This window comes from Chelonia mydas, chromosome 4, assembly GCF_015237465.2.
Source record: "Chelonia mydas isolate rCheMyd1 chromosome 4, rCheMyd1.pri.v2, whole genome shotgun sequence".
Lineage (NCBI taxonomy): Eukaryota > Metazoa > Chordata > Testudines > Cheloniidae > Chelonia > Chelonia mydas.
Genome location: NC_057852.1, coordinates 66,205,400 through 66,349,578, shown reverse-complemented (window position 1 = coordinate 66,349,578; position 144,179 = coordinate 66,205,400). Strand labels below are relative to the sequence as shown.

The window sequence follows — 144,179 nt, the reverse complement described above, 5'->3', positions numbered from 1 at the left end:
GCAGACTGTGACCCCCTCAGTGCAACTCAGGTATCATTTGTGAAATTATTTAAAACTTCTGTAGGTTTAATAAAAATGAGGTTAGCAATTGGTTCCCAAAATCAGTTACCTTGGTTGCTTTCCCATCAACAGACATCTTGTATGTTCAGTTTTTCATTAGAGTTTTTAATATCCTAGGGAAATAAAATTTATAAGATACTTATTACAAGCTAAGTTAATATGCAGTTCTTGCAGACTGCAGGATATGTGTAGCACATCTGTCAGCAGGGAAATAATAATTTTAAAAAACCCCAATTGGCTTTTTTAAATGTCTAAATTTTATAACACACCCAGGACTCAAAGCCTGACCATCCACAGCATGACTTATCCTAAATTTCACCAACAATTCTGCCAGTAAACATGTATTAGCAGTAATCCCCCGGTGATCATAGAAGGCATAAACTAGAGTGCTTAACAGTCAATGTGTTGAATTAAGCCCTGTTGGCCAATGTTCCTTGCCTGTACACTGTCCAGTACAAAGTCATGTCAACTCCAAGAATTTTACATTGTAAGGAGCACTACCTTAGCTATTTCCTTAGATTACACCAAGTCAATCATTACACCAAGTCAATCATTCTCTTGGCTGTGCAGCATTACTGGTGAAATGAGGGGCCATCCAATTTTGTAGAATTCACGAAGCTACAAGACTCTACCTGACTAGAATACAAATATTTTCAAAATAAACCCTCCATGTCTTTGAAATTAGACTATGCACTTGTTCCACATTCAATAGATTTTTCTCTAAAAACTATTTATGGTCAGAGCCATCTTATTCTAACAGATAACAGGGGAAGCAGTTGTATTCACCACTGTGTTTGAATTGTCCAGTTAATCCCTCTTTAATGAGACTATCTTTGTGTCACAAGCAGTGCACTATGAGACCAATTAATTACAAAGTAGAGATGGAAAAAAACCACCTCACTTTAGCTTTCTGCATTCAGAAAAATCAACACATGATAAAGAAAAGGGGATTGTGACAAGGTGCCTCTGTCTTCTGCTGTGTCTACACTGACTGTCGGGAGACCTTCAGTTGTTAAATGCCACTGTGTAGTTTATTTACATTCTTCCACCATCTTTACGGATCCATACACAACATTATTTACAGCATTAGTTTCTTCTCAGCTGTCTGCCAAGGTGAGGAGAGGAAAGAGGTCTCTCCACTTGGAGATCCTCCCTAGTTCTGGCTCTGCTCTGCTGCCGCCAGCCTCCCCTTTCCTTCCTGTGCATTCTTCTACTCCCTGTGTGAATGGACTAATTAGCTCTTTAGTCTTCCCCCAGCCCATTCTAATCTATTAATTAGGCAAAGTCAGGTCCACTCTAGATCAGAATTCTAGCTATGCTGTTGGTTTCCAACACTCTGTCACAGGGATTTTCAAGGATATCTCTCCAGTCTTGACAAACACAAATAGTCTGTGAGCTCAGGGAAGACACAACTTATGCTGACAGGAGGAGTTCTCCTATTGGGGTGGGTAATCTACTTTCCCGAGACATGATAGTTAGGTTAATGGAAGAATTCCTCAGATCTAGCACTGTCTACACTGGGGGTTGTGTCGGCTTAGCTACATCACTCAGGGTCATGGATTTTTCACACCCCTAAGTGCCATAGCTGGTTTGACTTAACTTTTTAGTGTAGACCAGACCTGGAATACGACAGTGGGCAGTTCCTTCTAATTTTTAAAACTAAATGCTTGGCCTAGATATAGTGGTTGGGAGAAAGGCAAAGGATGTGAATTGATAAAGGGTCAGAACTATTTGTGGAAACTTAAATTAAGAGTTTATCACTTGCAAGTGCTTTTTATAACTACAGCACTCTGACAATATTTTAAATATGTATTTAAAATCTTAGCTTTATCTTAGCATTTTTGCTGAGGATTTTTTCCCTAATAAGTATTTAATATATATTATTGTTTTTCACTTTTCTTGAATCTAATCAGTTCAGTTGATGTGAACTAGGGTGGCCAGACAGCACGTGTGAAAAATCGGGATGGGGGTGGGGAGTAATAGGAACCTATATAGGAAAGACCCAAAAATCAGGACTGTCTCTATAAAATCAGGACATCTGGTCACCCTAATGTCAACCTGTTTCTGTAAAGTTGATAAACCTCTTGTTCAACTGGTCCAGCTGGAGGAATATATAAACTCTGCAATCTATGAATTAATGGGAAGAATCATGAAAATTTTTGATTCCACAATGGTCAAAACATTGTCACATCTACAGTGGGGTTTGCCATAATTTGTCCCTTGGAGTAAGGAAAATTTGAAGAATCTGTTATCTTAGTGCTCCTTGCATGGAGTTTGAAAAAGAACACCAGCCCTAATATAGATTCTTGGAGCAGATCGCCCCCACCATTAACCGTTCGTTATGTTGAAAAGTGATAATTTATTCCTATACCTTCTTTCCCCTGTATATTACCCAGTTGCTACTTTGAAACAGATATTTATCTTATTACTAGTTGGTTTTCCTTAATAGCTTTTTCTGAGGGACTGCGGCAAAGACTGTTTGAAAATCCAAATACATTATATCAATTGGTTCCCCGTTAGCCATTTTGTTGACCTTCTCAAACCATTCTAGTAGATTAGAGAGGCATAGTTTTCCTTTGCAGAGCAGTTCTAGTTTAGCCCATCATATCATGTCATCCAAGTGTTTTATAATTCTGTTTTAAATGATTGTTTCTACCAATTTTCATGGGGAAGTGATGGACAATAACAAACTTCTTAAAAAAACAAAAAATAAAACAAACAAACAAATCCCAAGATCATGCTTAGCACTTTTTTTTTTTAAATGAAGGTACAACATTTACAGCTCTCCACTTACTCCAGACTGCATTTGGCACTTAGAATGATTTCTCTACAAAAAGATTTGTTTTCTCAACATAATATGCCCATTTCTCTAGAGTGTTTCAACAGTGTTACAACTTTACTTTTTACTTTCAATTGAAAAAGTAATGCTGAGGTTGAGGTGAATTTATTGGCATGGACTAAGATTGAAGAAGGAAATCATTTAACACAAACAATGTGTGCGTGTACTGCCTGTTTTAAATACTAGATCGTCTCACAAGTGGAACTTGCAACAACTAATTCATTTCCTTTTTCATAATGGCAACTTGATATCAAGCACAAACACAGTTAAGAGTATCTTTCATTGTTCCATGTTCACTACTTCACATGCTTTATTGCTGCATCCAATACATAAATGGCAAGAATATAAATACAGTCATTTTTCTCTTGCTTTGTCTACAGGGCATTTTTCTGATACAGAGACCTTGCCTATAGAATTTGTTCCTTCTGGAATTTTGTTGAGTGCGATCATCTACAGGGCAGAATGCAGCTTGCTAATCAGGTTTTTCATACATTACCATTCAAAAATGCATTGCTGTACAAAACAGTGGAAGGTACTAGTTATTTTATACATTATGATGCTGCATACATAATAGTATGTATGGGCTACAGTAACATTGACTAATATTGTTTATTATAACTGTATCTTTTCAAATAGCATGACATCCCTAGATGCTATGAAAATGAGTGCCATACACAAATACTTCAAACACAAATGTCCAAGTTATGACTTATTTCAGCCTTTGATGCCTCCATGATGATGTTTCTGGAGCAGAGTTTAAATGTACTTTCTGTGGGACATCCCCAACACTTCTTGCTTTACAGCCTGCCTGGTTCAAGGCTCCCGGCACAATTGGAAACTGATGTTATTTATTGAAGCTGACATCTCTCTCTTAGTCACTTTTTCTCTGCCCTTCGGAAAAACAAAACAGAGAATAATAATGTAGAAAATTGTTATAAAATCTTCATTACAACTGTACCACAAAATAATTTGTAGAGAGCTAGTTGTGGGAGGCAACATAACTGATTACTGCAATATTCAGTATAGTTCTGTCCTCTACTCTTTACCCAACATATTGATTTCAAAAAATTCTTTCTCTATGCAACTTGAGAAGGTATTGTGAGTGTTAATGTCTCTCTCTGTCAGAATGATTGGCTTTTTGTTACTTTTTTACCTTTGTATTATGACTCTTCAAACTGGGTGAGCTGCCCTTTCCTTTCAGAGTCAACATTATGGTGCTTCTACAGGGACCGATAGGGTTTCCTCAGGTTTGTGATTATATTAGTCAAGGATGTCAAACAATGTGATACTTCTCCACTAAACAAAAGAGAAATGTTGCATACACTGTAGTTTTCCAAAAACACCCTGTGGGAAAACATTTCCAGTTTTTGAGAGCTTATGCAAGTACATCTGAGTAACATTGTAGCTTGTCAAAGAGATCTGTTGGGAAATCTAGCATTTCAAATTGCAGACAGACTTTCATATTGGTCCTTGTGTGCTACATTTAAGAGCTGTAACAATTATAATTTTTTGGGACTCTGGAGGTAGATGAAAAACAATTTTAAATAGTTGTTTGGGGATTTGTCACAGAGTGCTTAGAACCAGCCGCTGAATCAGCACTCTGGTCACTGTAAATCCAGTTAGTGCCTGAGAGAGGGCCTAACTGAGTGTAGGAATGACTAGTTACTATATCAGCCTGGGCTGGGGAGAGCGAAGGACCTAATTAGTCCCTAAACTGCAAGACTAGAAAAGGAGCACAGGAAGGAAGTCCAAGGGAGAGGACTGTCTTGGCATGGAGTGAGGTCCATTATGACTGTATAACACTATAAATAAGAATTGCTGCACGGGAGGGTAAGAGCATGGTGGCTTATAAAACACAAATCTAATACCCAGTGGTGGTTACAGACTGGATGTGTCGGAGTCATTTATGTGAGATGACAGGAGTGGAGGAACTGTGCCTTGTCACACGGTTAAATGATGTTCCCTCAAATTTAGAAGAAAAATATTCCAATCTTTTTTGTGAAATGCCTTGAGCTAAACTATTTTGATCTTAGGTATATAACACTCTCAAAATTCAGTTTAGTAAGAGTTCATACACTATTTGATAGCACACAGAATAAAGAAAGACCTGTTCAGAAAAAAATGATGGTGGTTAAGCCCTTAGCAGAAGGGGAGGATGGTTTTTCTGTTAGTCCACCAAAACTTTCCTCTCTGACAAGCATCACTCTGGCCTTGCTTGGGTTTAGTTTGAGGCAGCTGCTTTTCATCCATGTATGATCTCCCCTAGGCATTGTGGTATCTGTGCCAGCACTAGTTGCATCTGTGACAAATGAGATATACAGCTGAGAGTCATTAGTGTACTGATCACAAAATCTGAGGTATCTCATCTCATTAATTCTCCAAATGGTCTTACATAGACATTGAAAGAGTAGGGGAACTTTTAAGATTTCACACATCTGGACTTTTGGGGAAGACGAGAAGTTGCCTATCACCATTCTCTATTGAAGAGAAATGACTGGCAATATTGTAGCCAGGTAAATAATGTACACAAGTTTTAGTATTCACTTAAATCTTAAAATGAATTTCCTTCAGTTGTGCTTAGCCCCCACTTTCATCAGTCATCAAGAGAGAATCCAGAGCTAGAACTATGTCACTGAATCAGAGACCTCCAAAGCTTGAACTAAAAAAGTAAGGGCCAGATTTTTAAAGGTATTTAGGCACCTAACTTCCATTGAAGTTAACAATTAGGTATCTAAATACCTTTAAAATTCAGATCTAAGTCCTTTACTGGTGGGACAGACCCTAGAGGGAAGAATGATCCAACACTCTTAGACAGTGTAGCTACCTCTTTTGTGATTAGTTTTCAATGAACATTCAGTGAATGTATTTTATTTGCACAAGTGTTCATGGGAAAACAACATTTAAATTTGCATCTGTGCATAAACTGAATTTTCAGTGGATTTTCAATAAGTTTTGGCACAATGGAGAAGTCCTAGATTATCTATTTTAGGAACATGACTTCAGAGTGAAAATTCACTTTTCAAAGACTGTCTAAATGAGTCAAGCCTTGTTGTGACCTTGTGGGTCTCAGTATCTAAGTCTTGTAACATGTTCATGTAGGTCTATAGCAACCTTTGAAGGATGTCTCAGAAATTAAAAGACCTGTAAGGCTGCTACTTGGAGTTATATTCATCTTCTGCACAGAATCATTCCTTTGACTTGGCAAGTAGATCAGATACCCATTTGGGTGAGCATTTCTGAAGTCTTCATTTAACATTACGCAAACCCACCTCTTTCTTGAGAATTGGTGCTGCCTGTTAATCTCTCACAAGTGGGGAATCTATACTGAATTTGCTCAATATCTTATATGAGATTATGAGTGAATGGAGGGACTGATGGGATCACAAATGTGACTACTTACATAACCTCAGACTAACCTTTGGTTCCTTGAGAGATCATGCTCACAATCTGACTTCAACATAAAAGTGCATATTATCCATGCAGAGAATTAGGGTTATAAACTATTGTTCAGAATATTAAAAGTCTCAGTTCCAATATTTCATTTTACCAATCCTCAGTTCAAATTTGAAGTCAGTAGACAATTAGGATTGAAGTGTTTTAACGCCTCTGAATTTAAAACTAGAAGGTGCTAAAGCGCCCGGATGTGCCATTGGCAGTATTGGAGTATCCTACTCCTTGCCTCTCTGAAGTCACAAAGATGATAATCCTAGACAGATGACAAGTAAGCAGTTGCATGGCTCACAACCACAATACTGCATTCATTGCCTTAAAGTAATGTTGAGTAGGAAACATGCACTACACCATGCCAAGGCACCAGTGAAGACTAAACTGAAACAAATGTTTATTGGTCAGGGTCCTGGTCAAGGATTTGATTGGCACTGGGAGGCAGAGGCCATGCAGAAAGTTTGAGGACTGTGGATTTTTGGTGGATCTGGGTCCCATTCAGTCTTTGTTCTCCTCTTCATGTAGCAAATTCTTATTTGATTGAACTGATCAGTTGAGAATGTAATTTTAAATGTGTAAATCAGAAATTGTACTTCAGTTTTTTTAACATTGCCCTGCAATGGACTCTACGTTTATTTTGCAAGCTCTCCTTCTCTCCTTCTCCAATTTGGTTAGATAGTAAAATCAAATTTCAATTTCTAGTTTATATAATTGATTGTAGAGAAATCTTGCAGAGAGCTGGTTAATTTATGCAACTTATAATTAAGAATGTAACTTCTTTTAACTAAGATCATTATACTTATTATGAACTCCAAGACTCCAGTGTATTGCTCTCAGTCACTGTGAGCCAGACATACAACAACCTTTTCTTAATTAGAGTACGTGCTTGTGCATTAGAACCTGTCGTTCACGCAAAGTTTGCAAGAATGATAGCATTACTGCGGGCTTTGTCAACAAATATTAAGTGAACAAATGAGTTGATCTATATTTTAAATTTCCTCATCTCCGCTGTTATTGAGTTTTCATTAGATTTATTTATTTGTTTTACACCAGAAAAAGGTCATTGATCAGAAAGCAGGACCATCAGTGAAGCATGATGTAATTAATGGCAGTAGAATTCATCTTCTTTATTATTATTGAATAAGATAAGTCGACCACTTTTTGCAGAGTTTTTTCTTTTAAGATTTTTGTGGAAAACATGCTTATTAAAATATGCCAGTGAAGAATTAATGGGTTTAACTTGGCCAGGTTGGAGAAAGCAATCATTTAAAATTGTCTGACAGGAGAACATTTCAGTGATGCTGCCTAGAAAAAAACAAAGTCCTCCTCACACAAAGGATACTGAAATGCTTTCTGACACTGTGTGCCAGCATCTCTCTACCCAGAGATGGCCCATTCCCTGAGAATTATTCACTTGTTTGTGTTGTGCCCACACAATTATTCGTCTAAGAGTCCCACCCTCAAAGTGACATCAGCAGAGGAGAAGGATAGTCTTGTGGCATGACTCAGGAGACCCAAGTACAGACACTGCCACAGATTTCTTGTGCAACTATCGGCAAGTTACTTTGGGTACATATACACTGCAGCTAGAAGAGTCATAGATTCCAAGGCTAGAAGGAACCATTTTGTGATCATCTAGTCAGTCCTATATAACACAGGTGACTGAACTTCCCCAAAATAATTCTAGAGCATATATTTTAGAAAAAACATCCAACTTTGATTTTAAAATGGTCAGTGCTGTAGAATCCACTACAACCCTTGGTAAATTGTTTCTATGGTTAATTACTCTCACTATCAAAAATTACACCTTATTTCCAGTCTGACTTTGTCTACCTTCATTTTTCAACCATTGGATTGTGTTATACCTTTCTCTGCAAGATCGAAGAGCCCATTACTGTTTGTTCCTTATGTAGATACTTATAGGCTAATCAAATCACCATTTAACCTTTTTGTTAAAATGAATAGATTGAGCTCCTTGAGTCTATCATTATATTTTCTAACCCTTTAACCATTCTGAAGACTCTTCTCTGAACCCTCTCCAATTTATCAACATCCTTCTTGAATTGTGGGCACCAGGACTGGACACAGTATTCCATCAGCAGTCTCACTAGTGCCAAATATAGAGCTAAAGTAATCTTTCTAATCTCACTCAAGATTCCTCCGTTCATGCATCCCAGGATCGCATTAAGTTTTTTGTTCACAGCGTCACACTGGGAACTCATGTTTAGCTGAGTATCCACCATAATCCCCTAATCTTTTTCAGAGTCACTGCTTCCCAAGATGCAGTCCCCCATCCTGTTAAATATAACCTATGTTCTTTGTTCCTAGATGTATACTCTTATATTTAGCTATATTAAACATTGAGCCATTTGCTTGAGCCCAGTTTCCCAAGCAATCCAGATTGCTCTGACCTGTTCTCTTTGTTATTTACCATTCCCGCAATTTTTGTATCATCTGCAAACTTTTTCAGTGATTTTTTTTTCCAGGTCACTGATAAAAATGTTACATAGCATAGAGCCAAGAACTGATCTCTGTGGGATCCAATTGATGACAATTCCCTGTTTACAATTGCTAACTGATAGGTCTCAAAATGTGAGGTTTTTAATCCATTTAATGTATATGTTCATTTTATATTCTAGTTTTTCAGTCAAAATGTCATGTGGTACCAAGTCAAATGCCTAGAGAATTCTCAGTGTATTACATCAACATTAATATCTTTATCAACCACACATGTAATCTCATCATAAAAAGATATCAAGTTAGTTTGACATTTTACGATGTTGATTTGCATTGATTACATTACCCTCCTTTAATTCTTTATTGAGTCCTGTATCAGCCATTCCATTATCTTGCCTGGGATCAGTATCATGCTGACAGGTATAATTACCCAGGTCATTCCATTTACCCTTTTTAAAACTTTGCACAACATTAGCTTTTTTCCAGTCTTCTGGAACTTCCCCATTGCCCCAAGACTTATTGAAAATCCACATTAATGGTCCAATGAAGCTCTCAGTCAGCCTTTTAAAACTCTTGGATGCCAGCTATTTGGACCTGCTGATTTAAACATGTCCAACTTTAGTAGCTTCCATCTAATATCCTCCAGAGATACTAGTGGAATGGAAAGAACATTATCATCAGTATTTGATGAAACTATATTATTTATTTTTTACCCAAATACAAACCAAAAATATGTACTGATACTACTTCTACCTTTTCTGAATCATTATTAGTATTGATAATTCTACCATTTCCCTCTAGTAATGGACCAATTGTCCTTAACTCTTCTTTATTTCCCAGCTCAGGTAGACATATAGAGACTAACTTTGATCAATCTAGCATGCTAAAAATGGCAGCATGGACAGTGGCTTGGGCCCAGCAGGTACCTAGGATCTCAGATTGGATTACACTCAGGCAGCTAGCTTAAGTCGCTGCCCGTGCCACTGTGGCCACACAATTATTTTTAGCATACTAGTTCAATGAAAGCTAGCATGTGTACATCTACCTGAACTTGAAATTACACCTTCCAGCTACAGTTTAGACATATTCTTAGAGCAGTGGTTCTTAACCTTTACTGCAGCCTGCGCTCCTTTCGTTCTCAAAATATGTTCTTGCACCCCTTATCAAAAATCATTGAAGTAGGTCAGTTCTTTAAGCCTAGATATTTTTTGTTTATATACTACAGTAATCGTTAAATGTATAATGTTAATAAATACATAGGTTTGATGAAACAAAGTAGTTGTACTTGTTATACCAATAAAATGAAAACCAGCAGGATCTTAAAGGGGAAAAGGCAAAATGCCACATTTATTGTGAATACAGAAAGAATCATAATAAGCAGTTATAGCTATAACATTCCCTTCAATTTCGTATTTATACACACACACACACACAGACACACACACAGGTTCTGCAAGGTTGTTATCATAGTTACCAGCCTTAGAGTTGCTCATGCCAAGCCACTGGCCAGGTGGCCTGGACATGAGGAGGGAGCAGGGCCTTGTCAGATGCTCATCTGATGCTCCTGGAAGTTGGTTTGCAGAATCAGACCCCCAAATTCTCCCTTTCTAGAGTCCATTTTTAATAGGAATTTCTTCCTATGCCAGTCTATGGGAATTGCTTCATCATGCTGTTGCTGAATTAATCAGCAGATGGCACATTCCTGATGGCTCTATGCTGCCAGATGTTATCTTGTTCTTTGGTTCTCCCATCCTTGAGGCTGTTGGGTGGATTCCAGTCTTCCCTCCGGGGGTCCTCTGGTTATTTCCACTTGACGCCTTCTTCAGTCGATGGACACTGGATTCTTAGGCTGGCACCTCCCTGATCATTCAGTTATTATCCACACCAAGCATCCACCCACAAACATCCTCTATCTCTATTTTAATCACAATTCTTAAAGCGAGATGAATACAACAAAAGGGCGGGGAGTCTCTGGGTGCTGTTTGTGTTGTTACAGAGTATTGCTTTGAGTCTCTCTGTGTGAGTAGTTGTTGTTACAAAGGATTGCTTTGAGAACAGACTGTGTTAAGTGAGCTGTAGCTCACGAAAGCTTATGCTCAAATAAATTGGTTAGTCTCTAAGGTGCCACAAGTACTCCTTTTCTTTTTGTGAAAACAGACTAACACGGCTGCTACTCTGAAACCTGACTCTGTCTTAGAATGTACTAACACAATTAGCAGCTTGCAAGTTTCACACACAGAGGGAGAGAAACAGTACCAAAAACCAAGAGACCTCTTAATTAGTAATACCCTGGAATTTAAACTATGGGGAATCAAACTCATTTGTGATTTTAATACAGAACTTCTTTAATATGATCCAGCATACTTACGTGCCTGTCCTTAATTTGTGTTTTCAATGATTTACCTTCTAAAAAAATCTGGGATGCCTCGCATCCCTGGAAAGGGCATCTCGCATCCCCAGGGGGTGCATGCACCCCAGGTTAAGAACCACTGCCTTAGAGGCTAATCTACAGTATGAGCAAGGGACGTGATTCCCTTGCTCATGTACACATACCTGCATTAGTTCTCATCGAGCTGGTGTGCGAATAAATAGCAGTGTAGTCATGGTAGCGCAGCTGCAACGGCGGTACAGCTGAGCAGTGCTACAAACCCCCTTGAAACGGGTGGGTATGTACTTGGCATGGCTCAGCTGTGCCTTCGCTGCCACTACCTGTGCTAGGGGGGCTACACTACTGTTTGTACTCACACTAGTTCTATGAGAGCTAGTATACGTATGTGTTCATGAGCAGGGGAATCACGCTCCAAGCTTGTACTCTTGACATAGCCTTAGTCTTTGTGTGCCTCAGTTCCCCATCTGTAAAATGAGGCTAATAGTACTTCCCTTCCTCATAGGGGTGTTTTGACGATAACTATGCTAATGACTCTGAGGGGCTCTGCCGCTATTCCAAAGGGGAATAAATAGCTAGATAAGCAAGTCCAAGAATATGGTAGCGCAGAAAAGTCCAACGACAGCAGGCAGAAAAAGTAACTTTTTTAAAAAGTTGGTGGTTGCTGTTTTTTCCTGTTTGTGTAAGACGAATAATGTTCCTAGCAAGTGGAAGGGTATAATTAACTCTTCCCCCCCCCTCTGAAATGAACCCTGTGGCTTTACCCTCAGCATTTAATTGTCTGAAAAAAAATACTGCCTAACATAACCTGCTGCTATGAATATAATCCCTTAAAGACAACAATTGAAATCCATTCTATCTGTTTTAGGCAATTAAAGAGTGTTTCTCTCTGTGGTAATTAGTGTCATTTTCCTCAACAGTAACAGTCCCATGGAGCTTTCTGGTCTTTCATCTCAGCTTAATTATTATAAGCAATGAAAGCTGATTATCTTGTAGATTTGAATGGGGAAATATAGCTGAATACCAACTACCTCCAAACATTCCCAAAAAGACAGAAGCAGGAAAGGACAAAGGTCTATTTAATCCATTGATTTGCTACCAAAATTTTAACAAGGGGATCAGAAATGTTCCACCTGAGTTGAGGCTACATTCAACATTGTCTAGATAAAATAATACCCCCACACCAAAATCATCAACCCACACAGCTGTCTCAATCCACCATTGCCACTTCTCCTTGCAGCTCATGGAGGCTTCTCTGTCTGACTCCATGACCTGGCAGCAGTTCCTCAAAGTGGAGATGGGTGATCTGTAGCCTTTGCTAGTAGAAGTGGAGGCAGGCATTTCATTCAGAGGCCTCGTGCTATGGTTGGTTGGTGTGGAATGGGTCCCCTCTTTTGGCTGGTTGGGAATAGATCCCCTTTGGCTCTTGCAGGGATGAGTCTCCCTTAACAGCTGGCAGCCTCCCTTTGCTGGTATAGAAGGATGAAATGAGAGAGCAAGTCTCTCCCAGATGGCATGATCGGTTTGTTGGGAAAATAGATTTACCCTGACTGGTGGAGTGTCTGGAGGGACCAGCTCTCCAGGCTATTTCGCAGTCCAGGCTCTCAAAGCTTCATGCTTGATAAAATGTCTGGGAGAGAAGTCAGTTTCAGGATTCCCACTCAGTGCAGAAATAACTTGGTCAAGTTTTCTTTCTATTCGTTGCTGGAGCAACCTGCAGGAGTGCATCGTTCAGAGACTATGTGATGTATCCACCTCTCATGCTCTTAATGGTGCTGTTAAGGGATGCAGGAGGGGAGTTCCCCTTCCAGTAATTGCATGACAAAGGCTGGCACCCACACAGTACAGCAGCTACCTGAGTTAATAGCCAGCTCAATGCCAGCTTGAAAGAGGGCTAGAAAATTTAACAAGTTACATTTTACAATTTAACAGCATTCTGAGGATGGCCTCTCAAACAAGATTCCCAGTTACTCTGATCAGGGTTGGCCTGAGAATTTTGGGGTGTGTTATTCTTTTTTATAAACACCCCAGATTTAACTTAATCATTTTACATAAGAAGTGTGTGCATGGGGGTGGTGTGGATATTTTAGTAACCTGCTTACCAGACATTTGCTGCTGAAATTGAGCCAAGATACTTGTTTGTTTAAATCATAGAGATCAATTTATATAATTTTATATTATCAAGGCTATCTTCAACAAAAGGGACTAGACATTTTTTAATGAAAGCTGAGATTCTTCTTTTTGGGGCCAAAGGTCTGTTCTGTTAACTAGAGGTTTGCACAAGCCCCCCTCCAACTCATTAGTAATTTCTGTGACTTGTGTAGTGCCATCAGTTTCTTCCTTTCCTCTAACCTGATTACAAGAAAGTGCCTCTTCTAAAGAGTCCCCAGTAGCATGATGTGTTAATAATTAAACAAAGCTTCTTTCTTCTTCTGAAGAGAAAGCTGAATCTCAAAGGACTATGGTTTGGATCAATTCAATGAACAAAACTTGTTTTAGATTGTAACTATTTACCTTCCATATTTTGGAGGTGTTTGTAGTTAATAGGTTGAAAACAAGATCTTTGCTTAAACACCTCAAACTGATTTTATTAAGTGTTTTGGAACTAGGATGTGCCTAAGAAGCTGGGTTTCGTTTTCTTCTTTCAAACTGTACATTTAGCTCTAGTTTGGAAACCTTACCAGCTTTCCCCCCCATTATGCATTCTCAAGAGCTCAACAGAGTATATTACACATGTGAGAGTGTCTGTTGGAGGGAGGGTGTCTGATGTAACTGCATAGAGTTAGCCTCTGCATCGTTAAGGTAGCTACCAGCTTCCATGATGAACCCCAGTTTTCTCTGTCTTTAATTTGGAAAACTGGTTTGGCCCAGATATCTCCAGATTTACTCTATAGACATAGCAGAGCATCTTGGTGATGCTGAAAAGAAATTGTCAATATATAATTAAGCAAAATCATTAACAATTTCTGGGCACAATCATGGTTCCCACAAAAAACTCTTATTGATGTAAATGGGAACAGGATCAGGATTGTTATTTAAAATGCAGTTACAATCATATTTCAGTCACCATAATGACTTTCCTTTGATTCCAAAGAAAGTAGATCATTGAAATGTGACATCATTCCTAAATCAGAACAGTCTTCAATAATTTGAAATGGCCAGGATCAGTTTCAAGTATCTCTTCAAAGTTTTCTACTTGTAACTTTCTTTCATATAGGCCTAAATACATACATTAAAAATTATATTTAACAGTATTAAGCATTTCAGGATCTCAGATCTTTTCCATAAAGCCTGACAGGATTGTATACACAAGAGTTTTCCCCACATGCACATTTTAAGGTTGGTTGTTTTTGTTTTTTTTTGTTGTTGTTGCAAGGGATGACTGTTTTGACTTTGTAGGAGAAGCCATTTCACTGTGTATAATCACTGGCTATGTCTAGTTCCACAGTCTTGAAGTCTGCATCATAAAGATCTGCAGTTGAGCTCTGTTAGCACGGATTAAAGCGACTCAGTTCATATACATCCAGGCACTTTCTTTGTGATGTCTCTAAAGGCATTATCTTTGTATATAAGTGCACTGGCTTTTCACTTATGGAGACTTGGGTCCCAGTCTTGCAGAGACTTCAGCATGTGTGCTTAAGACTTCGCAGTATTGAGGCCTTGGATTCAGGCACAAAGCTTTGATAACTTCAACCTTTTCTCTAGTAACTTTTTGTTTATCATAGAAAACCACCACCACCAAATGGCCAGCCTCTTTTCATTCAAGTCCCTCCTTCAGATATATTCTCTGTGAAGCCTTATCAGAAATATCCACTAAAGAAAGAAAAAAAAATAAACCAGACCACTTCCACTGCTTTGGGACTGAACCCTCATTTTGTCATCTGGTATATTTTGTGTCTGACCCTTATTGTATGTCTAATTTAGACTGTAAATTCCACTGGGTATGTAACATCTGTGTTCCATACCACACAATATGTATTGTGGTATTCAAAAATAGCACAGTTCAGTACAATTGCCAGAAAATGCCCAGGAAATAGCAATAGTGTGGCAGATCTCAAATGAAGTACCTTGGAAGAGCAGGTAAGGCAACAAAGACTCTCATTCTGTAACTGGTTACATGCAGATCCCCACTGGGGCTCTGTGTAGGTACACTGGCATACCCACATGCAACTGATTGCAGGATTAGGGCCTTACATGCATCTGCTCACACCTTACTATGCTATGTATGAGTAAGGCATTGTGTTATCAGTTGTTTCGTTTCATGATCTGTAAATATTTCTCAAGAGATCCTCACATACTAGATGTATAACTAGAGCACAACTGACTGTGTTGTCATGGGTTACACTGAAATTATGGCAGTTTTCACTGTCTTACATATAAAAGATGTTGTGTTTTTATATATATATATATATATATATATATATATATACACACACACACACTTGAAGGCTTTGTGGTGGCAATTTGCATATCATCCAGTGTAAATAGCATACATCTTCCACATGTTCTCTCATTTCCAGTTAGTACAAAGAAGCTGATTTACACAAATCAGAATCCACAGTCCTTTTGCAAGAAAAATATTGATGCACCTAAGGAAAGCCTTTATACTTTTAAACAAAAGCTATTATAAATATTATTTAAAGAACTTGTTACATATGTATTTATTGGTGTATTGAAGTTGTGTGCGTGTGTAGAATTGTTACTGTATTACTTCTATGTTACTTCTGATCAAAGACATAGATTAATAGATTCCAAGGCCAGAAGGGACCATTGGGATAAACTAGTCTGAGCTCCTGTATAACACAGGCCATAGAACTTCCCCCAAATAATTCCTGTTTGAACTAGAGCATCTCTTTTTAGAAACATAGCACTGTGCAGTGTGTGCAAATGAGAAAACGGACAAAATCCACTGAGATTGCCCCCTCCGATCTCCTCTTTCCATGGAATCATCCTATTGTTAGAAATGGAGAGCGACACTGTTTGCTCTACCTTGGAGCAGGCTGTGTCATGCCATTCCAAATTTGGGAGAGCCCTGTGATTATTCCAGGATCTATAAGATTTTCTGACCAATCTCTGAGAGTTGGAACATTCATGCAGAGGTTAAATGCTTCCCTAACACTCCCCTTCCCCAGTGACAGCTCATGTCCCTGCAGGTTTAAAGAGAAATGATGTTGTGGAGAATAACTATCCTCCATCCCATAACTCATCTTTCACTGCCTGAAAACTAAGCCATAGCCACCTCACCTGAAGAGCAGGTGGAACAGTGGGAACTGGTCCATGTTAGGGGGCTTATTCCTTCACCCACTTACTTCCCTGGTCCTTCTTGCATGAACAGAGAGCAGCAATACCCGAAGACCAATGGTGCAAACAATTCAATGTTTATTGGGGTGAACTTCCAGCAAGCATGATTCCAGTTTCCTTCTTTAGTGTTCCCCTTCCCAGCTCTGACACCACAGAGCCTTACACCTGTGTCCATGTTCCCATTCCTGCCCTTAGCCAAACATGATTCCAATTTCCCCACCCCCATTCCCTGTTCCCATTTCCCCCTCCCACTTCCTGACTGACTGCAGACTATATAGTAAAACTTGAGTTCTGCTTAGCTATACCTTAACCAATTATTTTACTGAAATTTAACTAACCAATCCTAACATATTGTAACATGATTATTTAACCAATTATATCCCACCACCTTAATTAGTTTACACCCAGCAAAATTAATTATACAATCACAGAACAATCACAGAACCAGACAGAGATTATACAGACAAACAATAGCAAAGTGGGAACTATAATGACAAAACAATACAGAAGTGAGGATTTCACATCACAGCTATTGATAAGTGAGATCTTGCCAGACAGGATGCTATCAAACTAAGTTTCCTTTTACATCTTCTAGGCACTTCCCTTTCTCTGGAGGTGATAGGCATTATCAGGACAGGATTGTATTCCCAACAGCCCAATAGCACCTTCTTTTAGTGTGACTAGTTTGGAATATGAGGATGAGACTGGTCGCTTCCCAGCTTATGTCTGCCTCTGTTGCTTAGCTAAAGGCCTTAGCCTAAGCACAGGGCCTCAGACTGTCACAGTAAGAGAAGGACCTTACACTGGCAGACAGTGATTTTGACTCTTTCTTTTATACCTCTATAACTAGCTAAGTGATAAGAATACACCTAAATTCTTAGAGTATAGGCCTTTACAGACAGGCCTGAATATCTATATCCTAACAGTCCAGCCCACCTGTGCCTCATTAACAACCTCTGGCTGGAGCTTGTGAGAAGACATGTGGACTGTATAAGAAGCTAGAGGGCCACAGGAAACAGGAAGAAGAAGTGGTGGTAGAATGAAGCTGTAAGGAGCTAGAAGTCTCTGCAAGCTGTTGAGAGTAGAAGATTGCAAGAGAGTCTGAGACTTAAGGGGCCAAAGATCCAGTCAGTCAGGGGTGGGAGAGGCCTGCCAAAAGCAGGGAATAACCACAGTGAATCGAGAAGGCTTGGATACTCTCCTGTGAAAAGGGGAGAAGCCCAAGACTGAGTTTGGGATATGAGGGGAAAAAGACTCTAGCTAGATAGGGGTGGCTGTGGCCCAGGAGACAGGAGGATTCTCCTCTGGAAAAAGAGGAAAAGCCCTAGGACTGAGTGCTCTTTTAAATTCTATAAAGTAAATTAAATTTATAAGGGAAATGTTTTACATATTCTGGATGGGTGGAGTTTATTTAAGGAACCCACAAGAGGGAAAAGGTGAAGTAGAGTGCTGCAGAACTACCCCAGACCAGTGAATGGGTGGTGGCTACCCTTGATTTCACCCTAAATACGTGAAAGGGGTATCTGTGGACATGAAGGTGCTACTGGATAGCTCAGCTCCCATTCTGCTGGCCATAGTTTCTTTATTTTTGAGGAAATTCCGGAACATTCCCAGCCACCACAGGATTCTCATGCAAGGGGCATTATTTAGTCCTAAGTCAGGAAACAATTATCCTTATAAACTAATAATTGAAAACATTTGAAGAGAAAATGGAAGAGAGTTACCTACTCAAAATAAACACAGTCAGTGTTGCTGAAACAAACAAGACCCTCTTCCCTTGTGTGTTCCTGCCCTCGGTGCCCCTGTTTATGGAGTATGAAACTGGAGGGTGGAAGTGATTTTTCTCTCTATTTAGCTTTGCTTTTTGAATAGCTAACACTTGTCTCCAATTCTAAGCTTTCTGTGTAATTTTTTTCATTGGATAGTCTTCTTCTGTAGACATTTGAATTAAGTGGTGAGAATTTATTCTTCCACAGTACATTAACCTCATCCATTTTCCACTAATTCAACAGCAGTAAAGCACCCCATCAGTATTTGAACTCAGTTATTTCTATACCCAAACTGGCTGTTTTACACAGCAGGGTAGGCAGTCTTTACTCAATTACTGTAAATACTCTTGTGATGTTTAATTTCCACCAGTAACTAGCTGACCTCATCAATAATGGTATTGCTCAAACATATTTTAACTGAGTAAGCAACTAGGTGAAGCTGTTAAATTTAGGTTTTGTCTACACCGCCAATTGAATGACAAAACTTTTGTCATTCACAGGTGCTTAACAAGCCCCTCCCCCCGAAAGACGAAAGACAAAAGTTTTGCCGTGGCAAGTGGCAGGGTAAATGGCTCGTTGTCGGCAGGAGTGCTGTCCTGTCAACAACGCAAAACCCGCTTGCAGGGAGTGGAAGTATTTTGTTGGCAAAAGTGCCGAAAAACAGCGTTTACACTGCCCGACTTTTAGCCATGTTGACACGGTCATGTCACTAAAAGCTGTGTAGTGTAGACAAAGCCCAAAGCAGTCACATTCATTTTATTTTAAGGCCCTTTAAAATGAAGGTGGGGGGAATCCATGTTTCGTATATGGGAAATGTTAAAATATTGTGAAAGCTCCTAAGAACACATTAAAACAATGAGGAGATAAAAAGAAGGGTTAAAATATTGCCTGACTCACTTAAAAAAATAAACAAGCCTGAAATAGGTTTTAAGACATGTGATTAATTTGTTTACAGCTAATTTAGACATTGCATTGTTTCTGCCATTTTAATGTCCTCTCATAATTTGGATGAAAGCTTTTCTGTAAGTTGATTTTGGACATCCAGGAAAAAAACATAACAAAAGTAACACTAGCTAGGATATTTCCGAGAAACAAACATCTAAACATTCATCCAGGGAAACAAGACGTCAATATCTTCAAATGCAACACAAGTGTTTTATACAAAATAAGCTGTGCTGTTGTGCAGTGTGCCTTCTGGACTACGAAGGAAATTTTGATGGCTCTGGCAACAGGCTACACCTTTTTTCAGAAACGAAGGCTAGTGGTGTAAATGGTTGATTTACACCAGATGAGGATCAGGCCCTAAATACCTAGACATTTTAGGGGAACCACCACTGGTGACACTTCACAAGTTCAAAGACACACAAATTCAAATCCCCACAGGAAATGGCTTTCAGCAACATTGTTGTGCGCTAACTATTATATTAAGAGTCTGGAATTCCAGAGACCTTCCAAATATCAAAGATAAATTTACATAATAGGCCAAAGGTGTGACTCAAAAGGGATAATATGTGGTTTATAGTTACAAAGAAATAATGGCATAAATAATGCATTTGGTCATACTGTTATCATGTATCCTCTCTTTACCCAGGGTAGATTAATATGGCCAATACATGTACTGTATCTGTTCATGCTTTAAATTCACTGCTCCTGATTCCTGTATTCTTGTTTATCTCTCCTTCCACTCACTTTTTAAAAATCACTGTTCTCCCTTTTTTTAAGTAACTATCAGTTCAGATGTTTTAGTGTATCTTCCTGTTACCATAAACTTCAACAAGAAACAATCCTTCCATCAATATAAGATTGGCATTAAAATGTAATACAATGAGATTTTCCTGGTATACAAATACACAGGAAATTATATACAATTATATATGATTCAGTATTCTGGAATATAACAGAAAAATAGATTCAATAATTCAAAATATTGGCTGCAGTGATTTCTTGTCAACAAAAAATAGTACATTATATTTTAACAATATTAAATAGGTTTTTTTTAAAAATTTGTGGAAGATTTGACACTTCTGCCCCATCTATTAAGGGATGAGAAAGATCCCAATCTGCTTTTCTGGGTCCTTTAGAGAGGCTTATGCATAAACCATCAGCATAATTGTGGTAGTTAAAATCATAAAATCACTCCAGTATAGTATGTAGAAAGATAAGAGGAATGGACTGAGTGCAACTCATGTTAGCACAAATGTGGCTCTTCATTGCCCTCTAGGGGCTACACTGAATATAAAATTTTGTGAGGCCGCAACTATCTAGAGCAGGGATTCTCAAACTTCATTGCACCGTGACCCCCTTCTGACAACAAAAATTACTACATGACCCCAGGAAGGGGGGACCAAAGCCTGAGCCCACCTAAGCAGTGCTGCCCAGGGTGGCTGGGACCAAAGCCCCACTGCCCTGGGCAGGGGGACCAAAGCCTAAGGGCTTCATCCCCAGGTGGGGGGACATGTAACCTGAGCCCCTCAACCCAGGATTGAAGCCCTTGGGCTTTGGCTTCGGTCCCGGGTGGTGGGGTTTGGGCTTCGGCTTTGGCACTGGGACCCAGCAAGTCTAAGCCAGCCCTGGCGACCCCATTAAAATGTGGTCATGACCCACTTTGGGGTCCCGACCCACAGTTTGAGAACCACTGATCTAGAGAACCGTATGCTTTAGCTCAAGCAGTAGAGGCTCATGATTTTAAAACCATAGGTCCCAGGCAAGGGACTTCATTATAAAGTGTGGATCCCCATAGAGAAACCAACCCAGATCTCCTCTGTGACAGGCAGGGATATTTACCAATGTATTTACTATACATTCACAGAGGTACAGGTGACCAGTTATGGATGTAAGCTACTGCTGGGGTTTGGTGGGGTCAGAGAGTGCAGCTGGAGAGAGGAACATAGGAGTCAAATGTGGAGAGAGAATAAAGTGGAAGGAGTTGACCATAGAGTAAACTCTGGTGAGGGAGGGCAGAAGAGAACTCAGGATGCTAATGATTGAAAGTCATTGAAAGAGGGGGAGAAAGAGGTCAGGAGGGAGTGCAAAGTGCTAAGACAGAGGTCAGAGAGGGAACTGAGCTATAGAGCAGTCAGAGTAGCAGTAGTAGTGAATAAAGACAAGGGTCCAGATTCTGAGCTGTACCTCTCAAGGGGGGTAGCTTGGGAGCTGGACGGAAGGTTTGGGACAAAGGTAGCTTTACTCTATCTTTTGTGCCTTCTGAATTCTGGACTGGTCTCTGGCCTCAGAGCCTCTCTAAAATCACTGCGGCTTCAAAAATCTTCCCAAGGGTTGCTCCACAAAGAGCTCTAATCACACTTTTTCCTGTCTCTGGGCTCACCTCTGCCCTGCCATGGAGCCAGGAACCACACTGGTTATCCAGCTTGGTAGTGGTAATGGAATCCAGCTGCTTTCTAGCCCCTTTGCTCAGAAGAGGTGCAAAGGCACCAGAATGTAACTGAGAATGGGGATCACAAGCTAGAGCATGGCTAAGGGTGAGGGAGAAAGTAGGGAATGATGGCAGAAGGTGGAGACTAAATGATCAGAGGGCTTTCCAGTGTAAAAATTGAGATTTCTGTGGGTAATGGCTCAATTGTCCACCATTGTAACAACCCAGAAAAGTCAGTGGAAGACAATTAAAGACAAGCTGTAAACATCAAAGCTGCTTGGACTTGAAAAGGAATGATACAAGAGCCAGGGGATCAGCTTGTCTGTGAATAAAGACAAAAAAAAAAAACCTGATTCAGTATATCACAGGGTGGAGAAAGACAGTTTGGATCCATTCACTGAGAAGGTACCTTGAAACAGAGAGGGTGCTTCATGAAAAATTGAGTCCTGGCTCCTGGGGGGCCAGCAATTGCTGCAAAAGACTGAAGTTTGGGGTAAGAATCAACTCTATTAGATATAAAAGGTAACGATTAATTAGGTATAGACCCTAGTTTGCCTTTTATGATGTTGTTTGGTATGTAACCATTTGTTTCCATCACTCACACTTGTTTATCTTTGAAGCTCTATTTCTTACAATACATTTCTGTGACAGAAGGCAGAGAGTTAACAGGTGAGCCTGCACTCTGATCACTCTGACACCCATTAGTTCTCCTGGAGACATCTGATTAGCTAGTTACCTTTAATTACTCCAATCAGGCTGGTGAACTAATGAGCCAATTAGCTCATCAGCTCAAGACTGATAAAGAGGCATAGGGAGGAAGTACCAGGGGAAGAGAGGAACAGGGCAAGCTGATCTCAGTCACCCAGATGCCTCAAGGCAGGGAGACCACTGCTCCTCTTGGGCCCCGAGGAAAGGGCCGAAAGCACAGAGGTTGATATAAATAGTAGTGTTGCATGGGATGGTAAAATAAATGGCATTGTGGACACAAGCAGTAGAGTCCAAATCAGTTTCTGTGGCATGAAAAGACAGGAGTGGAGTAAGTTTCCTTTTGCTTTACTATAATCTAACTCCTGTGCGCTATATGATACTGTCGTGGTAGTCTAGGGAGTCACTGTTCTTTTGGGAGCAGGGCATCTGGGATTTCTGTGGGTATCCAGTGATCAGGGGTTGGATATCACAGGACACTTTGAATGGACTTGGGGGGGGGATGCATCTACTCTCAGCCATCAGAGGTGGTATAGCATCATGAAGAGTGCTTGAGTGTCTGATAGGCTGGCTGAATTAGGGAGCTAACACCCAGCTTGCCCAGGCAAGACTCTGTCACGCTGGAGGCAGGTGGCAACAAGGAGACTCTCAGCCATGTTTCAGAGTAACAGCCGTGTTAGTCTGTATTCCCAAAAAGAAAAGGAGTACTTGTGGCACCTTAGAGACTAACCAATTTATTTGAGCATAAGCTTTCGTGAGCTACAGCTCACTTCATCGGATGCATATTGTGGAAAGTATAGAAGATCTTTTTATATACACACAAAGCATGAAAAAATACCTCCTCCCACCCCACTCTCCTGCTGGTAATAGCTTATCTAAAGTGACCACTCTCCTTACAGTGTGTATGATAATCAAGGTGGGCCATTTCCAGCACAAATCCAGGGTTTAACAAGAACGTCTGGGGGGGGAGAGGTAGGAAAAAACAAGGGGAAATAGGTTACCTTGCATAATGACTTAGCCACTCCCAGTCTCTATTCAAGCCTAAGTTAATTGTATCCAATTTGCAAATGAATTCCAATTCAGTAGTTTCTCGCTGGAGTCTGGATTTGAAGTTTTTTTGTTGTAATATCACAACTTTCATGTCTGTAATCGCGTGACCAGAGAGATTGAAGTGTTCTCCGACTGGTTTATGAATGTTATAATTCTTGACATCTGATTTGTGTCCATCTATTCTTTTACGTAGAGACTGTCCAGTTTGACCAATGTACATGGCAGAGGGGCACTGCTGGCACATGATGGCATATATCACATTGGTGGATGTGCAGGTGAACGAGCCTCTGATAGTGTGGCTGATGTTATCAGGCCCTACGCTACCAGCACTCCCAGCTACCTTCGAGACACCACTGACTTCCTGAGGAAACTACAATCCATCGGTGATCTTCCTGATAACACTATCCTGGCCACTATGGATGTAGAAGCCCTCTACACCAACATTCCACACAAAGATGGACTACAAGCCGTCAAGAACACTATCCCCGATAATGTCACGGCTAACCTGGTGGCTGAACTTTGTGACTTTGTCCTTACCCATAACTATTTTACATTTGGGGACAATGTATACCTTCAGATCAGCGGCACTGCTATGGGTACCCGCATGGCCCCACAGTATGCCAACATTTTTATGGCTGACTTAGAACAACACTTCCTCAGCTCTCATCCCCTAACGCCCCTACTCTACTTGCGCTATATTGATGACATCTTCATCATCTGGACCCATGGAAAAGAAGCCCTTGAGGAATTCCACCATGATTGCAACAATTTCCATCCCACCATCAACCTCAGCCTAGTCCAGTCCACACAAGAGATCCACTTCCTGGACACTATAGTGCTAATAAACGATGGTCACATAAACACCACCCTATACCGGAAACCTACTGACCGCTATTCCTACCTACATGCCTCCAGCTTTCACCCTGACCACACCACATGATCCATCGTCTACAGCCAAGCTCTGCGATACAACCGCATTTGCTCCAACCCCTCAGACAGAGACAAACACCTACAAGATCTCTATCAAGCATTCTTACAACTACAATACCCACCTGCAGAAGTGAAGAAACAGATTGATAGAGCCAGAAGAGTTCCCAGAAGTCACCTACTACAGGACAGGCCTAACAAAGAAAATAACAGAACGCCACTAGCCGTCACCTTCAGGCCCCAACTAAAACCCCTCCAACGCATTATTAAGGATCTACAACCTATCCTGAAGGATGACCCAACACTCTCACAAATCTTGGAAGACAGGCCAGTCCTTGCCTACAGACAGCCCCCCAACCTGAAGCAAATACTCACCAGCAACCACATACCACACAACAGAACCACTAACTCAGGAACCTATCCTTGCAACAAAGCCCGTTGCCAACTGTGCCCACATATCTATTCAGGGGACACCATCACAGGGCCTAATAACATCAGCCACACTATCAGAGGCTCGTTCACCTGCACATCCACCAATGTGATATATGCCATCATGTGCCAGCAATGCCCCTCTGCCATGTACATTGGTCAAACTGGACAGTCTCTACGTAAAAGAATAAATGGACACAAATCAGATGTCAAGAATTATATCATTCATAAACCAGTCGGAGAACACTTCAATCTCTCTGGTCACGCGATTACAGACATGAAAGTTGTGATATTACAACAAAAAAACTTCAAATCCAGACTCCAGCGAGAAACTGTTGAATTGGAATTCATTTGCAAATTGGATACAATTAACTTAGGTTACCTTGCATAATGACTTAGCCACTCCCAGTCTCTATTCAAGCCTATTTCCCCTTGTTTTTTCCTACCTCTCCCCCCCCAGACGTTCTTGTTAAACCCTGGATTTGTGCTGGAAATGGCCCACCTTGATTATCATACACATTGTAAGGAGAGTGGTCACTTTAGATAAGCTATTAGCAGCAGGAGAGTGGGGTGGGAGGAGGTATTTTTTCATGCTTTGTGTGTATATAAAAAGATCTTCTACACTTTCCACAGTATGCATCCGATGAAGTGAGCTGTAGCTCACGAAAGCTTATGCTCAAATAAATTGGTTAGTCTCTAAGGTGCCACAAGTACTCCTTTTCTTTCAGCCATGGGTGCCCTGAGAATCAACACAGAACTGCCCCCTTTTTCCTCCCCACAAAAGACCCAACTATAACAACAAATCACCCTACCAGAAGAAGACACTCTGCTGCACACGCTTCTCTCTCTTGGCAGGGGATGAGAGAACAAACTCATCACTTCAGTTTTGCCAACCTCAAGAGATCAAAAATCTTGAGACTGGTCCAAACTAGTGAGACTTTTCTTAAAGTCTCATTTATGTTTTTTGGAACTAAATGGTTACTATTACTTTTTTGCTATAAAAGTTAGTTTCTCCCATCTCTAAATCATTGCCCTCTAGGAAGGGCACTTGAGAGAGCAGTCCCCGAATGAGAGTGACATCCTTCAGTGTGACTTCAAGCTGTGGTGTCATTATCTCAGGAAAGTGAGGAGACTGAAACTTCCCCTAAAAGAACAAAAGAGTCCCCAGAGAAAAACTTCACAGAATTCCATTTTCACCTATGTCACTTGCATACAGACTCCATCAGTGTGCTCAAAGGCATCACAGCTTTTCGTGTCCAACAGGATGTTGAGGTAATGAAAGCAAAGGAAAAAATTCACCTCCTTCAGAGGTTTTTCTCTCAGAAGGTATCAACTGGAACAATACCTCCAGATTAGAAATATGTTCCTGCTTGCAGATCCCCTAGCAAATGAAGAGGATAAACAATGCCACCTAATTTTTGCAAAAAGAAAGGGAGTACTTGTGGCACCTTAGAGACTAACCAATTTATTTGAGCATAAGCTTTCGTGAGCTACAGCTCACTTCATCGGATGCATACCTAATTTTTGGAGCATTTAAAGATGTGTTAAGTGTTGTAAGATTGTGGTTTAACCTCTGTATGGTATATACTGTGGAAATCCTGACAAAGGCAAATTCCAGACTATTGCAGAATCCATTAGTGGGCTACAAAGAAATTCATAGCTGATAACACCCTGAAAAGAAGGGTCTTCATGTGGATAAGACAATGAGTCAGTGCTAGCCTGAATATCTTGGGTCAAGAAGTACTTGATTTCCTCAATTCGGGCAAAAAAAGAATGAAAATGCTACAGAGAAGATATATGCAGAAAAAGGGGAATCTGTAGGCAATCTGAGACCCAATGCCCTGCTCTCACAGAGAGAAGGAATTGAACTGATACAACTGAACACCCTTCACCAACCTTACAGGGCTAAGTGGCATTGTAAAGATATGTTTCAGAGTAACAGCCGTGTTAGTCTGTATTCGTAAAAAGAAAAGGAGTACTTGTGGCACCTTAGAGACTAACCAGTTTATTTGAGCATGAGCTTTCGTGAGCTACAGCTCACTTCATCGGATGCATAGCATATCGTGGAAACTGCAGAAGACATTATATACACACAGAGACCATGAGACAAAACTTCCTCCCACCCCACTCTCCTGCTGGTAACAGCTTATCTAAAGTGATCATCAAGTAGGGCCATTTCCAGCACAAATCCAGGTTTTCTCACCCTTCCCCCCCCCTCCCCCCCCCCACACACATACAAACTCACTCTCCTGCTGGTAATAAAGATATACAATTTTTCCTGTTATTTCTTAGGGGACTGGATTCACAATGGGACTTTTCATTGTGACACTGAGCATCAGAACACTTACCTTGCAGGTGCCTAGAAAAATCTCTGGAACAGTATTGGGATTAACAAAGCCTGAGTTAGGTACCTAGGCTCCCAAGAAAATGAAGGGGAAAAGGCAGGCACGTAAAAATGTGATCCCCAGAGCACTCACCTGACAGATTGCTATTCAAATCCTCTCTCCTCATCAGGCAGAGGGGGGAATTGAACTAGGGTTCTGTCACCTCCTGAGTGAGTACTCTAATCACTTGGCTAAAGGTTAGAAGGGAACTCATCCTCCTCTGGCTCTCTTGGGAGGAGTTAAGTGGCCTCTGAGCACACCTAACAGCTCAGGTCCCACATCTGAGATAGGTGGAGGAGTGCTTATTTTCCCTCTGTTCCTGAATTGTGCTGGGGCTTTAGGCTCCCGGATGCCTAGTCAGGCAACAGTGTACATGCCCATAGGCAGAAACATAGGTGCCAGGGGAACTTTTCCAGTGAAAGAAGTTGAGTGAGTTCAGGTGCCTACAAGGTTAGGTGGAAGCCAAGCAAGGGTTTTGTGGATTGTAGTGGTTCCTACATCTGGGGTTTAGGCACCTAAGTACCTAGGTGGATCCAGGTCAATGTCCGAAGACCCTTGAATGAGTTATGAGTCCAAAATCAGAAATGGAATTGGAGAACAAAACAAGAGGAGAGCCTCAACAATGTCCCCTCATTTTGCATACCCATACGACGCACATGTTTTTCCTTGAAATTGGGTAATCTAACTGAAGAATTAGTGTGGGGCTATATTAAAGAATCATACAAGTGTGTGATTGGTTGTTCTATCGAAAGTCTCAGTGATGTTGTGATAAAGCATTATACCATATTCTCCGGGTGCTTCAATTCTGCTGAACATTTATTGGAGACAGGAAACCATAATTGACTCCTTCCACTGCCCATGTGTTATTTAATGAGCCAAGAAATCAAACATGACAGATGTCAAGTAACCAAATTACAGCATCGACCTTTGCAATACAAAAAGTTCCTGTCAAAGTTTAATAGGCTATTTATCCGAGAAAATTCATCCTTCAGGAAATGACTGCCTTGAGCCCCAGTTAATAAAATATTGTGCAGAGCCTAAGTCCACAGAGACAGCAACTAGGGATATCATACACATTGCAGAAGTCAACAGACATCAGTTTGATGAGGAAAACTTTTAGTCACTGTCATAGTTATTTGCTGCTGATTCCAGTCATAAAATGGATTCTTTCAGCCTCTGATTTTTCAAAATGGGGATGGGGAGAAAGTATGGAAATACCTCCTGGCCTCAGGGAGTGAATAATACCTGAAATTTTCTTTGATGCTGAATGGTTATTAGAGCTATAAGTCCTCAATTAGCAGGAGTCATACTGTTTGAGATCATTCTATATATATATATGTATATATATATATATATATATATATATGAAGAGAGAGAGAGAGAGAGAGAGAGAGAGAGAAATGAAAGTGTCATTTAACCTTTTCTTAGATAGCTAGAGAGTCATGTATGGATATCACTTTTACTTATCTGCTGTGTAGTCATGACTGATCTGAAGAGGAACATATTGTGGCAAATTGCCGGTAGATTATGATGGGTCCCACACTTTCTCTTCTTGGGGGTGAAGGGGGGGGGGTTCAGGGCACAGTTTCCTGCCCCTGCACTGGGGTATTTACTGTCCTACTAGTAACCCAGAGAAGGGTAGTGGAGAGTGAGGGACCCTGGCCTGCCCTCTACTCCGGGTCCCAGCACAGGGGCCCTAGGGATAGTGGTAAACCACTTGAACTAGTGCTTCCTTCCCCTGTGCTACTTCCCTCTCCTGCTCTTCAGCTTGTGGGGCTTTGGGATGTATAAGTAGGGGCATAGCGAGCAGATCGAGGGACGTGATCGTTCCTCTCTATTCGACACTGGTGAGGCCTCATCTGGAGTACTGTGTCCAGTTTTGGGCCCCACACTACAAGAAGGATGTGGATAAATTGGAGAGAGTCCAGCGAAGGGCAACAAAAATGATTAGGGGTCTAGAGCACATGACTTATGAGGAGAGGCTGAGGGAGCTGGGATTGTTTAGTCTGCAGAAGAGAAGAATGAGGGGGGATTTGATAGCTGCTTTCAACTACCTGAAAGGGGGTTCCAAAGAGGATGGCTCTAGACTGTTCTCAATGGTAGCAGATGACAGAACGAGGAGTAATGGTCTCAAGTTGCAATGGGGGAGGTTTAGATTGCATATTAGGAAAAACTTTTTCACTAAGAGGGTGGTGAAACACTGGAATGCGTTACCTAGGGAGGTGGTAGAATCTCCTTCCTTAGAGGTTTTTAAGGTCAGGCTTGACAAAGCCCTGGCTGGGATGATTTAACTGGGACTTGGTCCTGCTTCGAGCAGGGGGTTGGACTAGATGACCTTCTGGGGTCCCTTCCAACCCTGATATTCTATGATTCTATGATTCTATGCTTCCTGCCGTCTCTCTCTCTCTCTCTCTCTCTCTCTGCACAAGCTGGGTGTCTCTTCACCTAGGGTCTTGGTCTTCTAGCCAGCCACGGCACTTCTCCAAACTACATTCTGCTCCAACTCCTTCCCCTGGGCTGATTGAAGCAGGGGGTTTTATCAGGTGACTAGCTTCAGGTGCTCTAATTGGCTTCAGGTGCTTTTAATTAATCTATAGAAACTTTTGTTCCCTCTACAGGGAATAAGGCTTCTCCTCATCCTGGGACTTACATATCTCTCCTATATCACTCTCCTGCTGCCTTCTGGCCATGCTGTATCACAAGATCTAGAGGACCATTACACCAGCTGTCAAGCATTTGAAAAAAAGTGTTCCAGCAAAGGAAATATATAATGACCAGAAATTTACTCTGCAAGAAAGTAAGACTGGAGATAGCTTTTCATTACAAAACCAGCAAACTTTCCGAAAGATCCAAAAGCAAGTGTTGGATTGAGCTATTACTTTCTGGGATACTATACCTGCATTTCTCTGATGGCCCAGATTATTTTCTGCAAAATACAAACTTATTTACCTGCTTTGAGATCTAGAAATGAAAAAGGGCTATATAAGCTAAATATTAATAAATAGATACATTAAGTTTCTAACTCTTAAGATTTCAGACAAAGTACTCTGAATACAAACCACTATGGTGTTTTTACAGGCCAATCCAACACCCCCTGAGATCAATGATATACCAACTCTGCACAGCCAGATAGAAACACTGAGTGAAATCCCAATCCCGTTGAAATCAATGGAAAAACTCCCATTCACTTCAATGGGGCGAGCATTTCACTTAATAGCTGTATATGTGGAAAGTCCCGTTACTGACAGTAAGCCTAAGAACACAGGCTTTATGGAAGGGACTGAATCAGTGTTTTGCGAACACTGACTCCTCCCACACCAACCTGGAGCCACTTGCAGGCACCTGAAGCACCTGCTCAGGCAGTCCACAGCTATAGGCTACATATTACGGAGCAGCTCCATACTGGTCTACCAGCATGAAGGTGGCTGCCAAGTCCTCTTGCCTAGTCTCTCCATAAATTGGCCCATTTGTGCAGCAGAACTATGATGATATCAATAAATTATAGGCCTGGATGAAACACACACTTTGATTTGCATACACTGAGAAACAGTACAAATGTCAATAAGTAGTATTGCCTATTTTCTGTCTTCCTTGAACAGAAATGTTCAAGAAGCTCAGTATTTGAAAACATTCAAATATATAAATACTGTCTTTCTCCAAAATTGAGATAAAGTGGTGTAAATTCATCTAGTTTCTAAATTAACTATCGTGAGATCAGAAAACTGAGCATTTTATCTGTGAAGACAAGAAACAGTAGTAGTAATTGGTGAAATTATATTATCAACATGCTTCAGATATGACTTCACCATCTGGATTATTAGTTTGAAGAAATGCCAGATGTTCACTATTGAATCTACTGACATTTCTGGAATGGAAAACTGAATCTACCCTCTATGTTTATTCTTTCCACATTTCTGAGTACCGTGTTAGTGTATTTTAATGTACAAAAAGAAAAGGGTGCCTGAAAAAAAATCCAGTTCTTACTAACGGTGAGTTGTAAATAAAAGATATAGTAATGTAAAATTAAAAATCACCTAGGAGTACCTGGGTAAGGAATTGTTGCATTGGCTAACCCACTGTTTGCAAAACAGCAAAAGGCTTTGGTAATACTGCCAAACTATTTGACACTAGTCAGCGTCATCAAAGAAATAAAACACACACACACAACTTTGTATTAATCTTTTTAAAGTATAAATTGAAAAGTACATTTAAGAAATTTAATACTGCAGTGATTAAACAGGGAAGTGGCAATAAAGCGATAAATCAAACAAATTATTTGCCTTTTCTTATTGGTTACCGTGATTATCTTTCAGCAGTCTTTTTGTTATTTGATTTCTATGCTCTGTGCATGAAGGTTACAAAGATTAAGCAGCACATAAATTAAAAAACAGATAGGTATGCAAATAATATGGTTGCAGATAGAGGTAACAGCATGAGAAAATATCTGCTTTGTCGTCATATTCCAAATTTTCTCAACCTTTTTGTTACTTTAGTTAAACTACCTTTTTTGTTTTATATTTCAGTGGCTATCATACACTGTAAAGACAATTCTATTGCTTGATGATATTTCCATTTTGTACAACATCTGTGGGGCCCTGTCCTGCTTCCCTTGATTTTAGTGGTACAGGATCAAGGCATAGAATAATTGAGTAATAGTAACACTCAATCTACTACAGTAATAAGGGATATTAGACTGATTTTCCTCTCTCGCAAGCGTAAGTGGAATTTCCAGGATGCTAAATTTTTATTTGAGTCACTTTTCAAATAGAACCACATTTTAATGAAAATGTCTTTAATTTAAATGTAACTGTATTAGAAATACAATTATTTCATCTAAACTATTTTAAAGGACTCTTCTGATAGGCCCATATATAATTCTTTGGCCTAAGTATCTGAGGCTTGCTTTCTTTTTCTTTTTTGCATGTGATACCAGATGGAATTAAGATGCTGCATTTTGATCATCTGTTAGTGATCTGAATCAACGTTCTCTCTAACTTTTCATGGAGCTGATCAAGCCTTCATGCCCTAGGAGACATAATTTTACTGAACAACCATGAAAACAAATCATGAAAAATGAATGGGCAAAGTTTGTAAATATTACTATTACTTTCCTGAGCTATACATTTTTATTAATCAGTTAGGATTTGGCTTTACTGTGACCGCAGGGAATGGTTTCATATGTCAACGTCCCTATTAAACTAACATTTAAATCACCTACATTGCCCAAAGCTTTAATGTCACTGCTTCTCCTTCGTCAGTCTCCTCTTAATAACCACAATCCAGTAATTTACTATTACTTCCTCCAGGTACTACCAGTCTCTGCTGTTGGGTCGCCCTCAAAGTTATATAAGTATGATAGAATTATAATTATGTAGTAGTAGAAATAAAGACAGACAAAAGAGTATATAGGTATTGTAAAAAGGTATGAACATCAGTTCCATGCTGTTGAATTTCACTCTGTAACAAATGCAAGGCCAAAGTGCTAATTATTTCAGGCCAGTATAGGACAAAGAGTCTGTGCTGGAAAGTGATAAGAACTTTGAGGAAACAATGCTGTTCTTTAAAAAACACCCTGATGCTCTTCCCCGTGGGGGCCCCTTGTCATGCCTATGTAAATCTTGGTATCCAAAGAGGGAAAAATAGATAGTGGGATAAAACTTGTTAAATGAATCAAGAGTCACAGATTGTGTTGTTAAGTAAAAGAATGAATGATGAGTGCATGACTGAGAGCCTGAAGCAGGGATATAATTGGCTAGTAAATGGTGCCAGCCTAATCCTAAGAATTTCAACCTTGATATCGATGGGCCGAAGAATATGCAAAGTGGAGATAACCGGATGACCTCTGGAGGGCGAACCGGAATCCACACAAAACGCATCAAGGAAGAACAAGAAGATAACATCTAGCCATCATGGAGCGTTCATGGATGTACCACCTGCTGATTGAGCTGATTGATGGTCATCTCAATTGTAAATTCAGCATGATGAAGCAACTTCCATAGACTTGTATTGAATAAGAGACCTATAAAAATTGGGTCCGGGGACTGTGTTCTTTGAGTCTGGTTCTACGACCACCCTCTAGGAGCATCAGATGCGCATCTGACAATGACTCAGCTCCCTCTCGTGTCCAGGCCACCTGGCCAGTGACTTGGCACGAGCAACATCTAGGCGGGTAACTATAACAACCTTTATGTAGAACCTGTGTCTGAATGTCTGTGTGTGTGAATGGATCTATATAGAAATTGCATATAGGAATATTTTGTTGTATTTACAATAAATGTGGCAATTTGCCTTGTCCCTCTTACAAGATCCTGTTGGTATCATTTTTATTAGTGTAATACTGCCTCATGTCATATTTTGTTGTCACTTCTCTTTGTCTGCTCCGACCCATTTCCCTTTCACTGCTCGTTCATTTTCTCTCCATCTGCTCCAAGCAATGTCTCTCCCATTCTTGTCAGTCACTTACGCCTCATTGTCCTGTGTCAGTTCCTCCAATTCCAGCCTGTATTGACAAAATTGATTCTCTATAAGAGAATGGGATTTCCAATCTTTCATCCTGCATCCTTCCAGCCCTTGCTGAGAGCTCTTCTAAGCGGTGCTCCCTGTCTACTTGCCATAGAGAAAAGAAGTAACTAATAGAAGGGGCTAGAAGTGGTCTATATATACAGTTTGGTAGGACAGAGGGCTGGGAAGTCGGATCAAGGGTACCACTTGCTTACAAAACAAGGTCAGTGCAGGCTGAAGATACAAGAAAGGGGAGTTTCAGACAGTGGCTATACTTGGAGCGGCAGACAACATCCCAGGCTTCTTGTTCTTCAAGAATTCTTCCATCGCTAAATCTCTTCTTCTGCCCCAGAGCTGCAGAAATAGTGCAGATATGCATGCTGCCTTTGTGTGTGGGTAAGTAACCATTCTGAGAAAGAAAAGGAGGACTTGGGGCACCTTAGAGACTAACAAATTTATTTGAGTATAAGCTTTCGTGAGCTACAGCTCACTGCATTGGTTGCATGCAGTGGAAAATACAGTAGGGAGAGTTATATATACAGAGAACATGAAACGATGGGTGTTACCATACACACTGTAACAAGAGTAATCAGGTAAGGTGAGCTATACAGACTAACACGGCTACTACTCTGAAACTAACCATTCTGAGTATACCCTGTTTCCACCCCATAAACGTTTGTGGAAATGAGGAGCTGAAACTCTCCCAATGAACAAAAATTCCCAAGTGGACTGAAAATGAATGAGCTACTCTGGATTATGTTTCCTTTTAATATATTGAGTTACTTCAGTAAGTAAACCAAATTAAGAAAATTATAGGCATCGTTCAGTTTTTCCAGTGACATTAATGAGTTTTAAAGTTCAGGGTATCTTTGTCTTGCATTAAAATAAATCATGCATTTTTCCTTGGTGAAATTAAATTCAACTTGATTACCAAAGGGGTCAGCACTGGTGGCAAAATCCATTGCCTCCACTGTATTTTTATTTTCTATTTGCAAGTTCTGATTCCTTAAAGTGTCTTGCTTTTCAGACACTTCCCCGCTCCTTCCACAAAACAAAAGAAATTAAGTGTTCTGGTGCCACTGGGGATCAGAGGATTTATTATTGTTCTAACTAGAATCTAACCTGTTTTGCAGAGCAAATGGCATGCTGTATTCTGAGCCAGTTGTAGATTCTGTAAGGTTGGCAGTTGCATTCTTAGGTACGGAAGACTCCAGTAATCAAACCTGGAGGTCAACGGGGCATGGATCTCTGAGGTTAAGTCTGAAAACAGAAGGGGCACAATCTTCTTGTCAGATATAGATTGGAAAAGGCAGGGTGTTTTTTGTGACCATGGCTGTTTGGGTTTTCAGAAACATTGCAGAGGACAAGTGAACGTACGTAAAACTCATGAGACCACAATGAAGTTATGATGGACCCAGATGACAATCAATAAAATTTTTTTGCAGTGTTGTCAATTTTCTGATCAATTACAGGTCCCAACATGACACCTAATGAGCATGTTCAAATACTACCATACGCCTTTGTATTTAGTGGGTGCTAACTCCAGTATTTAATCTGATGTGTAAGAGTGAGATCACGTGTCTCTTATGTTACAGAGCTAGCTGTACTTCTGTTTCCTTCTAGTCTCTCTGTGTGACCCCCTCAGGTGTCAGGCCTCAGCTTTTTACCTATGTTGGGTGTAATTACACAATTCTCCCACTCTCAGAGTGGGCAACTCGGCTAAAGTACCCTGTGTATCAACTGTGCTTACCCAGATGGTCCAACTGGATTTGATACCAACCGTTCTTCCCTACAGGAGTATACAGTGGTTAAATAGCCTTCTTAAAACAAAATATTGTTTATTTTAACAGTAGGAACAAAGTATTTTAGAGAGAAAAGATCTTAAAACAACAGTCTATATGCATGACTATCTTACCTAATGGCTTATCATGCTCTAATGATAACCTAGGCGGGCCTCGCGTCTTTAGATACCATAATGGGTGCATGCACCTCAATCTAATTTCCCTGAACAACTCCTCCCAACTTTTGGGGGAGAGAGACCCTTTTTAAACTGTTGTAGTCCTTTTATTCTACTGTGTTCCCAGGCAGTGGCCCTTCTGTACAAAATTAGTTTAGCAAGTGGGCTGAGGAGGGGGTAAAATTGTTACAGCCCCCCAGCTACAGATTTCTAACTCTTTAGCCCAAGCTGTGGGAATTAACACTTATAGTGCTAGAGGTTCCCATTCAATTCCTGATGTGTTGGCCAAGAGGGCAGCAGTCACACTAGCAGTCTAGGCATTGTCTCTTAACAGCCCGCAAGTGTTTGTGGAGAAGTGGCTTATCTCAAACCATTATGTTTTATTTCTGTTGTTTTTCCTTACAGCTCCCTATTAAATTAAACCAATATGCTCATACAATAAACATCCACAAAAAGAAAAGGAGTACTTGTGGCACCTTAGAGACTAACCAATTTATTTGAGCATAAACTTTCGTAGCTCACGAAAGCTTATGCTCAAATAAATTGGTTAGTCTCTAAGGTGCCACAAGTACTCCTTTTCTTTTTGCGAATACAGACTAACACGGCTGTTACTCTGAAATAAACATCCAGTTATTCATATTCAAACATTATCACAGAGCATCTCTGATGCTAGCACACCCTATGTTACTGAGCCAGATCCATCCCAGTGAGTGCAGTAAGATGCAAACTGCAACTCCCTATGCTAGCAAGACACAATGCTCTCCACTGGAAATTTGCTCATAGAGGGCAGATGGTATTTCCAACCTCAGGGGTTACATTGGAGAAGCAGTATTAATTTGGGCCAAAGCTCCATAGGATCCCATCAGTAAAGGCTGCTGAAGAGGTTCACTAAATCACGGCATCTCCCCAACTACCGTGTCCAGCTGTCCTAGCCTAACACAGCACCGTTTTGAGCTGTGCTTGAACCCTTTCATGCCCTGACAGAGGGTAGGTTATGGCTGCCTTAAGTGGATGCAAAGTGCTTTGAACAACTTTCCAGTGATGGGGTCCTGCATCCTGATTTATATCAGCAGAAGTGAGCATAAGCTGGGGTGAATCCAATCTGCTGCAGAAAGATGTGTGATATGGTGCTAAATCAGAACCAGTCTCCTGTTGACATTGTGAAGAACCTCCTTCATTAGTAGTAAAAGATCCTTGCCACTCTCTCAGTGGATCAGTTTTTATCAATGACAGATCATTTTGTCAATTTCATCAAAGATCGCTGAAGCAGTTCTTAATTATTCATCATTTATGTAGAGCAGATGTGAGAGGCCTTGGGACCTGGAATACAATTTTATATTTTGTATTGCATGATGTAAGTGTGAACAAACAAGAAATGAGCTCATTGGTATAGGCATTCTGCTATTGAAGAAGAATGCTGTGTTTAGATCAGTTATCTGTGTTCAAAGTAAATGGCCGTCCCTATGAACAAATCTAATCTCCAAAACTACACTGACAGTTTCTTGTTCAATCTGTGCATGGGTTTTGTCAGTTGCATTCAATGTTGTCGATGGAAAAGGAATTTGCTTTCTTGTCTCCATTTGGAAGTACAAAAGGATGGCTTGCTTCAAAACTTGCATCTGATGAAGTGAGCTGTAGCTCACGAAAGCTTATGCTCAAATAAATTGGTTAGTCTCTAAGGTGCCACAAGTACTCCTTTTCTTTTTGCGAATACAGACTAACACGGCTGTTACTCTGAAACCTGCTTCAAAACTGTAAGCAGAGTATCACAGGATAAATGTATTGGAAATCCTAGATCAAAACAAATCAGTTCACTTTAACAACAGCCCTTCTTGTTTAAACATACCATACTGTTTTACACTCTTGTCCACTTCCACTATGATGATGGCATACATGGTGGGCAGGTTTTTCAAGAATTGCCATGTTGAAGAATATCCAGAAATAATCTTAGTTACAGTCTTGTGCTGAGGATTCCAAAATTGCATCTACCGTAATTGGCGAGGAATGAGGGAACTAATGCTTTTGTGGTTAATGTACTGGCCAAGGAGTTAGGAAGCTTGATTTCTACTACCATTCTTCCAGGGATATCTTGTGTGACCTAGTGTGAGTCATTTAGCTTTTCTGTGCCAAAGTTTCCTAATTTGTATGGGGATAATACTCAATTATCTCCTTGGATAAAAGAATTGTATATCCACATTATCTATCCATGTGGATACACAAGGAGTCTATGGACTCCTATCCATATCAATGAAATCTGTTTTGTTTCCAGAGTCAGTCTCAGCTTGGTTTGTCTCTTTTATTTGTTGTGGCAGCTCTTTTCAGTGTAAGCTTGCCATTCTGCTCTTAACAATACTGACTTTTTCATATTAGCTAAAGATTTTTCAAATGGTAGCCTCCATTTGTGCATGCACAACTTTGAAAGAGGAAATCCAAGGTTAAATTTGACATTCTGGGTCTTATTTTCAATGGGACAGGGCTGACATTTGTGGTTTCATGATTTTGAAGACTTTCACACCTACATGTTCACTTTCTGTGCACAGTCCTTGCATACACACACAATGAGATTTGTGTACATACAGGTGTAAACCTCTATTACTTGTGTGGGCAAGTGATGGAATTTGTCATCTGAAAGTGAAAGGGAGTATACAAAAACATGCATCCTGGAATATGTATATGCAAACCCAGGGTAGAGAACGGGGTGAAACACAGTCCCCTCCCTTTGAAAATTAGAGCTTGGGAATGTCTGGTTTAACCTTGGATTTCCTATTTTGTTGTTTTTTATGTTCCAGAATCTTAATATTAAAAAAGAGGGTTTTAAATATATAAATGTTGTACTACAAGTACAAGATGAAGGGAATGGGCTGGCAAGAACACATCACACTTGCATAGGGAGGCAGAAAGGTTTTGTAGTTAAGATACTAAAATGGGACTCTGTAATCTGTGTTCAATTCCCAGCTCTTTCAGAGACTTTGGACCACGTCCAGCCTCTGTTCTGCCTACCTCCATTCTCCTATAACCCTTCTCCTGGCCAGGACAAACCCACTAACCACAGCCACTTCCCTCTATCTCTCCTATGCTATCTTGTCTGTAGAGTGGTCTTTCCATCATTGTGTGATGGGGTATGCAGGTGTGTGGCATGTATCTGAGCTAATGAGTGTCATTGAGGTAAATCTATTAATTTGTCTCTATTGAGTTATACATGCCTGAGGCACGACTAAGGGTATTTCTTCAGTGCAGAGTTAGAGCAAGTTATTCACACTTGCGTTTTCGTCTCTTGAGTTAGCCTAGCCCCAGAGAGAGCAGTCACATTGCAAACTAACATTTGAGCTGCACAGATTGTTGGGATTAGCAACACACAGCAGCTGCAGCCCCACTCTATTACTAGCTCAAGAATCAGCAGCATTGCACATCAACCCATGTTCCCTAACAGGCCAGCTAATGCAAGTTTAACGCATCAATTAATATGAGCTAGAGACTCTTGTGTCTGGACAGGAGTCAGGTAAGGGGCAACACTGTGGTGAAGAAAGCTCTTAAGCAGCAGCACCTACTGAGAACATGGTACCTTCATTAGGATGTTTGAAAGTGCCAGGTCAGTAGCCATGCCCTTAAACATGCTCTTGTTCTGGCCCTTTCCTCCAGGCTGTGCACTTAGGACCTTCTGTGGCAACTCTCAGATACCATGAGTGATACCATGAGTGGCCAGAAAAAAAACTTCTAGTTACCCAAAATACCAATTTCACGTGTGAAGACTCTTGAAATTTCTGGCCAAAATATATATAGAATTAAGGAATTAAACCACTTTTGTAGATGCAGTTTACAAGCTTGACAACTGATAAAACAGTACTTAATTTGGCATAAGTAAAAAGTCTGGATCCAAATCAATAGTGATACAAATCATAACCGGGAAAAGTCTAATAGAACCTACTAGAAGAGATGATAAATGAACTGCACATTCTCTGAGAATAGCTGGAGATGAACCATTAATATGCCAGTGAATGGATGGAAAATTGTTATAAAAGAAATTGTCTGTAGGGAGCTCAATCATCAAGAAATTACTGGTTGTGTTTGGAAGGATAAAGAAAATGATGAACATTTCAAAAATAAATCCTAGAGGAACTTCCTTTATTTCTTCCAAATCTGAAAGCAGATGTTTTGAAAAATGTCTTCTGTAGCTAGAAGGTCAAGCTCTCTGTTTATGTTTTCTTTTATCTAGTTATCAGAAAAGGATTTCATATCTAGAAACAACAAACAAACTTGAAGTTTTAGAACAGGTGACAAAGTGCTGCACAGTAACTTTTAAACTTGTTTCAGAACAAGACATTTTAACTGTGCAAGCCATAGTATTAGCGGCAAAGATGAAATGTTGGAACCAAAAACAATTTATGCAAGTAAAAATTGACTTATTAATATCATGGCAAAACATAAGGATTGTGGATTACTGATACAAATCTGACTGCAAGAGAAATATTAATTGGAATGCAAGACAATGATGAAATAAAGTTATCAATAACAGTACAGAATGTGTCTTTCTTTTTCATTAGTGCTTTTTTCTACTTTTTCTCCTCACACTCGTAATATAGGTTTCAGAGCAACAGCCGTGTCAGTCTGTATTCGCAAAAAGAAAAGGAGTACTTGTGGCACCTTAGAGACTAACCAATTTAACCTTAGAGACTAACTAACTAACAGAGTGTAGCTCACGAAAGCTTATGCTCAAATAAATTGGTTAGTCTCTAAGGTGCCACTAGTACTCCTTTTCTTTTTACTTTTAACTTTAAAAGTATTATGGGGTCAAGGAGGCAGAACTCCTTCAGCAGCTTTTGGCAGGAACTGATAAAATAAGTGTCAAAAATGGCTTCCTGGAGCTTCAACAGAAGGAATTGCATATGGCAGAGAACAGGCCTGAAATAATTTCTAGTCCTATCTTAACAGATGGTATTGGATCACAGTCCCAGGAAGAACATGCATCAAATGTTAAGAGCATGAAAACTAGTATTGTAATTAATGGCAACATTTTACTGAATATATGTAACAATTTGAAAATGTGTTTGATGGACATGATGATCTATGCTAGTGACACAGAAGACAGCTGTCTTCCCTGCTGTCCGACAAGGGAGATAGAAAGAAGAGAAGTGAGAGCACCATGAGCAGGCACAAAATCTAGGGGCAGGACCAGCCATAAGGACTCCTGTTCCCACTCTTGCTCCACCAACGCAGATTCCACTCACTCTCCTCTGGGCTGGAGGGAGGTGGCAAGAGCAGGCAGGGATTTCATGGACAGGAAGAGCCATGAAGGTGCCATGCCCAGAAGTTTCAGCTCCACCTTAGAACACGTTGACTAGACTAGGCATCTTCTGATTAGCAGATTTTTCTTATGGTGTCACACACACAGTGTAATGCTGATTGTACTTACTTTATCTGGTAAGGGAGAGAATGGGTAAAATGAGTCACCAAAATACATCGGAAGAGAGAGGAAAATGGGGTTCATACTAGGGCTGTCAATTAAACGCACTCAATGCATACGATTAACGCAAAACAAATTAGATTAAAAAATAGTCAAGATTAATACATTTTAATTGCACTGTTAAACAATAACAGAATACCAATTTTAATGTATTATAAATATTTTTGGATATTTTTCTACATTTTCAAATATACTGATTTCAGTTACAACACAGAATACAAAGAGTACAGTGCTTACTTTATATTATTATTTTTATTACAAATATTTGTAATAAAAAATACAAGCCCACTCAGTTCTACTTCTTGTTCAGCCAATGGCTAAGACAAACAGTTTGTTTAAATTTATGGGAGATAATACTGTCACTTCTTATTCACAATGTCACCTGAAAGTGAGAACAGGCGTTAGGATGGCACTGTTGTAACCAGTGTTGCAAGATGTTTACGTGCCAGATATGCTAAGAATTTGTGTGCCTCTCCATGCTTCGACTTATAGGCTCTAAAGTTTTACATTGTTTTGTTTCTGAGTGCAGTTATGTAAAAAAAAAATCTACATTTGTAAATTGCACTTGCATGATAAAGAGATTCCACTACAGTAATTGTATGTGGTGAACTGAAAAATATTATTTCTTTTATCTTTTTTACAAAGCAAATATTTGTAATTAAAAATAATATGAAGTAAGCACTTTTTATTCTGTGTTGTAATTGAAATCAATATATTTTAAAATGTAGAAAAACATCCAAAAACATTTATAATAAATTTAAATTGGTATTCTATTATTAACAATGTGATTAAAACTGCGATTAATCGTGACTTTTTTTTAATCTTGCAATTAATTATGATTGGTTTTTTTTAAATCATTTGGCAGCCCATTTAAAATATCATGGCATTAGCAACACAAATGCCTTCCTATTGCATATGCCTATCCCTTTCTCATAAACATTGTTTCTCTTGCTACCTTCGGTCCTGACTTCTGACTCTGCACATATATACTTACATGCATAACTTTACTCACATGAGCAGCCCATTGAATACTTTCCTACCCATAGAGAGATTATCAGCTGCTGACATTTTCTCTTGATTCTATTCACTGTGAAGTGTTTGTGGCTGAGGCCATTTATGTTTCATGACTCAGCTAGAACTCTTTGGGGTGCTATATTAATAAAAAATGCAGAAAGCTATGCACTGCAGGTACAAACATCTGTTGTACTTAACTATAGCTATCACAGCATTCAAACATGCCATTACAGACCAGATTTTGAAACCCTTATGTTAAATAATACTTTACTCATCAAATAGTCCCACTGAATATTATGGAACTGCTTTCACAGTAAGAACTTTACCCTTGAGTAAGGGTGGAAGAATCCAGCCCAGCATGAATATGAAACTTGTCCTCCTTGGAGCTATGATAAAGTTAATTCAGCGGAAAATATTCTATTCTGATTAGACTCTGGCTGCTATGATGAAAGTGTGCAAAAACAGAACTGGTAAGTGTTGGGTCTGAAGAAAGGAAAAGGGACATTAGTGTCCTCATACTGCCCTGTGCAATGTCAGAATGGTAGATCACAAGCCTGTCCTTAAAAAATAAAAATGAATATCCAGTGTTTGAAATTAAACATGCTGAATAATAAATGGATATACAGCTGATTTTGTAAACCCTGTATGGACATCAACAACTTCAGCTGTTAATATTTAAAATAAAAATAAAATAAAATATTTTTTCTGCCTGTTTCACAAGTTAATGAAAATATCATCTGATACATTCTTATTGCAAAACAAGGTTCACCAATATTCCCCTAACATAAGAAATCAGTATGCTCCATGTAATTTTGAAAACATATTTTTTCCAGTTGATAAAATGTCTGCTCTCATATTTTCTGCCATTCCCCCAAAACAAAAGCAAAAAAGAGCAGTAGAGGAAAAACTCAGTAAAATAAAAGCAAAGAATTGTTTTTGTAAACATATTTATGCAAAATTTACCTAATCCATCTAAAAGAAACTGAAATTGCATTATCTTTCCATTGCAATAGAGGATGGAGAATAAAATAGACATGTGAGCTATACAGTCTCAGCTGTTCATATATTAAATATTTCTCTTTTTATCCTAGAACATGTTAGTGCTTGCATTGCGGCTTTGCAGATTGTTTCAATTTCTGCTCTTGTTGAATGGACGCTGATGTTTATTATGTATAATGCCTTTCATAACCATTATTCTAAGAGAAGCCCTATGTTCACACTAAATAGTCTTCTGATTTGAAAGATTCTCCAATTTGAGAGAGATTCCATTTACTCAAAATGAAGAATTCTGCTGGAAATGATAATTTTCTCAAAATGGAGGAAACTTGTAAAGTACAACAAATGTGGTTGCTACAGGATGATCTCAAAATACTAAAATACTTTTACAAGGCATATATAGGGAAGGTATGTGTGATGGGTTGGACCCCTTAGGAAGTCATCTGATGTGCTGAGATACCACTGAGTCTACCTGTTCTGCCAGCATGGGCTCCCTTTTACCTGTCTTGCTGAGCCAGGCTATTAAAGCCTCCTCTAACACACACACAGGCAGGGCCACACCCAGCTGCAGATAAACTCTGGAAAGACTCAATTTAAGGGACTTGCTTCAGCACGCAGGTGTCCACCTCCCTTGGAATGCAGACCCAAGGTATATTATGAAATCCACCTCCTCCCTCAATGTGGAGGAAGGTATACACAACTTCTCACCCCACCCTCACCAGTTAGAAATTGCAGAAACTGGGTTATATTGTAAACAAAACAAATTTTATTAACTAAAAAAGGCAGATTTTTAAGTGGCAAAAGGGGTAGCAAACAGAACAAAGCAGATTACTAAGCTAATGAAACCAAACATGCAAACTAAGCTAGTTTCACTAAAGAAATTGGTTACAAATAGTATTTCTCACCCTAGATATTGTTGCAGGCAGATTACAGAAAGTCTTGAAAGGCTGCTGCACTGGTCTCCCTCTTGGGACCTCAGGTATTATTACTCAAAAGCTAGATGCCCTTCCAGCTTGGGTTCAACCCTTCTCCCCCCAGTTCAGTTTTTGCTTCCAGGTGTTTTTCAGTGTCTCTTTGGGTGGGGATGCAGAGGAGAACGATGATAATGTCACTTCTCTGCCATATATAGCTCTTGTGTAAGGCAGGAACCCTTTGTCTTCTGGTGGAAAACCACTGGAATTCCAAAAGGGGAGGAGGGGTATCCAGCACCAGGTGACTCGGATCCATGTCTCTGCAGGGCTGTGGCAGTCATTGCTCGTAGGCTGTCTCCAGAATCCACAGGAAGACTAAGCTCTTTTACAATCCATTGTCCCTACTAATGGCCCATTAGCCTTGCCTGGCTTTTCCACTGCTGTACCTGAAGGGCTGGTTGGGGTTAACACCCAAAGTAACATATTTGAAATACAGATACATAGTTAATATTCCTAACTTCAGATACAGAAACGATACAGGCATATAAATTGGATAATCACATTCAGTAAATCATAACCTTTCCAATGATATCTTACATGAGCCATCTTGAATAAAGTACATCTTAGTTATGTCATAAGCATATCATAAGTATATTTTCATAAGGAATATGGACATATAAAATATTTTCATAAGGAATATGGAAGGGAATGTCACAGTATGATTCATGAGAGTCTTAAAAATCACTTAGTGCTTTGCTCGAACAAGAACTGCATGACAGGAATCAGTGTTTTATTATTATTACGATGCTTACATTTAGCAGGGAACTTGTTTGCACCTAATTAGCTCCTAGCTTGGAATGCCTTCCTGCACCGTCTCTGAATTATGGCTGGAGAATTAAACGATGTTCCAGGGTGTTGTCTAGCGTGGCTCCTCTTATAGTAACAACTGGGTGCAGTACTGCAACGTGTTGGGGTCCCTTCCATGAATTCACCAAAAAACCTGTCACAATGACATTTCAAATCAGTCCTTTGACATATTTGAAGCCACTGATATTATTAATTTTAATATTGTTTTTATGTCCAGATATTTATATGGCTCATTTAGTCTATTCCCTGCCCTGTGGAAAAAAGAACATCTGATCATATAATTAAAGATTGTATCATAAGCACATACATGAGGGGGTTGAATTAAGGTTGCACACACAACCTTAATATATTGGTATTTCCAAACTTCTGAGTCCATGACTTTGCAATCTTAATGTTCTTAACATTTTTTAGCATAAATTTTCCTACGTCTTTTTAAAAAAGCAAACTGAAATAACAGAAATTCCATCATGTGGCATAATACTGACGCTTCAATGGGTCATCAGCAGGGCTGTAACATTTAGATCCATCTCACAGACTACTGCCACTTGAACCAATGGATAGGACTGATGGGCGTGGTAGATTGTCAATCTCTGTGGTCCAGCGGCAGTGGGGGATGGGATGCTTTGCCAGCAGGTTTCCCAGATATTTGCTGTCAGCAGAGGAATAATGTAACTTGGAAATCTTGGGTTTCATTACAGGATCTAGAGGCAAGTGTGATCCAGGAGGCACTGTCTCTTCCGCTCCAAGTTTGTCCCCCCTCTGCCCTGTCCCATCTAGCCTGGCCTTTTCCGGGTCCTGTCTCTTTTCCACCCAAGCTCTTTGTCCCGGTCACATTCTCTTCACTTAACCTAGTCTATCTTCATTCTCCAGGTTTTCCATCCAAATTCTAATCTCCTTGATTAGCAAATCCCAATTTCAGGCCCAAGCTTCACCTCCTTGTTTCCTTGCCAGGCAGTCTCGGTTCACACCCTCCCAGCTCTTCATTAGCTCTCTCTCACCTATCCTAGACTCAAGTCATCTGTTCCACACCCACATTTCCTGTCATCTCTGGCTCCCAATCCCAATCTTCCTCTCCAGGCTCCTTACCCAATTTCACTGTCTCCCTCCCACTCCTTTCCCCCTGGTTCCTTTCCCATTCTCTTTGCCCCCTCAGTCCCATTCTTCCCACCAGTTCCCAGTCCCAGTTTCTATCCCAGGCTCCCAGTCCTAGTTCATTTAATCACCCACCCAGTCTCAGTACCCCCCTCTCAAGTTCCTTCTTCCACTTCCAGGTTTCCCTGGGTCTTATTTTTGTATCCTCAGCATTAAATCAGGCAGTTACTTCCTCCAGACTGCCTGGGACAAGCAGAGGAGCACTGAGAGCACAGGACAGACAGTCTCCCTGGTCTCAGTTCAGGTGCCTGCATAGGTGCTGGAACTAGTGATACTGGGGGTGCTGCCACATCCCCTGGCTTCAAGTGGTTTCTATCATATACAGGGTTTACTGTTTGGTTCAATGGCTCTCAGAACCCGCACTATAAAATTTGTTCCAGCACTCATGGGTGCTTGGATCAAGACCTGGACCCAGCACAGCCCATGGCAGCACAGAGAATTGTAGGAAAAAAGCCCACGCAGTTCCAGGTTTGAATATGCCCACTGCAGATGCAATCTTAGTGGAATTTAGCTGCTAAAATGACAGAAGCCCCTACTGAGCATGTGCAATTTTTCAAAGGTTTGTAACCTGGCCAAATTTTGATGGCTTTTCAGAGATGGTAAAAGGCACATCGCTGACATAAAGGCCATCTCCCTACCTTGTACCAAATTTCATTTTCCTATTTCAAAGCATGGGGTTGCTAGAGCTTTTCAAATAAGAGTTACTAGAATTATTTCACATGGGCAAAGCAATGGATTTTCCCTCATCTCTTCTCTGAAGACAGCTGACTGTTTGGCTGACATTTTCCAAAAAGATTCTGCTTGAGGCTGACACGACAGAAAATTTCAGCTCAAACAGTAAAGTCTAGCAAAGTTATATGCAACTGAAAACATGATTTCTTAAAGGGAATTGTCAGGCAAACATAATTGTCAGTACTACCAGTCCCACTGATAAGAAAGGGATTGTTCTCAGGAAACATAGTGACTACCTTGTATGCTTTATGCTTTCCATTATATTTTTGAGTTTGGGGTGTATAAAATTGCATGGAAGGATTGCAGCTAGAGACTTCTATCAAGCTGATGTCAGTTTGGGTTGAACCAGAATCCCTGCAATAACTCTTACCCAGAGGCCAGAGATGCTGACTTGTGTTCCAACCTGAACCTCTGAACATTCTCTCTTGATGATTTGCCGTAGCCTGCTACAGTCACCTTATTTGGTCTTAGGATCCAATCCTCGAAAGGCTTGCTTAACTCTTAAATTAAGTATGTGCATAAGTCTTTGCAGGGCTGGGGCCTTAGCAGGATCCTGCCTTTCATCAATCTTCTGTGCTACATGTACCTAGGGACAGCGAGTAATATAGGCCTGGGATGCCTGTGCTCCAGCAAATTCAGGGTCCGGGGGCCTGGCTCCACCAATATTTGGGGCCGGGTCTCTCCCGCAGCTCCACCTGCTGCCCTGCGCGTCTCTCACAGAGTGTGTCCTGGCCCCACCTGCTGCCACCGTGTGCCTCCCCCAGAGCATCCCTACTTGGGTCCTGGGCAGCAGGCGGTTGCCCTGCTGCTCTGCGGTGCGCTCCCTCGCTGGCTGCTGCCACGGCCAGCTACAAAATGGAGCAGCGCCAGCGGCAGGCTGAGGGAGGAGGCGCACACGTGGTGGCAGCCCTCCCCCACAGCATTCACCACAGGGGAGACAAGGGGGCTTCCTGGACCTGAGAGGGGCTCGGCCCCTAGGATCATGTGCAGTGCCAGTGCCAGGTGAATGTGCTGCTGGCGGGGAGAGGGCTGGGGGGACTGTGGAGTCCTCCTCTCTGGCTCCAGCCCTGGGACAGCCTGCCTGCACCCCAAACTCCTCACCTCCAGCCTCACCCCACCCCAGAGCCCATTCCCCCAGCCAGAGCCCTCACCCCCGCACCCAAAACCTCTGCCCCAGCCCTGAGCCCCCTTCCACACCCCCAACCCCTCATCCCCAGCCCCACTCCAGAGGCCCCCAGCCAGAGCCCTCACCCCCCTGCACCCCAACCCTCTACCCCAGCCCTGAGCCCCCTCCTGCACCATGAACCCCTCATCTCTGGCCCCACCTACAACCCTCACCCCTGCACCCCAACCCTCTGCCCTAGCCCTGAGCCCCTCCCACACCCCAAACCCCTCATCTCCAGCCCCACCCCAGAGCCCTCACCCCCAGCCAGAGCCTTCATCCCTCCCCCCCCACATTGTGCAATATAGGGAAACTGTTAAACACTTACTGTTTCCAGTCCATTTTTACATTATTTAAAAAAATATATATCGGCTTACAAGGCACGTTGAGGGGGGAGGGGTGGGACTTGGACCCATTCTGGGCTACCAAAAATTATACAAACCTGCCACCCCTGCATGTACCTCCCTATTTCTGTCATTCTTTCTTAGTTTCATATAATCAAAATGAGACAAAACCATATCACTAGTGAGATTTAAAATATATTCTTTTTGATGACAGCTCACCATTTATTTTTGAGTTGACTGTGCAACTATGAAGAGCTTTTAACATTTAATATTGTTGTTAATGTGTAATATTTATATTTTACAAGTGCCCAGGGACTCTGATGAGGGTTGAAATGAAGCCTTATTGTGATTGATGCAATACAAACAGAGAGGCAGATACAGTTCCTGTTCCAAAGAGTTTACAAAATAATATTAAATCTGCAGAAATATTTAACAGTGGCCCTATTCTAATTAAATTGTACATACAAATTTCAGGTAAACCTACCGCAGTAAAATAATGCTGCATTATCCTACAAACATTTACTCAGGGGCTTAACTTCACATGGTGAATTAGTCCTACTATTTCCATGGGACTACTCACTTGAGTAAAATTAAGTGCAGAAGTGTTTGATAGCTCAGGGCCAAAATTCTGACTTAATCTACAAGAGAATAAAAATGCACCTATAAAGGCAAACCCTCCTGCATATGGTGGTTATAGGTCATAATTTGGCATTGTTAAAGATGGTGTGGTATTGATTAGACTTGATTGATTGATTAGGGTTACTGTGAGTAACCCTATATAATTTAAATGAACTTTAATCACAGAAAATGTTTATGGTGCTGTTCTGTCAGCCCCTTACCTGAGCCATATGAAATATTAACATGAATGATGAATTCCTCATATCTCCAGCATGACTCAAGATTTGATTAAAAAAAAAATCACCATAATGGCATGTTCATGCCTACCCAAAACTGTAGCAACGGTCCCTATCTTTGTTCTGTCATGTAAGTAAACAGATGCCTAATGAAAATAAAACTTACAATTTACTACTTTAAATAAATTATGAAATACAGTAAACATTGAAATTAGGGATTAATTAAGCAAACAGCATTTTTAAAATGATAAACTGAAACTATTATTCATATTGCTAGAGCAAATTAGAGATGGTAATAACTAATTGAATATAAACATTGACTGTACCTTTGCCCAATAGATTAACAATAGTTGCAGTGTTTTTCTTAATTCCATAATGATCTATTTTAATATAGGGCCTAATCCTATAAAGTACTAGATCAGGCCAATAACAAATTACAATCTTTAATAAAATAGCACAAGACTTTCTTAATTTTCTGCCTACACTGTCTTCTTGTCCAATACTTCTCCTTTTCAGAGGCTATAACTGGCTCTGTACCCTACCCAAGCAGTTGGACAAACACGGCTGCTATTCTGAAAGATGCTCTGTGCTTTGTAAGACTGGGCCCTGCCCTTTGGGATAGAGACTGTTTGTTCTGTGTATGTACAGCACCTAGCACAATGGGGCCCAGATCCATGACTGGGGTATCTAGGTGTATGACATTAATACAAATTAATAATAAATCCCAAACATATTCCTACCAATTATAGTGGGCACAGTTTGATGGGATGGTGGAACAGGGATGGGATGGGCGGTGAGGGCTATCACCTATTCAATGGAAATACTGTGGGGGCTGATCTATGTTTCCACTCCTGTGCATCATTCCCTGTAAACTGCACATACATGTTGGGGGTGGAAGTGAGAGCAGAAGCTGGAGAGGTTGGACTGGCCACCAGGGTGCCTGGGGTCAGACTGGGAAGCAGGCAGAAATTCTTCTTGCTGAGTCTCAGTAGCTTACCTCACTCCTCCAAAAAGCACCCACCCCACTCCCACTCCTGTCCCTGACTCCACTGTTCCCCATGCAGAGGCCTCTGCCCTCCATTCACAGCCAGCTTCTGCTGCCTCTGTGGCTTTAGCCCATAGTTAGGTCCCTGTCTGCAAACTAACTCTACTTCCATGTAATCATTTAGGGCAACAAAAATGATTAGGGGTATGGAATGCCTTCCATATGAGGAGAGATTAATAAGACTGGGACTTTTCAGCTTGGAAAAGAGACGACTAAGAGGGGATATGATAGAGGTCTATACAATCATGACTGATGTGGAGCAAGTAAATAAGGATGTGTTATTTACTCCTTCTCATAACACAAGAACTAGGGATCACCAAATGAAATTAATAGGCAGCAGGTTTAAAACAAACAAAAGGAAGTATTTTTTCACACTACACACAGTCAACCTGTGGAACTCCTTGCCAGAGGGCTCAAAAACTATAACAGGGTTCAAAAAAGAACTAGATAAGTTCATGGAGGATAGGTCCATCAATGGCTATTAGCCAGGATGGGCAGGGATGGTGTCCATAGCCTCTGTTTGCAGAAGCTGGAAATGGGTGACAGCAGTTGGATCACTCGATTACCTGTTCTGTTAATTCCCTCTGGGGCACCTGGCATTGGCCACTGTCGGAAGAGAGGATACTGGGATAGATTGACCTTTGATTTGACCCAGTATTGCCATTCTTATGTTCTTAAACAAATCACAAGTCATGTGGCTTCTAAGGGTACATCTACACTTGCAAGTGGACACAGGAACATGTATGTATACTGCTAGAGGGGCACTCCATACTTATTCAGATATGCCGTTCCAGGCATGGGTATATGCTGTGCATGGGCATGTTCCCACATCCAAACTGACCCTTTTCAGCACGCAACAGTAGAACCATGAATTCAGGGGTGGTATCCCAGAATCCTTTGCATCATAGGCGCACTCTGGGAACAGCCTTGCTGCATGTTGGTAACATAAGATGTTTTCACACACTTTGGTGACAGCAGCTTCTGCTTATCTCACCCTTCTTCCAAACTACTTTGGAGACATGGAGTGTGAGGATTTGTTTCTGCTACTTCATGTGAGACAAATGTTCCAGAGGTCCAGTACTGGACGCTGGAAGCATTCGCTCTGGAGAATTTTGAGTCGCTGAAGACAGCTGGCCCAGTGGAAGAATGAAAGTCCAATGGCATCCTATGGAAAAGCTAGCTTGAATGTTGGGATTGGAATCCATGGGTGGACTGTCTCTTTGGGTCCCGGAGACCCAGAATGGTGTGGTGGGACTACATTGTCTTGGAAACCTGGGATGCCGACCAGTGGCTGTAGACCATCAGGATGAAGGAGCATACCTTTCTCGGGTTGGGTGAGGAGCTTGCATCAAACTCCAGTGCCAGAAGTGGGTGGTCATCACTGTTTGGAAGCTTGCAGCACTTGACAGTTACCAGTCAGTTGCAAAACTGTTCGGGGTTGGGGAAGTCAACTGTAGGGACGGTGGCTATAGAGGTGTACAAGGCTATCATAGAATCATAGGACTGGAAGGGACCTTGAGAGGTCATCTAGTCCAGTCCCCTGCACTCATGGCAGGACTAAGTATTATCTGGATCAGTGGTTCTTAACCTTTACTGCAGCCTGCACCCCTTTGGTTCTCAAAATATGTTCTCGAACCCCTTATCAAAAATCATTGAAGAAGGTCAGTTCTTTAAACCTGTTTGTATATTACAGTAATTGTTAAAAAATGTATACTGTTAATAAATACATAGGTTTGATGAAACAAAGTAGTTATACTTATGTGCCTGCGCTTAATTTGTGTTTTAGATGATTTACCTTCTAAAAAAATCCAGCAAGTCTCACATCCCCAGAAAGAGCATCTCGCACCCCCAGGGTTAAGAACCACTGATCTAGACCATCCCTAACAGGTGTTTGTCTAATCTGTTCTTAAAAATCTCCAGTGATGGAGATTCCACAACCTCCCTAGGCAATTTATTCCAGTGCTTAACCATGCTGACAGTTAGGAAGTTTTTCCTAATGTCCAACCTAAACCTCCCTTGATGCAAGTTAAGCCCATTGCTTCTTGTCCTATCCTCAGAGGTTAAGCAGAATTTTTTTTCTCCCTCCTCCTTGTAACGACCCTTTATGTACTTGAAAACTGTTATGTCCCCTCTCAGTCTACTGTACTGATTAAACAACCTCATCAGTGCAGAGTAAAGCAGAAGAATTACTTCTCGTGTCTTGCTTACAAACTCCTGCTAATACATCCCAGAATGATGTCAGCTTTTTTTGCAAGAGTGTTAGACTGTTGACTCATCACTACTGTGATCTACCAATAGGTAGCTGCCATCACCAGCATCCCTGAAATAATAGCACAATTTCAGAGAACGGGAAAAGTCCGTGATGCCAGGGTGCTCAGGAAGTTGGGACTGTACCACAGTGGCAAGAAGGGACTTATATCCCCTGAAACAATGTCATTGTGTATGGTGCTTCTGTGCTGACCTCTATTTTGGGCAACCCTGCTCCTACCATGGCTAATGAAGCTGTACTCCAATATTGATGACCCACGGAAAAGGGAATTCAACAGAGAGTAGCTGCAGAAGGGTCGTGCAGTATACCTTTAGACATCCAAAAGCCCATTGGCGATGCCTCCGGAACCAGCTGGATGCCAATGTGGCCATGATGTTTGGATTATACCAGTGTGCTTATGCTTTCCACATCTGTGAATGCAAAGGAGAAGACTTTCATAGCAAGTGGTCACAGGACAGAACTGCTTTCCAAAACTGTATAGGCAGCTGACCCAACCTACGTGCACACTCCTGGTTCTGTTGTGTGTTCCTACATAGGATCATAGAATATCAGGATTGGAAGGGACCTCAGGAGGTCATCTAGTCCAACCTGCTGCTCAAAGCAGGACCAATCCCCAGTTTTTGCCCTAGATCCCTAAGTGGCCCCCTCAGGGATTGAACTCCTAACCCCAGGTTTAAGAGACCAATGCTCAAACCACTGAGCTATTCCTCCACCCCTAAATGAAGGACGAGGAGCCAGAATGTGTCTTGGAAATGGTGCTACTGCAAAAGCTCAATAGAGCATTGCAATGACACTAACTACTAAAGCATACAATTATGGCAAGGGCCCTTTGCTTGTTCTTAGGCCACTGTTAATGCACTACAATGCCATCATTCATCAATGTTTCTGTTACATGCTAAATGCTTTGATTTCATAGAATGTCAGGGTTGGAACAGACCTCAGGAGGTCATCTAGTCCAACCCCCTGCTCAAAGCAGGACCAATCCCTAATTTTTGCCCCAGATCCCTAAATGGTCCCCTCAAGGATTGAGCTCACAACCCTGGTTTTGCAGGTCAATGCTCAAACCACTGAACTATCCCTGGGGAGCACTTAAGCACCATTAAGAAATAATCCGTTTTTTAGTTTTTTGTTCCTTCCTCACAATAGTTTTTGACAATCCGAAACAGGGATTTTTTGGTGAAATTTCTATTAGCTGAAAATTTTCACCCATCGCTAGGGCTGAACGTAACCCGGTAAGTGTTTTCAGAGTGCTCATACCATTGGGCCCAAGGGAAGCAAAGTACTTTTGTAAAGGTGCATGAATAACTAAGCCAAAATTTGAAACTTTTTTCTTGCACAGTATGAGGGAGTAGAAACAGAAAAATGAAGTCTTATTAGTGGATTAAGAATGACCAGGTAAACTGTCCGAGGGGACTTTAATGCCTGCACAATTTTGTTGTCTTTTTACTGTGAGCCTCTAATCTATTTCAAAATAAATTTTAAAATTTTCACATTTTTGTAACTGTTTTTAACTTATTTAATAAAATTGTAATGTGGCTTTATTTTTAAATCACAAAAAAGCCACTGTTGCTAATAGGGTTTATCAAGTGCTATGTATGAGTATTCTCATGGTTGATAGTTGTGACTGCTTGGGGGAAATAGGGGAGGAGGGATCATCAAAGCAGTGTCAGATTTCTTCCATGTCACTTTACTTTTGTTTCCTTTGTATTATGAGTTAAATCGTTAACTGAAAAAGCCTTTATAGGTTTTTTAAAGTCATTGTTTTTCATGTTGGGGCTTCTGTGTTATTTCAAAACTTAATTGTCCATAAACCCTTTTTTTTTTTAAACACAAAAAAATTACTGGGGGGAGGAGGGAACGGAAAGTATAGTTTGAGGGATATTATTACTTGCATTTCAATGGCTCCAGACTTATACAGAAAACACAACGTGCTGTGTGTGATTCCTGGTACCCTATTCTAAACCACTGTGAACTATCATCTTGATCATGAGTGGCCAATAATTTTCGCAGGGGGGCCACTCCACGAATTTTGGTGCGCCGTCATGGGCCGCACATTTCTACTATATTAATGGAGAGGGTGCACGATGTGGGAGGGAGTTTGGGGGCAGGAGGGAGCTCCAGACTGATGTAGAGTGTTGGGGTGCAGGAGAGGGTGATGGATGTGGGGTCCAGGAGTTTGATGCAGGAGGGGGCTCTGGGCTGGGGCACGGGATTGGGGTGCAGGAGCGGGTGCAGCGTCTGGGGGGGAGTTTGGGTGCAGTAAGGGGTTCTGACCTGGGGCAGGGCGTTGGGATGCACCCACCCCCCTCATGCTGTGCCTTGGCCCTGTACCCCTCCGACAGTGCAGTGCTGAAGGGGTCGAGTGTGCTCGTTTTACGCACTTTATTCTCCTCCCCTATACTTCGGGGGCTTGGGGGGGGCGTAAAATGTAACCGTGCGCGGCTGGGGACTTTGAAGCTGCTGCGGAGTCACACAGCGGCGCCGCCCCCCCTCAGAGCGGGACCCACGCACACTCTCACAGTCAGGGACTGGGGGGAAAACTATGTGGGGCCCCTTCAAAGCCCTCTCTCTGCTTGGGCCCACCCCTGCCTGCGGCTGTCACGAGCGCCCAGGGGAGCGGAAGGCAGAACTGGCACTCTTCAGGGAGCAGCTTCTCATGGACTCGCGGGCTTTTTTTTTCTTTGTTAATTATTATTATTTTTTGCACATGCGCACACAGCGGGGGGAAAAAAAAAAAGGCTGGGCGAATGGGGACGTGAGCCCGCCCGCGGACGCAATACGCATGCGCGCGGGTACTGCGGCTGATGCCCGGAGAGTCGTTCCAGATCCCTACGCACGTGTGGAGGAAGCCGGAAGTTGGGGTGGCGGGGGCGAGACTGAGCCGCGTGGCCGTTAGCCGCGTGCTGTTGCAGTGGGGGACGGGCGGGGGAAGATGGAGGTGGTCGAGCAGCTGGAGACGCTGAAGTTTGATAACGTGGGGGCTCCGGGGAGCCCCAGCACTGGGGGGCCGCAGCCGGGGCAGGAGGACCCTGGGGGCGGCGAGGAGCTTGGCCAGGCCTCGGCGCCTGCGGCTGGGGGAGGCCCCGGCCCTCAGGGCCTGCAGGAGGAGCAGCCCGGCGAAAGCAGTTCCGACTCGGACAGGTGCGTAGCCCATTCTCGCCCCTGCGCCCCCGCCCCTCGTCCCCTGTGCCGGCCGTTGGCCCTCACAGCTCCGGTCAGTTTCGGGGTTGGCAGGAGCAGCCGCGAAACTGAGCGGAGGGTTTGTCAGTTTCACGCTTGTGCGGCTTGGGGAAGCGCTGACCGGCGGAGCCCTGGGCCTGCCAGTCTCCACCATCAGAAAAGTGTCATTGCCCCGTTCGTGTGTATTTCCGTGATTATGGTTCTCCTGGCTTTGTCCCCCAGCAGCCGTCTGGATGTGCTCTTGTGCCTTGTCCTCCTCACAGGTGTTGTCTTCCCTGCGGAAAGGGAGGAGAACTAAGCATTACTTGCTGAAAATGTGAAAATTCAATCAATATAAAATTCAAGGCAGGTTGTCAACTGGTGTTTTAAGCCAAACCCTAATCTGTACTTTTTGTTGGGTGAGTGTGTGGATGGGAAGTCATAATTTTAACAATGGGCCCTCAACCTCTGTTCTAGTTTATTTTGCACTAGTACTGGTGGGATATGGTGAACAAATTTGAAAGAGTTGATTTAGGGGACTTCGAACTTACATAGCTATGCTGAAGCTATAGTGAAGGGTAAAAAATGTATTTAGTCCAGGCTTGCAGAACTGTTCCTTGGGGTATGAAAGGTAAGTGAGAACAGACTCGCTTTGTAAGTACAGATGTGAGCAGAAGTGTAATACAGTTGGTGAGAGGAATTTTCCATCTACTTTGTGGCTAAGTCGGATCAGACTGACTTGAATCCTTCTATAGATTCTCTATCAGGAGATAAACATGCTGTCCTGTTGGTTTTGTATGCTGGGGTCCTGAGCATGCTTAGGGAGCTGCAATTTACTAACTACAAGATGCACACTTGGATACAATCATAAGTAACGTTTCTATCCTCTCCATTTGGCTAGGAGTCTCCATCACATCCTGGTGTACAAAGACTTGGTCTCAGTTGTTCATGCCTTTATCACCTCTTAGCTGGACTGCAGCAATGCAATATACCTGGGCATGAAGCCTTTGGCACTTGGGAAACACTATCTAGAACGAAACACTGCAGTGCATTTCCTCTGCATCATAGCAGACCTGTTCTCTGCTCTCTTCACTGACTTCCCATATAATTTTGAGTCAAGGTCTCAGTCCTTATCTGTAAAGCACTTTATGGGTCCAAGAGATCTAAAACACCACCTAAAATCCCAAGACAAAGACTGTGGTTAACACTTCCCTTCTCCTCTTGCATAATGGAACTCTCAACAACGAGAGTAAAAGTTCTGTCTCCCTCACAGAAATGATTCTCGGTGGATGGTACAAGACACTGGAATGAGCTCCCCCTATGAAAGACCATCACAAAGCTCATCACTTTCCATTTGAAGTGCAAGCCCATTTCTTTGACTTGCAGGGAGGGGTGACACACACACTCTGGTACAGCTCTCTTACATAGGTGTTGGGGGTGTGTGATTGACCTGACTGTCCCTGCCTGGCACTCTCCACCCTCCATGCCTGGCTGGGCCTTTGGGACAGACCCTCCTCTCCTGGTACCTGGCACCACATCTTCCTGTGGCAACGTACGAGGGGGGGTGGGGCACGCAAGGTTACATGTCCGTGTCCTCCCCCCGATTTCTGCCAGGGTTCCCACCAGAATGTGGCCAGCAGAAGCCTTTCCGCACGGTGTGGGAGGGAAGGGATGGGAGCTGCTTCCAGCCGCAGGGCAGGAGGAGGGAAAGGGATGACCTAGCCCCTGTCTTTGCAGAGCTCATCTCTTCCACCCCCACCCCTGTGGCTGGAAGCAGCTCCTGTCCATTCCTGCCCGCACAGTGTTGAAAGGTAGCTAACACCTCCAGGCTGCTGCTGGCCACGAACATAACCCAGCCGCCTCCTGTCCCATGGCTACAGCGCAGGCAGGAAGGGGTTAAACCCTAAGGATGCATTGTGCACCAGGGCCCAAGGAATCTGACTGCAGGGGCTTCAGCGAACCCAGCCAGAGAGGTGGCTCAGCCGGAGAGGGTGCCTAGGGGATGGAGCAGCCCCACGTTTCCTGGAGGCAGGACCTGGGGAGTGGGACAGGTGAAGAGGTGCTGTGGAGCCTGCAGGGTTGGGGTGCAAACAGGCTGGAAATCGCTTCCCCCCGCCCTCCCAACCACCACTCCAGAGCTTAGCTGAGGCGTGGAGAGTCTAACCAGTGCCAGTGCTGTGCGGGGCTTTAGCACATGCAGGGCTTGGCACCTCCTGGTCAGTGCCCTGGGCCGGAGGGTCTTGGGCTTTCCCTGGGTGCCTGCCCAGCCAGACACAGAGGAGGAAGGAAGGAGCCTGCTGGCAAGGCTGTTGGTGAGCTGAGTGCTCCGATCAGGGGCTGGTTCTCTGCACAGCTCTTCAAACAGGACGCACCCCGCCGGGGAGGATATGGATGAGCAGCGGGGCTGGGAGGGGTGTGTGAAGGGGTAAAGCAGGGAGAGGACAGCAAGAGGGGCAGCATGTAAAGGGCCGATGGGTGGGCAGCAGGGGCAACGTGTAACTCCGCTGCCTGGTGCCTGCCTGCACTCACCAGCCACTGTAGCGCGCAGCCAGTGCTGGCTGGAAACAGGACAGGGGCCAAGAGCTGGCACGCAGCGGGGGCTGCACTGATGGACCAGCAGGGGGAGCGTCCGCCCCCGCGTGCTGCAGCTTTGCCCTGCCACCAACCTTGCACACCCATCAGCTGCCACTGGAAACCCGGCCCCTCCCCCTCCCACACTTATCGCTGGTCCGGGCAGTTGGCAAGCAGGGTTCTGGCCAGCAGCATGACCCTCCTTTAGTGATTGGGGGGCGGGGGCGGGCGCAGAAGGGGAGAAACAGAAAATATGGGACAGTTTGCCTGTTTTTAAGAAAAAGTCCAGACACCTGCAGGAGGGCTTAAATATGACTTTCCCTTTAAAAATGGGAAGTCTGGTCACCCTATACATGTGCTACAGCAGCAATGATGCAGCTATGGTGCTGAAGTGTAGACACTTACTCAGTGATGGAAGGGATTTTTCCATCGCTATAGTAAATTGACTCCTCAAAGAGGCAGTAGTTAGGTCAATGGAAGAATTCTTTTGTTGACCTAGCTGTGTCTATAGTGGGGGATAGGTGAACCTAACTACATTGTGCAGGGTGTGAATTTTTTCATGACCTTCACTGATGTAGGTATGTTGATCTATTTATTAGATGTATACCGGGCCTTAGTTGATTAGACCTTTCTGCACAACCAGATAGGAGCTCTATCAAAACCTTTTGTTACTCTTGACTGAGGTGTTGCTGATATGTCTGAATTAGGTTGTTTCTGCAGTGGCTTTTTTCTTTCCTTTCTGAAGAAACTTGGAAGATTGATATTGCTAATTCTCCTTTAAGGCTTTATAATAGCTTCCTAGAGATTCCATTTTGTTACTCTCCTTTTAGTATGTGTCTGGGAAATTGCAAAGAGTCCTAAGCTGTAGTACCGTAGTTTGCTGCTGCTACTTTTCTCTCTCTCTTCTATCAGATATAGAAGATAGATTTTGAGAATGCAATGAAACTGGCTTTGAGAGAGTTGGCTGAAGCTGAAGTTGGAAAAGGTAGTTTCGGGGGAATGAAGGAACAAAATATGGATACCGTGTAGAATCAAGCACGTGGGTTTATTACGTACAGCGCTGATGGAGTGTCACCTCGCTTATTAAGCTCAGAGACACTGCCAAACAATTGATTACAATGGATTATATGGATTTTCCATGGGTGTCGGGAAATGATGGGGCAGGCAGTCCCAAACCCCTGGATAGGTCTAGCAGCAAGACAAGATAAGCACAGTAGCCAATGGTCGAAAGGTTACATAATGTCTCTGCCCCTAGTTTCAGGTTAACACATGACACTTAATTAGTACACAGGTGTTTTCCTTTAAACAATATATAGTGTGTTAGTATAAAATATATATGTTGAATTCTGATTTGGGATCCATAGGAATGAAGTAGCTCCCCTGATTGTCCGACAGGTACACACCTAGGAGTTAAAGCAAAAGGACAAATGAAAAGTATATATCATTAAAGATAGTCTTCTAGTTCATTTGTGTTTCTAAGGCAGGCACTGGCAATGGCTTGGAGGAGAGGTGCATATCTGTGAGAGGGAGGATATCATATCTCGTACGGACGTGTTTGAACTTCTTCCATAAACTCAAGGCTGGTGTGTAGGAAGGTACCTCTTCTACAGAAGAAACAGGGCCCCTTTCATTCCTTACGTCTGTTTGCAACTTTGAGATAAAGCCCCCAATTATAATTTCTGCCTGGCTTCTTGCTGACCAAGCTTATCTTAGCAAAAAGCAAGGTTGTCCTTTGTCTGTTCTGCTTCTTAGCTAATATTGTTCACTATTTGCTAGGCCTCTGTCTTCTTGACCAAACTCTGGATTTTGGGCCTGTAAAAAGAGCTGACACAGTCTGTATATCAGGTTGTAACATAAACAGCGTATGGATTTTAGCCCTTCAGGGGAGAAGTAATTTGGACAATTGCTGATGACAGTTGATTGCGCTCCCTAGTTGCAGACCTTGCCATGTTCAGGCAGACCTTTCCAACCTCCAGGCCAGAGTGCTGCAGTGAATTCAGGGTTATCTTTGAAGATGGCTCAGAAACTTTAACTAATACAGAACCTGGGAGCCCCTCTGCTCAGTGGAACAAGAACATAAGAACTTGCATACTAGCCCAGTATCCTGTCTTCTGACAGTGGCCAATGCCAAGTTCTTCAGGGGAAATAAACAGAACAGGCAATCATCAAGTGCTCTATCCCCTGTCGTCCACTCCCAGCTTCTGGCAAACAGGCTAGGGACCATCAGAGCATGGCGTTGCATCCCTGGCCATCCTGGCAAGTAGCCATTGATGGACCTATCCTCCATGAACTGATTTAGTTCTTTTCTGAACCCTGTTATAGTTTTGGCCTTCACGTCATCCCCTGGCAATGAATTCCACAGGTTGACTGTGTTGTGTGAGGTACCTCCTTTTGACTGCTTGTGTGTGCAAATCAAGGTGTTGCTTCTTACCTATAAAGCCTAATGGTTTAGGACTTGGCTACCTTAAAGATGTCTTGTGCCCTGTGTACCTTTGTGACAGATGAAATTGTTAAATCTCTAAATGCATAATTGCAGGGTAAAAAGAGGCCATTTTCAGGGGGTTGTCATTGGCTGTGCAACTTGTTCCTTATCTGTAAGGGCTAGGAATTATTTACCTTCAGAGCATGTTGCAAAATGTATCTTTTGGAGCAAGCATTTGCTTGACTGGGCTACACTCCATGTCAATGTTTTTGTTGGTTGTACAGGAACGGTGGCTGTGTACTCTGTAGCAGACAGTTTAAACCAATAAGTTTAATTTTGTTATATGCTTAGGTGACATAGCAATGGACACACAAAACACCTCCACATAAACTTAAATTTGTTTTGTAACCACATTATCTTTGCATAAATTGAAAGTGTGTTTGTGTGTGTAATATATTTGCAATTATTTTTATTACGGTGGTGTTCAGGAAGCCTAGTAAAATGGGACCTCAGTCAGGACTATGTAAACACTCATAGACCCAGTAAGCTTACAATCTAAGAAAGATGGTGGTTTTGTTCCATGGCCTAATCTTGTGTTGTGCCTTTATTTGAGTTATCCAAGGATAATAGATGAAAGTATAATCCTTATGTCTTTTATTTTACTGTACAATAGGAGTTTTCTTACAAAAAGACATAGATGTTTATAACTCCTGTTTTTTGTCTTATGCAGTGATACGGATTCTGATAGTTCATCTTCTGCCTCCTCTTCTTCATGTTCTCTTTCAATTGGATCTGCTGAAAGTGATGGTCAGCAAAATGGAAAGGATAACACATCTTCCCATGTTAAAACAAAAGATGAATTGCCTCTTGAAGTAAGTATATTATGAAAGCTACCTTTCCAACGTTTTTCAGTTATCGTGTTAAATATATTTAACTTAATTTTACAGAAGCTGTAAATATATTCCTTTTTAAAATAAAATAATCAATGGGTTTATGGCTCTCACTTGCTGAGAAGTACTAGAGTTGATTATTTAAGATTTAGTCCTAAGTGGTGTATGGGATCTGGTCCAACAGGATAATATAATGAACCACTCGGTAATAGCAACCATCAGGTAATTAAATGCAACCCCCTTGTAGGGGGGGAAAACCCAAAGAAACCCACCACAATAGCATTCATCTTCAAAAAGGGGATCTACACAAAAATGAGGAGGCTAGTTAATGGAAATTAAAAGGAATAGTCACAAGTGAAATGCCTGCAAACTGCATGGAAACTTTAAAAAAACCATAATAGAGACTTAAACTATATGTATATCCCAAATAGTTAAAAAAGAAAAACAGTAAGAGTGCCAAAAGAATGCTACCATGGTGAAATAGAGTACAAGAGGTGGTTAGAGTAAAAAGTCATCTTTTAAAAATTGGAAGTGAAATCCTACAGAGGAAAAGAGAAACGAACATGAATGCTGGCAAGTCGAGAGTAGAAGTGTAATTAGGCAGGTTAGAAGAGAATTCAAAGAGCAACTAGCAAAAGAAATAAACCAACAGCATTACTTTTTTAAGTACATAAAAATCAGGAAGCTTGCTAAACAATCAGTGGGGCCACTGGACGATCAAAGTGGTAAATGAGCACTCATGAAAAGCAAGGCTGTTGTAGAAATGTTAAATGAATTCTTTGCATCAGTCTTCACTATAGAGGATGTGAGGGAGATTCCCATACCTGAGCCATTCTCTTTTGGTGACAAATCTGAGGAACTGTCAGATTGTGATGTCAGGAGAGGAGGTTTTGGAACAAATTGATGAACAGTAACAAGTCACCAGGACCAGATGGTATTCACACAAGCGTTCTGAAGGAACTCATATGAAAATGCAGAACTACTTATTGTAGTAACCTATCACTTAAATCAGCCTCTGTACCAGATGACTGGAGGATAGCTAATGTAATGCTGACTTTAAAAAAAAAAAAAAAGGCTGCAGAGGTGATCCTGGCAATTACAGGCTGGCAAGACTAACTTCAGTACTGGTCAGATTGCTTGAAACTATAGTAAAAAAACAAAATTATCAGACACATAGATTAATACAATATGTTGGGGAAATGTAAAGCGAAGTTATGCTTCACCAATCTATTAGAATTATTTGAGGGGATCAACAAACGTGGACAAGGGTGATCCAGTGGACTTGGACTTTCAGAAGGCCTCTGACAAGGTCCTTTACCAAAGGCTCTTAAGCAATGTAAGCAGTCATAGGATAAGAGGGAAGGTCATCTCGTGGATCAATAACTGGTTAAAGGATAGGAATAAATGATCAGTTTCAGAATGGAGAGAGGTAAATAGTGTGGTCCACCAAGGATCCGTACTGGGACCTGTGCTATTCAACATACTGATAAGTGGTCTGGAAAATGGGGTAAACAGTGAGGTTGCAAAGTTTGCAGACCATACCAATTTATTTAAGATAGTTAAGTCCAAAGCTGACTCTGAAGAGTTACAGAGAGATCTCACTAAAGTGGGTGACTAGGTAAGAAAATGGCAGATAAAATTCAGTGTTGACAAGTGCAAAGTAATGCACACTGGAAAAACATACAACTGTACATACAAAAGGATGTGGCTTAAATTAGCTGTTAGCACTCAAGAAACAGATCTTGGAGTCATTGTGGATATTTCTCTGAAAACATCCACTTAATGTACAATGACAGTTAAAAAGTTAACAGAACCATATAAATATAAAGAACTATTAGGAAAAGGATCGATAGTCAGAAAATATAATGCCACTGTATAAATCCAGGGTACACCCACAGCTTGAATACTGCATGTGGTTCTGGTCACCCCATCTCAGAAAAGATATATTAGAATTGGAGAAAGTACAGAGAATGTCAAGAAAAATAATTAGGGTATGGAGCAGCTTCCTTATGAGGAGCGATTTAAAAGACTCTGACAGTTCATCTTGGAAAAGATGACTATGGGTGATATAATAGAGGTCTATAAAATCATGAATGATATGGAGAAAGCGAATAGGGAAATGTTGTTTACTCCTTCATGTAACACAAGAACCAGGGCTTACCCAACAAAATAAACAGGCTTAAAACAAACCTAAGGAAGTACTTTTTCAGACAACGTACGATCAACCTGTGGAACTCATTGCTAGGAGATGTTGTGAAGGCTAAAAGTATAACTGGGTTTTAAAAAGAATTAGATATGCTCATAGAGGATACGTCCATCAAGATGGTCAGGGATGCAACCCCATGCTCTGGTTGTCCATAAGCCTCTGTCTTCCAGAAGGTGGGACTAGATACATCATGCAATAATTGCCCTGTTTTGTTCATTCCCTCTGAAGCATCCGGCACCTGCCAATATCAGAAGACACAAAAGTGGGCTAGATAGACCCTTGGTCTGACCTAGTATGGCTGTACTTATTTATTGGTTTTTCACTTCACAATGAGTCATTCATAGACAGACTTGTTAGAGGACAGACAGACTACTTATAATTAACATTCATTATAAATTACAAGCTTGTATACTATTTCAGAATTTTCAGAGACATTTCAGTGTATTAAATAAGACCAATTTAAGAGAAGTGAGGAGAAGTTCACACAACTCAAAATATATGAGTATATATATCTTCTGTTCATAGTTGCATTAGGTCCATTAGAAGGCTCTCTCAAGCAATTTGTCACTAATCTGGAAGTATTTGTTAGTGTTTTCCTTCATCATTTGTGTCAGGAAGATTTCCCTGGCTTTTTTTTTTGTTTTTGTTTTAAAATTTAAATCTTTCTTTCAAATGTGGGACTTGTGAAACTTGAATATATTCTGCAAGTTTTACAAATTATTTTAAAATGTTTGTAGAGTTATCAAACCTTGGAAAAGTAAGTTTTGGACCTCCCAAATGTCTTGGCTCTTCTTAAACTCCTGAAGGATTCAAAGATTATGCTGACCATCCCTTGTCTCCATTCATATTAATGAGAATTGTCTGGTGGGTAGCAGAACTTGTTATAGATTTTTATATTTTGTTGTGTGCTTGCAATTAATTCTGTTCTAAGTACTGCAGATGAAACATCTTGATGTGAATCTAATTGTTCTTTTCTTTGCTCCTGAGTTTCATAAATGGTACAAACTTATTAAATATTTCTGTAATTATTACTCCCTATTTCAAGATAAGAACTAAATTCTAATTAAGATATTTAAAACTGGCTTCTTTCTGATAACATGAGGATGGGTAATTAGCCATAATCTACTTTAGATGAAGTAAGAATAAAAGGATTATAAAATAGCTCAATGCCATTATATAAATTGATTGTATGCCCTCATCTATAATACTGTGTGCAGTAATAGTGATCTTCTCACTTAAAGAATACTACTGAGTTAGAGGGTGTTCAGAAAAGGGCAGTGAAAATGATTGAACTCTTCAGGATTGTTTATTTTAGAAAAGAGGCAAATAAGAAGGGACATGATAGAAGTATGTAAAAGAATGAAGTATATAGAGATGATAGACCAGGAGCTTCTGTTCTCCCTGTCTCAACACAAGAACAAGGGAATGGGTGGTGAAATTGAAAGATGGCAAATTGAATACTGAAAAAGGGAAATGCTTTTTCACTTGATGCGTATTTAGACTGTGGAACTCAGTACTGCTGTGTGTCACTGAGGGCAAGAATTTATACGGTTTGGAGGGATTGGATGACAATATGACTATTGAATACTCAGAGTTGTAATATTTAATGCAAACAAAGTAACTTGGAAGGAATAAATATCTCATGGTTTAGCGCTTAAGCAAACTTCAAACTATTAAGGACTAGGAGGAGATCTTCATTGGGGCAGATGGTCCATACCTTCCTACTGTGAATGGCTTTTGCATCTTCCTTTGAAACAGCTGGTGCTGGCCATTGTCAGACGGGATACTGGGCTAGATGGGGTTGGAATAGAATCCTACAATACTATGGGTTTTATTGATGTTCTTCTGTGTATTGTGTGGGACTCCCCTAAATTCATGCCAATTAAATATATATACATTTTGAACAAACTTAAACATGGAAAAAGCAAAGAAATTCAGAATTTTTAAGCCTGTTGCCGTGTCCTTGTCCTATTGTTATCAGCTCATCTTGAGTGTATATAAGATAGCGTGCTTGCCTAGAGCACACTGAAGTATAATGAGATTTATCAAGACTGAGGACTAACATTAGTGTTCTCTACTTTTGTAGGTTTTTTTGTGTTTAGGACTTCACCCCATAAAAGCAAGGAAATTGAGTGATTGAGTCAAACAATGACAGGCTCTGTAGCTATAGCAGTGGTCTCTCTGGTTCTGTAATATTACTGATTTACCTTCTGAGTGTTGTTTTGTTAGCTGGTACTTGTCTGTGGTTAAATTTACTACACTATTTAGCATTGAAGACCCATGAGCACCTTTGAAATGTTAAGGATGTGTTGCTCACTATAATATAGTCAACCACAAGCTTGGCAAGGCTGTGAAACCAAATGAGTACCTTATATGAGAGCAGAGCCATATTAGTATCTCTATACAAACAGGGTTTTCATCCCACAAGCTGTTTTGCTTTAGGGAGGGATAAAGCATCAGAATAATATCTACATTGGTGGTCACCAACCGGTCAATCGCGATCGACTGGTTGATCCTAGAGGATCTCCCAGTTGATCGCGATCTCCGGTGGTGCAGTGGGGTTATCGCTAAGGCATGCTCCCTGCCTGCCCTGGCCCCACGCCGCTCCCGGAAGCGGCCAGCATGGTCTTGGGCGGGGGGGGGGGGGGGCGGTGTGTCTCTTCACGCACTGCTCCTGCCTGCAAGCACCGCCCCCGGAGCTCCCATTGGCTGGGAGCGGGGAGCTGTGGCAGATGGGAGCTGCAAGGGCAGTGCTTGCAGAGAGGGTCAGTTCGCAGAGCCACGCTCCCCCCTGTCTCCTCCTGCAGGCTTTATGCCGGTGGGAGAGAGCTCTCTCATTAACATAATAAAACCACTTCAACAAGGGATGGTAGTTATGTCGGTGGAAGCAGCTTTCCCACCGACATTGTGTTGTGCACACTACCACTTATGCAGGTGAAATTTATCGTATGTCCCTCAGGGGTGAGTTATTTTTTTCACATCCCTGAGCACCATAAATTTTGCTGACATAGTGGTAGTGTAGACGTGGCCTTAGAAAGTCACAGAAACTGCAGTAGTCAGGCTGTCTCCCCCAACTCAGAGTTGGAGGTAACTGGCTGAAAGGGTGTGTATAAAAGCTTGCAAGGAAACATGACAATGTAGGTAAAACCTATGTCTATAGGACTTTTTGTTTCAATCTTTTGCTTTATGTGTTATGTACCTCTGGGTGAATGAATAATTTGTTTTGAGGATTGTTTTTGAGTCACTTTAATCAGCTGATGTCACAGGCTCCCAGAGGAAAAGGGCTTACAGGTGCCAAAGATAGTTGGTCCTGTTGCGTTAACATGGTTGTTAAAGGGGGAGACCCAGTCTGAGTGAGTGAACTGCATGGGTTTTTCCCATAAGAGAGGGTAAAGAAAGCCAGGCCTCCCACCTGCAGGGTGCACTCAAGAGGGATTAAAAGGGGTCTAAAGTGCAGCTTGCCTGTAACTGTGACACCCTGTATACCCCGATTTAGAAATCTGTCCAGGAATATGTCTCTCACATGCTACCGTTCTGAGAAACTGACTCAGAATAAATTGGGGGAAAAAAGCACTTCCTACACAGAAATTCCCCTTCATTACGTGATTCTGGATTTTCAAGCAGGAGGAGCCTTTCTTACAGAGGAACCCTTCCTGAAAATTCAGTCAGCAATAATTAGATGTCAAGAGAACTTCAACTAGACAGCAGTGTTCTTCCTCAGAGCTAATAGCCTCAGCTACATACGTAACCCCAAGGCACAGCTCAAGATGAGAGCTCTGCAATATTGGCTAGCAAAACATCTGCCAAGTTGAAATTGACTCTCCCAAGAGAAGCTCTCCTATCTTTCATGGTAGACAGAGTGTTGGCCAAACCAGACAGTCTCTACGCAAAAGAATAAATGGACACAAATCAGACATCAAGAATTGTAACATTCAAAAACCAGTAGGAGAGCACTTCATTCTCCCTAGACACTCAATAACAGACTTAAAAGTCACCATTCTTCAACCAAAAAAAAACTTCAATGAGAAACTGCAGAACTGGAAGTAATTTACAAACTTGACACCAACAAATTAGGCCTAAATAAAGACTGGGAGTGGCTGGGTCACTACAAAAAATAATTTTCCCTCTGATACTCAGACCTTCTTGTCAGCTGCTGGGAATGGGCCACATCCACCTTGAATGACTTGGCCTTGTTAGCACTGACCCCCCACTTGGTAAGGCAAAACTCCCATCTTTTCATCTGCTGTATATTGATACCTGCTTTCTGTATTTTCCAATCCATGCATCTGATGAAGTGGGTGTTATCCCATGAAAGCTTATGCCCAGATATATTTGTTAGTCTCTAAGGTGCCATAAGGACTCCTCATTGTTTTTACTGATACAGACTAACACGGCCACCCCTCTGAATCCTGAAAGGAGTAACTTTAAACTCCATAGCTTCATCAGCAACCCAGTTTGGGATGGAGAATCCCACTTCAGCAGCCTAACAATTCATGATAATTGGAACCACTTGGAAAAGCTACATATCAGTGTTCTAGAATTGAAACCAATTAGCTGGATGCTAAAGTTTTTCCTCCTCACTTGCAATACAAGCTGGTCTCTAAAGACATCAGTGATGGACGAGAGCTTTGCCTCGGGAAATCTGTTCACAACCAGGCACAACACCAAATGTCTGAGGTTCTGCTTGAGAGTAGAAGCAGACTACTAGTCTATTTTAGATGTTTCCTCTCTACCCAAAGAAAACATATATTGAAGGTAGCTAGCTTCTACTCTCCCATTAGGAGATAACATTAGATAACATTCCACAGTGCCAAAGATGGCCTTGTGCCTTAGATATATTCCCCCTGTAGAAATGTATAGAGCTGCTCTGTGGAACTCTGCACTTTTACTAAATGCTATACAATATCCTAGCATGCAGGTCAGATTCTCAGTTTGGTAAAGTGGTACTTCAGTAACTGTTTAATTAGGGCTCTATGTCCCACCTTTCTCAGATGACAGTACTTCTTCCCAAACTATCCCCTGTGTTGGGAATGTGAAGAGGGTACTACTAAAAAGTAAAAATGATGGTTACCTGTACCTGAAATTCTTTGCACATTCACATTCCCTGCCCACCTTCCTCTTCCCTGGAGTCCTAACTTAGGTCTTGGACCTGAGGAGGCAAAGGAAGGAACTCGGGCAACTGGAGCACCATTCTCCTTAATTCTTAGAAAATGCGAGGAAAAGAGTAGAAGACGACACAAGAGCACTGCAATGGGCACTGCTGTGAAAAGTTCCATTGTCCCATGAGTAGGAATGTGGAGGATCCATTGTGAAGAATTCTGGGTGCAGCAGAGTAACCTTCAGATGGTCCCTTCCCAAGGACTTTTGGAACCAACTAAAAAGTCTATCAATGTTTGAGCGTGGTAGGAAGGAGAATTGAGGCCTAGAAGTCCTCAGCCTGAAACTGTAGAACATACTTTGTCAATGGCAGTTCATTGGGGTTTGAATCCTGAAGAGCTGAACTTCTGCCAAGACTGAGGAGAGCTTGTCTGCCAAGACTGAGGAGAGCTTGTCTGCCAAGACTGAGGAGAGCTTGTCTGCCAAGACTGAGGAGAGCTTGTCTACATGATGCCTCCAAGAAGCTATTGAGGAATATATTAAGCTAATGTGTTTTTTAGTTATTTAGGGATATGAGAGCCCAATACAAAGGATTGTCTCGATTTTCAATATGTAACTATCTGGCTAATTTTCTATCCCTATCCTGTCTAAGGCCAATCCTGAATCATTTCTTTTTCCAAATTAATTTGGCCAATTCAGAGTTTCATGTATGGAACGAGGCTGGTATTAAATGTCAGGCTGATCTGGTTCCAAACCTTTGTACCTTTTTGCATAACTTTGCACAAGTGTAAGGGTAAAGCTTTCCAGATGCCTCCTTTTTTTTTTTTTTTTTTTTTTTGTTGTAGTAGTATATGCTCAGCCAGGACCCTGCATATTTTATGTGAGTCTATAAAGTAATCATTGGCTTTACTCTATTATCCCTGAAATACATTTTGTATACCCGAAGCCCTCCTAAAAGTATGGTCTCTGCTAATATAGAAATTCAGTGAAAATTTGTTAATCTAAGTTTAGAATGGTATGAAATGATATCCCAGGATAGGGGAGCGAATAGTGTTGGATGAAGTACTATATACAACTGCCAAAGCCTATAATGATGTTGTTGCAAGGGAAGCACTGTAGTTATACAAAACCCCTCAAACCATTCCTCCACTGTTCAGATCCAAATTTATTCCAATAATTAAAATGTCTGAAATGTGGCACAAACATTGTAGATTTAGGCCCATTGCTGGTTGGGTTGGGTTGGGGAGGTATGATATCAAAATTGTTTATCTTAGTATACAAGTCCATCTTAGGAAACTGGATAAAAGGAGTCTTCACTATTATCTGGTTTTTAATACTGTGGGGTTTCCTGATTGTGGAGGGCAAAAATAACAAAAATGAAGCTAGGAGTTTGAGGTCTGAGTATTTGTGAACTCTACCCAAGAGAATCCAGAAGTCATTGGATTCAAGGATGAGTGAACTAACGTGTAAATTATCTTAAAACCATAAGATAAGAGGTCTGTAGCAAATTTACAGGAATGTAGGGAAAAGTTGTACATGGTGTCCTCTTAACAATATCAGTGCAATTCAATAAAATGGGATGATGAGGATAATTAATACAATTTTGAGTATTTTTAAGTTTTGTATGCTAATGGTTTTAGAGAAAAATGTTAAGTTTGGAGGGTGGTGGTGATTGCTGTACTATGATGGGTCTTTCAACCTTCTGTTACACGGAGTGAATCTTAGGGTACGCTTATGCTGCATTCAGGAGGTGTGATCACAGACTGGTGGCTGGATAGGGTAGCTCTGCCCACCCAGGACCCATGGGTATGTAATTCAGTGGCTGCTGCCTGTGCCGCTATAGCTTCATGGCTATTGTTACTCAAGCTAGCTTTAATCTAGCTAGATCAAGACTGTGCTGGGTATGTCTACATTTGCTGCAGTCACATCTGCAAACTGCAGTATAGATATAACTTCAGATAGGTACAAACCACTACATGTAATATACTTATGTATCTTTTTGGGGGGGCGGCGTAAAACAACCCTAAACATATTTTTAAAATGTTCTCATAGGCTGTTTTATTGTGTGCCGGACAACAGCTCAGACATCTTCTTACTAAAGGCTTAATAATTTATTGCAGTACTAGTATCCTATATAATTCAATAATTTTTAGGTTTAATACACTCTTCTTCATGCTGTTATATCAGATTTTTAATCTCTGCTGTGCTGCATTTAATACCATTTTTGTCTGCTGCTACAGAAATATTTTCCAGTGTTTAACATGGATGTGATTATATAATCATCTAAAAGTTCATGTCAGAAAGTAAAGTTTAAAAACAAATTTCTCTTAACTGTTCAAGTTAATCTTCTCTGGTTGAGTAAAACTGTCTTAGATGTCATCATGCAGCAGTGCCGTGGCATGGAAGCATTTAAAAAATACGTAAAATAACATTTCCCCAGATGTAATTTCAGCTCTCTTTAATTTGAACAATTTTGTTTGAATGCCATTTATTAGAATGAATTATTACTAGAAATTAGCCATAACCTTTTTTCTTGAACTACAAAAGTGAAATGTTTAAAATCATTCCTCGGTGGTTGGCAGGGTATGTCTAACCACAAAGTATTATATTTTGAAAATTAATTTCTTCTGTATTAGCAGGGACCACCTCCTGTTGAAGATTTGACAATAATTCTGCCTGAGGATGTTGAGCTGAAGCCCTTTGGGACAGTTTCAAGCATTATTGAGCAGTTGGGTAAGCAAGATATAGTTCTTATTTTGTTTAAATGAAAATACATTTATATATGTATTCATGAGAATTGGAACCACTTGGAAAAGAAGCTGCATATCAGTGTACTAGAATTGAAGGATATGTATAGGGGTGTGTGTGTGTATGTATTTTCATTTAAAATATGTATGTTATGTATTATCAGTATTTTGGGAACAGTGTTTATTACCACTATCACAGTTTTTAAGGCAGTCCTCCATTTCCTTTGACTTCATGCTCTTGCAGAATGTAAGGGAAAAGAAGGTAGGGCATTGAATGCAAACTGTTCTACTGAACAGAAACATTTTATTAAAGCTAATGTTAAAAAAATTATGTAATACATAGGTTGAGAAAAGAGTGTTTGTACATCTGGGTATAGTGCTTAGATTATCCACAAATAGAGTTTGTTTTTAAAAGTCATATGATACATACAGTACATAATCAGCAATAACCCATATTTAGGTGAATACATTAAGACTACAGTTTTGATATTAGTATCCAAGTATTCGGGTACATCGCTTATGAGAAGTTGTACAGAGATTTGGTTGAGGAAAGCAAAATATATCAATGAGTGGCGATTGTCCCTCAGTAACTGAGAATTAGGGTAAGTTGTCCATTACTTCTGCTGAATGCCCCTCTGTGGCTATTGCATTGTTAAGTCACTGTCTGATTTACTGTGAAAGTGCCATCAAGAGCTGAACAGAATCAGCATATATGAATGGAGAATCTGGAAGAGACAATTTTGAAACTCAGGGTATGTCTACGGAGCAAAAGAAAAGTCCTGCAGGGTGGGAGGGTCCCAAAGCCTACACTCCAGCTTGAGCCTGGATGTCTACACAGCAACGAAACAGCAGGTTTTTCTTTGCTGTGTAGACATACCCTCAGTAACCAAACATTAACACGTAATTGGGAAGCCAAAGGAGCTTGACCAAGTGAACACAGCATGATTACAGCAATAGACAAAGGACCAAGGTGTCAAGTTGGCTGTGGTTTTTTTTTTTTTTGAAAGTTTTAGGTGACAAGCTCAGGAAAATCAAACCAAAACTCATTTTAAAGTGAGAACTTCTGCTCCATGATTTAGTCCCACGTGTTATATTTAAATTGTCTTAGGTCTTGTCTACACTTCCACTTTACAGCGCTGAAACTTTCTTGCTTCAGGGGTATGAAAAAACACTCCCCTGAGCGATGGAAGTTTCAGCATTGTAAAGTGGCAGTGTAGACAGTGCACTGGTGCTGGGAGCTACTCCCCTCATGGGGTGGGTTTTTTACAGTGCTGGGAGAGCTCTCTCCCAGCGCTGGTACTGCGACTATGCTTTAACCTTGGTAGTGAAGACATACCCTTAGAAGGTATATAGGATGGTGAATCATAGAATATCAGGGTTGGAAGGGACCTCAGGAGGTCATCTAGTCCAACCCCCTGCTCAAAGCAGGACCAAACCCCAACTAAATCATCCCAGCCAGGGCTTTGTCAAGCCTGACCTTAAAAATATCTAAGGAAGGAGATTCCACCACCTCCCTAGGTAACGCATTCCAGTGTTTCACCACCCTCCTAGTGAAAAAGTTTTTCCTAATATCCAACCTAAACCTCCCTCACTGCAACTTGAGACCATTACTCCTTGTCCTGTCATCCGCTACCACTGAGAATAGTCTAGATCCATCCTCTTTGGAACCCCCTTTCAGGTAGTTGAAAGCAGCTATCAAATCCCCCCTCATTCTTCTCTTCTGTAGACTAAACAATCTCAGTTCCCTCAGCCTCTCCTCATAAGTCATGTGTTCCAGTCCCCTAATCATTTTTGTTGCCCTCCGCTGGACTCTCTCCAATTTTTCCACATCCTTCTTGTAGTGTGGGGCCCAAAACTGGACACAGTACTCCAGATGAGGCCTCACCAATGTCGAATAGAGGGGAACGATCACGTCCCTTGATCTGCTGGCAGTGCCCCTACTTATACATCCCAAAATGCCATTGGCCTTCTTGGCAACAAGCGCACACTGTTGACTCATATCTAGCTTCTCGTCCAATGTAACCCCTAAGTCCTTTTCTGCAGAACTGCTGCCGAGCCATTCGGTCCCTAGTCTGTAGCGGTGCATGGGATTCTTCCGTCCTAAGTGCAGGACTCTGCACTTGTCCTTGTTGAACCTCATCAGATTTCTTTTGGCCCAGTCCTCCAATTTGTCTAGGTCCCTCTGTATCTACCAGCGTATCTACCACTCCTCCCAGTTCAGTGTCGTCTGCAAACTTGCTGAGGGTGCAATCCACACCATCCTCCAGATCATTTATGAAGATATTGAACAAAACTGGCCCGAGGACCGACCCTTGGGGCACTCGGTTTGATACTGGCTGCCAACTAGACATGGAGCCATTGATCACTACCCGTTGAGCCCGACAATCTAGCCAACTTTCTACCCACCTTATAGTGCATTCATCCAGCCCATACTTCTTTAACTTGCTGACAAGAATACTGTGGGAGACAGTGTCAAAAGCTTTGCTAAAGTCAAGGAACAACACTTCCACTGCTTTCCCTTCATCCACAGAACCAGTTATCTCGTCATAGAAGGCAGATTAGTCAGGCATGACTTGCCCTTGGTGAATCCATGCTGACTGTTCCTGATCACTTTCCTCTCCTCTAAGTGCTTCAGAATTGATTCCTTGAGGACCTGCTCCATGATTTTTCCGGGGACTGAGGTGAGGCTGACTGGCCTGTAGTTCCCAGGATCCTCCTTCTTCCCTTTTAAAAGATGAGCACTACATTAACCTTTTTCCAGTCGTCTGGGACTTCCCCGGATCACCATGAGTTTTCAAAGATAATGGACAATGGCTCTGCAATCACATCCGCCAACTCCTTTAGCACTCTCAATGAAGGAAAGCCTTCAACATTCTGTAGCAAAGCAGGCCGGAATGCTTTCTCCTCTCTCCTTCAGTATATGGTGATAGAGAAACAACCTTGTGTTTCTCCCACAGTGCTTGCACTGTGCATTTGTTCATCCTTTTCACATTTTTTATTACTTTGCTCCTGGCACCTTGACCCAGGTATTGGTTGCCAGTACCAGCAGTCATAAGATAGAGCATGACTAAAGTGCAGAAGTGTTTCATGTATTGTGCTGGTTGCAGAGTGAGCCCACGTGGGATTGTGAAGTATAGTGGATGAAAGCATAGATACAGGCAGTTTATATTAAAGGGATATTTCATGTCCACATAGGTCCCAAACGTAGATCTTGTGAAATCATACTTCTAGGCACATGACATTAAATAAATGTTTCTATGAAATCTTGTTTAAAAAAATAACTTAAAGCTTATTTGTGGGAGCACATTATTCCTTTAAAAATATTTCAAACCTAATTGTTGCAGAAGCCTATCACCTTTGAAAACCAGGAACTGAAACTCATTTTAAACAAACCTGAAATTGACTAGTAGTTTTTTTTTGTTCCTTTGAGTGAAATCCAAAAAATAAATTAGAGCACTTAAAATTTATTTAAATCTAAATTTTTGTTGGTAATATAGATAAGGAAACCTACTATGTTTTTTCTTTTTAAATGAATTTGAACCTGACAATCTCTTTTATTTGGAACCAAATTTAGACTGTGACAGAAATTACTGGGAGAAAGGAAGGAGCTGTTCACGCAGTCCCCTTGCATTTTCTAGCTGTTCAAAGGAGTCAGAATGAATCTTGGGAGGAAGCTGAGTTCAGTTGTCCTCGCTTTGAAGGGTAGTCACCGTGATACAGATCCTCTGGAAGGAAGTAAAAGGAATAAAATAGGGCCTAATCTCTTTTCCTCAGTTGCTTATTTTCTGAGAATCACTTATATTTAGTTGTCTACATGAAATTTTAAGAGACTGAGGTTATGTCTACACTCGCGCTTTTGTCAGTATGACTTACGTCAGGGGTGTGAAAAACACACCCCTGAGCGACATAAGTTACACCGACAGACGTGCTGGTGTGGACAGCGCTATGTCAGTGGGAGACACTCTCCTGCCAACGTAGCTGCCACCGCTGCAGCTCATTGACGATGGTTTAATTATATGGATGGAGGTGCTTTCTCCTGTTGGCATAGAGTGGCTACGTGGGAGATCTTACAGTGGTGAAGCTGCATCGGTACAGCTTGCCCCTGTAAACTCTCTAGTCTAGACGTGGCCTGACTTTACAGGCTTTTAAAATTTTGGCCTAAGTTTATAGTCCTTATGGCTTCAAAGGAACCTTCCAAATGTAAACCAGTGCAGGGGTGGGTGGTGTATTCCTGAGGCCCTGTCTACATTGGCAAGTTCTGAGCAGTAAATCAGTTTTCTGCTGAGGTGTACACACTGCCATGCCACTTAGTTTGCAGAAACTGCGCAGTTGTAGCACTTTAAAAAACCACCCCAACGAGAGGTGTACAGCTTTCTGCGGCGGGGCTACAGTGCTGCGATTGGCCTCCAGGAGGTATCCCACAATGCCTGTTCTCACCTCTCTGGTCATCGGTTTGAACTCTATGGCCATGCCCTCAGGTGACCAACAATCATCCCCACCCCGTAAATTCCTTTGGAATTTTGAAAATCCCCTTCCTGTTTGCTTGGTGATGCGTGCAATGGTCTCAGTGCATCTTTCGAGGTGGCCATGCCTGCTCCACGAACCAGGCGATCCCCAGCTTGGAGTAATGTCGAGCTGCTGGACCTCATCATTGTTTGGGGAGAGGAGGCTGTGCAGTCCCAGCTGCACTCCAGCCCTAGGAATTATGATACCTATGGACAGATTTCACAAAGCATGATAGAAAGGGGCCAGGACCAGGACACATTGCAGTGCAGGGTCAAAGTGAAGGAGCTGCGGAACGCATACCACAAGGCACGTGGGAGGCAAACTGCTGCTCTGGTACTGTGCCCACTAACTGCCGGTTGTAAAAAGAGCGGGGCACAATACTCCGTGGCGACCCCACCTCCACTGCGAAGACCACTGTGGATACTTCGGTGGCTTGCATTCCAGTTGAGAGTGGACAGAGCCAGGAGGAGGAAATCTTGCACGAGGATGTGGAGGGGGACCCAGAGGCAGAGGATGACTCGGAGGTCAGAGAGGCATGCAGCCAGAAGCTGTTTTCTACCCCGGAGGCAGCTAGCCAGTCACAGCTGTCGGATGTTGGCGAAGCGCAAACAGGAGAGGAGGCCCCTAGTAAGTGGATTTGATTTTGGGAATTGCTGAAGTGAGTTGTTGGGGGCAGGAGAGTAGCAGAAAGCAGGCTTGTCTCCCACTGCATGCCTAGTCTGAGCGGTGAAACAGGCTATTGATTGAATTGATTGAATTCCCACTTCACGGGAATCTCCCTCCGAGATCTCCAGGAAACTCTCATGGAGATACTGGGTAATCTGCTGCTGCAGGTTCTTCAGCAGAGCTGCTTTGTTTTTTGCCCCATTAACGGTCACTTTCCTGCGCCACTGTGCTGTTGGGAGGCGGGGGGGATCATTGCCACACACAGGCGAGCTGCATAGGGGCCAGGGTGGAAACTGCAGTCTTGGAGAAGACCCTCTCTCGATTTCCTGCTCACCCTCAGCAGTGAGATATCTTCCATAATGATCACATCCTGTGGAAAGTGTGGGGACAGGCCTCCCCCCTACAGTGCTGGCTCTCTCCAAGAGCCACATGCCCAGTGTACAGCAGGGTTGGGAAAGAGTGATTTACCCTGCCCCTGCAGCTGCTCACCATTTTGGGGGTCTTGTGGCATGTGTGATTGCCTGTGGTCAGCCAGTTAGTGACAGGTGTATGAGTACTGGCTGTGTTTTAAATCACTGAATCAATGTTCTCTGTGTTGCAAACAATATTGCTTCTGTAAAATGTTGCGTTTAAACTTCACAGAGATGACCTTGGGAGCCCAGCCTCCCTCTTTGTTAGCAGCAGCTGAACGGCTCTGCAGAATTAGAAAGTGGTCAAGAAGAACTAAGGAGGACTTTCTGTATGATGATATGATGCACTCTGCTGCCAAGAAAAAGGAATTGAGGGATTGGCGGGACAGTGAGAAGAGGGACCGAAAGGAGAACTCAGCGTGACAGAATGAAGACACAGAGCGACTCTTAAAGGTTTTGGAGCACCAAGCAGTCATGCTCCAGGCAATACTAGCTCTTCAAACCAAGCAGCTCCATGCATGCCTGCCCTCTTCTGCAGCTGCTGTCGCAAAACTTTCCCATGCTTCCCCCCCCAAACCTCCAACACACTGTTATCAACCTCCTGGCTCCAGACTATACCCGCTATATTCCACTCTTCTCCACTCACAGTTCAGCACTGCGGACTCCCACTGCACTCAACACCCGGCCCTCTGCAGTTTGGCCCTGCTGAAGTACAGTACCTGCTGCGTTGTACTCCAAAGGAGAGGGTTGGATATGATCCCTGGACATACACATGTCTGTAGCCATCCTGGGACCCCTCCTATCTTGGGACCTTCCCATCCCCCTCACTGCTGCTGATTTTTTGTGTTTGTTTGTTTGTTTGACTCTCTCCTCTGGTTGTTGTTTTTTAATAAAAGAATTGTGTTGGTTTGAAAGCAATCTTTATTCTATTAATCGAAAGCAAAAAGAGCCTTGCAAAGCAACATAGAATTATGTTAAACCCACATATTTCATTGTCTGCACCAGTCACTTCCTAGCATTACAAGCACTACACTCCTGAGCATAGCAACAAATATTAGTGGCTTTCAGCTTCAAATTGCTGCCTCAAGGCATCCCTGATCCTTATGGCCCTGTGCTGTGCCTCTCTAATAGCCCTGGTCTCAGGCTGTTCAGAGCTCAGGGTTCTGTTGACCAGCATGCTGCTCGCTCTCACTAACGTCACGAATGGCAGTGGAATTATTTCTTACAAAGGCAAGAGGAGTGCGACATTGATCTTGCCACGCGTACTAGCTATGGCACGAGATAGCTTGTGGCATTCACAGAGGCACTGACCACAGGGGAATGCTGCTTTTGGGCTCAGGAAACAAACACTGAGTGATCGGATCACATCGTGATGCACATCTGGGATGACGAGCAGTGGCTGCAGAACTTTTGAATGAGGAAAGCCACATTCATAGGACTATGTGATGAGCTTGCCCCGTGCCCTGAGTCTGCAGACTGCCTTATGTAATAGTTGAGATGTGTGAACTGGCCCAGTAATCTCAATTGGTTGTCAGTTCTGAAACGTTATAATGGCAATGTGAGTCAACTGTTTCAATTATCACTTTAGCCATTAACATTTCACATAATTTAGGCAAGCTATCATTGTATAAAGAATTTAAATCAGGAGTCCTAGGTTCTCATCTCTGCTACTGATCTGCTGTGAGGCATGGGCAGGTCACTACCTCTCTGCACCTCTGTTTTCCTTTCCTTTTAATTCTTCTGGGAATGGGCTTTCTCCCTATGGCCTCGTCTTCAGGTAGTTTGTTTATCCCACAATCTCGAACTGTGTCCTTCTTCCTTTTGGATACTAAAGTCTACATTGTCCCTGCTGCACTGGCAAAACATCCAACTTCATACTGTTTACAATGTAACGATGCATCGTAAATACCAAGGTCTGTGGTGCACTGAAAAGTAAAATATATATCACAGATTTAAAGGGATTGGAGCAATCCTTTCAGTGTGTGAGGCCCCAACCATATGTTTTTCAGTATGGGTCATGCAACCCCCGATTCTGAGTCTGAACTTTTGGGCTGTAGCACACCCGCTTCTTACTGTGGCTTTCAACAGAAAGTCCAACTGAAATCAGACTCCTGAGAGAGGCTCTACTTTCTGAAGGAGCAATGCAACCAGGAAAGTATTTGCAGTGAAGCAAGCAGCCTTTTCAAAACAAGATGGCATTTGTTAGTCAACTGGAGTAGAACATATGGCAGACCTTAGGTGAGCAAGTCTAAGGTTAAAACCAAGTCTAAGTCAGAATCCATATTGGTAGGAGCAATGGTCCCAAGATTCCATTCTCTTCTGAGATCTATGTTGTCTCCCAATATCTGTCTCTGGATATGTCTACATTGCAATGTAAGCCCATTCTTGACCCTGGGCTCCAGCCTAACTCCTCTTGCATCTGCACTGCAGTTGTGCTAACCTAGGGTTTGGATCCAGGGTCGCAGGGCTGGAGGGTCTGAACTGGAGTTAAGCCAGGATACAGGGTCCAAGTCCTAATGCTTTGCAGTGTAAACGCAACCGTGCTTGACTCAGGTCCCAGGAGTTAGCCAGAATCCCACAATTCCATGGGATAACTTCCTTCGTCCTTTCTATCCCAAGAATCTACAATCCACTCTATTGAAAACAAGAAGCCACCCCCACTTTGCAAGCAGCAGCAGCTCAGGTCAGCGTTACCCATTCTTTTCTGATCATCAGTCTGTAAGCACACTGTCAGAGAGCCTCCTCGGTTTGCAATGGAGAGCTAACTGATCAAACCTTTTGCAAAGCGAGTTGCTTCATGGTCATGAGAGCACAACCAGATTTGGTGGCCAGTAAAATTGTGGACTTCAGCAAAAGCACCGGGTCTGACTATGTGTACCAGGAGATAGCTTAAAAAACTGGCAGCTCTACAGATTTTTTTTGGACAAGTGATCAGTGCAGGGAAAGTATTAAGAGGCTGAAGAGTGAGTACTGGAAGACCAGGGACAAGAGCCACACCTCAGGCAACTCATCAACAACATGCCCATTTTATGATGTCTTTGGGTTTTGGACACTGCACCCAGCACAGAGTCAACTCTGCTTCATGATGACCTAGTCAGCAGGGGTATCTCCTGCTGGCCCCTGAATGCAGCATGGGAACTGATGGGAGCCAGCAACAGGCATTACCAGTGAGGAGCTTGAATTGACTCTCCTTTTAATGAAAAAAGTCCCAGAGCAGGCTGTGGATCAGGATCAACAGCAAATTCTCCAACACTACTTGGAAGAACTGTTTGCTTTCCACCATTCCCCACCCCTGACAAGGAACAGCCCACTGACAAACCTGCAGAGAACCTGATGGAGACAGACACTACCCCAGAGCCTGGTAAGTGTGACTCAGATGTAAAGTTTATTATTACAGTAGTGGGAGAGAGTTCTGCTGTAAGAAGCAATGCAAAAATGATAAGGCCTGGCTACCAGCGTTCGGTTACTAATGGCTGACTCTATAACAGCACGTAGATGTCTTCCCCCCCAAATGGAGTTCAAAATGGTGACTTGGAATTTGAAATGTTCATAGACAGCTGAAAAAGTTATTTTAACTATGTCACAGATGTTTGCTAGGGTCATTCTTGTTTTCCTTTCAGTAATAAGAAGTTTGCCGCTCTGTAATCACTCCTCCTGCGTCTACTGAGCCACTTGTGAACAGTGAACTCTGTGTGTGTGTTTGGGAAACAGTATTCTATTTCCAAATCTAGTCCATTCAATTAAAGGTAATCCATGCAGTCTGCGGGTCACAAAATCATGTCTCCAAAGTATGAGTGTAGTGTCATGTTTTTCCCCCCAGAACTGTGCTGGATGTGGGATGGAGAAAAGCTGCAGATTTCAGTGTGTTTGCAGGCAGCAGTAACAGTGCAAGCTGTTAAATGAGCAAACACAGCATGGTGTTAATTCCGTCATGGATTCTGACCCAAACCTGGTTGCTAATAGCGGCAAACTTTTCCTGAAGCAGAAACTCCAGATAGTTACCTACATTGTGGGGAAAGGCATATTTTCCAGGCCCCCCCATATAGCTGACTAATCCACTCCACTCACAAATGTGCTGCTCAGTCATTATATGTTTGAATACATGAGCTGTATATATTGCAGGTTTCCATCCACCAGCTTGGAATAACATCTCCCTCTGCCAGTAGATCACCAGAAAAACAGTTATGTCTTCCAAAATATGAAAGGCCTGAAATGTCAGAAAAAGCCTTTTGCAGCAAAGGCACTATACCCCTTTCTGCCCACCCAAATATGGCACTTGGTTATAATTTTTTTTTTGAAACAGAAAAAGATTAGTGTTTTAAACTTACCACTGTTTCTGCACTTCTCACTGCAATTAAGTTGGCTATGTCTGGAGACAGTATGAGGACTGAAGTATCCCCCTCACAATATGTGTTGGTTCACTTTAGAAATGTTACATTTTATGTCCTTCAGATTCCACAATAATTAATTCTGTGCTCTTGCACAGAGCTAGTTTAGCCAGTAACCCTCTGTTTCTTTGTCCTATTTCAGGACCTTCAATCTATGTTGCCTGCTGTTCTTCAGGAACTTGATCCGCAGCCCAACGTATCCTCATGGATGATTCTGAAAGGAAGTGTTTCCATGATGACATTATGGTTGATGTTCTTGAGAGGGTAGACCGGAAGGTCCAGTACCAGAAGAAAAGGGCTGAAAGACTTCCTTTCTTTGGAACAATGGCATGCTGACAATGGCAGCAGGAAAGGCTAATGTTTGCTGCCCAAGTGGAAGACAGGGTTTCAGTGAGGGAGCAGGCACTTGCAAAACTGTTCTTGGAACAGGAATGGTAGCTAAGGGAAGAGGACAGAGCTAAACAGAGAGAACTGTTCCAGCAGCTCCTGACCATAATGACTGCAAGAACACCAGCTCCTGCTGCCTCCCCCACACCATGGCGTGATCACCCTGCAACATACCAGCACTAGCTTGGATATCACCATGTTGGGGCCGCTTGTGCATTCAGGAGTCATGAGGTGCGGGGCAGGTCAACTACACACCATGCGGCCTTTCTTCTTCAACCCCTTTCCAGTGGAAACCTCCACCCATCTCCCTGCTGTCAAGTGAGGGGAAAATATGTATAGAAGGGAAATGAGAACGTGGGGCATGGGGACATGTAGAAGTAGATTGTGTTGGGTCCTTTTTTGTGTGTGTTGTTTTATAATGGCAGCTGGTCTGCCCAAGACTGAGTGTTTTAATATTTTAAGACATTTTTACAAATAAAGCATGCTATGTTTTCAAGGAAGTTTATTGTTATCACTGCATCACATGTTGCAATCATGATTTGAGTTAATACAGCTTAAAATATGTTCAGGAGCAATTAAGCATTAGTGAGCAAGCAGTATTCGTCTATTTAGCTAGGTATAGCGATTCATATTTCAATAAATATGGTCTGTACAGCCATTCTGCTACCCCTTCCCCCTCACCAAATTCATTATTTGTGTCATTGACTTATATTGCATGGTAATGAAGCCCACTCCCCTCCAAGCACATTTGTACAGGTACTATTCCCCCTCTTCCATTGGGACATTAAAGTCCATAATGTGAAAACACAAAGCACCCCTGACCTCTGCTGCCTAGGTGCAACCAGTTCCCCCAGTGGTGGCTGTACTTTCTGGTTGAGGATACTGTTCCAGTGTCCCCTTTCTGTCATAGGTCTGTTAAGGAGGAAATGGCTCACCTCTGGCTTCACAAAGGTTGTGAAGAGCACAGCAAGTGACAATAATGTGGACAACATTGATGACACTGGCATCCAAATGGGTTTGTAGACACCTCCAAATGTGATTTTAATCTGCCAAAAGCACATTCAACAGCCATTCTACAGCTGCTACTTAAACCTTTTTTTTGCCAGGGCCTCTGAAATAAGGGTACAGTTTGGCATCGTGAACTTTTCCTGTATAGCCCATGTTGACATTCATAAAAATGCCTTTATGGTCCACTAGTGCCTGCATAACAATGCGATTTATGTACTCGTGATTCTTGAGGAGGGCAAACTGTGGACACATGAGTCCCCTCAATAAGCCTGGCATAGTTAGGAAACCCCGTTCCCTCAAAAATCAGTAATTTCCTCAGGAATATCTTTAATGCCTGTCTCCTTGGGGTAAACCAGACTCCTAATTGCCTCAGAAACCTCCGCCTCTACCTTACCCACCATCTACTTTCCAACCCCAAACTGGTTGGCAATGGACCTGTAGCAGTTGGGTAATCGGCTTCCAGACAGTTATAGCAACCCACTTTTGGACTGGCAAAGGTGCCTCAGAGATGTGTCTTTATGTTGGAGGATGGGGACAAGCTGCTCACAAAGCTCCAGAATTTTGGCTTTCTTCATGCAAAAGTTCTGGACCCACTGCTGGTCATCCCATGATGATGTGGTCCCACCAATCTGTGCTTGTGGCCCTGTGCCAGAAGCAGTGGTCTGTGTAAGATGGTATCAGCGGCTATGCCAATTATAGCATCTGCCAGTATGAGTCTATGGTGGGGGGTGGTAGTCTGCTGCCGCCTCTGTCAGGTACCTTTTGGTGGGACATAAAATGCCACTTAAAGGGCTACCAGTGCCTCACGAATGCTCTGCCAGTTTTCTGACACACAAGTGAAAGCACAGGCAAGAGAAGTTCATCAAAAGGCACCTCCTCCATGTTGCTGGTTTCAGTAGCTGAAAGTGCATGGACCAAAGTGACTGCTCAGCAGGCTCTGTTGGTGAGCAGATCAAACTTCCTGTAACTTGCACTTTGAGCAGTAAAGTTTGCTCACCGTACATCACGGTCCTAGAGCTAGAGCAGCCACATTTCATTGGGAGGTGGGTGCTAGGGACTCTGGGATGTGGTTACTAGACTTGGGTCTGCTGATTCAAGTCCCACTAATCCTATGCTTATATTGCTGTGTAGACATACCCTCTGTGTCCCAAACTCCCACGCCCAGTTCTTAACAGCCACCTGACACTTCATTCCTTTATTGCTTGCTTGTAACCACACTGTTCACACACTGAGCCTGCTTTGGCTTCCCAGATGTTAATCATTAACGTTCAGTCATAGAGAGTCTTGCTGTCTCTTCCAGATTCTCCATTCCTATGTTCTGATTCCGTTCAGTTCTTCATGGCTCCTTCTTACCAACTCAGAATATGTGACATAACCATCCCCATCCCTTATTGCCCCCGCCCCCTCCGTGACAGTCGGTGTATAGCAGGACAACGTGGGTGGGTAGATTGAGGCACACATATGGATATAAAAATATTACCAAAAATGTCCACATTTATCACAGTAGTGAACTAATTTTTAATGTTAGAATAAATAACACAACTACTGTGAAAACAAATAGTACAATAAAACCTCCATTTTAAAATGTACCTAAAGCTGCTGTAGAACTTCTGGCCTGCTGTGTTCCGAGTGCCACAGAACTTGGGTTTGTTTTGCTGCAGAATACATAGAGGGGTGGGGAAGGTTTACGTTAGTGCAAAAAGGCATATGTGAATTTTTTTTTAAGGTGTCTTCGCTTGTGTGAGTTTGAACTAAGCACAAATTTCCAAAATGTTAATTTACTGTTCACTTTGGCTTCTTATGAGAGAACTGAAGGTAGTTCAGTTTTCCTACACCCCCAGAGACTGAGTAAGTCGGGTAATCTTATGATAGCATGCTTGCAGACTTGGTTGATAAGTCGGACATCTAACAGTCGGAAACACACTGTACTTATAGCAGTTTTACTAAATTAGCCTACTGGGGCACTTTATTGTTTAAAGTCCCATTGCAAAAAGATTACCAACAATGCTGCTGCTTAGATATGTTTAGTGAAGTTTTGCAGTGACATTAAGGGTATGTCTACGCTGGCAGTTACATCGCTGGCAGTTACATCACTGCTCAAAAAGCACTGAAGGGAAAGCGCTGTTGTGTGTTCACATTGGCAGCTGCCTGCGCAAGAGCATGTTCGCACTTGTGGCCCTTGCAGCGGTATTTGGAGCGGTGCACTCTGGGCAGCTATCCGACAGAGCATCTCTTCCTTTTCTGCTGCTGAGGGGGTCGCGGGGCATCCTGGGTGCTGTCCCAATGCCCTGTGATGCATTTCTTCGCTTCCCAGCAATCCCTGTGCTTCTGCCCACATTTGGCACCATCTTTCAACGGTTTGTGTACTGCGCGCCCTGCCTCTTCGGACTGCAGGAATGGCTTCCGAACTGCTGACCAGTATGCTGCTTGCTCTTACTAACACGTCACAAGTGGCAGTGGAGCTATTCCTTCAACTACAAAGGCAAGAGGAGTTTGACATTGAACTCGCCACGCGTAGTAGCTACGATACAAGATTGCTTGTGGCATTCACGGAGGTGCTGACTACAGTGGAACGCTGCTTTTGGGCTCGGGAAACAAGCACTGAGTGGTGGGATCACACTGTCATGCACGTCTGGGATGATGAGCAGTGGCTGCAAAACTTTTGGATGAGGGAAGCCACATTCATAGGACTATGTGATGAGCTTGCCCCAGCCCTGCGGCAGAAGGACATGAGAATAAGAGCTGCCTTATCCTTGCAGAAGGGCGTGGCAATTGCACTGTGGAAGCTGGGTACTCCAGACTGCTATCAATCGGTCACTAACCAGTTCGGAGTGGGAAAGTCGACTTTTGGACTCGTGTTGATGGAGGTGTGCAGGGCCATTAATCGCATCCTGCTCCGAAAGACCGTGGCTCTGGGAAAAGTGTGTGACATTGTGGATGACTATGCACAAATGGGCTTCCCTAACTGTATGTGAGGGGTGGGGGGCGGGGGGCGGCGCGTAAGCAATAGCTGGCACGCATATTCCAATTCTGGCACCAGATCACCTAGCTACCAAGTACATTAATCGGAAGGGGTATTTCTCTCTGGTTCTCCGGGCGCTTGTGGATCACCGTAGGCATTTCACGGACATTAACGCTGGCTGGTCTGAAAAAGTGCATGACGCATGCATCTTTCAGAACACTGGCCTATTCAGGAAGCTGCAAGCAGGGACTTTCTTCCCGAAGATCACCATAGGGGAAGTCGAAATGCCCATTGTGATCCTGGGAGACCTTGCCTATCCCTTAATGCCATAGCTTATGAAGCCATACACGGGGCACCTTGACAGCAGCAAAGAGCGGTTCGACAACAGGCTGAGGAAGTGCAGAATGACTGAGTATGCTTTTGGCTGTTTAAAGGCCCGCTGGCGCTGCCTATGTGGAAAGCTGGACTTGGCCGATGACAATATTCCTATGCTTATAGCAGTGTGTTGTACTCTCCATAATATTTGTGAACGGACAGGTGAAAGCTTCGCTCAGGGCTGGACTGCTGAGGCTCAGCACCTGGAGGCTGAATTTGAACAGCCAGAGACCAGGGCTATTAGAGGGGCGCAGCGTGAGGTCATAAGGATCCAGGGATGCAATTTGAAACTGAAAGCAACTAATAATTATTGCTATGCTCGGGAGTTAAGTGCTTGTAATGCTAGGAGGTGATTGTGATTGGTGGGGACAATGCACTGTGAAGGTTTAAGAAAATTGCCTGTTGCTTTGCAGGGCTCTGTTTGTTTTCAATTAATGGAATAAAGATTGCTTTCAAACTAAAACAATTCTTTTATTAAAAAACAACCAGAGGGGGGAGAGAAACAAAATAACACATCAGCACTGAAGGGTATGGGGGAGGAGAAGGTCCCAGGAGGAGGTGGGGTCCCGGGACGGTTAAAGATTTGTGAATGTCCAGGTATCATATGCAACCTTGTCCTTTGGAGTACAGTGCAGTGGGTACTGCACTTCAGCAGGACTAAACTGCAGAGGGATGGGTGTTGAATGTGGTGGGTACTGGGAGTTTGCAAGGCTGGGCTGTGATGGGGCAGGAGAAGAATGCATCGGGTACAGACTGGAGCCCCGAGGTTGATAAGAGTGAGTTCACGGTGTCTGGGGGGGCGCATGGGAAAGAGTTTTGCAACAATGGCTGCAGGGGAGGGCGGGAGTGGAGCTGCTCGGTTTGCAGTGCTAGTAGCACCTGGAGCGTGTCCGTTTGGCCTTCCGTAATGTTTGAGCAGCTCCGTGGCTTTGTTCTGGCATGCCGCTTTCTCCTTTTGGTCCCTCTTCTCACTGTCATGCCACTCCTTCAATTCTTGTTTTTCAGCGGCGGAGTGCATTTTGACATCACGCAGAAATTCCTCTTCAGTTTTTCATGGCTGCTTTCTAATTCTGCACAGCCATTCAGCCAGCGATAACAAAGAGGGAGGCTGATCTCACAAGATCATCTCTGTGAAGCCAAAATGCAACATTTTACACAAGCAGTATTGTTTAGAACACACAGACCACTGATGTAAAACACAGCCACTATTCACATTCCTGTCACTAACTGGCTGACCCCAGGCAATCACACATGAGCCACAAGACCCCCAAAATGGTGAGTAACCGCAGGGTAAATCAGTGTTCCAGGACTGTACTGTACACTGAGCATGTGGTTCTTGGGGAGAGCTAGCACTGTAGAGGGGGGCCTGATAATCATTCCTGTCCCCACATTTTCCACAGGCTATGTTCATTATGGAAGATATCTCGCTGCTGAGGGTGAGCAGGAAATCAAGGGAGGGTCTTCTCCAAGATTGCGGCTTCCGCCCTGGCCCTTATGCGGCTCGCCTGTGTACAGCAATGGTGTCGTACCCCACCCCCCTGTCCAGTGACGGCAGAGTGGTGAAGGAAAGTTACTGTTAATAACTTAACAGTAAGTTAAGAAACAAAGCAGCTCTGCCAAACAACCTGTGGCAACGGATTTCCCAGTCTCTCCATGAGAGTTTCTTGGAGATTTCTGAAGCAGATTCCTGTGAAGTGAGGAAATCAATCAACATCCTGTTCCACCGCTCAGACTAGGCATGTAGTGGTATGTGCATCGAACAGACTCTACCCTGCTTTCTGCAACCCTCCCGCCCTCAACAACTCGCTTTTCCCAAAATCAAAGCCATTTACCAGGGGCCTCCTCTTCTGTTTGCACTTTGCCAAGCTCCGACAGCTGTGACTGGTTAGCCTCTTCCGGGGTGGAAAAGAACTGGCTGCATGCATCTCTGACCTCCGAGTCATCCTCTGCCTCTGGGTCCCGCTCCACATCCTTGTCCAAGATTTGCTCCTCCTGGCTTGGTCCACTCTTGACTGGCATGCGAGCCACCGAAGTATCCACAATGGCCTTCGCAATGGAGGTGGGGTCGCCACCGAGCATCGCGGTCTGGCTTTTTGTAGAACTGGCAGTTTGTGGGTGGAGCGGCAGTTTGCCTCCCGCGGCCTTGTGGCAGGTGTTCCGCAGCTCCTTCACTTTGACCCTGCACTGCAGTGTGTCCCAGTCATGGCCCCTTTCTATCATGCATCGTGAAATCTGTCCATAGGTATCATAATTCCTATGGCTGGAGCGCAGCTGGGACTGCACAGCCTCCTCTCCCCAAATGCTGATGAGGTGCAGCAACTCGATATTGCCCCAAGGAGTGGATTGCCTGGTGCGTGGAGCAGGCATGGCCACCTGGAAAGGTGTGCTGAGACCACTACATGCATCACCGAGCAAACAGGAAGGGGACTTTCAAATTTGCAAGGGAATGTATGGGGTGGGGCTCACAGTTTGTCACCTGAGGGCAGGGCAGTAGAGTTCAAACCGATGACCAGAGAGGTGAGAACAGGCATTGTGGCGCAGCGCTGTAATTGACCAGGGTGTCTACACTGGCACCACAGCGCTGTATGCCTCTCGTTGGGGTGGTTTTTTATACAGCGCTGCAACTGTACAGTTTCTGCGCACTAAGTGGCGTGGCAGTGTGTACACCTCGGGAGTTACAACACAGAAAGCTGCTTTACTACGCAGAAACTTGACAGTGAGGACAAGGCCTAAGTGATTAAGAGTCTACATTAATGGTGAGACAATGAGAATGTTTAATTGAGCATTTTGTTGCCTCAAGAGGGGACAATTTACCATTGAGTCTGGATTTAGTATTCCTGAATGTTGTGCCCAGGAGGCCCATTGAGTTTCTGTGGGCCAGCAACTATCAACACTAATTTCTTCTAGAATAAAGGAACAGATCTTAAATTATGTGCAGTAAAGTAGCAACAATAAATAAAACCTGTGAATACAGTCAACTCTTTTTAAAAGAGACTACAAAAGGAATAAACTTCCATTTCCTCAAAGATGAAAATACATTAAAAAAAATCTAATTAAAAGAATCCAGTAGGCTTATTTCCTGTCTACCAAACTGTGGTTAAAACAACAGAATTTTTTGCATATGTGTTTAAAGGAATAGGTCTGTTAGAACAATAACTTTGTAGCAGTTTTTATAATGTATTAATATTTGAGAGAGCCCGTGCTGTCTGCATGGTCCTCCCCTTAGAGGTGCGAGTGTCCCGCCATCCTAAATAGCTCTTTAAAGGAAATGCTATAAGTCCAATTCCAGGGAATTTTTTTTCCTCATTTATTCTAGTTCTTATACTGGTGTCTTAATTGTAGCCTTTAGGCTATCTGATACCAATTCTTAGAAACAAATAATCCCCGATGCCTTTTGAGGTGGTTATATCTTTAAGAATGCTTGTTTCTGGTACTGCTCTAAACATATGCTAAACACCTCAGTACAAGGTAATGGCTTTCAGGTACATGAAGAGCACCTTATGGTATGGTATGTTCATTAAATATTCCAAGGTAGCAGTATCATAAATGTTCTATAATAGATTGCCATAATCAGTGTTTTTTTTTTTTTTAAAAAAGGTACTGCTCAGTGCCTGTTCAATTATACCACTCTAGTAAGCTTCCACCAATTATGGAGTATTATAGCTCTCTGTCAGGAATCTAATCACTTTACAATTAGCTTTAACAGCGGCACTGTGTGGAAGCAATAAAGCTTCCATATTTATAGCGACAACATAACGTGAAGTTACAATCTCTGTGCCATAGTGTTTTGGCATATCTGAGCTTCCCTTCTGACAAGTCTAGTTCTTTGCTGGAAGGGAGGATTACCACAATGCAGGATATTGGGATGACCTTTTTAAAAGGCAGGAAAAAGATGGTAGCATTATTTTAAAAAATATACCATTAACTGAGATGTACTGGCTCAGTAGAAACAAAATACAGATGTATCCACAGTTCCGTCTTCAAAGGATAATGCTTATAACCAAAAATTAAGTTAACACAAGCACCAGAGAGAGAATTTGGCCTAGACCTACAACCATGTCTGCAGAACACTACTTTTCCTACAGGCAGCCTCCCCTCTTTTTTTCCCATGCAGCAAATTTCTAGCACTTAATTGGGGCACACCTTCTCTTCTGCAAATGCTCTGGCAACCGTTCACTTCACTGGGGACAAGGCATCCTTTGTCATCTTTGCCTTTCGCATCTTTTCAGACTGAGTCATTTAACTGTTTTGTACAGTCTTATAATGAGAAGTGACTATCCTGAAGCCCATGGCACTTGTACGTAATTTAAAACATACAAAGTTAATAATTCTTCAAGTAGATGCAGCTGTGTATTCCACATTGACGTGTGTGTGCTCAGTGGACTGAAGCTGGAGAATTTTGCCTAGCAGTATCTAGGAAGCAGCTCTCAAGCCTCATGGAGACTAACATGGTATTTTAACAGCTATGTTTAAATTTTATAACTTTTATAAAATTCAGGCCCTACCAAATTCACGGTCCATTTTGGTCAATTTCACGGTCCTAGGGTTTTAAAAATTGTAAATTTCATGATTTCAGCTGTTTAAATCTGGAATTTCACAGTGTTGTGATTGTAGGGATCCTGACCCAAAAAGGAGCTGTGAGGTGGTCGCACGGTTATTATAGCGGGGGTTGCGGCATTGCTACCCTTAGTTCTGTGGTGCTGCTGGCAGTGGCCCTGTCTTCAGAGCTGGGCAGCTGGAGAGTAGCAGCTGCTGGCCGGGAGCCCAGCTCTGAAGGCAGAGCCGCTGCCAGTAGCAGCGCAGAAGTAAGGATGGCAGGGTATGGTATTGCCACCCTTACTTCTGTGCTGCTGCCTGCAGAACTGGGCCCTCAGTCAGCAGCCATCACTCTCCAGCAGCCCATCTTTGAAGGCAGCAGTGCTGAAGTAAGGGTGGCCTGGTATGGTATTGCCACCCTTACTTCTGTGCTGCTGCTGGCAGGGCGCTGCCTTCGGAGCTGGGCATCTGGCAGCGCAGAAGTAAGGGTGGCAAAACCGCAACCCCCATGTAAATCCCTTTTGGATCAGGACCCCCAATTTTATATCTTTATAGTAGAGGGTAAAAGCACACAAAAGACCAGATTTTATGGTCCGTGAATTTGGTAGGGCCCTACTTATAATAAACCATAGTGGCAGCTGGTGGTGACCCCTATACTTAGATTGAAGAGCACTTAATTATAAAGATTCTTGTGACTCTTTTTTTTTTTTTTTTTTTTTTTTTTTTAGAGGAGCTGTTAACACATCCTCTACCAGGTGATGCAGCTGGTCCTGTAATTCAAACAGAGTATAATAGGTTTGGGGAAGGTTCTAAAAATTGTAAATAATGGTTTTTAAATAGTTATAAATATCTCGATAATACATACAGTAGCCATTCTTTGAAGTTGTTAGCTGTGCAGATGTGCTCAAATATTTTCACTGCAGCTAAGCTTCAAAGGCCCAATATCTTTGAAGCAAGAACAAACTAACTTTATAGAGAAGCTAACAACTTCTGCTGTGTTCATGGGACTGGTATGTCAATTTTGGCTGGGGGAAGATGGTGGAGATTCAGTGCAACTCAAATAGTGCACCATGCAATTGTTGTGCATTTAATCTGCATTATTTGGTCATTCTGATCTAGGATTTATCACTGTAGTTAGCCAAACTGTTTTTTCTTTAAAACAAACAAACCAAAAATTACCCAAAACAAACCCGCCTCCACCCATCCAACAAACCAACACACTTTGAACAGTCTTTGAAACATGCTAAAGACCCGTAGTCTAGGACATAACTTCAGTCTTCAGAATGATTGCATCCAAAAGTAAATTTACACCAGCAAACCACTTTCTCCACAAACTTGTCAGGGTCAAATTATACTTAGTGATAACTAGTGACTTGCTCCTTTTTCATATGATCCCGCTGCCCTCACTTGAAAGACGAGAAGCTATCAGGGAATCCACATTATGTTTTGGGCCAGAAGGCAAGTTTTGCATACCTATGATGGCTCCTAGTATGTGAAGCTATTCTATCGTTCCCTCTTCTTTTGTTCCTTTTTTAAAATTTCTATCTGAATTAATTTCTTCTTACTCTTCTCCCTCCCCCATGAAGGTCTAATATAAATATTGGTCCTGTACGTAACTTTTCCTTTTCTCTTCTTCCTACCTAGAATCTCCATCAATGTATCATTCTTGCAGTATTGCAAGAGTATTGTAAGAGAGGTTTTATTATATAACCTTGGAGTTATTGTTCTTTCTTGGATGGGTGCTTCTACAACTCCTCATCTTGCTAATAAAATCTGATACTGCAAACAAAAATGCATGTATATCTCATGACAAATATGCATCGGTGTCTCATCCACAAATTTTATTTCTTAAAGCTGTTTCGTAATTAAACATGCTCTTTATTATTTGCAATTACTGCTTCTTGTTAAAATAATTTGGTAAATACATTTTTAAAGGTTAATATATTTTAAATCTTCTTGTATTTTAGTAATAATTGAATCTCTGAAAGGCCTACCTCCAGTAAATGAGGAAAGCATCATTTTTAAAGGAGATCGGCATGCAGCAGGAAAGGTGTGTGAAACACAAAAGCTATTATATTGTATTGCAGTTTGTTCTGTAAAATAATATTTGCTAGGTTACTTTGCTAGCTCTTTTTAGTTTAGAGTGTGACTATTTTTGCATATGTGTTTGAACACCTAACCTACGTATCTTGCATTTAACAGACTGTATATGTAATACTAGAATAATTAACCATACTTCTAATACTTTCAAGGAAAAAAGTCTTAATGTTTTTATAAAACTGAGTTTTCAATAAGACACTTCAGAGGTATTCTTGTAAATGAAAATATTTCTTAACGGGACACAAACTTCAAATCATGCATATATGAATATTTTACCTTCTCTTACAAGTTACATTCAACATAACTATAAATGAAACATCAGTTTTTTTTGTTTTATTTTGTGCATTTGACAGCATTTTTCTATAGCAGGGTTTTTCAAACTGGGGTCCATGGATCCCTGGAGGTCCGTGAGAGTACTCCCGGGGGGTCAGTGAATCATGTCTGGGGCCACCGGCCCTGCTGATCAACTCCTCCTCCTTCCCCTCCCTCACAGCACCTCCTGCATGCTGCGGAACAGCTGTTCAGCGGGGTGAAGGAGGCACTGGGAGGGAGGGGAAGGAGCAGGGATGGGGCGTGCTTGGGGGAGGAGGCGGAAAGAGGTGGGGAAGAGGAGGGGCGGCAGGGGGTGGGAAGAGGTGGGGTGTGGTCTTGGGGAAGGTGTGGAGTTGGGGTGGGGGCAGGGGTTTGGGGGGTCCTCAAATTTTTAAATCAAAATTGGGGTACTCGGGTTCCTAAAGTTCGAGAACTGTTGCTCTATAGTCATTTTCACTGTAGTCCATTTCCCCCTCTTGTTTATGTGGGAATTGGACAGCGTGGGTGTTAGCCGATGGCCAGGGATGTTTGGTGAGGTGCCAGCTATGCCCGTTTTATACCATCCGTGACTTTAACCGCTAGGACGCACTGTCCCTTCGCGGCGGGCAGCCCGGGCTAGGCTGACGGATGCCCCAAGGTCCTAACCACCCGTGACTTTAACTGCTAGAGCTCAGAGCTCCTTCGCAGCGGGCAGTCAACACTGACTGACAGGTGCCCCAATGGCAGCACTAAGAGCCTCTCCACACCCGTGACTTTAACTGCTAGAGCTCAGAGCTCCTTCGCAGCGGGCAGCCAGGATTGACTGACAGGTGCCCCAAGAGTTTGCCCCATGGAGGCGGCACAACTCAACGCTAGGCTCTTAGTACTCTCACCTAATGGCCAGGCTTTATAGCCAAAACGGCTGAGGTTCTTTAATTGTGTTGGCTGCTTTACAGTAAACCAGAGAAACAAGTCAGGCTTATGCACAATGGTTACCAAAATTTATTAAACTAGATTCTAATCATGTGGTTACAAAAATTGCTAGTGCCTGCTTATTTAAATGTAGAGATGTTACACACACAAACAAGTTACAAAACTGAAGCCACAATCCCAAAGAAAGAAAACAAAGTATAGAGCTCTATTTCAAAATATGTGTACACTAAAGATAGGAGATCAGGTGTGGGTGCTTCTTACCCTCCTTGCATCTCTCGACTCCAGCGATGCCAAGCCAGGATCGGTCACTCAGTTCCGCGGAAAGACGAATAAGGGACAAGGCTTAGGGACCCTCTTAGCTGCAGAAGCCTTGGGAGGCTGTCACTTATCTGACCAGCAGATAGATAGTGAAAAGCACTCAAAAATCATGGTGCTGTAGGTCCCCTACTTATACCTCTGTACTCCTTTATTCTCTTTCTCCTTTCTATGCCAAATTGGGGCTGGTCTGTTGGGGTGACGCCAGCTCTCGCAAGAGTAGTTCACGCTTGCAAGGGAGAAACAATAAGTTTCAACTACTGGACATTTCTTTTATCAGGGTAAATATTTTCCTACCTAGGATGTTGGTGTGTGTGCATCATGCTGTTTTAGTAGGGGCTAAGAGCCATGTCTGTCACAGCGCCTCTGCCTGCTGTGAGCCTAATCCTTGTATATGTTCCCAGAGGCACATTGTAGCAGCACACCTGTGCTTCTCACAGCTTCAAAGGCTGTGCTGGAATTTATGCTGAGTGCCCTGGTGTTTTGGCTCCCGTGTGTTTCCAGCAATGCTGGTCTGGGGGGGGGGCTGGCTGTCTGGCTGGCTACAGTGGGAGAGAAGCACTCTTTTTTCCCCCCCAAAAAGAAAGGGTTTGAAAATTACAAACATTGACTTTTTTATTGTGGGGTTGCACCAGTGAAAAACTCTCCTATTTTATTTTAAACTGACTAGATTTCAAGATCTTTATCCTTTAAAGAATTACAGGACAAGTTAAGAGTTTCTGCTGTTGTTCGATTTCAGGCATGTAAAAATGATCTAAAAGTTAGCTCTTTTAGCAGTAAATGGGCACTGTGCACGGAACTAGAAAAAGTTTGGAGAGGGTAGGATCTACTCCTAAACTGTAGGAAAGGTATGCGGTGTTTTTAGATCTCTGCTGCTGTTTTAACCTTGGGCTAATGTTGTGTTGTTCAGATATAATCAGATATATTCTCTGAGAAAATTGACTAATAAACATTAGTTGCTTATGAAAGTTGATTTACAGGGCTCTCTCTCTCTGGAAAATTTCAAAGTTCTGATGCAAACAATGAAGGTGGGTGTTCGGGATTTTTTTTTTTAAATAAACTCTTTTTTGTAATGGAAAGAGTTAGGTTGCTTTTGGCTCCTGCTATAATAGTCTGTATAAATTAAGACGGAATGCACATTTCCTATTTAAAAATAAAATCGTGAAACCTCTTTATCAACACTTAGTATTGATATCTAACTACTAGCAAGCTTACTGTATAATTTTAGGAATGGGAGTCTTTGTGTAGTCAGGAACTATCTGCAGCTCTCTTCAGAGTAGGTATCCTGACATTGATCAACAACTTTTCAGAAGTTAAGTTCCTGGTCATAGGAAAGATAATAGGGTTTTGTTTCCACGAGTCTGTTGAGTCAGATGCTTGTGGAATAATGGACTCTGACGCATGCAAAGGAGAAGGAGTTTTTCCGCGTTTTCTTAAATAGAAAACAGGCCTATACTTGGTGCAGGAGAGGGAGGAGAGGGGTGTCAGGGTACCAATTCCAGGTGCTTGAATTTAAGGGTCTGCTTTGGCTTTAGAATTTAGAACTTCCTGACAGCTACTGTAAAACTTATACCAATGATGTAGGGGCTTTGATGGATGTCACATGATTAGCAGAGTTACTGCTTTTCAGAGAGATGGAGAAAACAGATTGTGCCTAGAGCTGGATGGGAAATGGTTTTCCCATGAGAGTTCAGAAACTTTTCTACTCTGCAACAGGACAAAATCAAGATGTTCTGGTGCAAGTGCTAGACGAGCCAACTAGGGGGGGAGCTTTTCTTGACCTGCTGCTCACAAACAGGGAAGAATTAGTGGGGGAAGCAAAAGTGGATGGGAATCTGGGAGGCAGTGAACATGAGTTGGTTGAGTTCAGGATCCTGACACAGGGAAGAAAGGTAAGCAGCAGGATACGGACCCTGGACTTCAGGAAAGCAGACTTCGACTCCCTCAGGGAGCGGATGGGTAGGATCCCCTGGGGGACTAACATGAAGGGGAAAGGAGTCCAGGAGAGCTGGCTGTATTTCAAGGAATCCCTGTTGAGGTTACAGGGACAAACCATCCCGATGAGTCGAAAGAATAGTAAATATGGCAGGCGACCAGCTTGGCTTAATGGTGAAATCCTAGCGGATCTTAAACATAAAAAAGAAGCTTACAAGAAGTGGAAGGTTGGACATATGACCAGGGAAGAGTATAAAAATATTGCTCGGGCATGTAGGCATGAAATCGGGAGGGCCAAATCGCCCCTGGAGCTGCAGCTAGCAAAAAATGTCAAGAGTAACAAGAAAGGTTTCTTCAGGTATGTTGGCAACAAGAAGAAAGCCAAGGAAAGTGTGGGCCCCTTACTGAATGAGGGAGGCAACCTAGTGACAGAGGATGTGGAAAAAGCTAATGTGCTCAATGCTTTTTTTGCCTCTGTCTTCACTAACAAGGACAGCTCCCAGACTACTGCGCTGGGCATCGCAACATGGGGAGTAGATGGCCAGCCCTCTGTGGAGAAAGAGGTGGTTAGGGACTATTTAGAAAAGCTGGACATGCACAAGTCCATGGGGCCGGATGAGTTGCATCCGAGAGTGCTAAAGGAATTGGCGGATGTGATTGCAGAGCCATTGGCCATTATCTTTGAAAACTCGTGGCGAACAGGGGAAGTTCCGGATGACTGGAAAAAGGCTAATGTAGTGCCAATCTTTAAAAAAGGGAAGGAGGAGGATCCTGGGAACTACAGGCCAGTCAGCCTCACCTCAGTCCCCGGAAAAATCATGGAGCAGGTCCTCAAGGAATCAATCCTGAAGCACTTACACAAGAGGAAAGTGATCAGGAACAGTCAGCATGGATTCACCAAGGGAAGGTCATGCCTGACTAATCTAATCGCCTTCTATGATGAGATTACTGATTCTGTGGATGAAGGGAAAGCAGTGGATGTATTGTTTCTTGACTTTAGCAAAGCTTTTGACACGGTCTCCCACAGTATTCTTGTCAGCAAGTTAAAGAAGTATGGGCTGGATGAATGCACTATAAGGTGGGTAGAAAGTTGGCTAGATTGTCGGGCTCAACGGGTAGTGATCAATGGCTCCATGTCTAGTTGGCAGCCGGTGTCAAGTGGAGTGCCCCAGGGGTCGGTCCTGGGGCCGGTTTTGTTCAATATCTTCATAAATGATCTGGAGGATGGTGTGGACTGCACTCTCAGCAAATTTGCGGATGATACTAAACTGGGAGGAGTGGTAGATACGCTGGAGGGCAGGGATAGGATACAGAGGGACCTAGACAAATTGGAGGATTGGGCCAAAAGAAACCTGATGAGGTTCAATAAGGATAAGTGCAGGGTCGTGCACTTAGGACGGAAGAACCCAATGCACAGCTACAGACTAGGGACCGAATGGCTAGGCAGCAGTTCTGCGGAAAAGGACCTAGGGGTGACAGTGGACGAGAAGCTGGATATGAGTCAACAGTATGCCCTTGTTGCCAAGAAGGCCAATGGCATTTTGGGATGTCTAAGTAGGGGCATAGCGAGCAGATCGAGGGAGGTGATCGTTCCCCTCTATTCGACATTGGTGAGGCCTCATCTGGAGTACTGTGTCCAGTTTTGAGCCCCACACTACAAGAAGGATGTGGATAAATTGGAGAGAGTCCAGCGAAGGGCAACAAAAATGATTAGGGGTCTGGAACACATGACTTATGAGGAGAGGCTGAGGGAACTGGGATTGTTTAGTCTGCGGAAGAGAAGAATGAGGGGGGATTTGATAGCTGCTTTCAACTACCTGAGAGGTGGTTCCAGAGAGGATGGTTCTAGACTATTCTCAGTGGTAGAAGAGGACAGGACAAGGAGTAATGGTCTCAAGTTGCAGTGGGGGAGGTTTAGGTTGGATATTAGGAAAAACTTTTTCACTAGGAGTGTGGTGAAACACTGGAATGCGTTACCTAGGGAGGTGGTAGAATCTCCTTCCTTGGAAGTTTTTAAGGTCAGGCTTGACAAAGCCCTGGCTGGGATGATTTGATTGAGGATTGGTCCTGCTTTGAGCAGGGGGTTGGACTAGATGACGTCCTGAGGTCCCTTCCAACCCTGATATTCTATGATACGTTTCAAAATGTTTAATAAAAAGTGAGAGGTCTCTTCTCTCCTCCACTTCCTCCCCCAGTCCCATGTGAGTGCCATAAGAACTATAGTCAACCTGTCTGTCTGGCCCAGTGAATACAGAATTATTTATATGACATGAGATAAATTGAGGACTTGAATCTGGGCCTCTCAAATCACAGGTGAGAGTCCTAACCACCAGACTATTGGCTTTTCTGAGGTGGGATTTTTTCTGTGGTTAAAACCAGAAAATCCATCGTAGATCTGAGAAGTATTCCCAACAAAAATTTCCTTAAAACAGATATGTTTCATTTTCCAATGGAAAAACTGTGGTGATGAAAAAAAATTCCTGACCAGCTGTTGTAATAGTGCCTTCCATCTTAGAGTGTGTGCTATGCACTCCCCTTCTCTGGCTAGCATGGAGAGTATAGGGCTCTGGTACCTTCTTTCTCCTCTCCAAACCTTTGCAGAAACTATCACTGTTAGGGGCACTAGTTCTTCAGAGTTCTTCTGTTTGGTAAGTCAAAGGATTTCTGTCATGCCTGACCCCTGCATGGTTCCTTTTAATCTCACTTCCTTACTATATGTTTGTTTCTAGACACATGTGGCCAGGTCTTTCTCCACTAAATTTCAGTATGATCCACCTGCTTATCAAGACTTCATTCAGACTTCAGTTTTTCCTCAGAACTCAGTGAAAACTTCGAAGCCATCTAATTGCAGAACGAATTTAAGTGGGTTTTTTAGATTAAATTGTACTTTTCCCCTATATTTTATACCTACTTGAAAAGAAAATTATATCCATTTTGTTTTAAACAGGGAAAGAAATTGTTCTTGAAAAATACTTTCTTTAAAAATTGCTACCTTCCAATTGAATAGCAACAATTTGTAGCTGTATTGGCATCAGAAGCCAGAAATGAAAAGCCCAAGAGTCTGTAAAATAAGTTTCCATTCTGCTTTTATACTTTAAGTATTAAAATGTTTCTGCACATTGTGTACTAGCTGTACAGTGAAGGCTTTCTCTGGATTGAACAAGCAATAAAGTGTAAAGGAAGGAGATTTTTACAATCTGTTACTTCTCATTAAGATAGTGGTTGCCAACAGTCTTAAAGCTGATTATCTTAATTTAACTGCAGATTTTGAAAAATCAGTTGACCCATTATGAGAAGTGTTTCAGATTACATACAAGCTGTTTGAATTATATCAAAAGAAAATGGATTACTTATCTAAATTATATATTTTAGATAAGTAAAATTATAATTTAGGTTAAAAAAGAATATGAGCATGATACTTGGATTATTACAAATCATTTAGTGCTGTAAAGCTGTGTGGTAACTTGCAAATGTGGGCAATTACACAATACATAGTGAACCTATAGGGACACATTCCCTGGTCCAAAGAGTTTCCAGTCTAAATAAGACAAGTTGCACAAACACAGCAGTACAAGTGAGGGATGCAGTGTGGATGTTAAAAAGGGAGGAAGGGTTGCGTGAAGAGATGAATTTGAAGCAGGGGTAGAAAGTTCTTGGTAGACAAAGACATGGAGACTATTCCAGGTGTAGGCCCTACCAAATTCACGGCCAAGAAAAATGTGTCACGGACTGTGAAATCTGGTCTTTTGTATACGTTTACCCTATACTATAAAAGTACCCTATACTATATGGGTACACAGTGGTGCCTTCAGAGCTGGGCAATCAAGCAGCAGCCACTGCTCTCTGGCTGCCCAACTCTGAAGGCAGCACAGAAATAAGGGTGACAATACTGTGACCCCCTTACAATAGCCTTGCAACCCCTTTTTGGGTCGGGACCCCCAGTTTGAGAAATGCAGAGTCTTAAGGGCTTTACATGTTTATATTTTGGTGTTTTTAAATACGTATTCATGTTTTATTACAACGCCGTGAAATTTAAGATTTAAATATTTGAAACTGTGAAATTCAAGATTTTTAAAGTGCTATGACTGAAATTTACAAAAATGGACCATGAATTTGGTAGGGCCCTGGGTATAGAGGACAGTGTGGTAGGGCAATTTCCTGTCATATCCCGGGGAGATCTTATAGAATTAAGTTTCATTATCTTTGGGGTCCATTGTATTAAATCAGTGGTCCCCAATGCAGTGCCCGTGGGCGCCATGGTGCCTGCTGGGGCATTTATGTGCGCCCACCTACTGAGGGGGGAGCACTTCCTCCGGAAAACCCGCCGCCGAGGAGTGTGGCTGCCGGACAACCAGCCGCCGAAATGCTGCCGCTTCTTGGTGGCATTTCGACGGCAATGCTTCTTGATGACGCCGCTTCTCGGAAGTATTTCGGCAGCTGGTCCTCTGGCACCTGCCACACTCTTCTGGGAACATGAATATGCTATAGCAACAGAAAGATTGGGGACCACTGTATTAAATAAATGGTTTATATCAGTGGTTCTCAACCAGGGTTCCAGGGCCCACTGGGTGCCCTGGGCAGGATTCAGGGGGTCCGCCAAGCAGGACCAGCATTAGACTTGCTGTGGCCCCAAGCAGAAAGCTGAAGCCCCACCGCATGAGGCTGAAGCCTGGGATTCCAAGCCCCGCCACCCAGGGCTGAAGCCAAAGCCTGAGCAACTTAGCTTCACAGGCCCTCCCGTGATGTGGGGTCCTGGGCAATTGCCCTGCTTGCTGGTCCTGCTTTTTCTACACAGAAAACAGTTGTTGTGGCACAGGTGAGCCTTGGAGTTTTTATAGCATGTTGGGAGGGCCTCAGAAAGAAAAAGTTTGAGAACCCCTGGTTTATATATTATTGTGAACTGGGATTGTGTGTAACGTTTTGAAGGGGGAGATGTGAGAGCTGGGGGTTCAAAGGACTATACTGAACAATGTGCTAGACAAGAATGGGCTTTTGGAACAAAAAGTGTTAAGCGGTTTTCCTGGGGAATGTCGAGGGGTGGGGTTGAATGCAAATTCCCCACCTCTGATTATGCAAAAAACTCCATACTTTTGAAGCTATGCCATGAGGAGTGGGGTCATTGTTTGCTGATCACCTGTTAGTTGAGATAAGATTAAAGTCAAGAGCAGTATAAAGGAAAGATGGAACTATTTGTGGTGATTGTGGTTCTGAATCTAAGATACTTATGAACTGGTAACCCATGCGGAAACCCAGTTGTGGGCTTTGAAGGACTGATACATACAGAGATTGGAGTTGGGGTGATCTCTGGTAAGATTTTTAGCATGCTTATAGATTCTTTTATTGTTTTCAGTGTATTCTCTGTAATGCTTTCACCTTAAGAATAAATGTGCTTTCTTAGAAAGCTGTGTTGTCACTTGCAACTGTGGCAATTACACTGTTCATAACCTCTGGGAGAAAGCAAAGTGCAGATGCTGGCCCTTTGGGCAGTCCAGCTTGCTGGAAATATCACAGTGTAGGTAAGGAACTGTGCAGCCTGGGTGGGGGAAAAAAACCATTCAGGAATGATAGTGATATGGTTCTCTGTCCAAGAAAGGTGATGCCAGTAATGTAGAGTGATTGCCCTTGGTAGACCATGGAGGGGAAATACAAGTGCCTTGCCCTGAACTTTGACAAGCAACATGACAAAAGAGAGGAGACCAAGAGTTAGAAAGGAAAGCAAAGAGGTTACAATGCAAAAGGACAGGGAGGAGCAGAGGGAGTCAAAGCAGTAGAAGAGGATAATGAGAGAAGGGTGGAGGTAAGACTGTTAGCAAGGGTGAGGAGTTCGCATTTGGTGAGAAACCGCTACTGGTGTGGTGGTGACAAGGTTAGATATGAAAAGAAGAAAATTAGTTTTTAGCAGTGATATTTGCAGAAGACAGACATAAGTCTCTGTCAAACAACTCATTAAAAAAAAAATCCGATCACAAAATCTCAACATGCAAAAAATTAATTTGATGTGTCTATTTTTTAAAATGCACTAGCTCAGCGGTTCCCAAACTTGTTCCCCTGCTTGTGCAGGAAAAGCCCCTGGTGGGCCGGGCCGTTTTGTTTACCTGCCGTGTCCACGGGTTCGGCCAATCGCGGCTCCCAGTGGCCGCGGTTCGCTGCTCCAGGCCAATGGGAGCTGCTTGAAGCTCCCATTGGCCTGGAGCAGCGAACCACGGCCACTGGGAGCTGCGATTGGCCAAATCTGTGGACACATCAGGTAAACAAACCGGCCCGGCCCGGCAGGGGCTTTCCCTACACAAGCGGCCGAATAAGTTTGGGAACCACTGCACTAGTTAATGTTGTCTTGATAATAACCAATAATGTTTACATTTAAAATTTCACAGTTGTCTTTCTCCTTGGAAGTTGTTTGTTCAGGTAAATTGTAATTCTTTTTTTTTTCCTTTCAGATATATGAGATATTTGGTCCTGTTTTGCATCCCTTCTATGTGTTACTATTTAACAGCCCTGAGCATATTGAAGCAAAAGGTATTAATATCCAAGATACCGTGTATTTTGCACCATCAGTGGAGGACTTTACCCAGTATATATTCACAGAGAAACTAAAACAGTGAGTCTCTAACTTATTAAAATATTAATATTACGCATATTTTAATGTAGCTAAACAAAGCACAGTATCTTAAACTGGCCAGAATAGGAACGAAAAAAAAATAGGTAAAGATTTGGTACTACCAACTTCGACAAAGATAATCTAATTTTCTCTGCATGTACTTTTCTTTAAAAACAACTACAAAAAACACCCTCACAAAACTGTTCCAGAAATTCACAGCCATGCTGTAATAACGAAGTTGTACATATTGTAGTGTATAAAGATAGTTATTGGAGGAACATATGTAATCTTCAAGCTTCTAAGTGTTTGAGCAATTACTGAAACTCATTGTTAAAACAACGTAAAATACATAACCAGACTTCCAATCTTCCTATGTCACTATTTTATCTGAAATAATTTAATTTTATTGTAATTGGCACAATTTCTGCAAAAAACCCCCACCTCTTTTCTTTGTAATGCATTTTCTTTCTTCCACAAATGAAAGCTGTCTTCTGTCCGAAGAGACTCTACCACCATTATAATAATCCCTCTGACACTGATTTTTTTTATTCCAAATTTGATGTTATAACATAAAATTCGTTGTCTAGCATTATGACAAAATAGCACTTTTGCAACTGTAGTTAATATTACACAACTCAGATTGCATCTATGTGCTGCAAGTGGAGGGTGGGGTGGTCATATTGAGTAGCAGTACATTGTCTGATGTAGCCCATAGTTACCTGCAAGGCTGCCACAAAGCATTTAGGACTGGCTTTGCATTCTTCTCATCCTGCATCAGCAGATTCCCTCAGTGTAGTTGGGTATGCTGAGACTTATGATTATTAGCTGAGAATCAGAGCTCCAAGTACAGCTAGCTTGGGTCTCTTATAAATTGAACTCCAGTGCAACCAGCATTGATGATTGACAGCAATTGTAATGCTCCAGGTCCTGCTCCTGACTAGATGATTGTAGCTTCTCGAAAAGGAACAGCTCAAAGATCAGGATCATAAGGGAAGCTATGATCTCCTTTGAAAACGTAGCCTGTGTTCAGCCCATATTGAACAAAGTAAAGTTTCAGTGTTTTATGCATAAACCTTACTTAGTTTTGTTAACCAGTACACCAGAGGAAAGTAGATGTTCAGTTAATAATGTAATGCTTTTAATGAAGAATAATCACCTGCTAAAAAGGAAAATACACTTGTCTGAAACATGAAGTCCAATCTAAAGAGTTTAATTTTAAGGTTTATTGTTACATAATATTTCTGATAAGTCAGCCTTCTGATGGACTTGTAAATCTTAAGAATAAATGCCAAAATTCAAAAATAAAAGCATTATTACCCCTTCTTGCAGAAGGTTATTTAGTATCTCTGTTCATGTGAATTGTGTTGTGGTATGCTGAGGAAGAAAAGCCTGGCTCAGAAGTAGGATGATAAGTTTGTCATTGTTTCCGTGTCTGGCTTATAGCAAGGTTTGAGTTTATGGGCAATCAGTATGGTTGCAAAGTGTCATGTAATGACCTACTAGAGCTACAGGTTCCCTTTGATACTTCGCTCTGGTATTTCTGACAGATATTTGTTTTCTTACAGGTTTCAGAGTAACAGCCGTTTTAGTCTGTATTCGCAAAAAGAAAAGGAGGACTTGTGGCACCTTAGAGACTAACCAATTTATTTGAGCATGAGCTTTCGTGAGCTACAGCTCACTTCATCGGATGCATACTGTGGAAATTGCAGAAGACATTATATACACAGAGACCATGAAACAATACCTCCTCCCACCCCACTCTCCTGCTGGTAATAGCTTATCTAAAGTGATCATCAAGTTGGGCCATTTCCAGCACAAATCCAGGTTTTCTCACCCTCCGCCCCCCCACAGACAAACTGGATTTGTGCTGGAAATGGCCCACTTTGATTTTCATGCAGGTTGTAAGGAGAGTGGTCACTTTGGATAGGCTATTACCAGCAGGAGAGTGAGTTTGTGTGTGTGGTTTTTGGAGGGGGGTGAAGGGGGTGAGAGAACCTGGATTTCTGCAGGAAATGGCCCACCTTGATTATCATACACATTGTGAAGACAGTAGTCGCTTTGGATGGGCTATTACCAGCAAGAGAGTGAGTTTGTCTGTGGGGGGGCGGAGGGTGAGAAAACCTGGATTTGTGCTGGAAATGGCCCAATTTGATGATCACTTTAGATAAGCTATTACCAGCAGGAGAGTGGGGTGGGAGGAGGTATTGTTTCATGGTGTCTGTGTATATAATGTCTTCTGCAATTTCCACAGTATGCATCCGATGAAGTGAGCTGTAGCTCACGAAAGCTCATGCTCAAATAAATTGGTTAGTCTCTAAGGTGCCACAAGTCCTCCTTTTCTTTTTGTTACAGAAATTCTGGGGCTGGAGGATGAGGAAGAGATGTTTTTGTTCCTCTGACATCAAAGGCAAGAGTTACATTCCATCATTAAAGCAACTTGGCAGTCTTCTGCTGCTCAGGAATAATCAACTGTGTGCACACAACAAAAAGCAGGTTTCCCCTCCTAAGTATTTGTGTTTCATCATTGTTGGTTCTGAGTGCTTCACAATTATTAATAGATTTTATCTTCCCAAGTCCTGTGTGAGGCAGGGAAGTGCTATGTATGGTTTTACAGAGGGGGGGATTGAGAAACATGCCCTAGCTCATATGGGTAGTCTGTTGCTGGAGCAGGAATTGAATCAAGATCTCATGAGTCCCAGTGCAGTGCTATAACCTGTGGATCATATTGTAGGCACTTGAGGATCAGAGTATGAAATGTGTGCTGCTATGAGAATATTAACTGCCCTTAATTCTTACTGCATGTTGTAGCTGCTTAATATGTGTATCTCAGCAGAAATGTACTTAGCAATAACTGTCTGTTACCTTCTTCTTCCCTCCATTGTCTTCCTTCTCTCTAGGGGAATGTTTGTTAGGTGGTGAGTCTCTTAAAAGAATTTTTCTTGCTGTAAAGTTTCTTGACTGAGGTAGAAATGGGAGGGGTTACTGTGTCTGACTTCAAACCACTTGGAATTGTAGATTCTTGTTCCCTGGCTTCCTTGTTGGTGGAGCTATAATACCTTAATATAGGTGATGCTACGATGAGGGAAGAACAGTGCAAGTAGAATTGTTAGTAATTTTTCCCTGGCAATCCATTATGCAGCTGCTATTAGATACTTTTGGGGTAATATACATGTGCACTTCAGTTATTTCTATTTACAAGTTTTATATAACACAATTGTGGTCAGAAAAGCTTATTATATTACTTTTGGACAGGTTGCTACACCAGATTTTTAGTATTATGATAGCTAAAAAAAATTTTCTGAAAACTGTCATTTTCAGTTAAAACCCAGTTGCTGTCTTGAATATAATTGACATTTGATTAGCATGGGCTCATTAGCGCTCCTTTGACAGCCTCAGGAGCCTTTGAGAAAGCTGACAGATGCTTAGATTTGTCTGAATAAGTTTCAAATTAAATCTTAAGAAAGTCCAGTTTATTTACTTGTTTTCAAGACAAACCCTATAGAAGCATTCACTGATAAGAGCTGTATAGAACTATCTACTGTTGCTTTTTGGTGACCTCCACCATTTACATATGTATTGTTTGTTTAGATTGCTATAGGACCTCTCTTCCGTTTGTCCCTGGGACCAAAATTTCACCAGTTTCTTCAGCAATACCCAACAATAACAGTATTTTTCCAAACTTATTTTGTTTTTTATTCCTATAGAATCTGGATGCATTCATTTAATACACAAGAAAATAAATTTGGGCTCAGCTCTTCCCTTTTTCTGAACAGACCCATGGGAGGAAACCTCATAGGGATCCTTCATGTAGCTCCCACATATATGATTTCAGGGTTGGGGTAGGAGCTGGAAAAGGGTACAGAGCCTCTGCTTAAATCTGTTGGATTCCCACAGAGGCACTGGCTCTAGGCCTCCAGTGGGAAATCCCACTCCCTGGCCTCATGGCCTCCTTAGCTGCACTGCAAGGGACTTCGGCTGGCAACAGCTGCCTCTAGGAACACTGAGGAGGATACAGAGAAGTTGTATTATCTTTTATCCAATTTCTGTGGAGTTGGCGAAGAATAATGTGCATGTCTTCCACCCCTTCCCAGCACAGATCCCAGATATAGGGAGGAGATGGTATCACAGAGGAGCCTGAGTCACCCTTCCTTGTGGGACATCTGTCCACAGAGGATCTCCCTCCATGTATGCATTGAAGGGGAATATTATGGTCCACAGAATTTACATAAGTCAATTAAAACCCATTTCAGAGAACTCAGTTGCCACTGATGCATTAAATAGATTGATACTTTATAATAAAAACTAAAAGTGGGTTTTAATATCTAGAATGAGTAGGTTGCTCAATCGGAAGTGGTAAGAACTATCAATATTAATACATATTTTTTGTGTATCTTATCAATCAACTTGAGTACCTTGGTGCTCTTCCTTAATCTGTCCATCAGATATACTTACTGTGAGGATTACAACAGGCTTCACGGCAATCCTAGATTTAGTAATTCTCTAGAACACATTTTGTTTGGTGAGTTTTTTGTTCCAGGCTTAATTTTGTGACTCTAGCCCTTAACAATTTAACTTAGATATATTAACAAAACATAAATTAAAAAGTAGATAAAATAAAATACCCTTCTACTTTCTGACTGTGTTCCAAAATACAACTTTTTATGCTCCTTGTAAGGTGACACTTGTTTTCCTCACTCATCTACTTTTCCCCTAAAAAAAGTTACCAGATTTTTCGTGTTTTATGTGCTTTGAATATAGATGTTAGTTTCAGGATAACTGCACCTTTGACCCCCTCTGTGATTTGCTCAAGCTATACTTTCTTAGGTCTCAGGCCTCAAGCAGTAACCTCTCTCTTGGCAGAGGCATGCGCTCCTTTTTCTCTAGACTGGAGTTCAAGGCTTGTAGGCCTCCTGCACTTCAATGTGTTTATTCCAGTAGGCCTGACCAGAATCCAGCACTTGCACTTTGTGTTCTCTAAGGTCTATGAATAGTGTAGGCAAGTAGTTACAAGTAACAAAACAGCTCTTTCAAAGTAGAGTACATTTATTTTGGGATAAAAGCCTTACAGAGAATATATATATAAAACAATAAAATGGTCTAAACACTATATTAAACTTACTAGTGTCTCCCTGTCAGTCCTGTGGAGACATTGGCAGGTTCCAGTCCTTTCAACCCTTTTACAGGGTTTGGCTCCCACTTGGACAAAAGTCATGTTAATTTGTTGAATCAAAATAAAGGGTCCCCTTCTCTCAGTTCAAGCTGGCTCTTTATACCCCCCAAAAGCCTTTGTACCCAAGCTTTCTGAAACAATTAGTAAAATTAGGTAAAATGAATCATTGTCCCTTCCCTCAAGGGAAGCTTCAGTCACTGGGTATGTGCATAATTAGTTTTGGTATTTTACAGTAATCACCCCCTAGAGATTCCAGATTCCACAGTGAGCCAGGAACACAAGTATATTTAACACTTTCTGGTACAAAGATCTATGAATATTCCATGGGTCCATATCATCTGGCCCATCTCAGGGTAATAGTCTTTGACGTTTTCATGCTGTTAAGGCCTGGCACACACCATTCAGATAACATTCATAATGTTAAATGTAATAGTCTCAATAGTCTCAATGCCTATGTTAATCGTATCTGTCACAGATGCTATAAGAAATTGCAAACTTTTCAGCAGTGTCTTGCTGGAGGGCAACCTGCTGTTTCCCTGAACCATTGGGTAGTATAGTTTATGTATTTTAATCTACACATTTGAAAATTGGATAAAAATTCCTCATAATTTGTTCTTATAGTGCTGCAAACTTATGGAAGCCCCTCTAGTGGCTCCATAGTTGGGGCTGAATTTTTTACACTTAAAGAATTTTATGTATGAAGAATTCAGCGTATCCTCTCCAAAATTATAGCACTTAGTCTTCGGGTACAGAATACATTTTTTGATAATTGACAAATAAATCCAAGTTAAAGTTTAATTTAAAAATGGTTCCACTAAGGGACTTAACAGTTGTCTGACACAGGGTGCTATGTCCTGAGAGAGCTTAATAATGGAACTGTTCAAACTCTTCAGGCTTCCCATATAGTTATAACTTACAGTTCATTGGCTACCTTTAAAGCAGCTTTACAGGAATAAAAGTAATTTTTTCCCTTATTCTTCATAACAGAAAGTTTCTCCTTCAGCAGGCCCTGATAAATTGTGTTATTACAGAAAATTATTAAACATCACCCTCTTTCAAAATGATTGCCATCATATAGCTCACAAGAACAATGAAGTTAGAGTTGCCATTAGAAAAAAGTCCTTTTTGAAAATGGCCACTGTCTCCTATTGTTCCCAAAGGGAATGAAGCCTCGATGCTTGAGGAGAGATTGACTCCTGAGATATTCCACCATCCTTCAGGTGTCTTGGCTTTTCCATGAGGAAAAAATTAGAAGTCAAATGTTTTCAGAAACAAATATCTTCTAATTTGAGACTACAAACACTATTGTGTATGAATCTTAATTGTATGGTTACTGCATAATTGTAGGATGCGGTTAAGGTGCCTTAATTGTGTTTTTTCATATCTTACCATGTTTAGATATTTCTTAAATGTAACATTGAATTTCCTGGGTTTGTAATGCTTGTTGTTGAGATAATTACGTCTTTTTTACCCTTTGTTTACCCGTGTACTTAACCCTAAGGAGTTCAATATTTTATCTAGGAATATAATAATACAATTTTTCTTTTTAAAGACGTTGATGTGTGACCACATTTGCTATGAGAAGTTATAATGGCAGATGCAATTTCAAATGAGTTCCTAACAAAGCAAGTACTAGCGATTCAATACAGAAAGTGCAATTTGGTTAAAATTAGATTTTTAGATGGTAGGAATCAAGCTTACCTAGTGTTCTGAATCCCTAATGCGAACTGGTAGTACATTTCAAGTAAAATAATGCATGAAATTCAGATTCTTGAGCCAGTTTTGTTTTGGTTTTAAATCTTTGAAGTAATTCATTATCTGCTCCATCTTGATAGAAGACATCTCTCTCTCTCTCTCTTTAATGTTAGTTTTGTAGAGTTTAAGGCCAGAGGGAACCATTAGATCCCCTAGATTGACCTCCTGCATATCACAGGCAATTAAATTTAACCCAGGTACACTTATATCTTTTACATCTGTTTCTTCCTTATCAGGAATTTGAATTAATCCTCTCAGTTAAAACTCAATTTTGAAACTAGCTTTTATTTACTACTTAGATAATAAATAATACTTAACATTTACATATTTGTTTACATTTACAAAGTGCTATAAAATATAACTAGTTTATCTTTCACAATATCTCTGTGAAGTAGGTAATTAAGCATTGTTATCCACAGTTTACAGATAGAGAAACTGAGACAGAGTGGTTCAGTGACTTCACCATGCAATACAGTGAGGCAGTGGCAGAGCCGGGTTCAAAACGCTAAAGTATTTGATTAGGTAAAATCTACTGAGTAATATTGCATTAGGAATTTATGGGTCTATCCGGGGTGAAAGTAAGTCTAGGGACTTACTGGTACAGGGCGGGGCTGGGGCCGGCTCTGTCCCCTGGAAGGGGAGGGGCCTCGGGCGGAAGGGGCGGGGCTGGGGGAGGTCAGAGCCAGCTCCGGCCCACCCTGTACCGGCAAGTGCCTCCTTCCCCCTCCCCGGGGTAACAGCGGCAGCCGTGGGCTCTGGCAGCGGTTTAAAGGGCCCTGGGCGGTAGCAGCGGCCGGAGTCCTGGGCCCTTTAAATCGTCCCTGGAGCCTGCCAGAGCCCTGGGGAAGCGGCGGCGGGGCTCCAGGGATGATTTAAAGGGCCCAGGGCTCGGCCGCTGTTACCGCTCCGGGCCCTTTAAATAGCCATCCCAGCCCCGCCGCCGCTACCCTAGGGCTCCAGCAGTGGGGCTCTGGCAGCAATTTAAAGGGCCGGGGGCTCCAGCTGCTGCTGGGAGCCGCAGGCCCTTTAAATTGTGCCTGGGGAAGTCGGTACAGCGCACCGGCTTACTTTCATCTCTGGGTCTATCTTAATTCTCCTGTGGGAATTTCAGTTTTAAGATTGCTTGCAGCCTCTAATACAGCTTTAACTGTATCCATATGCTGTGATCCCAGGCTAGATTAGGCTATGCTAAATGTGAGGGGAGGCAGAGGCAAGCCAAGACCAAAGGGATAATTTTAAATTTTCAGTTATTTAAAAGGGAAAACCCAAAACTGTAGCAGGAAAATAAATGATATAGGATATTACCAACTACCTACTAATTATAATAATAAACTGTAAGTTAACAACGCAGTAACTTTTGTGAGCTTGTACACACTTCCTTACTTTGTACAGTTACACCAAATGCATCATTATTAATAAGAACAAAAGAAATTACTCTCAGCAGTATACTATGTCACTTCAGAGAGGAATCCACTTTTCCTCTCCTTCGTTATAAGTCCGGCTCTACTCTTGCTGTCCTACCTTTTGCTTCTCTTCAGCTTGTAGTGCTTGTTAGATTCGTTGTTCCTGTGGCTGTATTTCTTTTCACTGAGTTTATCCACAGGTGTGGGTTTCTTCACCTAGTGGCCCCTCACTTCTCCATTATGTGCCTTTGAACTGTATACTTTCAACAGATTTTCAGACAAGTCATTCTCTGTTCATTTACTTTAGATCGGTGGTGGGCAGCCTGCGGGCCGCACGCGGCCTGTCAAGGTAATCCGCTGGTGGGCCGCAAGACAGTTAGTTTACATTGACCGTCTGCAGGCACGGCCGTCCGCAGCTCCCAGTGGCCGCAGTTCGCTGCTCCCAGCCACAGGGAGCCGCAGGAAGCGGCGCAGGCTGTTTTTTGGAAAAGAACCTGAAATGTGTATCCCAGGAAATATTCTTAAGAACATTTAGAAGAAGAATAAGAGAATTCCTACAACTCTGTATTTGCACTCAAAATGTATAAATTCTGCAGTATATGCATTCCTATGGTAACAGAATTATCAGTCTTTGAAGAAAAGACCAAGGACTCAGTAAGAGACAAACAAGTGGCCACTATGGCCCTCATTACATATTATAATATTCACCAGGCCGTACCCTACTTAACTTCCTCCTCCCACGTACCTTTGCTTTCCACAGAGTGCAGAGACTGCTCATTCTGTGTGCCACCTGTGGGCCAAACACACCAAGAATGGCAGGGAAGGTTTGGAGGAGATGGGACACAATGGTATATTGGAGAGTTTGAAGGGGTGTGAAATTTAACTCAGGACTGGTAATTGTTCATCTTCTGTGTTAAACAAGAAGTGTTTACCTTTGTTTCCTTAAGCCATCTTTCTATTGTGCAAGTAAGTAAACTGCAGAGAAACCTGCGAGAATAGTTGAATGCATTCTCCAGCTGGTGGTGGATGTGTGTGTGAGGGGTTTCTGATCACAGAAAGGGGACTGAGATGAAAGTGATAGCAAGAGGTAGTGTGTGATCATTGTGGTTTGTGGAAAAAGGGGAGTGCATATGTAACCCACATACTTTCTGGGTGTGGTGTTATGTCCCATCAAGTGGCACCGAGACCACTGAGAGAGAGAGATTGAGTCTGCTCTGCAGCCTTAGCTAACAGTGAGTTGGCTTTTAGCTCATGCAGTAGAGGCTCGTGGACTAAGCTCTCAGGTTTGATCCCACCTGCTGACAACCGGGGTCTGTTGGCGTACAACGGTAAGCACAAACCTGAAGTGGCAATATGGAGGAGGACGACTTGGTTGGACACAGGGCCATAAGTAAGAAGAACCTCCTTTTAACATTATCTATTCCTCCAAACTATGCTGTGCCATTGTCAAAACAGACACTTAGGAAAGAGAATGGCCGTACAACAGGTACCCCAGTTTACTGTAACAATTTGGCTTTAAAAAAAAATTTGAAAAAGTACTCAGCCAAAGCTTAATATTAACTATATGAAGCCTTCACTCAAAGTAGGAGCACTGTAGAAATGGTGTGTAGTAACTGCATGATCTACCAGGCTGTGAAATAGATTTCTAACTAGTTAGAAACTGTTTTAAAAACAAGCTTAAAATCCACTTATGTTTTATTTAAGGTGCCATAGCTGCCTATCTGTTATCTTAGTGTTGTTTTTTGTAAAGTAATTACTTTAGATAAAGTCACAGAATTAGGAATCTCTTGTTAACCAATGAATTAGATTGCTATTAAAAGCTTCTCAACATCTTTGTGTCCAATCTTTTAGGGAGAAAGGGTCTGATGCATCATGGCAGAATGACCAAGAGCCACCATCTGAGGTAAGTTTTAGTGGATCACCTGGTGTCCACTTTGAATTTGCCTTCAGTGCCTATGGGGAAGATATCTCATCCGGTGTTCATTGGGCTACTTCCCCATGTCTACCAATCCTTGCTGGTGTGCTCCAGCCTGGTAAGACAGCTTGGACCACTCTTGCTTTTTGACTATAGCCAAGAAAGCAGACAAATTATATCAGATATCTTTGGCGGGGTTTTTATATTTCCATACACACCCTGCATCTAATTCATTAATAGTGACTGCTGCTAGTAGCAGGTTGAAGTCTGAACAGGCACACTTCACCTCAGCTGATAGAGAGGGAAAGAAGATTGATTCTCTAGGAATAAAAATGTTCTTTTCTTCGTATTAGGGCGGCAAATTACCAAGCTGCTATGGCCTGTTATGAATTCCAAAGATGGCACTGTGTGTGCAGGATTTGCTGGATGACAAAAGGCAACTGGCAAATGCAATCCTAACAGAGATTCAAATTATCCAGCCTAGACCTCCCCCACTGCAACTTGAGACCATTGCCTCTTGTTCTGTCATCTGTCACCACTGAGAACAGCCTAGCTACATCCTCTTTGGAATCGCCCTTCAGGTAGTTAAAGGCTGCTATCAAATTCCCCCTCACTCTTCTCTTCTGCAGACTAAATAAGCCCAGTTCCCTCAGCCTCTCCTCATAAGTCATGTGCCCCAGCCCCCTAATCATTTTTGTTGCCCTCTGTTGGACTCTCTACAATTTGTCCACATCCTTTCTTTAGGTTCCAAAACTGGATGCAATATTCCAGATGTGGCCTCACCAATGCCAAATAGAGGGGAATAATCACTTTTCTCGATCTGCTGGCAATGCTCCTACTAATGCAGCCCAATATGCCATTAGCCTCCTTGTCAAGAAGGGCACACTGTTGACTCATATCCAGCTTCTCGTCCACGTAATCCCCAGGTCCTTTTCTGCAGAACTGCCACTTAGCCAGTCGGTCCCCAGCCTGTAGCAGTGCATGCGATTCTTCCATCCTAAGTGCAGGACTCTGCACTTGTCCTTGTTGAACCTCATCAGATTTTTTTTGGTCCAATCTTCCAATTTGTCTACTCTGGATCCTTTCCCTACCCTCCAGTGTATGTGCCTCTCCCCCCAGCTTAGTGTCATCTGAAAACTTGCTGAGGGTGCAATCCATCCCATCATCCAGATCATTAATGAAGATGCACAAAACTGGCCCCAGGACCGATCCCTATGCACTCTGCTTGACGCTGGCTGCCAACTAGACATCGAGCAGTTGATCGCTATCTGTTTATCCCAACGATCTAGCCATCTTTCTATCCACCTTATAGTTCATTCATCCAATCCGTACTTTTTTAATTTGCTGGCAAGAATACTGTGGGAGACCGTATCAAAAGCTTTGCTAAAGTCAAGGTATATCACATCCACCGCTTTCCCCATACCCACAGAGCCAGTTTGACAATCATTTGACAATCGTTGAAAGTACCTTCATTTTGTGGCAGCAGAACACCATTTCCATGACAAGGTGCTGCCATTTGGCCTGCCTCCAGCACCAAGAGTTTTGACTAATTGCCTCTCTGTCGTAGCGGCTCAATTGAGAATGCAGGGTATTTCTGTTTACTCTTATTTGGATGATTGGTTATTGAAGGGTGCCATTTGCGAGGATCTATTAAGCCTCATTGCTTCTACAACCACCCTTTCCTCAAACATGGGACAACTTCTGAATGTCAAAAAATCAAATCTCTGTCCAACTCGGAATTTTTATTCATAGGCTTCATATTGGACTCAGGAGCATGGAAAGCCTTTCTATCATAGGACAGAATTTTTAAAAAATATTGTAATATATTTTAAACATGCAGATATGCAAGTTCACAGATGACACTAAGATACTAATCTTTTCTCTGGGTCTCATGGCAGCTACTACTTACAGGATTCCATTTACATGTTTCAGAATGAGACCAGTGTAGCATTGGATGTCTTGAGTATATAAACAAATCTGTACAATCCTCAAATGTTAGTCGTCATGCCTTGAGACATTCTGGACACACATGATGTGGTAGTCAGCAAACATTTTCAGAGGTGTCCAGTTCAGTCTCCTGTTGTTGGTAACAATAACCATATGTGTCAACAGATGTTGGGAGAGATGAAGGGTGCGTCTGAACCAACTTAAAGTTTGAGGTCACTGGTCTTTTCAAGAGAGTTGCTTGCACATTGTGTTGGACTTGAGCCATTTGTCTGTCCCTCAGATCATTCCTCCCTCACATGAAAGGTTTCTGCAAGTAGTTCTGCTATGTGTTATGCCAACAAATGTGGGTGCTCACCCTGCTAAGCTATGTGCGGAGGTGATTAGGTTATGGGACTGGTGCATTCTTGGTGACATTTATCCAGTGGTCCTACATTTAGCAGGTCAGAACACAATTGCAGATTGTCTCAATAGACACAGTTCTCAAATATATGAATGGTCGCTGAAGGATCAGTTGATTCAGAGCATATTTTCCAGTTGGGGTCAGCAAGACATGGACCTGTTCGCTATGAGTTTCAACAAAAAGTGTTGCCCTTTCTATTCAAGTGCAGACAGGAACAGTCAATCCATATCAGATGCTTTCATTCTACACTACAGAAAGGGGCCATCTGTATGCTCCCCTCCCCCCGCTTCCTTTGATTCAGAAGGTAGTGAGAAAGATAAGTCAGGCTAGGATTAAGATGCTTCTGGTTGCTCCTGCTTGGTGGTATCCACAGTGGCTTATGGATCCCCTTCAGCTGTTCAGTGGGGTCTTTGTAGTCTTCTTCTGTCTCAGCAAGGGGACAGGATTCTTCATCTAAATCAGCAGTGCTTTTGCCTGATGGCCTGGGTGATCAGACTCTGGCTCTTGAACAGACATGTTCCTCGTTGGTTCAGGATATACTGCTTAATTCTAGAGAGGTAGAATGTGTTACCATTTGAAATGGACCAGATTTGTGGCTTGGATGAAGTGAAAGTCTGATTTTCTGGTCTCAGCTTCCATACCTTGTGTTTTAGAACATTTAATGCACCTTAAAAACTAAGGGGTTTTCTCATTCGGCTGCCAACTGAACTTTCAAATAGATCTCTGCTTACCATTTTTTAGTAGATGGTAGATGGCTGCTTGTGCATAATATGGTTAAGAAGTTTATGAAGGGGCAATGCATTATGCATTCCCCCTTTGAGAAATCTTGTCCCTCCTTGAGATCTTAATTTGGTTTTAGTTACACTCGAGAAGCCACCTTTTTGAATCCTTGGATGAATGTTCCTTATCATTTGTCAGTTAAAATGGAATTCATTATTGTCATAACAGCCGAAAGGGTGTGAGTGAATTGAATGTCTTGATGGCTGGTCCACCTTTTATGTCCTTTCATAAACATAAGGTGGTTCTTAGGACTGATCCCAGTTTTTGCCAAAAGTGGCTTCTGATTTTCACATCAGACAATTAATTTGATGGTATTTATTTTCCAAAGTTGCACATTAATAAGAGTGATCTGTTTTACATACTTTGGAAGTAAGAGCTCTTGCATATTTAGATAGAACTAAAAGCTTTTGACAATCATCTAGATTATTCATGTCTTATGCTAACAATCACATTGGTTATACAGTTATTCCCAGACTCTTTCTAGATGGATTAAAATGTATTATTGAATGTTACACATGAGCAGACATTCCTGTGCCTGCAACAGTACAATCTCATTCCACTAGAGCTACAGCGGCTTCTATTCTTTACCTTAAGCGAGTGTCTGTTACTGAAATTTGCAGAGCTGCGACCAGAAGTTCTGTACACACTTTTGCTAAGTATTATACTCTCGATTTGGCCTCAAGGTCTGAAGCTAGATTGGGTAGAATGGTGTTTCAGTTTCTGTTCAGTTAGGACTGTGTTCCCTCCTCCAGGTTATTTTCAGCACTGCTTATCAAACTGCCTATAAATGGAGACTGCGAGGTGGCGGGTTGGGGCATGGCCGTGACTATGAACCCTGCGTTCGAGACCCATGTGTCATGATAAGAGTTAAGCATGTGCTTAAATGCTTTCTTGAATTGGGGACTGGCTTACAACATCGGTAATGTGTGATGGATGGCTCTGTCACAGTTGTCAATTAGTGAGGTTGTGCTATATGTTTAATAGGCAGTAGGTTTACAACAAACAAAAGGAAGTATTTCTTCACATAACGCCCAGTCAACCTGTGGAACTCGTTGCCAGAGGACATTATGAAGGCCAAGACTATAACAGGGTTCAAAAAAGAACTAGATAAGTTCATGGAGGATAGGTCCATCAATGGCTATTAGCCAGGATGGGCAGGGATGGTGTCCCTACCCTCTGTTTGCCAGAAGCTGGGAATGGGTGACAGGATGGATGATTGCCTGTTCTGTTCATTTCCTCTGGGGCTTCTGGCTTTGGCCACTGTCAGAAGACAGGATACTGGGCTAGATGGACCTTTGGTCTGATCCAGGAGGCTGTTCTTATGTAATATGCAGACCCACTCAAAGAAGAAATGAAGGTTATTTACTTCCCACCTGCCTTCCCCCTTTCTCAGCCCTTTTGTTCTGTCTCTGTGTTGGTGGTGGAAGAAACACAGGTGGTAGAGGGCACTGCATCCCCTTATATAGCCTTGCCCTCAGAACGTTTGGAGATGCTGAAGGAAGATGTGGCAGGGGGCGTGAGAGCGCTCTTAATGGATGCTGCTTGGAGAAGGTTCTATCATTAGGCACCACTAAGCAGTGCAAAACCCATATGTGTGAATATGCAGAGCCATCTCGAAGAACTCCAGTTTACAAGTAAGAAACCTTTCTTTCTGGAGACTGTTTCCAGAAACAAGTTGTGGAGCTATCCAGCAGTAGTTCTTCTCTGAGAGCATTGCCCTTACATTCCTATTTGTGGAATGGGGCTCATTCCACTTTTCTCAGCATCGCTTGAGCTTTGGAACAGCCTTCAAAAACCAGGGTTTACTGGTGCTGTACAAGAGCTCTCTCCAGTACAGGCTACAAAAGGGTCCCTAGCAATCTTACGTGGATGAAGGACCTTCTTTTTCGCCCAGTCACTTTTCTGTAATTATGATCCAGTACTCCTTTAATTCTAATATTAAACCATATTCTAGTTAGCTAGGGTCTGATTTCTTCAGGTATTTAGGTGCCTAAATATTCAGAGGTGTGCTTAGTAGGATTTTCAAAAGCACTGAAGCACCTAACTCCTATTCTCTCACACTTAGGTCAACCCATTTCAGGCCTCTTTTCCTTGTTCTCTCTTTAACATATGGGCTTAACACCATGGCGCCAGGTTTATATAACTTTTGGTGGGTCTGTGGTGTCCATGCTCCACCAATATTTAAAGAACGTGGACCTGGCTCCACCAGTGTTTGGGCTTACCAAACTTTGGGGGGCCTGTGCTTCAGGGTGATATGGGGTCCAGGGTGGTCTGGGAGGCTAGTGGGGGGCCTGATGCAGGCAGCAGCAAGTGACCCGGCCCCAGCCCGCCCCACTCTGCCCCACCCCGCTGGCTCCCGGCATCGCTTGGGGGATGGGGCAGAAGTCTGAAAGAGGCAGGATGTGGGCTTGGGGGAAGGGGTGGAATGGGGGTGGAACAGGGGCAAGCTGGGGCCAGGTCGCTCACTGCTGCCAGCGCCAGGCCCCCCACTAATCCCCCAGATCGCCCTGGACCCCTCATCCCCCTGAAGTGTGGGGCCCCCCAAAGTGCAGTAAGCCCAAACATTGGTGGAGCCAGGCCCATATTCTTAAATATTGGTGGAGCACAGGCACCAGGGACCCATATAACTCTCCGCCTTAACACTTCTTTACTGGCAAGTTTGTAATTTTCAAGTAGGTCTGGATTAACCATGAACTCAGTTGTCCCATGCCTTGAGCCCCCATCTTTGGGGTCACATGATGATATCTGGGCAGTTAAGCCACACAGCTTTTTCTAGCAAACTCTGAGATTGGTCCATTTGCTGCAGTGCTAAGGGGAAGTTGTTGCAGCTCTTCCATAAGGTGATTCTTACAGCGCATTAAGTGAAACAAAAAAGTTAGCTGCAGGAGGTACCTTGGTTGTTCTAGGGCGGGAGCAAAGATTATGCAAGGTCTTTTAAGAATCATGACTGGAAAAAGTTGCTGAAAGGCTTTTTCAATAATAAACATTATATTGGCATATACTTCATGACTTTTATGGTTCACTTATGAGTGTAATACAAGAAGTCTGAATATAGCAATTTGCTGGTCTGCGTTACCTTTTTAATGATTTTTGTTTAAATCCAAGCATTTCAGCAGTGTGTTAGCTCACTGCCTTTCATAGAAACAGGTGCCCATTTTGTTTTTCTGCACTTACTAATATGGGTTCTTAGTATAGTAGCAAAATAATTTTGGCTTTAGTTATGGTTTTGTTTTGTTTAGTTTTTTAAGTCCAGAACAAAGGAGCAAGTTCTCAAAGAACTACTCACACCACAAGACTTCTTCATAGTGTGTGGGTGTATGCTGTGACGTTTTAATGAGTAATATTAATCTGAAATGAATTGTGTTAGCCAGAATTCCAAATGCTGCATAGCCAAGCTAAATCAGAATACAAATTTTGCAGAAGTATTGAATGCATTATAATAGTGGCAAATGGTCTTTAAAGATCAATATTCTTTAAAATAAAGAAGTATTTTCCTCCTGTTACTCCAGCTTTCAGCAAGCAGTGTTCTTACCACCACCATGCAGGTTTAAAATTTACTTTTGTTGTGAAACTTCTATTTTATAAAATGTGTATATTTTATATTCTGTACTTGTGGATAATGAATTAAAGTAAGAGGCATTAAGTTAAAATGTATTGGTGTTTTCTTCTTTGAGTGATTATTCATGTCCATTCCAGGCAGGTGTGCATGCCAGCTGGAAGATTTTTCTCCTAGCAGCGTTCATAGGGTTGGCCTGGGCGCCCCTTGGAGTGGCGCCTTCATGGCACCCAATATCGGGCCCTGCCGACCCCCCACCCCCTCAGTTCCTTCTTACCGCCCGTGACAGCTAGCTGGAACTTTGCTCGCTCTTAGAGCAAGTGCCTTAGCAGTGTCTTTGTTCTGAGTGTAAACAGTTATTCTCTATAGTTATACTTTTCATATAGTTAGCAGTGGTTTGTTAGATAGTTCGTTTCCCCTTTGGGGGTATGCCCGGGTCTCCGGGGTTTAAACTCTGTGAGTCCTGTGGAAAGTTTATGCCCAAGAGTGATCCTCACTCGTCTTGCCTGCAGTGCCTTGGTGAGACTCATCAAAAGGACAAGTGCCGCATTTGCAAGGGTTTCTGCCCAAGAACCCGTAAGGACAGAGAGCAGAGACTAAAACGCTTGCTCATGGAAGTGGCTCTGAGACCGCAATCCGACCCGAGACCCAACGACCCGGCACTGAGCATGTCCTCTTCGCTGTGCAGTGCTCCGGCACCAACGGCATGCGAAATGGGCTGGGCTAAGGATTCTAAAGCCCACTGGCACTGCCACTACTCGGGCCATAGGGCGTCAGCCTCAGTTCGGCAACGTTCTCCATCTCCGGTGCCAGTAAAGAAGAGGCTGGTGAGGGACCGATCACCCCCCTTGAAGCCTAAGGGACCGGCGCTGTCCACGAGTGGCTTGGGACAGACCGCCTCTGCCTCGCTTCCGCCCAGGGTTTCGTCAGCTCCTGCCCCGGCCGGGGTCCAATCGAGTCCGAACCCTCCTCGATCCCTGGACCATCTGGTGGGATCTAGACCTCAACCATCCTCAACCGTACCCTCAAAAGGGTGGTCTAGAGTCACTGGGCTCTAGACCACCCTTTTGAGGGTACGGTTGAGGACGGCTTGCCAGTACGACCATTGGATCCTTCCCATCTTACTTTCTCATCCTGTCTATCCCCTTTCTACTGTGCCTGGTCTCGAATTACTTCAGACCGATGGGTGCTCCACATGGTAGAGAGGGGATATTCCATCTAATTCTGTACCCTCCTGCCCCCCGCTCCCCTCCAGCCCGCTGCCCCGTCCCTCTTGAGGGACTCCTCTCACGAGCAACTTCTAATTCAAGAGGTGCAGTCCCTCTTCTCGGTAGGGGCAGTGGAGGAGGTTCCTCAGTAGCTAAGGGGCAAGGGTTTCTGCTCCCGGTATTTCCTCAGACCCATACTGGACCTGCGACAGCTGAACAAGTACGTAAAGAAACTCAAGTTCCGCATGGTCTCACTAACCTCCATTATCCCCTCACTGGATCCAGGAGACTGGTACGCCACCCTCGACTTGAAGGACGTGTATTTTCATATCGCAGTAGTCCCATATCACAAATGCTATCTCAGATTCGTGGTGAACGGAGGCCACTACCAGTTTACCATCCTCCCGTCTGGACTGTCGACTGCCCCCCAAGTATTCACAAAATGCATGGCAGTCGTCACGGCGTTCCTGCGCAAGTGCCAGATACAGGTTTTTCCATACCTCGATGACTGGGCTGATCAAAGGTCTCTCGAGAGCCCAGGTAGAGGCTCAGGTCGAGTTTTGAAGGAGGACCTTCCTCGACTTAGGTCTCCTCCTGAACGAGGAGAAATCTAACCTGTCCCCGGTGCAGAGGATGGAGTTCATAGGCGCGGTCCTGGACACTACCCAAGCCAGGGCGAACCTCCCGGAGGCCAGGTTTCGCTCACTTCAGGACATCATAGAGAGCCTCAGACGGTTCCCCACAACGTTGGCAAGAAACTGTCTAAAGTTACTGGGACACATGGCCTCCTGCACATACGTGGTGCAGCATGCCAGGCTCAGGCTGCGCCCACTTCAGTCTTGGCTGGCGGTGTATAGACCAGCCCGATGCGTTGGACAGGGTCGTAACCATGCCCCGCCTGGTACTGGACTCCCTCCTATGGTGGCTCGACCCTCGAATGGTTTGTGCAGAGGTGCCTTTTTCCCAGCCCTCAGCCCTTGCTCACCTTCGTGTCAGACACCTCGGATCTAGGTTGGGGGGCTCACCTAGGGGACCTCAAGACCCAAGGCCTCTGGTCTCCGGTGGACCTCGCTCTTCACATCAGTGTCAAAGAGCTGAGTGCAGTGCGTCTGGCATGCTATGCTTTCAAAGGGCACATAATGGGCAGATGTGTTTCAATCCTCATGGACAACACCTCGGCGATGTTTTATATCAACGAACGGGGGTGCATGCACCTCTCCCCTGTGCCGAGAAGCCCTTGCGCTGTGGGATTTCTGCACAGAGCACTCGATCCACCTGCAGGCTTCATACCTCCCAGGGGTGTGAAACACACTGGCGGACAGTCTCAGCCGGATCTTCAATGGCCATGAGTGGTCCCTTCGGCCAGATGTGAGCTCAATCTTCCGGTTCTGGGGCTCTCCCCAGATAGACCTGTTCGCCAGTCCGGGCAACAGGAAATGTCAGACATTTTGTTCCCTCGGGAGCCATGGCCCGGGGTCCATCGGGGACGCCTTCCTTCTCTCATGGGAGGGCTGCCTGCTATATGCTTTCCCACCTATCCCCCTAGTCCACAGGGTGCTCCTCAAGATCCGCAGGGACCGGGGCCGAGTCATACTAATAGCGCTGGCGTGGCCGCGTCAGCACTGGTTCATCTCACTTTTGGAAATGTCCATAGTGGTCCCACTCACCTTACCGCTGGTCCCTGACCGGATCACGCTTGACCAGGGCTGGCACCTGAATCTGGAGTCGCTCCACCTTGCAGCCTGGATGCTCCATGGCTAAGTGCCGCAGAGCTGTCTTATTCGGACCAGGTCAGACAAGTCCTCCTGGGTAGTAGAAAGCCCTCCACCAGAGCTACTTACCTGGCCGAGTGGAAAAGGTTTTCCATCTGGGCAGAGCAACGTAGTCAGTCGCCGCTCCTTGCCTCCATATCATTTATACTGGACTACCTCCTTCACCTAAAGCATCAAGACTTGTCCCGGTCATCAATAAGGGTCCACTTGGCCGCTATCTCCGCCTTCCATCCAGGCTCAGATGGTCTCTCGGTCTTTGCAAACCCTATGGTCAGTCATTTTCTCAAGGGTTTGGACAGGCTTTTCCCACACACGCATCGGCCGGTCCCTGTCTGGGACCTCAATTTAGTCCTCTTCAGGCTTACAGGCTCACCATTTGAAACTCTGGCCACCTGCTCCCTGTTATATCTCTCATTCAAGGTCGCGTTCCTTGTGGCAATTACCTTGGCTCGACGGGTTTCGGAGCTCAGGGCCCTCATGTCTGAGCCCCCTTACACAGTTTTTCATAAGGATAAGGTCCAGCTCAGGCCTCAGCCGGCTTTTCTCCTGAAGGTTGTCTCCCATTTTCACAAGACCCAGGACATCTTCCTCCCAGTGTTTTATCCCAAGCCACACTCCTCTGATAGGGAGCGTAGGCTGCACTCACTGGACATGTGTAGGGCCTTAGCCTTCTATATAGAGAGAACTAAGTCATTCTGGAAGTCCGTCCAACTCTTTGTAACCGTGGCAGACAGAATGAAGGGCCTCCCAGGATCTTCTCAACGCATATCATCATGGATAACGTCCTGCATTAGGGAGTGCTATACCCTGGCAAAGGAACCCGCTCCGCAGATAACCGCTCATTCTACCAGGGCCCAGGCCTCCTCTGCGGCATTCCTGGCACAAGTCCCTATTCAGGAAATTTGCAGGGCAGCTACGTGGTCCTCCATACATACATTTACGTTGCACTATGCAATTACACAGCAGTTCAGACGATGCGGCTTTTGGGCGAGCTGTGCTCTTTTCTGTGGATAACTCCGACCCCACCTCCTGAGCTCTAGCTTGTGAATCACCTGCCTGGAATGGACATGAACAGTCACTCGAAGAAGAAAAAATGGTTACTCACTTCCTCATAATTGTTCTTCGAGATGTGTTGTTCATGTCCATTCCAATACCCACCCTCCTACCCCTCTGTTGGAATAGTCGGCAAGAAGGAACTGAGGAGGTGGGGGCCGGCGGGGCCCGATATTGGGCGCCATGAAGGTGCCACTCCAGGGGGCGCCCAGGCCGACCCTACGGATGCTGCTAGGGGAAAAATCTTCCGGCTGCCATGCACGCGGCGCGCACACACCTGCCTGGAATGGACATGAACAACACATCTCGAAGAACAACAGTTACGAGAAAGTGAGTAACTCTTTTTTTTTTTTTTTTTGCTGTTGATTAGCACTATTCACAAAAAATACTTTATGTATTGGATTATTTTTCAAGCTTGACTTGTCATAATGAGTGCTTAACAAGCACCCTGTCCTCTGTGTAAATGGTTAATTTCTCACTGCAGCCTCTAGGCAATTGAATAATTAGAAGGATCAGATTTTTAAAGGCATTTAGGCACCCATTGATTTCCATGAGTGAGTTGCCTAAATACCTTTAAAATTTGGGCCAAAGTGCCTTTTTTACTTTTCATCAATATTTTTGTTTAGTAGCTGGGAATTTGTTGGACTGGGGGAAGAAAAGAAGAAAAATTAATGTTATTTCTCCATCCCCTCATATAAGGATTTATGGTATGTGCTGTGTTGGATTGAGATTCACTTAATCTGTACATGTGTCTAAGAAATCTTTATTACGGCAAAGTGCTTAGCAAGTGGTGATCAGTTACTTACAAGTAGGAAGCTCGTCAGAACGATCCCATCATAATCGCCTCCAACACTGGACAATACAACGTCAACCTCCCTTTGTTACACAAACTTACTTATTTATAACTTTCTTTTCTTATATGCATTTGTCTCTCATTTCTATGTTAACTTTCATCCTCCATCATTACAAGTTTTGTGTTGGTTCAAGTGGATCTTCTCTAGCTTTTTTTAGTTACTTTATCTGGTCTTTTACTCATAAACATGATTAACGTGCAATTTCTTACACATGCGCAGTTCTGCTTATGCTGTTAAATGTTATCAGACAAACTCCTAAAATTCACAACACACTTCTATCAGGCCTAAATATGCCTTTGCTGCCAACACACTGCAGAGGGTTTTTCCTGCCAGTTCAGATTTTTGAATGAGGAATTAGCTGTGTAATAACTGGTTGACCCTGTTTTTTGATAACTTCTAATGAGTAAAAATACATTGTAGGCAGCATCCAGTAACTATTAACAATACTGCATGTATGTTTATATACACATATATAGTTAGTTATTACATCCAAAAAACTAAATTAAGCATTCAGAAGTTAGGAAATGATAGAATTAAAGTTGTCTGTGAAATCTTAATTTAAATCCCTTGTGCAAATGCATTATGATACAGTCTGTAATTATTTGATCAGCCTGTTTTCCAAAGGACCTCTGTAAGGTATTCTAAAAGTTAAAATGTTGACTTTTAAATGTATAACAATTTTTTGACAATTTTTCTAAATATCATCTTTTTGTACTTCCCTAAGGCCTTAGATTTCAGTGATGATGAAATGGAGAGGCAGGAAATAACAAAGAAAAAGAAATCTCGGAATCAAGAAAGAAAGAAACCTAAATCAGAAGTGAATGACTCAAGTGAGTAAATACCATAGAGAAAATAAATGGTTTAACCTCAGTCCCTCAAACCAAGTCTGAAAAACATAGTGATAAATGTTTCTTTAAATTTCATACTGGTGTAATATTGGAGCTTTGGTACATTTCATCATGAAATCTTTCAATTCTTTTAAAAATTGTAATTCAAAGCACATGAGGCCATATCCCTTAAACTTGCACTATTTGATACAGATAAACACACTAATAAGTTTTATGAGGAGATTATTGTTTTACTAAATGATCACTTTTTTATGTAAATATACATAATTTATTAAGTATCTGTGGTACACATAATGAATATTCTGAATTGTGAATTTACGTACTATCCAAAAATGAAAAGTAAATCTGCTGATCTAGTGTGATTGTTGAAACATGGTTAGGAATGGAATTCAGTTCTTTACTCCGTAGCTGACAGCAGCTGAGAACACAGTGGGGGCAGCTGTCACAAACTCTCACAAAAGGAGAAATGACTCATTAGTGTCCCTCTCTAGACAACATGTATCAAAACTGACAGACTTCATGTGAGCTGCATCACAGTCACCTTGGCTGGAAGGACATAGTTGCCTCCGTGCAGAGGCATTGAATAGAGAGAGAAGACGCTACCTACTAAATGAAAACATTTAATCTTGATGAAGCATTCAGTTCATCATTTACAGTAACCCCTCACTTAATGTTGTTCCAGTTAATGTTGTTTTGTTGTTAGGTCACTGACCTATTAGAGAACATACTCCTTTAAAGTCCTGCAATGTTCCCTTATTACGTTATGTGTCTCCTCCCATTCTGCCCGCCCAGCGCTCCTGCCGGATAGCGGGGTGGGGGCGCAGGGGTTTGCCCCATTCCTCCTGCTTGGCATTCCAGCCAGGGAGTGGGCAAGCCCCTGTGTCCCCACCCTGCTCCCCGGCAGGAGCGCTGGGCAGGTGGACTGGGGCAAGACCCCATGCCTTGACCCCGCTCCCCAGCAGCATCACTGGGCAGGCACAATGGGATAAGCCCCCATCCCGCTCCCCGACAAGAGCCCCAGGTGGGTGGAATGGGGCAAGCCCCAATCCTGCTACACCCCTGCCTCAACCAACCTTCACAATCACCATTGGTGAGGACAGTATTAAAATGTTAGTATAGAATTATTTAAAACTTATACTGTATATGTATATAATGTCTTTTATCTGGTGAAAAAAATTTCCCTGGAACCTAACCACACCCCCCCGCATTTACATTAACCAGTTAAAGAGTACATAGTCTGGCAAGGATTCTGGTGTACCTGACATTTAAATAATCTCATTTCTTTACTGGAAAAGTGGAGTGTCTGTTATATGTTGATGTATCTATAGAAATTTCACAAACGCACCAAAGTTTTTTAGAATAGTCTAACCCTTAAACCACTGGCAAGAGTTGTCCTTGATACACTAGTTTAGTGGTGACCTGGAATTTGCAAGAGTTCACCATTGTTTTTCTCTTTTGGTTTTGAGTCTGAAAGCCAAATACAAACATAACTCACTAAATTGGAACAAAGAATTGCTATCAGATGAGCTTAAATATTTACAGATTAAATGAAAACTTTATTGTGAACTAAAAATATTACTTTGCTTAATTATTATGTTGTATGGAAGATTATATATATACTTAATATTAAATTTGCATGTGTGTGCAAACACAATATAATGGTGTGCTAGTTTAGATTGACTAAATGGGCCCAACGAATCAAAGGTGTTAATTTAACCCAGTTAGTGTTCAACATTAAACATTTTAAACTGGGTTCAGTGTTTGGTATACAAAAACCTCAGCCTGCTTAGTGCTATGGTAAATGCCATTAAAAATCCTACTAACCTTTTATTAAAGGTACAGAAAAGAAGGAAAAACAGTTAAGCATTTAAAATGTAAAGTATTAAGTTAAAATGAAAGCCTTACAACATCCCTTGTTCCCTTTCCCCTGAGCTGAAGAGAATTTTTAGAAGGACAAAAACCCTTGTTTGACAGTCTTTTTTATGATATCAAAGATAATAATAGCAGTCCTTTTTGGGAAAAAGAGAGGTAATTAGTTGTGATAGGCTGGAGCTGTTGCTGCTGCTGCTGTTAAAGTCTGATTTTGTTTCCTAAGAAGATATAAGACAAAAACACAAAAGGGGAGAGAAGAATAAGAGAGAGAGAAAATGCAGCTTCTATACTTGGGGTTGTCTTTCCCTGGCATCCTCACCCCTGGAAATACACAGTCTTGTCAGCCATTCCAAGACTTGGCAACAGCCTTGGGCTGTTCAGGGCACTGCTGTAAGGTGCCTCTTTCTGGCCACGGGCTTATAGCAGTGTTACAAAATATACAGTCTTAGCTTTTATTAGACAGAAGGGGAAAGAAAAGGACACACAGAGCATCAAGTAGTTGGCAAAGTCTAACATCCCTGAAAGTATGCAGGATTCAACTTGAGCTGGTGATGTCATCTAGCGCGCTCGCTCTCTCACTCACCCAGTTTGCTTAAGACATCTTTCAAGTTCAGGATAAAGAAGTTCTGGGGTCCCAGGAGACCTTGGGGATGGCAGCCATGCTGGGAAGCTTGTTTCAGTAGCTGCTGGCAAACAGCTGCTGCTTTTGCTAATTTTTTTTTTTAAAGTCTTGTTTTTTAAGGACCCCGAAAGGGAGGTTTGGATGGAATAGTCCATTCTTTCATTATTTTTGTTCACCAATTGTTAGGCCTAGTTTTCGAAACACCAGTTTTGGCCTATTGATTTTCAGTTCCACACTTTTCTTGTTACCAAGCATGATTTTAACATAGTCCTTCAGTTATATCACTAGGCCTTTTTATTGGGACTAATTGAGGTTTTTCTGTTTTGCTTCTTTTCCCATTGACATTTGTTGTTATAGATTGTGAACTCTTATGAACTTGCTTACTTTATTTTTTTACAGATGAGCTCATAATTAACCTGTTGGCTCAGTGCTTACAACAGTAGGGATGTCAAAAAAAAATGTAAATTCCCTAGATGACTAATGCTGAACCTTGTGAATATTTTATGACCAAAGATATCCTGATAATTTTCCTTTCAGTGGAATAATAAGCTCAGTTTTTAAATGTACATGCTTTTAAAATGATCTTCCCAAGTGAGTCAAAATACCTTTTAATTAAGGGCTTCATGACTTGCTTTTTGTTATCATAAAAATCAAAATCCTGATTAAGCCTGTTATGTGCTTACTCTGATAAACTAAATAATTAGAGTTAATATAGGGGATATCCTTTGACACTACCTTGCATGACACGTGTAAAATTTAAATGGTGAAATCAAGATTCTGCATACTGCTGTTGATAAATTGTATAGTCAATTGCTTGACCACACTTTGATTTGGTATGAAATGTATTCAAGAGACCAAATAACCATTGTCAGTCAGGTTTATTGCTAAAGGATATTAGTTTCAAGGAATCTGTCTTGTGCAGGTGGTGGTAAATTCAACATACACACAAGGGATGCTCCCAAAGTTACACATTTTAACTAGGCGTGTTTATCATCCTATAAATGATATTGCAAGTTACAAAACTTTGTACATGTCACTAAAATCCACCAGTTTGACCCAGTTCTTTAACTTGTTGTTCTGTTCCGTCCTTATTCTTATTTTGGATACTAGTATTCGAGATACTGGTTCGTGAAGGTACCTCCTCAGCTTGTACTGGGTCAGAACATTAATGTATTTTGCCTTTGGTACATTTCTTGTGTTCTAATGTCAAAGTTGACTTCAGCTTTGTAAAGTGATACTTAGCATAAGTGAACAGGCTTGTAAAAAGACATAGGTCAAAACAGGCCCTATAACTGCTAGAAATAGATATACAGTATAAAGTTATATTGATACTGTATGCTTAAGGCATATTAATATATGTGGAATCAATAATTCACGTTGATAATGTGATATAATTATAATTAGCCTTGCATATATTGGTCAACTCTGTGCATAAATATGATCTCTTGGCTTCTTATCTGACCAAAATGTGGTGGTTTTTTTTGATGGCTACAGGCAACGTATTGGGTTAATTGGATTTACCCAATAAACATTTGGTTGGTTGTTAGGTAAATCCAGTACCAGTAATCTTAGCGTGTTCACTGGAGTTAAAATCTGAAAACTCCTGCACCGAATCAGAACACAAATTTTACATCTTCAGCTTTATATTTTTTCTATTCAAAACGAACTCTTTAAATTTTATTGTAAAGAAAACTTTAGAGTGTGCTATTCATAATTTGAGTATCTCTATGGTAAATAAACCATGTATGCTGGAGGAGGGAAAAAGCTGATGTTTCTTCTTTTTACTACTAATTTTCAAGCCTTCAAATCTTACAAGAAAAACCCACTAAATATCACTGTTATTTCAGCATTGTTTTAAACCCTCCCACCTTAATGGAGTTAATTTAACATTTTGTTTACAAATGGTAATTTATTGACCACACTGACCACACTAATCACACAACATTTACTAATTTCAGATGTTTAAAAGATACCTTACAGTTCATATGTTTGTTTTTTTCATCATTTTTAAAACACAAATAGGTCAGCTGATAAACACTAAGCATAATCTAGTCCTTGTTTTGAGTTTGTTTAAACGCGAGTTGCATATTTTTATTCATATATTGTTTAAGTATTAGATTTTAAAGAGAAAGAGAAGACCACCTGTTTTGTCAGACTTTTAGACTAAGCTGTTTTAAATATAGTCCAAGTTCCAAAATTTGAATATAAATACTAAAAAAATGTAATTCTGTGGCTATTTTTTAAGGTGAGAAAAAAGAAGTTCAGCATCAGTCTGTACAACAGCCTACTTCAAATTATTCAAGAGGCTATCGTGGCAGAGAATTTAATCCTGGCTTCTCAAGGGATAGGTTTCCTCATCCATCTGTTAATCCAAGCTTCTCAAGACCACAACTAAGACCTCCGCACTTGTACTCTTCAGATCACAGGCTACATCAAGAATCTGCAATGTTTCCACAGCCTCACAGACAAAAAAATCCCATGATGCTGCAGTATCCTTTTCCTCCTCCAGGATTTGGCCCTGTTGGTAATGAGATGCATCACTTTCCACCCCCAAATCCAAACATGATGTGGACAGGGCCCAACATGTACTCTAACATTTATAGTCCACCATTCCCATTCCCCCCGCCCCCACCTCCACCCCCACCGCCTGCTTCTCCAAATGGTCATCCATCTCAGTTTGGACCTCCCAGTTAGACGAGTATTTTCATGACTGAGTGTACAATGAGCGGCAGATCTTGGAAAACTATGGCTTTCCCACTCACAAACCCCCTTATGTTTTGTGATTGCTATTTACATTTTATATGAGGGAGCTTAAATTATGTGTAAGAACAGAACAAATCCAAAGTTCTAATGCTAAATAGATAAACAGCCTTATGCAGCGATATCAGACATGCAAAGACTGGTGTTTCTTTTGATAGCCTATCTTTTAAAAAAATGAAATATATTGAATAATGAGTTAACTTTGATATGTGGTAAGTTTGAGGTATTCCAAGAATGAATAAACATTATTTTTACATTGTAACTGTCTAGATGTGTTTTTGTATCAACTTTTGAACTAGCATTTATATAAAGCAGGGGTCGGCAACCTTTCAGAAGTGGTATGCCAAGTCTTCATGTATTCACTCTAATTTAAGGTTTTGCGTGCCAGTAATACATTTTAATATTTTTAGACCCTCTCTTTCTATAAGTCTATAATATATAACTAAACTGTTGTTGTATGTAAAATAAATAAGGTTTTTAAAATGTTTAAGAAGCTTCATTTAAAATTAAATGAAAATGCAGAGCCCCCTGGACCGGTGGCCAGGACCCGGGCAGTGTGAGTGCCAGTAAAAATCAGCTCGTGTGCCGCTTTTGGCATTCATGCCATAGGTTGCCCTACCCCTGATATAAAGTATCAATCTGATAGAGGTACGAGAGAAAATATTTGCTCTTGAGATGAAAATAAGGGTATATTGACATAGATAGCATGATGATTGGTCCAGAAAAATATTTTAGGAAAAAAGTAAATATTGTAGTTTGTCGTATCTTAACTGAAAATGTTGCTTCTGTACAACTTGTTGAAAAAAATGACATAATTCAGTCTACTTTCATCACATTCTAAAGACCAATATTATATACCCTTTCTAAGAGGGTACTGTGACAGATATTGCAACTCCATGCAGTATCTCGAGGGACCACATTGTTAAGTTTCATGAATGGTTTATGTATCACAGTGGACCAGGGATTGTATGTAGCTCCACTGCGGGAGTGTTACCACAGCTCCTCCAGGAAATAAAAAAGAGTAAGGAGGTGATTAAGGCAAATCACTCAGGCTGTAACCACTTCTAGAGAATTATCAGCCCCTGAGGAGGTTTGTGTATGCTGGTTCAGACTGGTTTTTACCAGAGAGCAAAAAGGGCTTTTGGTATAAAATCGAGTTTATAATGACAATGGGCCCTCTTTCTGATCCAGCAAATGGACAGGACTTCTGTGCAAATGGGACCCCAACTCTTGTGGAAGGGTTGGAGAGACTTACTTACTAGGGACCAATAAGACAAATGACTTCTGATAAGCTTCTAGCATGTGTGTAGGAATTTTTATTGTTTTTACATGTTTTCTCTGTAATGCTTTTATCCTGAGAATAAATGTACTTGGCTTTGTGAAAGCTGGTTGGTAACTGGTATACACTATTGTAGCCCCTGGAGAAAGGTTAACCACAGGTGATAGACCACAATCAGACTTACCAGAGAAATCAGTGAGGTGCAGAGGGACTGCAAGCCAAAATCCCTGGTCTAGATGGAGAGGTGTGGGTCTCTGCCCATGAGCCTGAAATCTTAAGTGGGTGTCCTCCAGGAAGATCGGGGTTGGTAGGGGGCAAAGATTCAGTTAACCCTGAAACTGTGACAGGTTAATCACTGCTAAAACAAGGTTTTCTGTATTCTCTTTTTGAACCGACTTGCAAGTGAACCGTCTTGTAAACATATTGAGCCAAATTTTTCTCCTCATGTCTGAAATAACTGTAAATCTTGAGTAACTTGCTGAGTGAGCCACTCTGGATAATCAGGAAACTAGCTACTCTGGGGACTGAGTTGAACTCACTAGGTTATGAAATTGAATTATGAAATTAATATAAAAAAAATGTACAAGAATAAAGGTGTAATTTAGGAATTTAAAATAAACTTTACTCAGGTATGTTAGGAAGTAAATCTGTTAGGCTAGAAACTTGAGGGAACCATATTATCAGGAAACAAGGCCTGCATCAGAGCCAGTCTCAGGGCAAACTAAAGAGTGCATCCGGCCTGTAGTGGACTGCCTAAGTGGCTACACTGCCTGATTGGTTGGAAGGGTCAGCAAATGAGCTTTTAAGCCCAGCAGCAGTTTAGCTGCTGCTCAATGCAGTCACCCACGGCCGTGATAGCTCTTGCTCCTGCCTTGTTTTCTTATTGAATTAGCTTTAATACCTTTGGAGTCCATTGTATTAAAATGCAATTGTGTATGAGTTATTGTGGAATTGCATGTAACTTCTATAAGAGATTGAATTAGTCAATCACTGGAAGATATTAGGAACTTCAAAGGGCCTTTTGGAACAATACATGTAAAGTGGCTTTACTAGGATTTCCTGGGTGATGTAAGGGGAATGCAAATGATCCACTTTGAATCCACCCTTTTCAAGCTATGCCCCAGTGAGGAAAATCCATTGTCTACTAATTGATTTGGAGTTTCCAGGAGCTCGTGAAGACCTCTGAACAGTATAAAGGGTGGACTAAATATGTTCCGAATGCGCTTCTTTTGAGCGGAAGCCTGAGAGTGGGTGACCTTGCTGGACCACTAAGGGAAATACAGCTGCTGTTGCCCTGAGCCCGACAAATTGATTAACCTATTCCCACAAATAAGGAAACCCATGTGACTGGTTACCCCCCATTCCGGGGTGCCACCTGATGTACTGGGGTACCTCTGAGCCCACCTGTTCCACCACCCTGGGCTCCCTTACACTGTCCTGCTGAGCCAGGCCTTCAAGCCTCTTCCAGCGCACTCACACAAGTAGGGGCACACCCAGCTGCAGAAAGATGCAGACACTGAAATCAGCTCTTCGTGGGAAGACTCAGGGAATTGCCCAGAACTCCAGTGCACTCCCCCTCTGGAGTATAAACACAAAAATGTATTGTCTTGTGCTGCACAGAAAACACTACAGCCTAAGCTCATTAAATTCACACTCTCCCTCACTGTGGAGGAAGATATGCACAGCTTTTTGCCCCCCTCTGTTATGAATGCCACAAACTGATTTAGAGAAAACAAAAACAAGTTTATTAATTACAAAAGATAGATCTTAAGTGATTATAAGAGATAGCAAACAGATCAAAGCAGATTACGGAACAAATAAAATAAACATGCAAACTAAGCTTAATACATTAAAGAAACTTGTTACAAGTAGTAATTTCTCCCCTTAAAAGTTTTCAGTATTTCTTTCACAGGCCAGACACCTTTTCCAGCCTGGGCTCAGCTCTTCCCTCTCCCTGCCCCCTTTTGTCTTTGTTTCATCCTGGGTGGGGATTCAGTGAAGAATGAACCCCGATTAACTCACTTCTCTGTCTTAAATAGGGTTTACCTATGGCAGAAATTTTTTGTTTCGCAGTTTGATCCCCACTCCCTATTAGTGGAAAAATACTAGTAGTCCAAGATGGAGTCGAGTACCAGATGACATGATCCTGCAATATCAAAGCAGTCATGAGTCAAAGGTTGTTCACAGCATCCCAGGAAGCTTCTCATGAAGGTGAGAGATTAGCATCTTCAAAGTCCTATTGTGCTCCCTAATGGCCTATCCAGGCTGATTGCATTCTGTCTAGTGTGTGTTCCCCAGGTGTAAACCCGCTTGTAATTGTTATATAGTAAATATTCCTAACTTCAGATACAGAAATGATACATGCATACAAACAGGATAATCACATTCAGTCAATCATAACCTTTCCAATGATACCTCACATGACCCATCTTGCATAAAACACATATCATAACAATATCTCTATGAAGAATACGGGGCGTAGTGTCACAACCCACTCCTGCATTGGATTTGAACTTAGTCCTTAATTGCCTCATGAACTCTCCATTTGAGCCACTAGCTAATTGCTCTGTGCTACACTTATTTAAGAAAACAAATTTTTTGGCTACCATAACTTCCACAGAGTGGGAGAACTGGGGGCATGAATGGCAGATACACTTTTACAGTTTTCTTTTAGAAAAAGGTTTCCTTATGGCCACATCTTAAATTTTTAACCCAAAATATCCTCTAATTTCCACATCAGTTATGTTCTTGTGTTTTTTCCAAAGCCTCAACACTCTAGGCTGGAATCTACCCTCTATACTCTGGATGCTAGAAGGGAGTTAGCCTTCTATTTGAACAGAACCATATGGCTTAGAGTGTCTCTGAGACTGTTTAGTTTCATTTGCAGTGAGATCAAAAGCTTACAATTTCCAGCTAAAGGCTTTCAAAATGGATTTCTGGCTATATCCTCACTTGTTAAGAGGCTACTAACATTAAAAAGAAAAGGAGGACTTGTGGCACCTTAGAGACTAACCAGTTTATTTGAGCATGAGCTTTTGTGAGCTACAGCTCACTTCATCGGATGCATTCAGTGGAAAAAAACTGAATGCATCGGATGAAGTGAACTGTAGCTCACGAAAGCTTATGCTCAAATAAATTGGTTAGTCTCTAAGGTGCCACAAGTACTCCTTTTCTTTTTGCGAATACAGACTAACACGGCTGTTACTCTGAAACCTACTAACATTAAGCGTCCTTTAAGAATGTGACAGCTCATTTCACTAGATACCAATCCACCTCCATGGCATAAGTGAAAGATATGCAAAGCTGGGCATCTGTTCACACTTTCTCAAAGCACTATGCTCATGTACAGGCTATAGGGCAGATCATCAGTCTTACATCTGGTTCCAAAGCTCTCTCCTACAGATACTGCTTGGGAGCCAACTGAACTGGAGCTCATAGGGACACAACTCGAAGGAGAGGTTACTTGCCTTGTTCTTCCAGATGTCTTCCTATGGGTGCTCCACTACTTGCCCTCCACTTCAGTCTCTCATCTGTATTATTTCACAGTGCAGAAAGAACCAAGGATAGTTCATCAAAGCAACTGTATATATCCTAGGTACCATGCACAAGGAGGTGTAGAGCTTGAATGTAGGCCAAATGGGCACTGCTACGGAAAATCTGATTAAAGGTATGTGGTGCACCCAGAGGGGCACACACCATGAAGAACTCTAGTTACTTCGGAAGGTAACAGCTCCTCAGCCTTTTGGTCTCCCTATTTTCTTCCCTTTCTCCTGCTCCACAAAGAAAACAAAATCTGTACCTGAAAGGCAAATACCTTTTTACAACTCTGCAAAATATCCCCTGGCTTGCTGATCTGGTCGAATCGGTTGTAGGAAGAACTCTTCAGCCCCAGGTTTCCATTTTTCTCTCTTCAGAAACAATACTTCCTCTAGCCTTATGTTGTTGTGGTTTCAGTTACTAATGAACTTACACTGCACAGTAACAGGTAAGATCATCAAGTATTTGGAGGCTCTTCCATAATATTTAGGCACTACAGAATGAGTAGGTATATAGAAGTCTTGAATGTCTTTGGTTTTGGAAGTTTAAAGCACACCCCCAGGGTTAGTTTAACACTTTCAAGTTTGTTAATTAACATTCATGATTACTATAAAAGAGACATTGCAGTGACTGAACTACAGAACATGACCGAACTAGAGTTACATGTTTTATCTTCTGTCACTAATGTGCCAGAGATTTCAATAAATAGGTTTTAAAAGAGTAACATGACAAAATATTGCTAGTTTCTTTTTTTGGGGTGGGTGGGTTAATTCCCTATCTGGTTATAGAACTAGACTTTCAAGCAAAAATAAGTTTGTGGCACTGGTTCATCTTTGTTTCATAATGTTTTTGGTTATGCCTTTCTTAAGACATTGTGTCCCACCTTTAATGACACCTACTGGAGGAGCAGAACTTACCAATTTTTCATATCTGGGATGCTGAATTCATTTGTGATAGGTCAGTGCCATGACCTATGGCAAATTAGATGCTTAAGATCTACTTATTTTCCTTTCCTCCTGTCTTCTGTGAGCAGTTGGTAGAAACTGAACATTTGCAGCTGCTCCGACTAGCTCGTTCCTTCCTGCAGATTTTCCCCTCAAGACTGCATATTATGGGGGGAGGGAAGGCAACACCTGGGTCCTAGTAACCCCAGAGTGTTCAGGGGAGTTCCTCTACACAGTTTTAGGGTTTGGGATACTGGGGAAGTGGCACCAACAAGGCCACAGGGCAGCAGTACCTGCTTTGGATGCTTCTACTAGTTGGAGTCTCTGGCTGATTCCTCTCTCCTGATTTCTCGAACAACTATTATTACCTTAGAACTGTCTTTGTACTGTGCAGGCATGCCAGAGTACACAAAAAGGTACTTATGTTCTTGTAATCACATTTTTTGTTAAACCAAGATGCCAACTATAAATGAACGTGCAGCCACACTCTCCTTTCAAGGCAAAGGGCAGTAGACCAAAAGCACCTAAAACCAGTGATTTCCAGGAGGGGCAGAATTAGAGTAACTATTGCCCCTGGACAGAAGGAGAAGCAAGAAGTTTTTGATTACTTCAGTGCTGTCCACCATATAATGTATGAGCACACCATACATTATATGGTGGACAGCACTGAAGTAATCAAAAACTTTACAGCACTTGTAAAGTAGAGCCTAAGGCTAGTGGAAAGCTTAAAGAATGAGGAGACGCTTCTGTATCAAAAACATACAGATAAAGCTAATAATATACACTAATTAAAGGAATAGAGTGCCTGTATGATCTCTAATTAATTCGTACTGACCATGAAACTCCGCCTCTGCCTGTCAGCACTAACTTGAGTGAAGGTCAGCATTTCTAATAGTATTAAAGGTCTAGAAAATATGACCTATGAGGGAAGATTGAAAAAACTGGGTTTGTTTAGCCTGGAGAAGAGAAGACTGAGAGGGAACATAACAGTTTTCAAGTACATAAAAGGTTGTTACAAGGAGGAGGGAGGAAAAAAAAAACCTCAACCTCTGAGGATAGGGACAAGCTGCAATTTAAGCCCATTGCTTCAAGGGCGGCTTAGCTGGACATTAGGAAAAACTTCCTGTCAGGGTGGCTAAGCACCGGAATAAATTGCCTAGAGTGCAGGGACTGGACTAGATGACCTCTCGAGGTTCCTTCCAGTCCTATGATTCGAGTGTGTTTGCTGTGCTCACATAGTTCGCTCTGCTTGTGCATTCCATCCTTTCCCCTACCCTGCCCTCTCTATTTAGCACGCTCTACCTTTTTTGCCGCCCCAAGCAGCGAAGTGCAAAAAAAAAAAGCGGCCGCCAAAGAAGAAAAAATAAAAAAGCTGCCGCTGAAGAAGAAAAAATAAACCGAAGTGCCGCCGCCGAGGAAGGGAAAATGAAAAAGCTGCCGTCGAAGTGCCGCCGAGGGACGAGTGCTGCCGCAAGAACGGCCGAAGTGCCACCCCTTCGGCTTTGCTGCCCCAGGCACCAGCTTCCTTAGCTGGAGCCTCGAGCCGGCCCCACTACGCTACAGTTTATGCTGGCATAATTTGTCATTCAGGAGTGTCAATAAATCACCATGACATAAGTTACGCCGGCATAAGCGCTAAGGAGCACAGTGCTATGTCTCCCGTTGGCATAGAGTGTCTTCAACACATGCGCTTCAGCGCTGCAGCTCTGTAGGTACAACTGCAGTGCTAGACAGGGCCTCGGTTGTAAGCTCTTTGGGGCAGGAACTGTCTGTAGAGTACCTAGCATAATAGGGTCCCATTCTTTGCTGGTCCATGAGGCATTGCCCTAATCAACACAATGAATAATAACTTAAGACACTCAGAAATACGGTGCCTCATTTCCTGTGTCTTTTTCAGAAAGGTTCATAAGCTTTCTGACTTCTTCAGTACTAGGTTTCAGAAAAAGGGTTTTAGATGCTAACACCATCAGGCATTTATTTGTTGTGAATAGGAGCTACCACTGATCTGTGTCATTATCCTAGGACGTGGCTTGATCAGTACTGCTACATCAAAAGAAGAAAGACGTGGTGAAAATGCATTGTTATGTATAAAGCCATTGGGGAAACCATGATGTGTCATGAAAAGAACATAAAACCATGGGTTAAGTCTTTTAGGAAGTAAAGAGGCAGATCTTCAGAGAAAGATGAAGTGTTTTTCACATCTTAGAAAAGAATCTTAAAAATGTTTTTTTGATGTTTATACATGTGAAAAATTAGCATGAGGTTAGAAGGAAAAAAAAAAACAGATTTGTGTAGCAGCTCAGACAGAACAACTCTTCCGTGTGAAGGCAATCGTTTTCTAAAATAGCCTAAACATTCCTTTTTTAGGTGATGAAGTGTAAGTAGTAGTTACAGTATGCTCCCAGGTCCATTCTTCACACCGTTTTGAAAGGCTACTTCTGAGTAGAGCTGAGTGAATCATGGATTTTTCAGTTTTATGGCAATACCAAAATTATAATAATAATTAATAATAAATTCAGATTGAACCAAAAACAATTTTCCTCAGCAAATCAAAGTCAGAAAAATCTTCAGTTTGGTAGAAATTAAACATTGCATTTTGTCCTGACATAAAAAATGTGTTTCCATTGCAGGCATTTTTACAAAAGCAAAGGACTAAATTCATAAAGTGTTGTGGGGGAAGAAGAGGCCCTCCATTATAACCAACAGCCTAGTGGTTAGGTTACTTTCCTGGGATGTAGGGAAATCCAGTTTCAGTTCCCCCCTCTGCCTGATCTGAAAAGAGATACAAACCTGGGGCTTTCACATTGCACAAGCTGTTCCAGCCACTAGGCTATGGGATGTTCTGGTGTGCGGGATCCCTTTCAATCTCTCCCGCACCACTCCCAGAAGGGGCCGGCACCATGTCCCTGTGGCCCCTGGAGGTGGGGGAGAGGGCTCTGTGTGCTGCCCTCGCCTGCGGGTACCTCCCCCTGCAGCTCCCATTGGCCAGGATATAGGAATTTTCAGAGCCTGCCTGAGCCCCACTGTGTGCCGCTGCCACCCTGGAGCTGCTCAAGGTAAGCTGTGCTGGGCCACAGCCAGCACCCCTTCTCCACTCCAACCCCCTGCTCTGAGCCCCCTCCTGCACCCCCTTACCAACACCCTGCCACACCCTCCTGCACCCCAACCCCTTGCCCCGAGCCCCCTCATACACCTCACACCCCTCCTCTGCCTGAGCCCCCTCCTGCACCCCAACCCCCTGCCCCAGCCCTAAATTCATGGCCTTGCATGCAATTTCCCCACTCAGATGTGGCCCTCGGGCCAAAAAGTTTGCCCACCCCTGCTTTAGTACCCAGTATTTCCTCTCTGTGTAGATGCTTACACACTGTAATCAAGTTACATCTCAATCTTCATTTTGATAAACTAAACAGGTTGAGTCCTTTAAGTCTTTCACTGTAAGGCCTTGTCTTTAGTCCTTGAATAATTTTTATGGCTCTTTTTTCACCCTCTCCAGTTTTCAATGTCCCTTTTAAAATAGAGACACCAGAACTAGATGCAGTGTTCCAATGTCAGTCTCACGAGAGATAAAATGGTCATCCTACTTGTTAGGCTCATAGTAGAGGCCTCTCTATGGGATGGGGGAGCAGACAGATACCTATATATACCACAGTGTTGGTATTTAATACTCTAAATGCTCTTTATTAATCACAATATAGGTCTCACTCACTCCACATTCATATCCCAATCATACTGCACCAGAGTCCGAAGATCAGAACAAAGTCCCAATGGCCAGTTGAGATTTAGTCTGATCACAAGGTGTGGAGAGCTGGCGTTGCACACCTTTTCACAAACAGGGCCCTGGATCGATGGATGACTCCAAATTTCAGATATGTCAGGAAACCATTTATAGACCAGTCCATTGCTTCATCAGCTCTCTGTCTCTGTTCACTGGACCTTTCACCCACAACTCCAAGAAAACAGTCCCAGGCATGCTGCCATAATCCGAGGCATTCCATTTCTCGCAATTTTTGTCCACAGCTGTAACAGATACATTATCATAACAACACAGCTGGTGTTATTCCCTTATCTGCTGATTTGTCCCATGGACACAAAAAAGTTGTTTTGCATGAACAGTTCTTGAATGCTCAAAACCTTAAATCCTCACTTCAATTGCCAGCATGCAACTCATGTACTCATGTCAAGCATACTCCATTCACACTAGGCCTCAATGGCCTATAGCGTGTGTCAAGGTTCTTTCCCCACTCTGAACTCTAGGGTACAGATGTGGGGACCTGCATGAAAGACCCCCTAAACTTATTCTTACCAGCTTAGGTTAAAAACTTCCCCAAGGTACAAACTTTGTCTTGTCCTTGAACAGTATGCTGCCACCACCAAGCGTTTTAAACAAAGAACAGCGAAAGAGACCACTTGGAGACATCTTCCTCCAAAATATCTCCCCCGCCCCCAAGCCCTACACCCCTTTTCCTGGGGAAGGCTTGATAAAAATCCTCACCAATTGGTACAGGTGAACACAGACCCAAACCCTTGGATCTTAAGAACAATGAAAAATCAATCAGGTTCTTAAAAGGAGAATTTTATTTAAAGAAAAGGTAAAAGAATCCCCTCTGTAAAATCAGGATGGGAAATACTTTACAGGGTAATCAGATTCAAAACATAGAGAATCCCTCTAGGCAAAACCTTAAGTTACAAAAAGACACAAAAACAGGAATATACATTCCCTCCAGCACAGCTTATTTTACCAGCCATTAAACAAAAGGAAATCTAAAGCATTTTCTAGCTAGATTACTTACTAACTTTACAGGAGTCGTAAGGCTTGCATTCCTGATCTGTTCCCAGCAAAAGCATCACACAGACAGACAAAACCCTTGTACCCCCCTCCAGATTTGAAAGTATCTTGTCCCCTCATAGGTCATTTTGGGTCAGGTGCCAGCGAGGTTACCTTAGCTTCTTAACCCTTTACAGGTGAAAGGATTTTGCTTCTGGCCAGGAGGGATTTTATAGCACTGTATACAGAAAGGTGGTTACCTTTCCCTTTATATTTATGACAGCATGTTATCATGTATACTGCTACATGTCCTAGTATACTCACTTCTCCCCTGTTTATACAACCAAGGATTGCATTAACCTTTTTTTGCCACAGTATTTTAGTAGGAGCTCATGTTGAATTGCTTGTCCACTGTGATCCCTAAATCTTTTTTTCCGACTCACTGCTTTCCAGGATACAATTTCCCATTGTGTAAATATGGCCTATGTTCCTTTGTTTCTATATGTAAACTTTACCTTTGGTTGTATTAAAATGCATTTTGTTTGAATGGGCCCAGTTTACCAAGTCATCCAGATCATTCTACGTCTGCTGTGTCATCTGTAAGTTCTATCTCCAGTGATTGTATAATTATTTCCAGCCCACTGATGAAAATGTTGAATAGAATCTGTTCTGCTCCTGATCCCTGCAGAACCTCCATAGAAACACCCCCATTCAATGATTCTCCTTTCACAACTACTATTTGAGATCTGTCAGTCACTTTTTAATCCATTTAACATGTGCTTTACTGATATTACATGGTGCTAACTTTTCATCATAATGTTGTGTGGTACTGAATCAAATGCCTTACAAAAGTCTAAGTATATTACATCTATCCTGTTACGATTATCAACCAACATTATTTCATCAAAGAATTAAATCAGGTTTGTTTGAGAAACCCTATTTTCCATAAAACCATGTTGATTGGCATCATTTATGTTCCTATCCTTTAATTTTTTATAAACTGAGTCAGTACCAATAATGAAATTATTTTGCCTAGGATTGATGGCAGGCTAATTGGCCTATTGTTACCTCATCCCATTTGACTTTTTTGAATATTGGCACACTCTTCCAGTCTTCTGCTATTCAAACTAGAGAGGCTTTTGTTTCTACATTATAGAAGGTGGGAATAGCCTAGTCTGAATTACTGAATTAAGCCTAGTTCTAAAGGGTTAAATAAACATAGCTTTTAATCTGCTACTATTGTGAAGTTTCATAAGTCTAGTGGTATGGATAGCTGAAATCTCCATACTGTGTTAAAAGTTGGGTTTGCTTTGGAAGCTAATGACTAATTCTATTTTCATTCAATTTCTGATTCATTCACTGATTTAAAGGCTTGTTCTTCTATTACTTATTTGAGAATTAAGGCTAATTGAAGTCTCAGTTGCTGTAATTTTCTTCCACGGGGGTAAAACATTTTGTGTTGTACAACTTTACTTTGAAAATAATTTAAAGAATAGTAAGAGAGCACCCAAAAAAGTAAATAAGATTAAATACAAGCTAAAAATGTAACTTTGAGATTTACTTTCAACATCTGTAATTTAGCTCCCCATGGAGATTTTTTTTCCTAAAGGGGAACCTTTTGGATCAAGCTGTGCATGCATGCTAATAGAAATGTTGGTGTCACACAGCTGGAAATAACAAGTCTGGCAGTTTTTTTAAGTCTAGCTATAATTAGTGATTTACAGGTTCTCTCCCAGCTCTGAGTGTGCATGTTTGTTGTTGTCTGTTAACTTTAATACTTAATACTACCTAACTTAAGTAACAAAGAAACTACATCTCTGCAAAGAGCAGTTAGTAAAGGTGTTCACTGTTGCACTAAGTGAAGACTCAGTGGAAAATGTTGTATGGACATACTGCAAGACACTAAAACTTCAGGTGATAATCTTTCATAGTAAATATACATTTCAGATAGCAGAATTAATGTTTTCTCCTATGCCAGAGTTATTTGAAATTTCTGGAGGTTTATGCTCATCTACATATCAATACAGCATAGTTTTGGCTTGATGAACATGTAACCTTTGGCAACCATGGAAGGTTATTTATGATTTTATTAAAAAAAGGAGGACTTGTGGCACCTTAGAGACTAACAAATTTATTTGAGCATAAGCTTTCATGAGCTACAGCTCACTTCATCAGATGCATTCAGTGGAAAATACAGTGGGGAGATTTATATACACAGAGAACACGAAACAATGGTGTTACCATACACACTGTAACGAGAGTGATCACGTAAGTTGAGCTATTACCAGCAGGAGGGCGGGGGGTTGGGGGATACCTTTTGTAGTGATAATCAAGGTGGGCCATTTCCAGCAATTGACAAGAACGTCTGAGGAACAGTGTGTGTGGGGGGGAATAAACTGGGGAAATAGTTTCACTTTGTGTAATGACCCATCCACTCCCAGTCTTTATTCAAGCCTAAGTTAATTGCATCCAGTTTGCAAATTAATTCCAATTCAGCAGTCTCTCGTTGCAGTCTGTTTTTGAAGTTTTTTTGTTGAAGAATTGCCACTTTTAGGTCTGTAATCGAGTGACCAAAGAGATTGAAGTGTTCTCCAACTGGTTTTTGAAAGTTATAATTCTTGACATCTGATATGTGTCCATTTATTCGTTTACGTAGATACTGTCCAGTTTGGCCAACGTACATGGTAGAGGGGCATTGCTGGCACATGATGCATATATCACATTGGTAGATGTGCAGGTGAACGAGCCTCTGATAGTGTGGCTGATGTGATTAGGCCCTATGATGGTGTCCCCTGAATAGATATGTGGACATAGTTGGCAACGGGCTTTGTTGCAAGGATAGGTTCCT

At 42.3% G+C, this 144,179-nt stretch overlaps 1 protein-coding gene across 2 annotated transcripts; it reads left to right on the top strand.

Moving 5' to 3' along the window:
* Positions 1-55,230: 55,230 nt before the first annotated feature.
* Positions 55,231-131,065, top strand: NAF1 (nuclear assembly factor 1 ribonucleoprotein). Of its 2 annotated transcripts, none has more exons than XM_037897481.2 (8): positions 55,231-55,530; positions 61,272-61,413; positions 71,374-71,467; positions 92,687-92,769; positions 102,731-102,891; positions 113,071-113,122; positions 125,429-125,534; positions 130,292-131,065. In XM_037897481.2, the coding sequence occupies exons 1-8, from the start codon at positions 55,322-55,324 to the stop codon at positions 130,738-130,740; spliced, it is 1,296 nt and encodes a 431-aa protein (XP_037753409.1). In that variant the 5' UTR covers positions 55,231-55,321; the 3' UTR covers positions 130,741-131,065. The 2 variants fall into 2 exon arrangements, with proteins under 2 accessions (XP_037753409.1, XP_037753407.1); XM_037897479.2 differs by having other exon boundaries at positions 55,232-55,530; positions 71,371-71,467.
* Positions 131,066-144,179: the final 13,114 nt, after the last annotated feature.

Coding starts and splice junctions, on each gene's coding strand:
- NAF1 (XM_037897479.2), top strand. CDS start 55,322: ATGGAGGTGGTCGAGCAGCTGGAGACGCTGAAGTTTGATAACGTGGGG. Junction 55,531..61,271: donor AGCAGTTCCGACTCGGACAG/GTGCGTAGCCCA, acceptor TGTCTTATGCAG/TGATACGGATTCTGATAGTT. Junction 71,468..92,686: donor AAGCATTATTGAGCAGTTGG/GTAAGCAAGATA, acceptor CTTGTATTTTAG/TAATAATTGAATCTCTGAAA.